Consider the following 144,179-nt stretch of genomic DNA (forward strand, 5'->3'; position numbering starts at 1 on the left):
AAAAAACTTAAATTTGTATTTGGAGCCAAAGTATTAAACTTAATAAATCTTTATTTAATATAAACGTTTTAAAAAAAATATATATAGAAAATACCTAGTAAGGATAAATGCTACTTCATTTATTTGTGTTTTAAATTATAAAATATAGACCATAAAATAATTCGATTTTTCATGATCAGGCAACTAATAATTAAATTACTGACACAAAAAATGCAACGCCTAAACTAAAATCATGATCAACTGCTTGGAAGGAAACCATGCTGACCATTACATAACAAACGGTAATAAATATGGAATAAATTTATTTATTTATTTATTGCATCTCACTATACATAAAACACTTTTTTTTCACATAAAAATCAACCTCACTAGGACTAAGCCTGTATCGAGGTTAACAATTTACATATGAGTGAAGCAAACATAAGAGTATCACAAACATAAAGTAATTTTACATAAAAACACAAAATATTTCAAAATTAAAGAAAAAATGAGTATTAGATGTGTTACCAGATGGGTAATTTGACAGTATATTGTAACAATATTTGAACCATAACTAATCATTATTCAAAAGAAAAAGCAAAGTAGATAATAAAGACAGATAGGGTGACATTCAGTTTTTAGCAAATGAGACTTATATAAAATCTTATTATTTAAGAAAGGACAAGGATGAAAAAATATTAAGACAATCGTCTGTCAATACATAAACCTTAATTAACTTTTTAAATTTAACTAAGGAATTGGTAGACTTAATATGATTTGGAAGAATATTAAACATAAGTGGTGCCTGATATAAATAATTTCTTTGACCAAAAGAAGTTTTAGTATGTACCGCCACAAAGTTCAATGTAGAGCTAATTCTAGTTGTACGCATTTGTTGTGTTCTTTCAGCAAATTTAATATTGATAAAAAATCGACAAAGTATTTGAGTGATATATAGCTGTTTTATGCACATAACATTACATTCCTTATAAAGTAGGTTGGATGGATAACAGAATTTTTTTTTGTACATCACTTTAAGGATCAATTTTTGAGTAATATTTAGTGGTTCAACATTGGACTTTAGACATGATCCCCAGCATACTATGTTATAAGAAAGTCGAGATTGGACTTAGGCAAAATAGACAGTTTTTAATTTCTCTTTGTCCAATATGTGTCGAAGTTCTTTAAAAATAAATGTAAGTCTCCTGATATTCTTTGTTAACATATCGATATGATCATTCCATCTTAAAAATTTATCAATCTTTACACCTAGATACATGATACAATCTACACTTTCCAAGGGGTGGCAATTACAATTTAGCAGACAATTATGTATAATTAGATTATGAGTGTCAGAAGGCTGACTTTTTGATGATATACTAAATGTCACATATTTAGTTTTTATTGTATTCAAAGTTAGGATGTTATTATTCAGCCAACTCTTTACTGCTCTTAATCCTAAGTCACATTTGTTAAAAGCATCTCTCTAGGTTTTACCCTCAAATATTAAAGCAGTATCGTCTGCGAAACTAACAATGTTACCTGGAATATATAAATTACACAAATCATTAATGTAGATTAAAAACAACATTGGTCCAAGCACACTACCTTGCGGAACCCCAAAAGAGATTGGTTTGCTATTGCTTAAATGATTATTTATCTCTACTTGTTGCGTTCTATCACTTAGATAGGATGTGAACCAGCCTAGTGCTGTACTATGAATGCCAAGAGAAGATAATTTTTTGAGGAGTAATCCATGGGATACCGTATCAAATGCTTTTGATAGATCTAAGAACACATCCAAAGCTTTGTTTCCATAGTCTAACGCACTAGTGACTTTGGACAATACCCTCAACACTGCATCACTTGTTCCGATATTCTCTCTGAAACCAAACTGATTGCTAGAGAGTATATTATATGTTTCTAAGAATGATACCAATCTCGACTTAGCCAATCTCTCTATTACTTTTGAAAGAGTATTGAGTAAGGATATAGGTCTGTAATTATTGACATCTAGACGATCTCCACCTTTAAAAAGTGGAATTACTTTAGCTTTCTTACAATGAGAAGGGAACATCCCGCTCTCGAAGCTAATATTTACAAGGTGAGATATGGGACCAGCTAATTCGGATACATGCATTTTATACACCATAACACTTAAAGAATCAATACCGCACGAGAAAGACATTTTTAAATCATTTATCACATTTGTGACTTCAGAAATGCTAGTTGGTTTAAAATAAAAATTGTCCCCTGTAACGTGAAGTTCAGATTTAAAATCATTCACAAGACACATCTCACTAGTTTTATTAGCACTGCACAAATTATTAGCGAAGCTTGGACCAATGTCACTGAAGAAATTATTTACATGATTAGTAACTATATTTGGACTCTCTTCCATTGAAGTAATAATATTATTAATTTTCAATTTTTTTATGGTAGTTTGTTCCTTTTGTAGGTTGATAGCCTCCTTTATAATCTTCCACTGTTGTTTAATGTTACCATTGACTTCATCCAATTTTCTTCTATAGTATGCTTGTTTTGTTGTTCGTATTATCTTTGTACACCAATTCCGATATCTTTTATAGTATTCCAACAGTTCTTTGTTATAGATTTCTCTTCTACATTTATTGTGCAATTTATCACGTGTTCTGAGGCATTTGATTATTCCAACATTTATCCATGGTTTTAGATATTTTCTGTAATGTTTCTCAATTTGTACTGATGTACAACTTTGCACATGAGTTTTCAAACATTTAATGAAATTATCTGTTGCCAGATTGACGTCATTCATTGATAGTACTGTATCCCAGGATTCCTCCTTTAATTTGGTCTTCAAAAGGTTGTTGTCAACAACAAGTTTTGGTTTTCCATTATTATTTGAAATATTTTTAAGAGTTAAGCTCATAAACTTCATTAAAATTGCAAAATGGTCTGTTATGCCAGTAGTAAAAGCCGCTCCCTGTGGTTTTAATTTTGATTTCGCCATAATATGATCAATGCAGCTTAATTTGTTAGGAGTTACTCTTGTTGGTGAGTTTATGATGGGCTTAATACCATGAAATGCTAGAAGTGATAGATATTTTTGTGTTTTTATGTTCTTCAAATCTAGAGTATCAATATTTAAGTCCCCACATAATATAATCTCCTTATATTGCAAGGATACAGAGTCAAGCAATTCATCCAATGAATCGAGAAAGTTATCTATATTAATCTGAGATGGAGATCGATATATAGCTATTAAACATATTGTATTGGAAAATTCTATTTTTAAGCAGTTGGCATTGGGGAGAGAAATTTCCTCAACAGTTACCTGAATGTTTTGCTTTATATAGATAGCTACTCCATCATTTTGCAAATAGTTCATCTTTGTTTTGTAGACTGCATACTCAGGAATGATAGGCATATTAATCAAACTGCCCAGCCAAGCTTCTGTGAAGACTAGTACTTCTAGACGATGATTAATGCAATCAAGCATAGAAACAGTTTCATCAAAATTTTTGCTTAAACTTCTAATATTCATGCACAATAAAGAAAATTTTGAATCCCTCAAAAAATTTTTGCAAGAATGTGAATCTTCTAATGTTATGTTAGATTCATTATTGTCAGCCAAATCAATTATGTTGTAGATATCATCCATTTAATTTTTTTTTAAATAATAGTGACAGTCTCTGAGTGATGATTAAGACAATTGATTCAAGTCATCCGCATGTTTAATGATTAGAACTCTTGAGGATTGTTCCGGGTTCTTTTTCACAAAAATTTTATTATTGCGAAACCATACAAATTGAAACTTAGCTTCTTTAGCTTTTTGTTTGGTTTTCCAAAGAAGGTTTTTTGAATAAGAGGATAAAACTTCACCAATGAATACTTTACAGTCCTTCAATTGCTTTATTTTTTTGCGTGCGTTAAGAAATTCAGATTGGGACTTGTCATCTTTGAAATGAATGATCATCCTCTGAGCTCCAGGTTTATTGATAGATTTATCGGGATATTGAATAATTTTATTGATTCTAGCTGGTTCAATCGGAATGTCAAGTTGTTTTATAAATCTTATAACGGTTTCCACAGAATTTTCTCCCATCAAAGTTTCTACCCCAGACAATTCAGCACAATTATAGCTTATGTTTTGTTGTTCCATTTCAGCTACACGAATTTCTAAATTTTTAATTTTTAAATCTTTGATAGAATTTGCGTTTTCTAAGTAATCAACATTTTTTTTAATTGCATCATGTTTCCAATATTCATAGTGATTTCATCATATTGTTTACTGATAAATTCAATACTTTCTCTCATATCGGATATCTCCGATTCAAGATTTTTTTTTAATGTACTCGATTCGAGTTCAATTTTGGCAAAAACTTGTTGCTTAAAATCGTCCATTTTTTTATCCATGTATTTAACAATTTTTCCAAATTGATCCTCATTAGATGGAGAATCCAATGCTTTTGATCTAGTTTGCACTAGATTCTGATTGCTAGGCATTATATATAATTATAATAATGTGGCTCACAACTGGCAAATTAAAGATGGTCACCCCACAGACTTTATGCTCACTGGTAAACAAAGTGTAAATATAGTAGGTATAAATTTATTGTTGTGAATACTAAAAGTAGTAAATAGTGGAATATCACAGAGCAGACGTCTTCACTCAACAACAGTATTATCGCAACTGACTTTATACACATCCAAATTTATTTGTTTAATGAGTTCGCATGTGTCTAATTAAGGATGTACTATTTGAACACGAATAAATACAGTAAGAGCAGGAAAATGGTTTTTCTTTAGTATGAGTACGAATGTGTATAGTTAAGCGTCCTTTTGCTGAACATGAATAGCTACAGTAAGAGCATGAAAATGGTTTTTCTTTAGTATGTGTACGAATGTGCATAATTAAGACAGATTTTCTGGAACATGAATGGCTACAGTAAGAGCAGGAGAAAGGTTTGTCTTTAGAATGAGTGCGAATGTGCGTAATTAAGTTTGATTTCAATAAACATGCATAATTACAGTAAGAGCAGTAGAATTGTTTTTCTTTGGTATGGGTACGCATGTGTAAAGTTAAACGTGCTTTTAGTGAACATGAATACATACAGTAAGAGCAGGAGAATGGTTTTTCTTTAGTATGAGTACGAATGTGTATCGTTAAGCGCGATTTTGTAGTACACGAATAGCTACAGTAAGAGCATGAGAACGGTTTTTCTTTAGTATGAGTGCGAATGTGTGAAATAAGGTTTGACTTCTGTGGACATGAAAAACTACAGTAAGAGCAGGAGAATAGTTTTTCTTTAGTATGAATACGCTCGTGTATAGTTAAGTGTGGCTTCTGTGAACATGAATAGTTACAGTAAGAGCATGAAAATGGTTTTTCTTTAGTATGAGTACGCTCGTGTATTTTTAAATCTGACTTTCGTGAACACAAATGGCTACAGTAAGAGCAGGAGAATGGTTTTTCTTTAGTATGAGTACGAATGTGCTTAGTTAAGCGTGATTTTTCTGAACATGAATAGCTACAGTAAGAGCATGAGAATGGTTTTTCTTTAGTATGAGTACGCTCGTGAACAGTTAAGCGATCCTTGCGTGAGCATGAATAGTTACAGTAAGAGCATGAAAAAGTTTTTTCTTGAGTATGAGTGCGCAAATGAGCAGATAGTTCAAGCTTCGAAGCAAGTTTTCGGTCACATTTGGAACAAGGAAAAGATGTTAAATTGATAATTTCTTTTTCGTCAACTTTTTGTTGAACATGCACGACGTTCTTTACTCTGAACACTGCATCTGGAAGAAAAAAAAAAACAATAAAACTATCATTGTTATGTATATGCATGGCCTCTGAATGTGCGAAAATCACTAGAAATAAGTAAATGATTTTTTACAAACAAGTCAATCAATTACCTACATGTGTATGTTAACATTCAATCAATTATTCACGTTGAACATATATATGGGAAAGGGAGTGAAGTAGCTGCAAGCAAGTGAACCTCCGACTATATAACTTCCCTTTATTTTAAGGATTCTAGAATCTAGATTACTACAGGAAAGAAAACAAAATTACTATACGTACAAAGAAATAACCTTTTTTAATAAACTCCCTGAGAAAATTAGAATCATAAACAATCATGAAAAAAGCCAAGCTTTTAGCACTTTGAAAAAATATATCAAAGATAAATTATCAAAAAAAAATAAATAATATTCTATTTAAGAAGCAACTTCTTCTCCAAATATAGTATACATATTAATACAAATAATAATAATAACTTGTAATGCAGACAGAAACATTACACCTTTAAATTTATACGACAAGAATGCCAACATTTTTATAAATCCCAACCAGGAATTATTAGATTCCTGGTCAAATAAAATTATTCACGCAAAAAATTTCAATTATCTCAACCAAACGTACATATGTTGACAAATTTTCGTCAAAATGGTTGAGAATTGAAGAGTTGAGCGCAGAAATAGAAGGATTTATGCTTTCCATTCAGGATAGAATCATTAATACTAAAAATTATAGGAAGCATATAATCAAAGATACAAATCAAATTGATGATTTATGTAGAAAATGTTTGGCTTAAACATATTATATCGGGATGTTCTGTATTAGCACCATCCGAGTATACATTTAGGCACAATCAAGTTTTAAAAATAATTCAAAGTTTGATAATTAAACATAACTTGATTGATTGCCGTAATATAATACCATATTATGAATACGAACCAAATTCATTTTTAGAAAACGAATTTTATAAAATATATTATGATAAAACTATACTAACAGACCGAACGATTAGTCATAATACACCCGATATAGTTTTACATGACAAAATAATTTATATCATTGATGTCGCGTTGAATTCCGGTAACATTCAAAAATCTGTTAATGAAAAAATAAGAAAATACACAGATTTAGTAAATGAGATTAAAAGAATTTGGCATTCTCAGACTATAAAAATATTACCATTTGTTATTTCGGCTACTGGCATTATACCTAGCTCTCTCATTCAAATTTTAGGCGTATTAAATCTATCAAAAAAATTATATATTAAAATGCAAAATTCAGTCATTTTAAATAAATGTAGGATAACGAAAGATTTTTTAAATATTTATGTTGAGGGATCAGTAGGATGTATACGCCCTGTTAAGAGTTCTACCGAGTCGAACCCTCTGATATGAAAATATCTGGAGAATTTTACTACGAACATTACATATATTTTTAATCAATTAATTTAAAAGTTAATAAATGTTTTTTATTATTATTATTATTATCTAATATTATTATTGGGAAGCAACATATACAATTGCCTCCCAGACGAAATTAAAAATGAAAAAAGTATAGGTACATTTAAAAAAAAATTGCTCAGTTTTATGCTCAATCAACAAAACAATGAAAGTGAATAATATCAGTGTGTAATATATTTATGTGTAATATATATGTTATTTCTAGTTAAATAAGTGAAAAATGTAATTTTCTTTTATCTAGAATAAAAAAATAAAAAATAAAAAATAATCTGTATACTTATATAGATATGTAATAGAAAGCAAAATTAACCTGTTTAAAAGATACAAGTAATATACAAACAATGTGCCAGTTTTGTGGCTATCACACAAAATAATAAATAAAAACATTAAAAAGTCAAAAACAAAATTAAAAAAAATTAAAAATGCCAAACGGCTGTAAAGCCGATGATATAAAAATGTAATGTATATAAAAATTTACAGCAGGTTACATACAAAATTAATTTCGGTACTATCTAATTAGTATTTGGATTATGTGTTAGCGGTGTTGACCCAAGTACCTGAAGAGGAAGATTCAATCCTAAGTCAAACCAAAAAAATTCTTTGAACTTGGCCGGCAAAAGAGACGGAGGCAACTAGATCGAAAATTGAAAAAAGATATATTGTAATTTTAAAATTGATTGATTTTTTATTATAATGATTGCAAGTTAATAGGGAGGAATTTTGCCTGAGACAGTTGAAGCAATTTGGATAAGAAATAATCACTTTTCTCTCGTTTTTGCACTTGAGACTCTAATATGAATGAATTGATGACAAAATGTTCATTGTAATTATTAGACTGTACCATTTTATTTTAAGAGGACCGGATAGTATAAAAAAAAGTTTGATTGGATAACCAACTCCTCTGTCACAGGTCCTTTCCTTCGCAGAACTTCTTCTTCAGAACCTCTCTTTTCTTTCCTTAACAATGGTGTTCATTAATAAAAATGGTTTTACCCGCCGTTTGGTGAATTATTGAAGTGTGCTCCAAACATTCCCTTTTAACATCTGGGAGGATATCAATTTCTATAAACGAAATGTCATTTTTTTCTTCTTTAGCCCCTGGCTCTTCTTTGATGGCGACTTCCTCTAGCTGAGAATGCTCCAGTGTACTTATTTCACCTGATAAAAGAAAAACTTCATTAACAATTGGTTTTGTAAAGGGATGCTTGTTACGTTGTTTGACTTTTACATGAAGTAGCAAAATACAATAGACAGCTATTATGTATTGGGTATATTATATGACAAGTTTTTGCGTGGCAATCGTGAGCATGAAAAGCCCTGGACAGAACATCAGTGCGATTTTGTGAGGGAAAACTGCCCCCTGAAGAAGGTAAATTCCCTTAGGGCCTATGTCATCTCTGTGGATGCTGTGTGAAGGTTCTTTATAAGGAAAAGAAGGAGAAGTTCTGGGAAAGAAAAAGGTATGAGGGGTGGGTAGGACTCGTGATCTGTGTTTCCAGGAGTGACGGATGATGTATCCTTCCCGCTGGTCAAGAGAGAGCATTTGGGGAGGTCAAAGGGTCTGCCTAAACCGACCTCTCCCGATCCGCCACACCACGCAGTTGGTGGGCAAGCGCCTCCTGAACACACCTCACCTCGATATTATCATATCTACATGACGCCCTACTCTGTACAAGGTTAGTTGTAGTAATTTTTCATGCACTATTTTTTGTTTTTAAATTGCCGGCAACCCGGGCGTTTATTGCAGTAACATGATCAATATTACAAATATGAAAGTAACCCGCCTCACTAGAAGATTTCTGTTCAGAGGCGGGTACATATATTTGCTTACACATACACATACATTTATACAAATATATATATTTAATCCTGAATTTATTTTATTTTAAAGAAATTTGTATTTTTTTATATTTGATTTATTGAATTAGTCTGAATTTTGATGTTTTATTTAAATTATTAATTAAAAATTAAATTAAATTTATTATTAATTGAAAAACTTAATTATTATTATTATTAATTAAAATGTTTTATTTAAATTAAACGATTTATAACACATTATATTAAAGGCACTGCTGAAAACCAGCTACATTCCCGAAGAAATCCGGAATGTACAGCTGAGCAGTTGCCCTTTTGGCAATATAATCATCTAAATGTATGTATACAAACTATATGCAAACATGTAAAAATTATTGTCAAATAAACGTTATTATTATTATTATATCAATATATACATGGAGCATTCCATATATTATAGTTACATAAAAACAGGAATTTCGTAGGAACTTTAAATTTACAAAATGGTAAGGTCTAAATCTCATAATAATAACATATCAAAAAATAGTTTAAACAACAGTATTAGGTATTGATAAACTAGGCATGCATAAAACATAAGCAGTTTTAATAATAAAGAGTTAATCACTATAAATGTAAATAACACATGTTTGTAAATAAGGAATGAGAATTAGACTAGAAGGGATTGCTAGAAATTTGCTGACCCTTTTTTATGTAGTAACCATATTCCTATCATTCTTGTAATGTCATAGCCAGTGGCGGCTTCTGACTTTTGGGTGTTCTAGAGTGTTAATATTACAAAAAATGGCATTGATGTTGTTGTAGCTGAAAAAGAATTTTTAATTTTTATTCGAAACTTCGATTTTTTTGTATGAAGATTTTCACGAAATTTCAGTTGCGCCGCACGGATTTCCTGGAAATCTCCATTTTCAAAAAAAAAATCAAGGTTCCAGCTACAACAACATCAATAATGCCAATTTTTGTAATATTAAGGCTAGCGCCACACTTGACGGAAATTCCGTCGCGGATCTTTCGCGACGGAACGCCAATACATGTAATTAGCCTAAGGCCAGCGCCACACTTGACGGAAATTCCGTCGCGTAACTTCCGCGGGAGTCAATCCGTTACCATACGTTGCAGCCACACTGAATATTCAGTGGCGGATTATCAGTCGACTCTATTTTGCACTTCGATAATAAATCGTTCAGTGTCGAACATCCTGTGCGTGCGTCGTCGCCGCGTGTTATCCGCCGAATGTGGCGCGATGCATACAAATACTTGGAATGCGACGTTGCCGATCTTCCGCCGACGGAAGATCGGTGCGCGGAGGACGGAGCAGACGCGAGAGTCGGCGGTCCGCCACGGAGCGACCGATCGTCCGCGACGGAACGACCGATCTTCCGCGTAGTGTGCCCAATATTTGTAATTTATATGCAAGTACATGTATTGGCGTTCCGTCGCGAAAGATCCGCGATGGAATTTCTGTCAAGTGTGGCGCTGGCCTATGACTCTAGAACACTCGAAAGTCACGAGTCGCCCAAACAAGGAATGAATAAATAAATAAATATTTATATCTTACCAGCCGTCTGATGAATTCTCATGGGATGTTCCAAACATTCATTTTTCACGTCCGACAGGAATACAGCTGCATATGTATTCGTCATATCACCTCCGCCTTCTTCCCCAATCCCTGGTTCCATCTTGATGGTGACAATCTCCGAGTTAGGAAGATCCATAGAACGGAATTGTCTAGAAAGTTACATCTAACTAAGCGCCAGCTTCAGTCATTTAACCAGGCTGTTAAGTTTTGATTGGAAGAAACTTGTAAATGATAACACAACAGAAACTTTAAAAGGACTCTTGACTTTTATTTGCTCTGTTCCCAATTACATTGTGAATATCAGGAGATCCAAACTACCCAAGACAGACCAAGGAGGCTTGTCTTTACTTATTAAAAGCGTTAGCGAAAAGAGAGCGGTACAATGAAAATCAAATCTTTTATAATCTACTTGGGAGTTTGCACCTACCGACATCTATGCATAATTTTTACAACTAATTATCTTGGTTACATACAATTCAATTTTATCTACTTGGAGAGATGTGAGTCCTTGCTAAAAACTGCATTATTCAATTTTAAACACAGGCTTTATTTATAACATATTCACGCTGCTAATAAAAATGTGAGAAAGTGTTCTATCGTATCATATATATACATTTTTTTTAAATTTTAAATACATACATATGACAGATTAACAAAAGAAAAACATATGATTCTAAAAACTAGTTACAATAAAAATGTTTTCTTTTTAACGTAACTACCCAATTCAATAGAGAAAACTTTTCTCGTGATTGAGTTGGGGAGTAGTGCCATTACAGTATACATAAGGTAAAGAAAAGAAAGAAATTTTAATTTATAAAGTAAGAAATATCAATGGTTTCGTTGCTTGTGTGTGGTACGTAGCGCCGTCTTGTTGAAAGTAAACGTTGTCCAGATCAATACCATCAATTCCGGCCATAAAAATTCATTATCGAGAGATCGATAGCGCAATCCATTCACCGTAACTGTTGCTCCAGCCTCATTTTCGAAAAAGTAAGGTCCAATGACTCCGCCGGACCATAAACCGTACCAAAAAGTCACACGTTGAGGATAGAGAGGCTTTTCAACAATAACTCTTGGGTTTTCCGAGCCCCAGATGCGACAATTTTGCTTGTTGACGAAGCCACCGAGGTGGAAATGGGCCTCATCACTCAAGATGATTTTGATAACAAAAGTATAGATAATGAAATAGTCTAATTTAGCAGTTACTAAATTAGATACACAGTAAATGTAAATAAATTTAAGAAGATTAATGTGATAAAATAAAAATAATATTATTATATTTCGATTAATAAGTAGGTGGTATGTGGTAATTACATGGAGTTATTATATTCAGTTGGAATAAATCAGAGCTAATAAATTTGCAAGCGAAGGTACATAATAAATTGCGACAATAAGCTATTGGTACTTCGAATGCTGAAAAAAATTTATCATTCATATTTTCACCACATGTCACCACTGTTTTATCCTTTGTCACAGTTTGAAAACCCATCTGGCAATATTTTATTCGAGTTTCGTTGAATAATATACGTACGTACCTACATTGGCGCGCTTTTACAATCACAACGAAATGGCATGGCACCGTTCGTCTCATTTTTAACTATTATTATTTAGTGTGTATGAAATAGCGAAGACGCTTTTTGACACACTTGCTAATAACAGCTGTTGAACACGAGAAACAATGCCAATGACAGTGACAGAGTGTGGATTTTTTTATAATTTGTTGTTAATTGAAAAAAAATGTTACCGGACAGCAAAGTGCCCATAACATTTTTTACTCCAAATATGCTAAGGAAAAGCTGGTTAAAGTTTGTCGGGTACGTGCCGATACACCCAGTATAACTACCCACTAGCGCGATATCAACGAACTGTCAATACTTTTACATCAAGGGAAAAATAATTCATTTTAAATATAACTTATGCGTAACTATACTGTGTTTGTAAAAGAGTAGGTATTTATTTTACTTATATGTATTATATTTACGTACTGATATGCTATTGCTGAATAATGTTTAATGTTAAATACTTTCTACCTAACCCTACATAACGATGCTATGTTTACAATGCGCACACGAAACAAACGAGGAAAACTTACAGAAAATACAAAATATAAGAATGCGACCGAGATGTGGATTACAATTAATGTTATTCATAGATCCGGTTATGACTTCTCCATTTGAAAGTATATTTTCAATACAAAGCACAAAAAAGTTATTAAGTACTCGATAGTTTTGACAGTCATATAAGTAAGATAAATAATGCTAAAAACTGAAACACCAAAGGTTATTTGGAAGAAAACGTGCCCATACAGTGATCAGAATTTCGGTAAGTCAGAAAACAAGGTAAGTAATAAGTTAAATACATATAAATATACTCACAAACACGACGAAACGCTGTTTCAATGACGATTAACATAACCTTATTCAGGAAATAGTTGCGGAGATGTCCCGGTTAAATTTAATTCGAGATCTTTAGTAATTTTTTTAGGATTATAGCACGAATTTAAAACATTCAAATAGCAAGTAAGACACCTAATTAGTAAGCGGCCGTCGCATAGAATTTTACTACAGACAATGGACAAATTCAGATAGGTAGACATGGTCGATATTCAGTTCCCGGTTCCTCGTAACCGGTTACTTAAATGTCACTGGAACAGTCGATATATTATTTACGAGGAATCGACAGTTTTTTGGATTTAAAAAAATATATAAATAAAATAAAAGTTTCTTAGGATTTTTTTACTGAATTAAGGTACTTATCAACAAACCCCAAGCGGACACCCTTTTTCCCAACGGAGATCCTTTATATCAGCCGGATTCAACATCCCTCATTATCTGCTGGATCCATGGGCGCCCGCAAGGGGGGGCAAGGGTGGGCACTTGCTCCCCCCTGGACAGATTGAAAATAGTCAAATAATGTTACTTTTGTTAATTATTAATTAAAACATTTTTGCTACAGTATGCCCTTCATTACTACAGTGTTCTGTCACCATACAAATACGCTACAGTAAATTAAAACTACATTAAAACATTAATAAAATTATTTTGCCCCCCTAGAAAATTTTCTGCGGACGTCCATGGCTGGATCCGCCATGTCCCTCTACTGCAAATTATTACTAAGAAATAGATCTTAGGCAAATTAAAAAAGACTGTATCAATAATGAAAATGTAACATCATTTTCGAAGGCAAAAGACCAAATATTTTTGTATCAATAACCATCACAACCCAACAATTTTCTAAATATATTGGAATTAAATGGTTTACCCAATTGCCAGTAATACCAGATTTAAAACACATTATGAAGAAATTAAAAGTTTGATAAAGAACTTTTCAACAATATGGAATCCTCTATATAATATTTACATAAATCGCATTGAAGCCATCCAAAGAAAATTTGTCCATCATTTAAATTTCAAATTAAATTCAAACCTTGACGTAAACAGCTCGATGGACTTTTATGGACTTAAGCCATTAAAAACTAGAAGAGACTCTGCAGATATAATATATCTCCATAAAATTATCAATGGCTTTGTTGATTGTTCTCCCCTTCTGTCTGAAATTAATTTTAGAGTCCCGAGCGTTAGAACTAGAGAAAAATCACTTTTTCATCTCTATAAATGTTCTACTAATATCAGACAAAATGCGTTTATATTCAGAGCCTGTAGTATATTTAATAAGAATTTTAATGATATGGACATATTCAAAAGTAATTTAGAAACCTTTAAAAGATATGTAATAACTAACATTAAATAATTTTAAATATTCTGCTGGAAGTTATCATGTTATTGCTTTGAATCCTTTCCAGTTACTTACCTTCCAATTTATACTCATGTGTTCAATTTAGTTGTAGGTATACATTTATTATATTGTTATTATTGCTATTGTGTAGTTCTTTTATTGATTGCTGCTGTGTTGAAATTTTACAATACATTATGTTTTGAATTTTAGCTGGTTATTAGTATATCAGTTAACTTTAAATTTTTGAAATTTAGCTGGTTATTAGTATATCAGTTAACTTTAAATTTTTGAAATTTAGCTGGTTATTAGTATCTCAGTTAACTTTAAATTTTTATTTATTTGTGTTCCTAGATCTTTTATTATTTATTATTTACAATATTGTATTTTTTGTAAATCTCTCAGGCCACGGGTACAGAACCCTTAGTTTTTTTTAATATTCTTTATTATTATTATAATTTTAAGTGAAAATCTGTTATTGGATTTTTTCTTTATTATTTAGTTTATTCTTATATATGTAAATAATCTGTTGATTTTCCCAAATAATTAAATAAATAAACAATATTTTTCAATGTTATTCATGGTATAATTTAATATTTATTTAAAAAATAATATTATATAAACGAAGTGCCTTCTTTTTTTTCTCATTCATAATAATTTCTACATAATTTGTTATTTCTTTTTTTGCTCTCTTGCTCTGTTGTAAGTTAATTAATTTCTGAAAACTTTATATGAGGCTTTTTGGTGCGGCCCGCGAACACTTTCAGTTCTACCTACTGACAGCAAAAAACAAGTAAAAAAAACTTTTAGAAAGCGAGAACGATTTTCTTTCGCGGTATTTCAGATCCTTTTTTAAAGAGATTATTTTAAAAAAACACAGAGAAATATATAACTGTGCTGACACGTACTTACGTATGCATCTACGTTACTAGAAAGCAATTGAAATACAAATAACTACGAAATCAAAAATCCTTTTTTTATGATTTATTATTTTACTAATGCGAAATTAAATGTGTAATAATAAAGTATGCTAATTAAACTGGGGATTAGTTTTAATTAAATTTGGGAACTCGCACCCTATAACCCAGAATGTAACCATAAAATTCCAGTTGTCGATTGATCTGCAAGCGCAATTCGAAGGAAACCATTCTCGTGTTTGAAGTGAAGTTATAAAACCCACGCTATCTAAAATCGGCCCTCGGTTGATACCACAAATATTAAGGCCCCCGACAGCAAAAACGTTCCCCACCTCTGCCCTAATGTAACGGGAGGCATGCGCTCAGGGGGGTGTATGTTATTGGCTTTTACTCGTAAGAAGGCCCTACCAAATTTATAGAAAGGCATACTCATTGCGCCGGCTTTTTTTGGTGACCCTGCATTTACCTGAACTATCTCTCACTCTCGTCTTTGGACACCATAGCTTCACATACAATAACGATTCCCGCACAACGACTGGCAAATGAATTAAAAAAGCCAATGACCCTGATGTGCTGATGTGTCTCTTTGCAGTGTCATAAAAAAAGGTTGGATGTTGGATGTAGTAGGTATATTGAAATCTCATTACTCCCGTTCATGGTGTCCCCGACGTCATTCTGATGAATTAGCTGAGTCATCGTAAGCAATTCATGTGTGGGAAGAAAGAAAAGAATTGTCATTATCGAAAATAGAAAAGCGTGAACACTATTGAAGTTGAACATCCAACTTTTTATTCCACCACATTAGTCAACCGTTTTTATTATTATTATCATTTTTATCGAGTGGTTTATTTATTAGTTGACCTACAGCTATCGACCACTGTTAACCTAAGACACATTACTAGAAATGCATGTAGTTTGGTTTTTTAACTGACTGCATCCGTGGTTCCTACCGATGCGACGTTTCATTTATCCAGTTCCTACTTATCCCTAACCATCACCTTGCTGGAAATGGGTTTGAAATTTGGAACAATAGCAAGAAAATTTCTTATTCGAGTGCGTTTGTTTGGTAAAAAAACAGAAGAAAGATTGAAGTGCTGGAAACAAGTTGTTTGTGTTTTTCGTATCCATAATCTTTTAGAAGAAGGACTACATTAGTGCTTAGTATCGTTGTGGTGCTAGTTACCTCGAGGTATTGCGATCGAACTCTTATAAATTGTATTGTAACTGTCTCTTGCTTGAACCCACTATATTGTGTTGTGTGCTACTTCTTGTTAAGTCTTAGTTAATTGGTCATACTGTTTTCTTTATTTCCATACCCTATTTCATTCCTTACAAATTCTATCACCCAATTCCAATAACAACATTTCATTTCGTGTCCTATGAATTAATTTATACTCCACAATTGATGTTCATGTGTAGCTGTAATTCGGAAGCAGTTTCGGGTGCACCTGTGTAATAGACGGTATATCTAAACAAGACTTTAAATTTTGAACTGCAGGTTCACGAACGTTTCTTCTATTTCTGGGGACAGATGAAGATAGTTGGCTATGGGCTAACCTCCCTCTATAAAAGAGTTTTAGAGTAAGAATTTTTCCTCATAAAACTCATGAATGTAACGTAAAATCAGTCAAGTAAATACAACCATCAGATGGTGATAGTAATAAGGCCAAACGAGCCGCAGTACTAGTCAGCTAGAAACATGAAAGGGTATTTCTTTAAGCTAGTTAAGAGGATTACGAAAGAATCCATAAAATTAAATATGATAAAACAGAAGCGTAAGTAGTATATGGCCGCGGTTGGCTGTTGGTGAGCTGGTGAGCTCATGAAGAGGTTTATGATGATTACTGGTGATGATCTGGCTTGTAAGTCACACAGACCATCAGGGAATAATTAATTCCCTATGAAAAAATGGGTTTATTACAAAATTCACTCTGCAGGAAAAGTAACAAATCATAATCCAGCCACCAAATACATAAAAACAGAAGACTCACCGAATCTATCATTCGCATTGAGTTTTGCAGCGATTCCTTTATCTCCAAATTCGGCAGCTGACGGCAATCGGCACAATAACACTTGCATTCGCACCATGAAATTTTAATCTGTCACGACCAGCTCTCAAGAGAGTAGAATTTAGAATAATATTGAATTACCACATTGTAATTCCAAAAGTACTGCCACATTATTGTGACAAAAATATTTGAATCCTTTAGTCTTAAATCGACCAAACAGGAATCGTGGTGCCCTTTTTTGTCAAACAATATGATTCGGATGAATCCAGCTGATTAATGCAAAGATGACTGTAATTCATTATCACTTTACCTGCAGAGCAAAATCTATGTGAGAATTCCCAGAGAGAGTCTATCTTATCCACTATTTTTAATTTTAAGTTTAAAATTTTAAGTTAACCAAATTTTAGTTTTCTGCTTCTCCGGGTACAAAATGCAATTATAGTAAAGTTTTTAGGTGACAAAAATTAGTGCGCAATTACACCGTTTTATTTGTATAAAGAACAATAACTTTAAATTCAATAAGTGTAAATAATTCACCACTTCATGGCAAATAAGAATCTAGAAAAAAAGTCCAAGTGGATCGCAGTATTAGTTAGTTAGACAATTGAAAGGATATTGTCAGAAGTCCTAGCTAGTAAGAACATTTTGAAAGAATCCATAAACTCAACAACAACAAAAATCCTTCTGGAATTAGACTGTGGCGTGGAGTTCAAATCTTTCATACAAAATCTGTCAGTCTGTCAGTTACAGCCTAATAATCACCGAGTGGTTTTACAGCGCGTGACAAGTCAATAGTTTTAATAAAATATATAGAAAAATATCTGATGTTGAAGAAGCACACCTTAATTCATAAATTTATTTTATTTATTTATTAATTTGCTGGGTTTTTACAGACGATCTCACTTACGCAAGAACAATCCAGTTATAAAAACTCAGTTAACATACAAATACACATACAAAGACACATTAATTTTCAAATACCTAAATAATGATTCAAATATAAAACAAATAAAAATACAAATTCAAAATTAAAAATATATATGAAATACAAATATTACAGAAAAGTAAGAGACGCAAGTAATACATAATATAATCAGTGCAACATATTATTTAACAAGAGCAAATTTTTTTTCTTTTTTTTCCTTTTTTTTCTTTTTTTTCTGATTCCATTTAAATTATCGACAAAATATTTTTAATACATTTGACAGTAGTATTATTTGCTTTAGGAGATAAAATAATATAAATTATTTACGAATTCCTCAGAGCTATCAAAAATGAATTAGTAATAATAAAACACCACTTTGTTATGCGTCCGTAATATAAGTAGAAATTTGGTAATACAAGATTGTTTTATTAAAGCGAGTATTTATTATGGTTACGAAGGTGTTTCATTAGGTTTGATTTCTGTATACACAAGAAGCTACAGTAAGTGCAAGAGAATGGTTTTTCCTGAGTATGAATAAGTTTGTGTCTCGATAGAGATGACTTATCTGAACTTGAATAGTTACAGTCAGAACATGAGAATGGTTTTTCTTTAGTATGAATTCGCATGTGTCTAATTAAGGAAGACTTACTTGAACATGAAAAAATACAGTAAGTACAGGAGAATGGTTTTTCTTTAGTATGAGTTCGGATGTGTTTAATTAAGTATGACTTATATGAACATGAATACCTACAGTAAGAGCATGAAAATGGTTTTGTTTTGGTGTGAGTGAGCATGTGAGCAGTTAAGCCGCGCTTAGAAAGAAGTTTTCGGCCACATTTAGAACAAGGGAAAAAAGTTATTTTCTTAAATTTCTTTCCTTTGCATTTTCGTTCAACAGGTGTGATGTTCTTTGCTCTGATTGTTGCACCTGGAACAGAAAATATTATTAAAAATCTTGTTGTTACGTATAAGCGTATATGCATAGCCTCTGAATGTATTAATGTACAAGAATAAAGAAAAGTAACACATAATTTTACAAAAATGATGCATTATTATCTTTTTGACAATCAAGTTAATCAATTACCAATATAAATCATTATGTGTATTTTAATATTATTATCAATTATCGTAATCTCGCGTGGAGATGAGGAGGTGAGTAAAGCGGCTACCAGAGAGTGGACATTATTACCAAGTATATAAGTGATTATATACCGTCATATATACAGTAACAACACGACAAAATACAATATTCTACAGCAGCACACATAAGCGTAACTACATTGCCCACTCTCCGATACAACGACTTCACACCATGGGAAATCATTACTTGGGTGATGTTGACATATTCAATACCAACTTGGCAAGTTTTGTGGATCATTTAAAACATTTATTTCAACAATACTCCTAAACACATCATGTAAACCTACAAATAGCTGTAATTTTCTGTTTTTGTTTCTTGTGTTTGTATGACTTATTGCATAGCTTTTATCAAATGTAATTTTATTCTTATTTTGTATGTTTCAAAGTATCTGTCAAATTAAAATTATACTACCAACCATGTTAAAGCCCTCTGGGCGTTAAATAAATAAATAAAATAAAAATATATAAGTGTTGGGGAACCTTTTCACCGTCGGGGGCCATTTGTACGTTTGCATTATCACCCGTGGACCACACTAAGATTTTCAGGCAGGGGAGAGGGGGTTTGGTTTTCGCAATATATTAATATGACCTCATTTTAACCAATACACATTTTTAACACCACATCACATTCCAATAAAAATATGAATGGTGACCAGGCGTCATCTTCATAAACTCTGCAACTAGAAATTAAGACCAGTTTTAACTTAATAGTGATTCTGCATAAGAGTCCACAAATAATAATTTCACATGGAGCAAGCCAATATTTTTCCTCCAAATTTGGCAGCACATGGTGTGCAACTCAAATTGTATTATTTCCACAGCTGGATATTTATCGTTACACTCTTAACACAAAACAAATTACTATTTAATTTAAGGGAGGAATTGAACGAAATGTGGACTCGCTTTAATTAAAACTACGCTCAGAACATGAAAATGGTTTTCCTACGATTTTGGCAGCAGACAGTCTAGAATACAACTAGAATTTTTAAACTGCACTTCAAACACGACAGCTGGTTCCTTCGATATTAGTCGGTAGACAAATTCACAACTCGATGGTTACATTCTGATTAACTTAGGAGTGGATCTGAGGGCGAGTTCACGGCTTTAATAAGTATTAGACCAGTAATATATACTAAGGGTTTTCGCGTCCCAAAACTTCGTTACATTCACGGTTCGATTAGCCTTTTTGACTATGCTTTATTTTAGCCTGTACCATTTGTTACGTGTGTTCATTAACAAAAAAAAGATGATGTGAATTTCAAATTTAAATCTTCCTGTTTTACGTTTTTTTTTTGTTAATGAACACACGTAATATTGTACTCTTCAGTACCCAAGTAATCTTCTTTGATCTCTTGTTCTGTTTCGATAAATATTTTCTTAGACCGGGAAAGATAGTTCTACCGGTTCGGTGGATTGATTCTTAACGCCGAGAAGGACAGTTCTACCTTTTGCGCAGGCCTCATTTGAATGGCAGAAAAGAAGGAATTATTAAAATTAATCCTGAAAGTACCCATAATAACTCCATCAAAAGAAATTAAAAAAAAAATAACATGTTCAGCATTATAAAACTGTACTAAAAAAATGCACTACTCAATTTTAAAGAAAAATATGAGTACCTTGCTGAACAACACACCTACACTACAAGGACGAAATCCTCAAATCTACTAAACATTGCAAAATTAAATACATCTTTCGGCCAGAAAACCACTATTTCCATGCTATAAAATTGTATAATGCCCTTCCTATTGAATTTAAAAACACCATGGATATAGAAAAGTTTAAAAAAGACATTAAATTATGGCTAACTAAACATGAAGATGAGGAAATCATTAACTTTATGAAGTAACCCCAAAGCAACCTACAGACAACAAACATAAATACTTTTTGCTTAATTTATTTTATATTTTGTGGGAACCAACAAATTAGAAGATGAGGAAATCATGATCAACACACATACAACAACCTACAGTCCGCCTCGGAACAGGAATACCTAGTGAGGAGGACTGAGAACAAACTATATCACTTTATATTACTTAATATTGTATCTTTTTTACTTTACTTTATATTGCCGTTAAATAAAAAAAAATTCAATGTTTTTATGTGAATATTATATACCTACCAATCTCTTTGTAAAGGTCCCAACTATATGTACATAATTATCGAATCGTAATGCAAGTCTTCTTTTTATATTTATCTTCGTGCCGTTCGTTTACGTCGGTATTTCAACCAAAGCATAGTATATTAATAATAATAATTCAATTCCTGGAATGAGGGTTTTTATGATCGTGAAACCCGATTCGAAACGACATATCTCCGTTCCGCCCCACTCAACTTCATGTGCAAGCGAACAAGAGATGTCGGGCGTATTTAAAAAAAAGCAGGACCGCAATAAACATATTACAAGGTTAATTGAGTTGCATTTCAAATAATATTCGTTTTTCGTTTGGTTCTTTTGTAGCTTGTGTATGCTTAGTTGAGTTGTGCCGAGCGCCAGCGCAAAAAGTACGCGGCATAAATGTGTTAAAAGCCTGTACCGTTTTATTTGAAGAATATGGGACGTGCGTGTACATTAATGATAATTGATAATAATATTTCTACACTTAAAATCATGGTTTTACCCTCCGTTTGGTGAATACTTTCAGAGTGCTTCGAGCATTCCGATTTAACGTCTGGGACTATGAAGTCAATTTCTGTATACGAAATTGCACTTTCTTCTTTAGTCCCTGGTTCTGATTTGATGGTGACTCCCTCTATGTTAGAATGCTCCGTTGAACTCATTTCACCTGTTAACAGAAAAACTTCATTAAAATACATTATACACAAAATGGGATGGATGCTTGTAGCTGTTTGACACTTGTGTGACGCTGGTGGGTAAGGTGTAGACCGCTAAGCAATTCAAGTTATCTTAGCAATAGAGTGCTTAGCGTAAAGATTAATTCTGTACAATCTTATATGTTTGGGCCACAAGTGGGGTTCCTCAAGGATCCCACATCGGCCCAATATTTTTTTTATATTATTCATCAATGACATTGTTGACTAATTAAATGATGTAGGAGTTCTGCTATTTGCTGACGATTTATATAGAAGAGAATACGAAATGTATACGATCGCCAAATTTTACAGACTAACTTAGAACGACTTCATCAATAGTGTGAACATTCAGAAATGGCAAGAAATACGATTTCCCAAAACTCATTATAATATCTTCCATAAACATACATTAAATAATACTAAATTATATTCAGTTTTAAAATGCCAGTAAAATCCCGGCTGGGCGTAAAACCAAATAAAATTTATGACGCATTGGAAATTCGATCGGTTCAACATAACAAATCTAAAATATTTTCAACCTTGTGGACACGATCTATAACAAATCAATACATTATGATTTTCGCCAAGTCCTCTGATGATAAAGAAAAATTCTCAAAAGAAATGCGCTACTGGAAAAAGGTGTTCTTAATGAAATTATTATAAAATTAACAGTTTCAGGAAAAGCACTAATCGCTCAGCAATTTTTCCTACCAGCCGTCTGATGAATTCTCATGGAATGCTCCAAACATTCCTTCTTCATGTCCGGCAGGTCTACAGCTTCATCTGCTTCCGGCATTTTACCTCCGTCTTCTTCCCCAATCCCTGGTTCCATCTTAATGGTGACACTCTTCGGGTTAGTAAGGTCCATGGCACCGCTGAGAGCGGTCAACTAACAACGGAATACTCTGGAAAGATACTTTAGATGAGTGACAGAATTTTGTCATAGATTCGGGGGTTATTTGCTACTAATAAAGTAGGAGAGTATTCTTTAAGAATTGTATTATATATGTATATAGCATCTGCTCGGAAGAAAGACAAAGCAAGGTTATTTAAAACGTAAGCTCAACAAGAATATTTAATAAGAATTTTAATGAAATGGACATATTCACATGTAATTTTAGAACCTTTAAAAAATATGTAATAACTAACATTAAATATTCTACTGGAAGTTATCATGTTATTGCTTTGAATCCTTTCCAGTTACTCACCTTCCAATTTATACTCATGTGTTCAATTTAGTTGTAGGTATACATTTATTATATTGTTATTATTGCTATTGTGTAGTGCTTTTATTGATTGCTGCTGTGTTGAAATTTTACAATACATTATGTTTTGAATTTTAGCTGGTTATTAGTATATCAGTTAACTTTAAATTTTTGAAATTTAGCTGGTTATTAGTATATCAGTTAACATTATTTTTTTTTATTTGTGTTCTTACATCTTCTATTATTTTGTATTTATTATTTACAATATTGTATTTTTTGTAAATCTCTCAGGACACGGGTACAGGGCCCTTAGTTTTTTTTTAATATTCTTTATTATTATCATAATTTTAAGTGAAAATCTGTTATTGGATTTTATCTTTATTATCTTATAATATATATGTAAATAATCTGTTGATTTTCCCCAATAAATAAAATAAAGAAGGAGAAAGTTCAATTCGACCATGCACCCTATAAGCATATCAAGAAAGAAGGTGATTATTTTTATTAAATACGCAATATTTCACACAAACTATATACTTATAAATTACTTTCAATGGCTTTTTTTTAATTTAGCTCCATACACGAGGCCCTGGGGAAAATTATTTCCCTCAGGGCCTGTGACGTCTTTAGGGATGCTGTGTGGAGGGTTTTATTAAGGAAAGGAAGGAGAGGAAGATCTGGAAAGGTAAAAGATATCAGGGGTGGATAGGAATCTGAGGTTCAGTGTGTCCAGGAGTGATGGACGTTTGAATGCATCCCTCCCACTGCAGTGCAAGACGACGGGTCGAGAAAGAGTTCGGCTAGAGAGATCAAAATGTCTTCCTCAACCAGTCTCTCTCGATCTGACCCGCAACGCAGTAGGTAGGCAAAAGCATCCGCAGCGAAGACGTAGACAAACCTCACCCTATGAAACTTAGAGGACCACTTGAGGTAACCTAAGGCAGGGGTGTTAGTTATCCAATTAATGATACCCGGGGCAGCAGCACACGTGCCGCCTCCCAAATTGAGCATAACTCTACATATCGTGCTACATGTTAATAATATTCAAACCAAACAAATAAGGAAAACTTACGAAAAGATAAAATATAAGAATGTGACCAGGACGTATATTGGAATTAATGTTATTAATGGATCCCGTTATGACTTCCCCATTTGATAGTAAATTTTCGATACTACAGGGTTTTCCAATAAGAGCTATCGAGAGATGATTAATGATTTTTTTATGGCCGGAATTGGATGGTATTGATTTGGACAAAGTTTACTTTCAATAAGACGGCGCTACGTGCCACACAAGCAACGAAACCATTGATCTTTTACGGGAAAAGTTTCCGGACCGTGTTATCTGTCGAAGAGGTGATCACAATTGGCCACCGATTCTACGCCAACAGCCCAGCGTCGATTCAAGACCTCAAAGATGGAATTCGTGAGGCTATCGAGGACATAAGGCAGACACTTTGCGATTTGGTTATTGAAAATTTCATGAAAAGGATATGGTCCTGTAGGCGTGGTCGTGGTGGTCATTTGACTGATGTTATTTTTCACTATTAACGGCATACCTTCTTCTTTATAATAAAATAAACATTCGATCATTTATATTAAAAAAATGGCATTTTTCTTTGAATATCAAAATAACACATCTTATTGGAAAACCCTGTACTTACAGAAGGTATTAAGAAGTACCTACTTGATTATTTTGACATTTCTAGAAATATAAGACGAACATAACCCAAAAACTCAAACGAGGTAATAAGTAAAATAACAAATCTATTCACTTACAAGGCGAGGGCAAAGTTTCAATGTCAATATCAACGTCTGACAAGCAACAGACCTAATATCGGAAGTAATTGAGTTGTTCTAAGAAAAGGTCAATTCAACGTCTTTAAATATAATTGTGATGATTTTTTCACTAATTCAAAACAGGCAAATAACAAGTAGGCACCCAATTAATCCGATATTAATATAGAAAACGGAGCAGCTAGCTGCATCCCCCTTAAGACCTGTCAAGCGGACGTTACCATAGATAAAAGACCACTGAAGATTGGTAGACGTGATTGTTATTCCGGTCCTGGTTACACGGAACTAGTGATGGGCACAAACAATGAATCATCGATGATTTACTCGATCTTTTTGACCATCTAAATCAGAGGTTCCCAAACTTTTTTGCCCCGTAGACCACTTGCCATTTTTTTTTCTGTAGACGTATTAGGACTGAAACTAAATTGTAGTCACTCATTAATCATAGTCAGCCATGAGTAAGGAATGCCCAATTTATAAAAGAAAACTAGAAACAAAAATGAGCAGAATTTATTTTTTATTAACAAAAGTTACGAGAAACATGAAATTATATACTTGAACATACAAAGCATCATAGCACATTACGAAGAGGTCAGAATACTTTTAGAAGAGAAGAAACCTTTTATGCTTATGATGAGTGAAATTATATTTGATAATTATAATACCATCCGTTGTGACTCGCATAGCAGACATACAGGAGGAGTGATGATTCTCTTAAGTAATAAAGTTCCATAGTGATATCAAATCACCAACATGAAAAACATTATTGTATTTTAGCCATCAGCATTAAATCAGGAATCAAGAAAGGTGTATATACTGTTATTTATAGATCACCAAACACGAGTAAATGCGACTTTTTAACATAATTATTTTCAAAGATGGTGCATGGAAAATTTTCAAGATGAAAATATTAACATTAAAGTTGGAGATTCAAATATAAATGTTAAAGCAAATGCAGACATATACACAAAAAACTGCAATATATTATTCAAACTGCAGGTATGAAACAATTAGTTAAAGATTTCACACGAATTACTAATACCTCTAAAACATTGATTGATCTTGTAATCTCAAATTAATTTTACCTACGTGTTAATGTATTAGATAAATCTAAAATTACCTACCATAATATGATTAAAATTCTAATAAATGACAGAGAAAACTACAATTCCAGTAAAGAAACACAAGTAATAACATTAAAAATTACAAAAGATACAATAAAGAACTCTTCATTCAGACCTTAGAGACTATTGATTGGAATGAAATAAATCAAATGGTATATAACAAAAAAGCTGACCACATGATATTAGTTATACATTAAAAATCCATTGATGAAGTAGTTCCAGAACAGAAGATACGTAAAGGAAACAATAATAAATGGTTCACAAAAGAACTACGCACAATGCAGCACGATAGAGATACATTTTACAAGAGAGCACGCCTTACTAATAGTACTATGGATTGGAATAACTACAAAAACTTGAGAAATAAATACTCTAAAGACATAAAAAGAACGCATAATGAGTACATAAAAAATAAAATAAACTCGGAAGAAGGGGATCCCAAAAAAATTTGGAAAAGCATAAAAGAATTAGTACATAGCGATAACAAAGACGACATAAAAATAGTAAACTTCCCAAAAGATATAAACGAAGAAAACGTGGCTAATAGCTTTAATAAATATTTTATAGAAAGCATCACTCAAATTAACAAATTAATACCTAACATTGTTGTCAACACCACAAATGATAATAACAACTCAAACAAAGAATTATTGATCTTCAGAAAAATAAGTGCAGATGGATTAACTATTAGTTTAATAAGAGATGCTTTTCCAGTAATTGGATCTACTCTATTAAATATTATTAGTCAGACAATTGAAGAAGGAAAATCTCCACAGTCATGGAACCTATCTATCATTATACCGGTCCCAAAGGTTAAAAATACCAGAAAATTTTCTCACCGAAATATGAACAGATACTTGAAATGATAATAAAAGAACAAATATTACAATACTTAGATGAACACAATATTTTATACCAGAACAATCGGGATTCAGATTTAATAATTCTTGTGAAACAGCGTTAAATATAATCGTTGAAGAATGGAAAGAAGGAATGAATAGTAATAAATTTATCTTAGCAATACTCTTAGATTTTTAAAGGGCAATCGAAACTATAGATCGAGAAATATTGATAAGAAAGCTTAAAGAAATTGGTTTCTCAACTGTAGCCAATAAATTAATAAAAGAGTATTTGAAAGACCGAATACAGGTAACAAAAATAAATAATCAATTTTCAAAACCAATGGAAAATAAATTAGGAGTACCACAGGGATCAGTCCTTGGACCTCTATTGTTCAAATGACATGGTGAAAAGATTTTCAAAATGCAAAGTACGACTATTTGCCAATGATACACTAATGTATATAATTGGAGAAAACTATGAAGAACTAATAAATATTTTGAATAATGAACTAGATAATGTATCAAGATGGCTAAAAATAAATAAGCTTAAATTAAATACAAAAAAAAATACAAAATGTATGGTAATTGGTTATAAGAAGACATTGGTTATAACAAAATCAAAATTGATGGTGAAATTATTGAAAACGTTACCGATATAAAATACTTAGGAGTTATAATAAATTCCAAAATCATCTTTAACAAACCTGCTGAATATACCCAAAAGAAAATTGGAAAAAATATATCTTTTTTGGGAAGAATTCGCCAAAAACTGTCGTACTTATTCCCGTTGTGAAGTAAAACAGCTTTTATACCTACTTCTTTTCTAGGAATCAATAAACAGTCTCCAATTTTAAGCTGTATGTTGAACTTTGAACGTGGACATTAAACCATTAATATTGGAACAACTCTAGCTCACCATCTTGAGAAAAATACGGCTCAAAATGTTTCTCTCTATTTCCATACCAAGCAAAAGAAGTTCCAGGTGTCAATAAATTCTTCTCGATCAGTCTGGATCCTAGTAACTCAGCAGATTCTTTTGGGAGTCCCAAATCTCGGATCAGGTCATTTAATTCAGCTTGAGAAAGTTGTTGAGGTCCACTGGGGTCGCCTACTTGAAACTCGTCACTAGAACTTTCTTCTGATTCACTTTCTGATTAGGGGTGCTTGTGGTGTTGGAATGCCAGGTCCGTGAGGGACTGGGCGAAGTGCCGAATCCATTTTTGGGTAACAAATTTGTTTTTTTTTTTTTTTTTTGGTACTATACCCTTGCACATTGCACGAACCAAATTAGCAGTTATCGCTGTGGTTTCGAGGCTCTCTCCAGATAATGGGAACACCAAAACGAAAAGATTTAACCTTACCTTTTGACCACATTCTAAGTCCTTCAACACACCCTGAACAAACTCCATGCGGGGCCCAAGATTTGTCCTGGTCCCCTATCTTCACACCAAAATACACTTTTTTAACAAAATCTTTAATATTTCTTTGTTGTTTTTTCACTTCAAATTCACCACAAATATGGCAAAAACTCTCAGAAGAATTTACAAAACCTCAACAATTATTGACTATTTTTTTGAAAACACTAAACATTGTGCGGCACATTTTTCTACACGATCTTTGGTGTTTGATTTTTCAGGTTATGTGCGTCTTATATTTGTAGAATCGTCAAAACTATCGAGTACTTAATACATTTTTGTGTATTTTTTCGAAAATTTACTTCCAAATGGAGAAGTCATAACGGGATCTATAATGATCACGTTGTTTGTTTTCTTTCGAACAGATGCGATATACCTACATACATTGAATACTTCTTACAATTCTTTCCCACAGTATTAGTAGTAGACTGATTGTATTATAAATAAACTCTGAACCAATGATAAAATGTTTTCACTTATTTAAAAGGAACTTTCCAGATTATTCCGTTATTAGTTGGACGCCCTCACAGCGGTGCCATGGACCTTCCTAACCCGAAGTTCCTTCCTTGTTCCTTCCTAACCTTCCTAATCCTTCCTAACCTTCCTAACCGTCAATATGGAGCCAGGGATTGGGGAAGAAGTTGGAGGTGAAATGCCGGAAACAGATGTAGCTGTAGATCTGCCGGACATGAACAAGGAATGTTTTAAACATTCCTTGGGAATTCATCAGACAGTCTGTACGAAAAATTGCTACGTGGTTGTTTTTTTCCTAAAGCTGTGTTAATTAGAGACTTGAAAAAGAAAAGAAAAAAATTCACACATTCAAAAACTTACTCGTGCTCCGAGTGCGACAGGAAATGTTCTTCAAAATCTCACCTGATGGACCATAAACGAATTCACAGTGGAGAAAAACCATTCTCGTGTTCCTACTGCACTTATACGAGTACCAAAAAGTCGGACATTAAAGTGCATTCACGAATTCACACAAGCGAGAGACCTTTTTAATGTACACAAATACACTGCAACTTTTCGTGTTCACGTAAAGCGGCCTTGATAGTCCACTCACGGTCGCATTCCGGAGAAAAACCTTTCTCGTGTTCACAAAAACACTGCGACTTTGCGTGTACACAAATGTCAAGCTTGCGCGGACACATGCTGATTTACAGCGGAGAAAAACCATTTTTTTTGTTCATTGGGTACATATGCGTGTTCGCGAAAGTCATCTTTAACGGTACATTTACGGACTCATTAGGGGGAAAAACCGTTCTCGTGTACAGAATGCACTTTTTCTGTACACAAAGTTCAAACTTGCGCGCGCACATGCACATACACACAGGAGCAACGTTCTTCCCGTGTGATGTTTGTAATTATTCGTCCTCGCGCAAGTCTTCTATGGAAAAATACATGCGGACTCATTTTGGGAATATCCCATTCTCAGATATCAATTGAAACATATCAACAAAATATAAAATGCAGCTGAGAAGACTTCTATTTAATCACGTCACACTGTACTTGTCTTGTATTATCTAAAGTATTACAAAGAGAGTAATTATTTATGTTAAAAAAAACAAATGTAAATAAAAAATAAAAATTTCAAAAAAATGTATCGGTTTTTACTTTGTGGTAGCATTATTTATTTTATTAAAAATACAAAAAACTTTGTTTAGCATGACATTTGAAATCTGGAGGTAAACAAATAGTTTCCTTTTACCGTCGTCGATGCAAGCATAGACACAGCACAAGATTTACTGAAAATTCTGTGAATAACACTTGACCACATTTTCAATGAGCTCAATACAAAATTAAAATTTGAGGAAAATGAGAAGCCTTGCGCTAAAAATGATAAAGCTGTTGATAATAAATGAAGAATCCAAGTGTTTAATATCTACACCATATGACTACGTACTGGCGGCAGGGCTGAGCGAGGCACTCTTGTTATTTCTCTGTGATGCGCTTGGCCGCCATACTGTGCTCCGAGTACACGTGGTTCTCAAATTGCTTGTACATGCTGAAGGTTGCCGTGCACACGGTGCACTTGTAGGAGAGGTGGGCCGGCTTCAGAGTCATGTTGTGATCCTGAGCCATGTGGTTCAGCAACTTCCACTGGTAGAGGCGACCGCAGGTGGGGCAGCGGCCGGCGTCCTTGCCACAGTTGGCTGCCTCCTGCATGGAGCTGGTGACCAGCGCATGCGAGCCCAGCAGATGGCGCTCCAGCCCCTGGTCCGTGAAGTACCGGAACTGGCACTTCTGGCAGTTGAGCGGCGGCCGGTTGTAGATCATCTTGGGATGGATCTTTATCTTGTGTATCCACTGCATGTGGTTGCGTAGCTGCTCCAGGTTCTTGATGTAGCCATCGCAGATCTCGCAGATGACGAAGGTGGCCTCGGAGGGCGGGACCAGCGAGGGTGGCGCCAGGGAGGGCGGGGCGGTGCTGATGGATGGCTGGTGTTGCAGGGTCAAAGTGCTGCCTTGTACATTGCCCAGCGGGCTTGCCTTGATAGTGGTTTGTCCGCCCTGCAATATAAAATGCAATATGTACCATTAAATTACATTGACACTCCTTGCTCTACAATTTAACTTAACCCAAAATCAATAAATTTATCAAATTGTCTAAAATTTAAAACTACCATCACATTTGCCGTAAGAGGACTTCCACGAGCTAAAACAGTAGAATGGTCCCATGCATTATAATGATAGAGACACTAAATTTCCAATTCAACCAGATTGCATGAAATTGTCACTGATCTTCTTGAAAGTAGATAGTGGAAATTAGATCTGTAATTATTCATAATTTGAATGGAAAAGAGCAAAAGATAAAAAAAGTGAGACAAGTCAATTGAGTAATAGATTATTTGGGTCAATGGTTACCGGCAACGACTGGAAGTTGGTGGGCTGCATGTGTGCCTGATTGGGCCAATTGGGCCGATAGACCAGCCCGCCGCGGACCAGCGGGGCACCAGGGATGGGCCAAGAGTTGACCAGAGTGGCCGGCCCGCGCCCTCCGTTCAGTGCCGCCATGTTCACAGCGGGTGTTGGCGCCGTCTTGGTGAAGGCGCTCATCATGTTGAGACACACACGGGTCACCTGCTTGGGGATCTTTGCTGGTGGTTCCCAATCAACCGGCGGACCCAGGTTATAATCAGACTTGAACTTCTTAGCACAGGCCACTAAGTGACGCGCCAGCTTATTCTTGCCGCTGTCCTCGAAGGGACAGTCAGCGCACTGGTGATAGGCGGGTGCGCGCTCCAGACGGGCGCGCATGTTGTGTTCTGCCTCCACGTGGTTAAGGATTTCACGTGGCCTGCGGACCTCAAAGGCGCAAAAGTTACACTTGTAAATATTTTTCATCATGTGTGGAACCTCCATGTGGTGCGCCATTGCAAGAGCTGAATCACACTTGAAACTGCAGAACTCGCACTTCTTCTGCTGGAACTTGTAGGGGGCGTTGTTGTTCCGACTGAATTCTAGATTCTTGCTCAGGGACTTGATAGCCATCTCGGTTTTCTTGATATTCTCACTGCCCGACCGGTTCTCCTTGTACAACTTGAGTTTTTGCTGCTTAAGGAGATCTGCTTGGACGTACTCTTGTACTAAATTAACACCAATATTTATGAAAAACTTCCCTAGAGGATTATCAAAATAGTTATCCGATTTTGTATTCTTAATTTCACTTAAGGGGCCTGTAGTTGTACTTGGATCTTTAATTCCATCTAGAGAGTCGTCATTTTTTTCTTTAATGATAATAGTTTTGCGCGTGTCGTCATCACCGATCTCGTAGTCTTCTGACTCCGATGATGGGGTTTCATCGCAAGAGTCTTCTTTTAGACTTTTAGCTGAAACGTTAAAAACAACAGCTTATTGATTGTAGCTAGTAACATAAAAAAAAAAAAATTTAGAGGTTAACTTGGACGAACTTCACTACATGATAATACACAGTGTTCGGAAACTCGTAGCATAAGCGTGAAACTGGTGAGTTGCCCTTTGGGAATGTACGGTGAGCGATTTGATGAAACTGGCCAAGTCCTCGTATATTTTAGTTATTTAAAAATTGAATATTTTATAACTGTACAGATTGGGATATACCTCGTTATAATTGTAACTGTTTATACAATGTATTTGCAGTGCCAAAAACCTTGCATTGTAGGACATGAAAAACACATCGATCTTTTGATCAACTACATTTAGGTGCATGGCTCTCTCCACTGGTGAGTTAATAAACAAATTGATGCAGCTCGCCCTGCAGCCGAAGAGGTTATGGCAAGGTCCTCGAAAGTGAGACTCGTTTAGTTTAGGTTAGTAATAGTTTAAAGAACGAGTCTCGGAGTGGTAATCGGTCATACTCGGGATATAAATAGATGGATATAGCCAGGGGTAATACAGGGTGTACGGGGGTAAATGCACTAACTTCGGGAGGTGATTCTACATGATGGTACGAGTAAAGATAAGTAACTTTTTCCGAAATTCTATCACTATTTTTAAGACATAACTAACTAACCATCACGCCGTTTCCCCGCAGGGGTAGGCAGAGAGGACGGACCGCCAAACAACTCGGTCTTGGCACACACTCCTTGCCTCATTCACATTCATACATCGTCTCATACATACTCTTCTATTGTTCTGACTCTTGACATGGCCCGACTCAAGTATCTGATTCACTTGGTCGTGCCATGTCTTCCCCGGGCGTCCCCGACTTCTGCTACCATTCACATTTGCATCGTATATTCTCCTTACACTCCTTTCTTCGCTCATTCGCTCTACATGCCCAAACCACCTAAGCGTCCCTTTCTTGATCTTACTCATTACGCTTACATCAGCCTTGCACTCTTTGCGGATATCCACATTCCTCACATACATGGTTTTACCACACATACGCCTCAGGGATCTCATTTAAGACATACCTACTAAAAATCCTTAGGGTGAGGTACAAACTTACCAGATAAATTCGCTGTGAGCTCACCGAAACCGCTTGTAAACAATAAAATTAAAGCGAGATTTTCAACTAAATCACTTCACTAAGTAATGTTATTGCTTTTGACTAATTTAACAAATTTTCAAAATGTCCACCTTTTGCTTGTAGGCAAGAATGTAAACGTAAAGTAATACTATTTACAATTCGTACATTGTGACCAGAGATGTGCAAAATGGGTACCCAAAACCATTTGAAATGCAAAATGGAAATGGGTCAAAACTTTTCCATTTGAAAATGCAAAATGGTTTTTAGAAAAGCATTTCAAATGCAAAATGCAAAATACCTATTTTCAAAATGCATTGAAAATGCAAAATGGTTTCTCAGGTCAAACAATTAGAATAATTATAGAATGATTAAACAATTTTGTCATTTAATAATGGACATCAATGTAGAACAAACATATTACATGATGGTAAATCCAAAAACACCACGACTACAGATTATGAAACCACAAAAAATTTGCGCGGGACTAATGTTGCCAACGTAAGAACATAGAAACTGCTATCCAACATTTAATATTACAGCGTCATGGCCCCATGTTCAGTATTTTTTGTAATGGTATCACTCAATTGCCAGGGCTCCTACCAGGGAGCAACTTGACAAATGTAAATTATCTCTCATAGCGAGGTTGAGGACCGACTGATATTTGGGGCTTATTAAAAACAGATGAGTGGAGATAGTAGGAAGAATGTTGCAAAAAAGCATTTGAAATGGAAAATGCATTGAGAAAAGCATTTAAAATGCAAAATGCAAAATGGTTTTTAGAAAAGCATTTAAAATGCAAAATGGAAAATACCCATTTTGCATTTTGCATTTCCATTTGAAATGGATTTATTTGAAATAAAGCACATCTCTGATTGTGACGTATCTCATCTGAAGCTTCGTGAATACGCAACCGAAGTTCTTCAAATTCTTTGGCGTAAACTTCATCGCAACGCAAAAAAAAAATCTAACGGCGTCAAGTCTGGTGACCGCGCCAGTCATGGAGAATGACTCCCACGTCCAATCCAACGATGAGGGAATTGGGTATCAGCGAAAGGCATGTCCGAAACGTGGAGTCCATCCTGTTGAAACCACATTTCACGCCTTCTACGTAAATCAACTGGTTGTTCATCAAGAAATGCAGGTAAAGTTTTTAATTAGGTCTGGGTGGCATCAAATCTGATCCTATTATTTGATTGTTAATGATTCCCGTCCAAACGTTCACAGAGAACAGAACCTGGTGCACCTGCCTTATGGAGTGTGGGTTTTCTTCTGCCCATTCACAAAAGTTATGCAGGTTTATCACACCAGTTCTGTGGAACTGGGCCTCGTCTGTCCAAAGGATGCTCCCAATGAAGTTCAAGTTCTCTAGTTGCATACGGAGTAACCACTGACAATATGAAATCCTTGATACGGGGTCACGTTCCAGAAAGATCTGCACGCAACGATAATGGAACGGGTGCAGGTTGTGCTTCTTGAAGAGATCCCCGATAAAACTTTTGAAAACACTAGTCATTGCAGAAATTCTACAAAGTGACAATGCAGGGTCATCAATTGTAGCCAAGATGAAGACTTCGGCCTATGCCTTGTTCGCGAATAAGTGCAACGTCAACAAAAACACGAGTGCTAATTTCGATTTGAAAAACGACGTGCATATTCCTGGCGGGCGGGGTTCGCGTTTCCATCATATAGGGTTTTCCAATAAGAGGTGTTATTTTGAATAGCCCGCTATTTCGGTAGATGTTACTTTTGAAGCTGTCATTTTTTGAGATTTGACAGTTAGAAACTACGCCATTAATAAAAATGGAACGTTACACGCTCAACAACACATTGAAATTATTAAAATTCACATGGTGAAAATTTGGCAGAGACGGTTCATAAAACTCGAACATTTTTGGGTGGTCGTGAAGCACCTTGTCGGACCGCAATACAGAAATTGGTGAAGAATAAAACCCGTGAACGTCGCTCAAGAACAGCCGAGAATATTGCTGCAGTAGCCGAAAGTGTTGAAGAAAACCCAGGTTTGTCCATTCCTCGTCGTTCTTTGGAATTAGGCATTCCACAAACGTCATTACACCGTATTTTGCATGAAGATTTGTGTCTTAAGGCTTATAAAGTTCAGTTAACACAAGAACTCAAGGCAGCCGATGATCCACAACACCTCTAAAATAAAATAACAACTCTTATTGGAAAACCCTGTAAAGTCCGTACACATAATGAATATCTGCCCTTTCTTCGTTAGTAACTCCAGATATTGTCGCACTAATTAAATTACAAAATTTCGCTAAAAAAATCACAATTTTAACAGTTAGGTAGTCTAAAACTAAATAAACACAATCTTAAAAATAAAGTAAGTTTGGAGAAAACACGCACTGATTAAAGATGTTTTTTAAGTCATTTTTAATAAATATACACTAGATACTACATTAACAAGTTTTGATTGAAACAATCAAGTTTTTAAAGCAGGTACATTAAATTATCAGATTACTTTGCAAATGAAATACAAGTTATTGACACAAATCAAGGTATTCATTGAATTCAAGACTGTTTGAGGGAACTGGCAGTAGGCCAATATGCTAATATGGATAGGCAGAGACCATAGTTTACTGATTTAAGTGTTGTAGGAGTAAGGATATTTCTAAGAGTTGGAAATACATAAGATAACTTGCGAATGCGGGGAGTTTGTTATGTGCTGATCCCAACCTAGATGCTTATCAATCAAGACCCCAGATATTTTATATTGATGAAATGATGGTTATTTAGCTTCTTTTATACTTAAGCGAGGATCAAGGAGATACCACGAAACCATCTGTAATAACACGTCCACCTGCGGCCAATGATAACCTGGTCATAAATGGTACTCCTGAAATGGTTTTGGGTGCGATTAAGCAAACCGCCGTAGGAAAAAGTCCAGGGTACGACGCCATTAGTATTGAGCACATAAATTATGCAGGAGATCAGCTCTACACATAGCCACCCTATACTCCGCTAATCCTGAAATCCAATCATCTGGATGCATCGATATTAGGAAATTACCGACTGATCTCTTTGGCGACAATGATTTCCAGACTATTAGAAAAAATCATTCACTTTGGTAAAAGACAATGTATTTACCCTGGATAATCAATTGGGCTTCAAGAACGCCTTATTAACCGATATTGCCATTTATAGAGTAAAACAAACAATAGCCTAGTAAAAAAATAAAAAATACTACTGTTTATGGGTGTTTTCTTGACCTAAGCAATGCCTTTGATCGTGTTTCCCACCACTTATGGGGGAAAAAAAACCCGGCAGCAGATGTCAAAATCCTGACTATTTGGTATGGACAAGAGAAAAACTACATTCAATGGGCAGGAGCTTCTTCCATACCCTTATTCCTTAAAAGCGAAGTCAGGCAAGGAGGTAAAATGTCCGCCACTCAATGTCATATCTGCAGACAGTAATAATATTAACTACGCAGATGACGGTGCTGACTCCAATACTAAGTATATTATTAGATTATATTGTTATGTAATAGCCTCAGCGTTTGTGCATTGTGAAATAAATACGAAATTGTAATTACGAAGTCAAGAGGCTTGAATGCTCTGCTAACTAAATCGCTGATGGTGAAGACGAACGCAGTAAACCCTAGATAACTAATCGCTCGTCGAGGCGACGACGCGCTACTCGGCGAAATTCTAAATCACCTACTACCCCCCGCTCCCTGACCTTGACTCTTTCATTACCTTCCTAATTTGAGTAAACAGTGCAGCACGTGACGCGATTGCTTCCACACGCATACTAGGACGTGCCCTATGACCATCTCTTCGTCCGCTGGACGAAACTTTAGTTATAACAACAGTTTTTATTGTAAAGGTATGTACATTCATATATTTATTGTTAATGTTGGCGAATCTTCTACAACAGAAGCTGCGGTTCCATCTACGTCAAACGTGCCTAAAATTTACTACCTTTGTCCATCCAAGGCCCAGAGGATGACCAAACACCGTTGCACCAGATGTAGAAAGGCTATTTGTGGTCCACATAATGTTGACATGTGTGGTCACTGTGTAGACTGATATTTTGATATTAATTTGTTCATTATAAACCTTACTTTTGTGCCATGTAACAAGTTCCTATCTTAATTAAATGATTTATTTCTAGTGTTTTATTGCGTAGTCCACACGACGAAAGTGTAGTTACAATGAAACAATGAAAATAGTTTAGTTATCTAGGGTTAAGAAGTTTTTTGATTGAACAATATTCTATTTGTTATTGTTTTTTAAAGAAAGACAAACATTCCCGGGTTACGAATAACCTGACAATATTTGAAAATCTCCTAGTACTAACACAGTAAGCTGAAAATATTGCTCGTGTTGTAATGGAGGACTTAGCCAGCTGAGGAATTGAACACACCACGACTGGGGTGGGAATACGATGCCAGGTCAATTATATACATGTCATCCGCAAAAGAGATTATAGCGCTCATGTGAGACTAGCATTAATGTCAAATCTCAATACAGACGGGCCACACAACGCAAATGGGATGCTCCCAACTAGGAAGTAAGTTAATAAATATTTGAACATTGATAGCAAGGCCCGATTACACTATTGTGGTCATAATTGATTTCATATGCTTTGTTTTGCCCTTTTGACTGCTTAATTATTAATTTGATAGTTGGGAGCGGCTCGACTATACATGGCTGTTGAAAAATAATACTTGTTTATGAAAGATATTAAACTTTCGAACTGTTGAAAGTCAAATGCAAAAAGTACTTTGCTTTATGACAGTTAAAAGATTTTACCTTTTTTAACAGATCTCTTCTTTTTTGGCGATCCTCCGACGACTGCTTCTGTTGCTAAAGGTTTGGACGCCTCGTCTGTCTCTCCAGTTTTTGGTGCAGGCACTTCTTCGAGTCTATCTTTTTTTACTTTAGATTTAAGCTTTTCCTTCTCTAATTTTTCTTTCTCCTCCTTCAGTCTCTTCCCCATAGTATCAACGAACTCCCTGAACGACTTCACAGAAGGCTTCTCGTAGACGTATGGTACAATGAAGGAGGGCGCTTCCACTACAAACATGTCGTCGGTGAGTGAAGGTAAGATGGAGGTGGCGCTAGTGCTGACGATCATGGTGCTGATCTCGGTGCCGCAGGCTGCAATGCTTTGATACGACGAGGCCATGCTCATTGGCAGAACTGGGTACGTGGGTTTTATGGTCAGCTGAGCTGCACTCTTGCCTGCCACTGATGAGTTTGTGTCAATAATGACTCCTGTGGGTTCCTTATTCTCCCCAGCCTCCTTGACAGAGGCCTTACTCTTGGCCAGACCCACCAGATCCTTAGTGCCAGTAACAATAACAGCATTTTCTGAATCGTCTTTCATTCCCGCCATCCCCTGTCTCCCCATTTGCTTGGCATCGGTGATGAGCTTCCTATTGACATCCATTAATTTGTACCTTTTTCCGGAATACATGTCAATTACAGCCCTGGCCTTTGCTGCGATACCATCCGCTGTATCATCATTGTCACTCACCTCGTAGACAACCTCTTCTGACTTCATCTTGTTTCTTTTGTTTCTCTTGTCGTCTCCATAGTTGGACGTATGATCCACCAAAAAAATTTCCCCGGCTTCCCTGGAATTGCTATCTTTAGAGGAATCGTTGTCCATATCTTCTGGATCGGTGTCGGAATTGATACTGACATGTTCAAAATTTGGTATTTTTCCATTAGATACATCAGTGCATTCATCTTCAGAAGAAGAATCCTCACCAGAATCCAGATCATCAGATTCCTGAAACATGTAGGAAGTACTCTATAGATATGTACTGCAACAGTATGAAAATAAAATAATACACTCACAAAGTGTAACAAAAGAGACACAGATGGCTTTAATGTAGATAGATCATAGAGTTTATAGAGTTATCCGACAGATGTCAGTAGTACATATGGTCACTTTTCAGGCATTTCACTTCTAATTTAGGTGGAGCAAATGAATGAATGAGGTTACCTACTGCAATGCATTCTATCTACCAAGTTATATTTGTGAAATAATTGATTAAATAATACTGCTACGTCAGCGTTCCCAAAATTATCTCAAGAGTAAAGGAAACGCAATTAATCTGTTTGAATTCACCCGCACGAGTTCCAATGTGTGAATGTTATAGTGCTAACATTGTATATTAGTATTTCTAAGCGAAATACGTTCCAGACGCGTTGGATTACGCACAATCCAAATGATCTCGCTGTCAAGGCGCTTCGATAACGTGATTTAACATTAAGAGTGTAATCTGTCTCGCTCATGTCACTTTATCGGCTAGGTCAGGCTGTCTCGATGCAGCCGATGCTGTTTTAGTAGTATGGTAAAACATGGTTCTGTGCATATCGGAGTATGCACGGCCCGCTTGCTCTTGTGCGGGAGTCTTGTACTATACTAGGACTGGGACACAGATGTCATTTTAAGTTGTTATGTGAAGACTAAAGACAAACAGTGCAATCCACAAATGCACGTATCAAGGTACTACCGATGGTCACCCCTTCATGGTGGATATAATTGAACTGGGAGCTGTTTGAGCATTTTTGCATTGAGCTGAGGTTTTGAGAATCAGATAGAGAGGCTTTTGTCCTCCAAACCGTACGACACATAATAGTTGTTAGTCTAAATAAAGACAGTGTTTTGTTGTGAAGAAGGCGTTATTGCTAGAATCTATAAACACTAGTTTCTATAGAAAAAGCTGCATCGTGTTCACTAGTTCAATATAAACAGAAGACTTTAACTGTTTAAAAGGGTCCAGTTGGTAAAAACGTTTCGAGCGGTCGGGGCAAAAAGTTTGAAACTGATAGCAGATATCGACTTTTTCCCGTTTCAGTTAAGCTTAGAGAAAAATTTCATCAATTTCTTGAAAAACACTTATAATCATTGATAAAAATGAAACCAATGTTTGTGCAAATTATGTAAATAATTATTAAATTGTCCAGTCCATTATAAAAAATATATTTGTGAGAAAGACCTCGTTTATTTTGAAAAATTACTTACAACATGTTGCTGGAAGTATAATTTCAACTTAAAATTATCTTATTTTAGGTTAGTTTGTTAGATTAAATGGAATGAACTCACTTAAAAAATCCAGTGAGTTATACATGCATCAGTTGATACACAATAAATTGTATTACAAATTAACTTTAATATACCATCAAGAAATTCAACAAGGAGGATTGGTTTAGCACCATTATATGTATTTATTTTTTCGTTATGTTACTCTATTCAGTTTAAATCACACAATATTTTTTATATATATACATACCTCAAAGAGCACCAAAATTTTAAGTGCTTGCAAACACACACATTAGATGGCGTTGCAGTGTCTCTTTGGATAAAAAAATTCAAAATCAATGTTGCATGTACAGGGATTTCCAATAAGAGGTGTTATTTTGAATAGCCCGCTATTTCGGTAGATGTTACTATTAAAGCTGTCATTTTTTGACATTTGACAAGTAGAAACTACGCCATTAATAAACATGGAACGATACACGCTACGATAACGCATTGAAATTATTAAAATTCACTTGTAAATCATCTTCAGTGATGGGGCCCATTTCCACCTCGGTGGCTTCGTCAACAAGCAAAATTGTCGCATCTGGTGCTCGGAAAACCCAAGAGTTATTGTTGAAAAGCCTCTCTATCCTCAACGTGTGACTTTTTGGTGCGGTTTATGGTCCGGCGGAGTCATTGGACCTTACTTTTTCGAAAATGAGGCTGGAGCAACAGTTACGGTGAATGGATTGCGCTATCGAGAGATGATTAATGATTTTTTATGGCCGGAATTGGATGGTATTGATCTGGACAACGTTTACTTTCAACAAGACGACGCTACGTGCCACACAAGCAACGAAACCATCTTTTACGATTGAATATCAAAATAACACCTCTTATTGGAAAATCCTGTACATGCACAAAATACAATTATATATTTTCAGACGCCAATATTTTCCATTTGTCATTAGTTCAGTTTACTAAATACATATTGGACAAAATTAATTTGAATTTAATTATGTAACCTCTCCCCCTACTGTGTGTAAGATATCTAAGATATTTCAGTTATTTTCATTAAGGTGTGTGCAAGATATCTAATATATCTCAGTTATTATCATTATTAAGGTGTGTAAGATATCTAAGATATCTCAGTTATTTTCTTTAAGGTGTGTGCAAGATATCTAAGATATCTCAGTTATTATCATTAAGGTGTGTAAGATATCTAAGATATCTCAGTTATTTTCATTAAGGTGTGTAAGATATCTCAGTTATTTTCATTAGGATGAGTAAGATATCTAATATATCTCAGTTATTTTCATTAAGGTGTGTAAGACATCTAAGATATCTCAGTTATTTTCATCAAGATGTGTAAGATATCTCAGTTATTTTCATTAGGGTGAGTAAGATATCTAATATATCTCAGTTATTTTCATTAAGGTGTGTAAGACATCTAAGATATCTCAGTTATTTTCATTAATGTGTGTAAGACATCTAAGATATCTCAGTTATGTTCATTAAGATGTATAAGATATTTCAGTTATTTTCATTAAGGTTTGTAAGATATCTAAGATATCTCAGTTATTTTCATTATGGTGTGAAAGACATCTAAGATATCTCAGATATTTTCATTAAGGTGTTTTTCTTCTGAATTTAACATGAGTTTTAAATGGAAACTTCACTGGTTAATGTAACATGCAAAATGTAATTATTTATATAAAATTGTAAAACTGTTAAATATATATTTTTGAATTTCAAAAACCTGCTATATATTGTGAATTTGATTTCAGCCGGGTCTAGTGAGGGATCCGGATTAAATTTCAAAAACTTAACAATTGCGAAAGGTGCGCATTGTTCTGATGGATTTATCATTTAACCATTTTTTTATGTACTCAACAATATTATTATTCAATTTATAAAAAAAATAAGTCTTAACCCTCGACCACGGATGCCGTCATACTTTACCACTGTGTACAATAAATATTTAATTCTGAACTGAGGATTTTTCTTCATAGACCTCGCTATGATATTCATTAAAAAGTATGTATTGCACTCCGAACATAGAAATGATTTCTTTGCAGAACTCGCCAGAGAGTGATTCGTCACTAAATAGTATAAAATAAAGTCGCTAGCCGTGTCTGTCCATTTGTGCGTATAGTTCTTCTAAACAACGCAACGGATTTTGATGGGGTTTTCACTATCCTTTAGAGAATTTCTTCCGGAAGGTTTATATTTATAATACTTCCATCTAAATTATATTTATAGAAAGTAGAGAAAGGTCTATGTTTTGTAATGAAGTCGTAGAAAAATATTTTCGAGCGCTTACATTGCTAACGCTGGCTAAACCTTATAAGATATATCTAAATAATGTACTACGGAATTCCGAAGCGGCTGGCTTTTTTAACAAATGAAAATCCATGTGAGATTTATAACTTCAGACTTATCACATATTTATTTCATGAAAAGTTTAAGAGGTGACGTAGCACCTGGGATTTTCACGCCCGGTTCGGCTTTTACATGCTAAAAAAGTAATATTTTTTATATCAATCCACACAGGAGGCCCTGAGAAAAATAATTCCCCTCAGGGCCAATGTCTCTATATCTTTGGGGAATTGTATATCTTGAACAGGCATACAGAAAAGTCTGCCATATTATATGTCTATCTCCTAAGGATAACCCCCAGCAACACCGGGTATACGTCAGCATGTTAAAGATAATTTAAGGTGATGATATTCCAGAGTAGCAAGAATGTGATGTTTTAAAGATAATAAATCAAGAATTGCATTCGGAACATGGAAATGGGTTCTCTTGCAAAGGCCTCGAGCAATTTTATCATTAAATTTGTTTTTGGAGATGATAAAATTCAGAACATGAGCACATTTGCTTTCCTGGGCACGATTGTAAGCTACGCTATCTTCATGCCTAAACATTAGAAACATATTTTTTACTGGGATTGTTCTGTTTGAAGGTATGTAGGAAAGGTAAAGCAAAAATAACCAAAAAGAACCTGTATTTGTAGAAAATTTTGTGAAAACACCGTTCCTGTGAGTCCGAATGTCTCTTTACAAATACGGTTGTTTTAAACATGACTATTGTAGTCATCAAAACACGAGAATACATCTGCTCCGTTGTGAATATGGAAGCACGTTTTTAAATGCGATTTTCATGACAGTTGCAATCAGAACACAAAGATGGTTTATCTTGACTGAATACCAAATACGTTTTTTTAAATCCGATTTTGGAGTAGGTACATGTAGCTGTACTCAGAAGACGGGAAAGTTTTGTGGAAAAAGATTGCATGGCTAAATAAACTGCAACAGATTTATTCAAAAATACAACTACATACCAACATAATTCTTTAACGAGAGATCAAATCAAATCGACGATATTTAATGGCAGCAAAATAATCGTAAGAAAATTAATAATAAAAATGTGCAAAACTAATAACCCGTTAGGCCTCTGGCATATCAAAAGTTACATTTCTTAAACATGCTGTCAGAAAATTGGAAAATTTGTGTGTATTTCCGCTTATCTAAATGAGATATTTCTGAAAGTAACCGAAAACTAATAACTGTTTTTGAAAGGTGATAAAATACGCTTTCAAATTTTATTATTAGAAATAAACATATAATTATTTTTAATCAAACATAAAATGATTTGAAAATGGCTCACTTTACGTTTTTTCGTCGAAACGGTGAACTAAAATTATCGATAACGAAGAAAAATACATATTTAATTAGACAAATGTATTATAAATATTACTTTCACCTCACTTTTTTGTATTTTCATTGAAAAATAATTAACAAAAATTCATATATTTTTCTCAAATTGCAGTCGGAACCTTTGGCTTCATAGCTGTGTGCATTCTATTTATTTTGTGGTTAATTTCTATATTTTAATGTAAAGCTTGAGATTTTTTTCTTCCTAACACCGTTTAGTTCATATTTCTAGCTTTAATGGTAAGGGAGACAATGATGTTTATGAGACCATATGAGCTGTTCTGCAAAGCGAACAAATTGAGGCTACGTATAATAACAGTTGGTTAAAAAACCGAACAAATTACCCTGAGAAGAACACTAACAAGTTAATTACCTTAGTCAAACTACAATAATATTGTATTTTAAACGACACAAAAAAGGAACAACCATCAACTGCACATAATTGGCAGTACATTTAAAATAGTCGTACCTACACACATAACAAATCCGATCGTAAATGATCGCTGCTACTTCGGAACTGTATGTCGTTTGAGGCGCGCCTCCAGCTAAAGAACACGTGACTATATCGGCTACCGTTCACTTCGTTTGCATGTGGCTTTCTCACTCGCCTCCGCCTACGTGAAATCAGGGGTTTTCTGAGGCGGGCAGTATGCCTGCCTCCTGACGTGCACTGTACCCACTGGTAGATGATATTATGTTAATACTAGCTGATGTGTACAAGGCGTTGATCGACTTTTCTCTACTTTAAATAAATATAATATGCATGTGTTATATACATAAACCTTCCGAAAGAAATTCTCTAAATGATAGCGAAAACCCTATCAAAATCCGTTGCGTAGTTTAGAATAACTAAGCCCACAAACAGACAGACGCGGAAAGCGAATTTGTTTTATACTATTTAAAGACAACCAAGCCTAGCGAAATATGAAAAAATAATAATATTTAAATTGAAGTAACTTACTTTGGCTTCTTTTTACTATATTTTTTAAGTACTTTTTCTTTTCTCCTGTATTTTTTCTATTGCCTCATTGTACGAACCTACACTGGTACTTAAGTTTTAACATTTTGCCCGTTTAACTGGTTTGTCATTTACCTAAGGCCCCGTAGTAAGCGTTTAAAGATGGTTTGAAAGGGAGATTTGTTAATATGAATGCTAGAAGGAGAGCGCTGATATTAAAAAATACGATAATAGCTAAGCGAAAAATGAGAAAATGTTTAATAAAACACGACTCGTTTGAAATAGAGTAAAAATCTCTCGAAAAATGCATTAGTTGCATTTAAAGATTCGCTGTGAATTTTTTCATGCCTATAACATATTAAATAACGGAACAAAACGTGTTTTTAATAATTTTCGGCATAACAAATGAATAGATATTATTTTCAAAAATTACAAATATTTTTTTAGAACTTAAAATCTTAAAGAGTTAACGAGAAACTTGCTATAAATAGGTAGAAATTGGGAATGCGGGGGCTAAATTATAATGATTAACTACTGACGGCCTCTCGGGGGGTAAGGCTCTCGACTAGCAAGCCGGACGTCGTGGGTTCAAATTCTGGCCTCCGCAAATAAATTTATGTTCTTTCACAATATACTAATTTTAAATAATATATTATGGAAGATACTTCCAGTATCGCCATGATGCAAGACCACCATTCAGAATTGAAACGTTGCTTGAAATGGCTTGACCAGATCTGAATAGCCAGGTCATTCCCCACCTTCCTCCTACCTATCTCTTTCCCATCCCCACTACCTTCAGCCTCATTGGGGATGCCATAGTCGCACTGGCTCCATACAGTTGGGACGATATATATAGGTATGTTTCTAAAAAACTCTCTGCACAATCGTAATATGTAATGGGAATTATGTCAATGTATGAATTAATAAATATTTTTTTTATTTTATTGTAAAGGTGCAAGTAGCATACCGCTTCTCTCAGCTTGGAAACCTTCGGAATGTGATCGTCCTCGGAATCAGATTGGATCTCATAGACATGCTGCACCAGTTCATGTTCCAACTCCTCACTGCTGGAGACTCCAGATCCGTCTCCATCTCCAGATTCAGCCGAGTCACTGTTGGTGCAGTTGGTCTGCGAGGTCACCCCTTGAACGCCTTCCGCGGCGGGTCCGTCTGTCTCCATTTTACCGCCCAGAACATCGAGAATCACCGTATTGCTCTGTGGTTCCGCCAGAATCATGTTTCTCTTCATCGGGAGGCCGCTGCTCTCCGGGTTATTGTGTCCCCTCTTGGCAATATGTACATTATTGTCATTAGAATTGTACGCACTACCACTTGCCTTAACATTAGCACTACCAGACGAAAGTTTACCACTAGATTCTGAGGCCGCATTTATCGCAGAATCCTCAGCAACGCTTGACAGGTTATTGCCACCACTCTTGCTGTTATCATCACGAGGTCTGACGGCAGTTACATTAATATCTATGTTTACACTATCTACGTTCACAGTACCAACGGGAACACCTCGTGAATTACGTTTAACACTTTGTTTGCCCTCTGAATTGCTTTTGTTCTGCTTCTGAATGTTGGGTGCAGGCGGCACCCCGCTATCGTCCCCTGTCCTGTTTGACCCCAAGCTGCTATCGTCGTCCTGGTTACTGCTGTCTGAGTGCTTGTCGACTGCCATGCCTTCGCTAGTTGCGGCTCCGGCTAACTTGTAGGCAAATCCCTGGAATGATGCGTCTATATTCTCTTCCATATCTCCGTTCATGGCCGGTGATCAAAACACCTGCAAGAAACAAGTTCTATTAAAAATAATACACACTAAGAAAAGCGGGACACAATGTTAGGAAGAAAGTGTTAACATTTGAAACATTTAGATGTTGCAGCTTAGGTACAAATCTGAACATCATCGAAAAACCACATAATGTGCGAGGATAGTTGGATAAGATCCAACGTGTCCGGACGATTCCAAAACAGTAATATTATTTGACAATGATGAAGAACACCGCAAGAAATGGCAATAACTTAATTTCTTAATATCTGGCAACTGTCGCGACCTGCTGTTTTTATAATGCTTGAAAAAATAAAAATAAAATTGTATTAACGCGTTTTTTTACTAGATGCTCTATCATTTAAATAAAAATGGCACGGTGGGTAAGTGCAATCCCTTCACCTGAACAAAAATTAAACACTGTTTGACACTTTATTTAGGCAAAACACAAGACGCGGTACTAAACACAAGGCCTGCTTCCCGCTGCCTGCTAATTCGACTTCTAGCGGAGTAACAGCCAGTGACAGTGATGTAATGTCTACGGTAATTTCCCTAGATCTAGGAGAGAAAAAACTTTTTAGGGGGGAGAAGGGAAAAAGCACAATGTCAAAATTTCAAATAATCTAGGGAAATTTCGAAATATTCTGGGGAAATCTTTATCCGAATTTCTTAAGCCACGTCGATAAATCTACACCTACAGCAAAAAGGTGACCAGATATTCGGCAAAATACACACATTTCAAAAGTGATATAAAGTCATGAAAAGTAATGAGATAAAAACTAGGTTAAGTTTATATGTTTGTTGCTTCATCGCTTTTAATGACTTGTACATGTGTGTTGAGTTACCTCGCAAAAAAGTACATTTGGTTTGCAATTTTGTTAAAAAATAACTTCTAAAACAGTCTAAAAAGTCAGTTGACGGCAATAAATGAAAAAATACATGTTATTTTCATTAAAGATTATTAATATTTTGAATGAATTAAAACGTAGGGTATATTATTAAGGACGGATTGTTTCGCAGAATTACAATTCATCAAATTTCAAAGTTGATTTTCACGATCTGTGAAGGTTCTATTCAAGTTATGTTCTTCAAAACTGAAATAATAACCAAACTTGAATAAAACCTTCACAGAACTTTGAAATCAGCTTTGAATTTGATGAATTATTCAAATTCTGCTTTCTTAGTAACGTAATTTTCTGTGTCTTGTTCTGTTTCATGTTTTATTTAGAATTGTTAGTATTAACTGTTTCTATCTATCTTTATAAATAATAAATGCAATAAGGACGTGTTGTTTCACAGAATTTGAAAAATTCGTCAAATTTCAAAGTTGATTTTCAAGTTATGTGAAGGTTCTGCTCAAGTTCTGTTATTATATCATTATAGGCTAGTTGCTCGACAGAACGGAAATAATAACATAACTTGAAAAATTATTTCACAGAACTTGAAAATTAACTTTGAAATTTGAAGAATTTTTAAAATTCTCCGAACAACGTCTTTGCGTTTGTTTGTTCAAAATCTTAAATCTCCAAAGTTCTTTACGGATTGGTCTGAAATTTTGACACAACGTTGAATTCGAATACGCGTGTATAATTATATACCTAAATTATATAGATGTCAGCTGTGACAGCTAAAACAACGTCATCTGTAGGACGTAAAAACAACACGCGCTATTGTTTCTCTATCTGCACAGACAACGCGTGGCAGGTTTTAGCTAGTATTAAAATAAACATATTATAGCAATATACAATATGTAGGTAATTCACTAAATCGGGAAAATAACTTAGATTACGTTTTTTTAATTATATTGAAATCGTGTCGATGTTGACGTAGTAATCGACCTAATTACGGCGAGAAAACTAACCAGAGCTGTAGATGTTTGTTAGTTATTAATTTGACATCCTCGGCGCTCACAAGCTCACACCCCTTGCGGCGGAATGGAATTGCCCGTACTACAGTTTGCCGACGTAGTCTCGCACACAACGGCTGGATTTTACCCAACGTTCGCCCGGCGGCGCCGTCCTCTGCAACATGAGCACCTCGTGGTTTCATTTGGTGGGTTCCCATCAACTCCCAGGGCTACGGCCTGTCCCGGGGGCCCTCACCCCCTGGACCCAGCCGCCAGTTTGCTCACACCAGGAACCATTTATTGCATAACCGACACCCCTGCCATAGGACACCGCGATTGGTTCGCTACGTTTGGTGACTTAGCAGGGGTGCCCGGGTTCATGTGGTGAGCTTTAACTATGTCTTGGCGGCGGATGCATTTGACCACCTACAGCGGATCGGGAGAGACTGCTTGAGGGTAGGGTTGCCAGATGATAATTTGATAAAGGAGGGCAGATGGGTCTAGAAAGGAGGATTTTCTGTAAAAAAAGAGGACATTCAGAAATTAAACGAATTTCTTATATTATTTTACTTTATTTTAATCATATTTAGCTGAGCTGCCAATTTTGGAAAGAAGTTCTTGGTTTTTTAACAAATAATTATAAAAATCTTCACATTTCATGTTTTTGAAGTTGTATGGAGTAATAATCAAAGATTTAACTGACTGCACACTTAGTATATTCCTCTCTTTGCTCCGCTGAGTATTAATCAGTGAAACTCTTTCCACATTTGCGTTATGTGCGCTTATACAAAAATATAATTCGCAGATCTTGAGCAGTTCTAAGAAAAATTCAATGATTTTAACACTTTTGAAGTAGATTGACCACTGCTCTTGCAACTTCAAATCATAATATGCTTCATCTTCATCTGATTTTGATTGAAGAAATGAAATCAAGTTACGTAGTTCGTAGCTACGTGTCTTTCTAAAGCAATAGTGCCCTTGTTGCCTAGATTCACATGGCAAAACAGAACATTTTTGGCGTCAAAGTCGTCTCGCCCGCTGGTAAAACAGGTATTTTGCTGTTTTATTAATATTTCGTATGTTTAGCAAAAAGGAGGACTTACAGTAGGTAAGTGAAGACGGGAGGACAAAACATGGAAAAGGAGGACATGTCCTCCTTTTGGATACCATCTGGCAACCCTACTTGAGGGAGACTTTTTGACCTCATCAGCCGGACTCTCTCGACCCTTTTGATCATTTTACACCGCAGTGGAAGGGATGAATCCATACACATTGACTCTTGGATACATTGTCCTTTATATTCCTAAGAGAAAAGTGAAAGACTATAGTCCTGAAGGTAGTAATAATGATTTTAAATTTATCTAGCGTCGTTTTAGTGAAACACTCTGCGAAAGAAATAATATTATTTGAAATTATTATTACTGATTGATTTATTTTTCAGTAGATACTGATATTGATAAGTAGTTCGTCGTGATGGATACGATCAAGTAAAGGACTCATTTGGATTCAGAAACGACAACTCATTGCTTTTAAAACGGTTGAGATAATCGTCTTCAATTGATGGATTAATATAATCCCCTGTATTCTACTATATCTCTATACAAACAGGTTTCACCGTATATTGGATCCACTTTTAGCGAAATATATTTGAATCAATGACGTTACAATATATAGAATTAGGTCCAAGACGTGTTTTTTGGGTTTTCCAATAAGAGGTGTTATTATGATATTCAAAGAAACTTTTCCCGTAAAAGATCAATGGTTTCGTTGCTTGTGTGGCACGTAGCGCCGTCTTGCTGAAAGTAAACGTTGTTCAGATCAATACCATCCATTTCCGGCCAGAAAAAATCATTGATTATCTCTCGATAGCGCAATCCATTCACCGTAACTGTTGCTCCAGCCTCATTTTCAAAAAAGTAAGATCCAGTGACTCCGACGGACCATAAACCGCACCAATAGAGATAGAGAGGCTTTTCAACAATAACCGCATCGGATAGAGAGGCTTTTCAACAATAACTCTTGGGTTTTTCGAGCCCTAGATGCGACAATTTTGCTTGTTGACGAAGCCACCGAGGTGGAAATGGGCCTCATCACTCAAGATGATTTGCATTTGATTCACTCAAGTGAATTTTAATAATTTCAATGCTTTTTTGAAGCGTGTATCGTTCCATTTTTATTAATGGCGAAGTTTCTACTTGTCAAATGTCAAAATATGACAGCTTTAAAAGTAACATCTACCGAAATAGCTGGCTATTCAAAATAACGCGTCTTATTGGAAATATATACATTCGCTACCATTTGCAAACTGTCGTTGCTTTAGTATAGCACGGCATTGCGTTGATGCTCTAGTCGGCCTTGAGGTAGTATTCGACACAACTTTGTTCATACGAAAACACCATCCGGTTCTATCGTTTATTTCTTTGATACACATATTTTTTAATATCTTTGTCAAATGATCAATGCATTCGTTAAACTTCTAGAAATAGTTAGACTAATGTTCGTAGAAAACATGTAATAGTTTCTACAAACCTACAGAAGGTCAGGGGTGGGGAACCTTTTTTCGGTCTTACTTCCTTGTGAGAAAACAAGTGACTCTTCAAATCTCACTTTTGGGAACTTAAATAGTTGCAGTCGGAACATGAAAACGTCTTACTCCACTGTGAGTTAGCAAGTGACTCTTATAGCTTCCTTGGGATACCATGAATAACTGCAGTTCGAACACGAAAGAGGTATAAGATACATTGTGTATCGTCAAATAATCCTTTTAAGCACATGAATAACGGAAAATTTAAAAAGTTTTTCTTCTGTAAGGGTGCGCAAGCCGTTCTTATAAGAATCTATATATTCTTATGAGAATCTTGAGAGAGTCGGAGTAGGTACAAGAAAACAGTTTTCCACGGGATGCGAGTTAGAACTGTCAATAAATTTGAAAAAACGTACAAATTAAACTTTACAAGGGTTAGTACAATTCATTCAAAAGTCGTTTTAATAAGAGACACAGACAAAACCGGTTTTACCTCTATTGTTTGGGTAAAGCTTTCTAAGCATTCCTTTTTCATTTAGCAAGCTTATGTCAATTTTCATACGAGAAATTCCCACTGCACTTCCACCGGGCCTGGTTCGGCCTTAATGGCAACAGTTTCCACAAAACAAGGAGCCGTTAAAAAGAATAAAACAACAATATATACGAACGATGTGCCAAGAGATATATTTCTTGATATGTTAAAAGATTTTTTTTTAATGCGTATCCAATTTGTTTGACCATGAGTATGAATAAGACATTTTCGTTTTACGGGCCCTTTTTTGCGGAGAAACAGCATATTGTTTGCGCTTACAACATACAAAAAATGTACATTCTAACAACAAATAAGTGATTGGTAAAAATAAAAATAAATTATTTTGATTAATTGCATAATTTATTTTTAAGATCAATTTCATTACCGTCAATGATACATTTTTAATGGCGTGAAAAAATATCGAAATAATATTATAGAATTGGGAAAATCAATATAAAAAACAACCATAGACAAATGGCTAATTTTGCATGAACCTACTCCATAGAAAATATTCTTCCTCTGCTTGATTCATCTATGGATTTTGTTTTGCGTCAATCTGTGCTTTGTTCCGTCAACGTCACCTCATATTATAATAAGTTTTTGCAAAAAAAAACTGTTTTTCTCCCATCAAAAGTTAGTTAAATACTAATGTATGTATGCAATAATCACTTTCATACATTTATTTAGTAAGTTGTATGTTAAATTGTCACGTTTAATACAGTTTTGTGTTGAGGTTATGTACAGCTGTCAAATTCTCGTATTAGGGATAAACCAAACAAAACTAACTTCTGATTGTGTATTTGAGCATATTTATACGCTTCCGACAGTGATGTTCTTACTAAGTGTCACTCAAGGTGGCCTCTTGTCTTATTTACGCCTGCTTGTAGTTTTAGCGAGAGAGGGGACAACAAGTGTATAAAATATATGTTTGGATTCATATTGAAACAATATGATATCCTTCTGGGTTTTCTTGTGTGATATTTTCAAAATTGAAAGTGATGTGTGTGATGTAAGATTAAAAATTATCAAATTATGAGAATAAATTTTTTTTAACTCGGGTAAGCAATATAGTACCCACCCATAATATATTTTCTGCGTGTATTTTTAGAAAGTGCAGATCTACTATCCGATAATATATACACTGTCTTTCACACTTTTACCTCAAAACTTTGGGGGTAAAATAATTTGAGAAAATTTATGAAAAATTGTTGAAATATATTTTCGTTTTGTGTAAATGAAAATGGTTTTTTACGCACTTTTAATAGAACAAAACACTTTGTATCAGTTAGATAACAATGAGAAGTAAGTATTTCAGTTTCCCAACATGAAAAAAAACTATTAATTTGACGTCATGTTTTGATATAATAGTATTTTTTTTTAGTTTTTAATAAAACCCAAACAGAGAACTTAACAATATATTACAGGATCATAGGTTTATATTTTGGTTTAAATTAGAGAATTAAAAAAAAAAACTAACCCTAAAACTTTTCCATCGATAACAATGGCCACCAAGTGAACAATCAATTTTAATTTAAAGGAAATTACTATTAAAATTTATTTATTATCTAACCACTACAAAGTGTATTTTTATTTTCTTAAAAAAAAATTATTATTTACTATATCGTAAAAAAAACGGATAATTTGACTTTTCTTAACTTAACTTTTTCATTACGTATGCGTTAGATTATCGTGAATAATCACCCCTCAGAGTTTCGCGGTATGAGCGCGCAATATGATGTTCAGTTTAGCTTTAACTTAAAAAAATGTTGTATTTCCACCAAAACTATGAAAATATTGTCAACTTATTGATATATATATTTTTTTTACGTAGCCTTTTTACGTTCAGTAATGTCAATCCATATACTGCCAGTATTGCCACCATAATACGATTTCTTATTTATTTCGTGTCGATATCGGTTCGGCTATCAACAGCGCAACCGTGCTCGGGATATCGAAATAAAATCGTTGGAAGTAAATCCTGTGGATCCGATATTGTTAAGTTATCAATTTGGTCATGCTAGACCCCCAGAAATGTTCCTGTGACGTTATGCTCGGCCGGATATGTCCGTTCGTTCACAGATAACTGCACGGAATGTAGTTACAAGAAGGATATAATATACAGGGGTGGAACTGAGCGGTCCGCTCATGGCGCCAAGAAGCCAGCGCCGATAATAGCCTAACCTAACACCTGATAAAGCACTGTTGAGGTATTTAATCTCTAAACAGTATAAAATAAAGTCGCTATCCGCATCTGCATGTTTGTGCGCTTAGTTCTTCTAAACTACGGAACGGATTTTGATCATTTAAAGAATTTCTTCCGGAAGGTTTACATATATTTATATAAAGTGGAGACAAGTCGATGTTTTATAATCAAGTCGTAAAAATATATTTTCGGGTACTACATTGTTAACACTGGCTAAACCTTATGAGATACATCAAAATAATGTACTACGGAATTGTATATCTTAAAAAGGCCTACAGAAACGTCCACGATGGTATATGTTTATATCCTACGGATAACCCCCAGCGACGCTGGGTACACATCTGCTAGTTATTGATAAATTGGTAAAAAGCCTGAAATATCCTTGAAAAAATCTTCGAAGAAAAAATAAATGCCCCCGACTGATACCCTGTCAGCTGCGCAAAATTATGCGAATAAACGTGTTTCATTCTAATAATTATTGATTATTAGAATTTCTTATCCTTTTTGCTACGAAATTTTAGTATTCATTTACCTCGTCTTGTTAGCATTATCGTCAGTTTATCATTAAAAGAATAATAATAAATTGGTATATCTTTTTTTTATTTTTTTAGATGATGCGACATTAAACATAAAATGGAGAACGTTAATTTAGAAATGTGTGAAACGAAAAACTTGCTGCGATTTCCGTCAGAGGGAATGGAATTTAAAATGGAACATACCAAAAGTGTTCTGACTGCAGCAGAGGATGGTCTGCTTCGTGGTGAGTCGGAAGAACATTAATAACTAGTTAGTGGCTGAGTTGGCCAACGCTTTGGGTTCCCAATATGGCGTCGCCGGCTTAATCCCTGCTGGCGAAGTCCTAAATCACGACCAATATTCTCCAACTGTGGCCAACAATATTATTATTTGTATTATTTATTTAATTTTGAAACATTTACTTCGTAGTACAATTCCATTTTAATACGATTTTTTAACTTATTAAAACATTAATGACGGAATTCTACTGCAATATGACATTTAATGTTTTAAGACATTCATGGTGGAATTCCACTGCAATATGACTTTTAATGTTTTAAGACATTCATGGTGGAATTCCATTTTAATACGACTTTTAATGTTTTAAGGTATTCAATTTTACTATTTACATTGGAAAATGTGCAAAACACATGTTCCAATGTAAATAGTAAAATTGTTTATGGTGGAATTCCATTTTAATACGAATTTTAATGTTGTAAGACATTCATGGTGAAATTCCATTTTAATACGACTTTGGTGGAATTCCATTTTAGTACGAATTTTAATGTTGTAAAACATTCATGGTGGAATTCCATTTTAATACGACTTTTAATGTTTTAAACATTCATGGTGGAATTCCATTTTAATACGAATTTTAATGTTTTAAGACATTCATGGTGGAATTCCATTTTAATACGACTTTTAATGTTTTAAGACATTCATGGTGAAATTACATTTTAATACGACTTTTAATGTTTTAAGACATTCATGGTGGAATTCCATTTTAATACGACTTTTAATGTTTTAAGACATTCATGATGGAATTCCATTTTAATACGACTTTTAATATTTTAAGACATTCATGGTGGAATTCCATTTTAATACGACTTTTAATGTTTTAAGACATTCATGGTGGAATTCCACTGCAATATGACTTTTAATGTTTTAAGACATTCATGGTGGAATTCCATTTTAATACGACTTTTAATGTTTTAAGACATTCATGGTGGAATTCCATTTTAATACGACTTTTAATGTTTTAAGAAATTCATGGTGGAATTCCACTGCAAAATGACTTTTAATGTTTTAAGACATTCATGGTGGAATTCCATTTTAATACGACTTTTTTTATATACGAGTATTTATACATTCATAATGAATTCCATTTTATAATTACTTTTTTATGTATTTAAACATTCATGGTGGAATTCCATTTAAATAGGGTTTTTTATGCATTGAAACATTCATGATGGAATTCCATTTTAATGCGACAAGACATTCATTGTGGAATTCAAATTTAATGTAACTTTTATATGTATTAAATTACTCATGATAGAATTCCATTTTAATACTACTTTTTTAAGTATTAAAAAAATCATGATGGAATTCCATTTTAATACTACTTTTTATGTATTAAAACATTCATGATGGAATTCCATTTTAATACGACTTTTTATGTATTAAAAGATTCATGATGGAATTCCATTTTAATAATTTTTAAAAATCTTCTCCATCCAGTTTATTATTCAAGAAAGCCTCAGAGAAGGTCTTACACAACTCCTTGCAATTGGAGACGATTTATAGGGTAAAATTCTATACACACCGTCTTCTATACACACCCGCTCTTGCTGCAGTGTGAAAAAACTGCCAACACTTTCCAAGCATCTGAAAATAGGCGATTTCTTTCCAACGTGATATTGTGGAGTCGCCGGTCTCGATTTTTGATTTAGGACCGATTTGTCTGCTCAAGCGGTGATTGGAATCGATCTAGGGTATTCCCCACCACTGCCCCGATAGCAGGGAGGTATATAAGGCCTCTTACTTTGTCTAGATGGCTAACTTAAACCGGTACTTGCCAGAAGAAGGTTTTATAAAAAGTCACTAAGAGAGTGAGTGACATTTCGTTATTTTTCGATATTGTAAAATTCTTTATTTGATTTATAAATATATAAAATATATTAGGTGGGTTTTTAAGTACCTACTTACAAATCTTATGATTTCAGAAGAAATTTTGATTTAGATTTATAAGATAATATTAGAAACATACTTTTTGGACGCGAGGTATACTGATCACAGAACTTGTAAAATAAGTCAGAAAATTATTTTCTTTCACTAGTGTTAATTTTATAACATATTTGTAATAAGCATTTACTTTGTGGCTCGTCATAATTTACAATAAAAGATATAAATTTGTTTTAGACCACTTTAATTTTAATTGTACTCTACCGGTTTCGGAAGCACCCTTCCTACGTCAGGAGAATATTAAAGAAAAATTTTAATTTTCTCCTGACAAAGGAAGGGTCCTTCCGAAACCGGTAGAATACAATTAAAATTAAAGTGGTCTAAAACAAATTTAAATCTTTTATTGTTTCCGTTCTTTTTTTATTTAGCTAGTCTTCAGAAATGCATTGTTTTTTTCATTTAATAAAGTTATTATTCATTTTAGTTACCATGTAAAGTTTAACAATCAATTTAAAAAAATATTTTCTTTGCTGTCTAATATCGGGTACTTTATCTTACAATATTGTTTCAGATAAACCAATCAAAATTAAGATCAAATCAAAAAAACACGGTAAATCAAGTGGTGGCAGAAGATCCAAGGCCTTAAAAGAGCCTTCATCTTCCATAGAAATCAACGAACTGACCTGTCCAGATTGCTTTAAAACTCTCAGCTGCAAGACCAGTTTGGTAGCTCATATGAAACTGCACAACAGGGACAAGAAATACGACTGTAAAATATGCAATACAACTTATAGTCTGAAGACGAGTCTAGATCTCCATATGAAAAGTCATTCGGAGGATGGAAGCGTAGCCTGTGAACTCTGCTTCAAAACTTTCGATAAAAATCACAAGTTATTAAAACACAGGAGGCTCTATCACGAGGAGAAGAAATTCGCCTGTGAGATATGTAACAGGTTTTACAGTGAGAAGGGGATTCTAGCCAAGCATATGAGAGCATCTCATACTGACGTGAAGAAGGAAAAGGTATTTGTTATTTATTACATTACATTCAAACTGATAGACCAGCCAATCAAGGAAAGGGGAATTAACCAAGCTGCAAGGAGCTGGGAGGCGTCTTGACCGTTTCCCTTTTCGTGATATATTGATAAATGAAATCTGACCGTATATAAGCAACTGTAATAATCGTTATGTAGTTCTCGAACTACCAGTCCTTTTTACAATGGCGCGCAAATTGCTGGCTATACCGTTAAGATGAAGCGTTCATACTATGCGTGCTCTCTCTCTCTCTATCACTTCTGTATTATTTGGCCACATATTTTATTGCGATGTTAAAAACTAAATTAATGTTTTGTTCATAGGTTTTCCAGTGCAAGGAGTGTTCAAAAGCATTCTCTCAACGAGGCCATCTAACCCGCCACGTAAAACTGACGCACAGAGGCGAGAGGTCCCACCTCTGCGAATATTGTTCCAAAACATTCGCTCAACAATGCAATCTGACCATTCACATGCTGAGGATTCACAGCGACAAGACTTCTGGAGAAAAATACGTCAAGAAGCAAGTGGAGCGACGCTTTGTTTGCAAGTACTGCTCAAAAAAATTTCCCACCATGGATAGTTTGGTAATCCATACCCGAACACATACAGGAGAGAAACCATTCTTCTGTGAAGTCTGTGGTAAAAGATTCACGCAAAAAGCTCATCTGCTTCTCCATACACGAACTCACAGCGGAGAGAAACCATTCAGCTGCCAGATTTGCTTCAAAAGGTTTAGTACAAAACACGAACTAATAACTCATACTAGAAGCCACACAGGAGAGAAACCCTTTCTGTGTGAATACTGCTCTAAATCATTTGGGTTACAAACCAACTTGCTCAAACACAAAAAGATCTATCACACTGAAAAATACCTCGCAGCGAAAGAGGAGATTAAAAAAAGAAACGCTCATGTTTGCCAAGAAATCATCGTTAAGCCTGTTTTTTCTTGTTCAGATTGCACCAAGACGTTTAGTCAGGAATGTGATTTGGTTAGTCACGCAAAAGCTCATGAAGTAATTAAAGCTTTTATCGAGGCGGAGAATCTTAAGAAATTGCTGAAGAAAAAGAAAGCAAGTCCAGGCAACAAGAAAGCTGTTTTAGATGGTTCTGATTTGAAAACTGAAGTGACTGATGCTGTTGTTGAGGCTGGACCCACTGTCTCGAATAAAGATTGGGTTTCTAAAGTTAAGAAGGAGGTTCCTGATAGTTCTGAAGTGTTAGACGACCCGTTTGACTATCCTTGTGGTAAGTGCTTCCTGTATTAATATACAATTATCTAATCTTCTTTCTTCCCTTTATCATATTCGGGTCGTGAACCTAACGGCTCGACACCTACAGGGGTCCGTGTTATCAGTGACTCTTATACTCACAGATGTTAGTGGTGCGCTAAAATCATTTTCCAGGTACAGAATACTGGTAATTTTGTAGCCTATACCGACCTACTGGAATTATCCGTATGTGAACTGTGAACTGAAGTGGCGCCACCTCGGCGCCTATAAATAAACTGTTTATTTGGGCATTTCCGCCTCGCCGAAGAGTTCCGAGGCATTGATGAGTGCCGTTTATGTTTCAGAGAAATTTCAATAGAATGGTCAACATCCACGCCCTGCGCGTCTTTTTGTTGTGGAACCCCTCTCACACCATGTGGCTTATGATACGTGATTTAATATATTGATTTTATTTGGTGGTATTATTATAGTTTACAAATTATTACTTTTATAGTGATAGGGAGTACGTTGTTCCACGCTCCTTTGCGCTAGCCGCCACTGTTTGCTATCTCTACTTCAGCGGCCTCCGTCTATAGCAAATCCCATCTTAGTCTAACCAACCACGGCAACCCACTGAACGTCTTTTATTTTTAAATTTGAACACCACACGAGTCAAATACTCTGTTTGTTGTGAAGCTTATATATTTCAACGTAAAAGATCCAGGTTTTATACTTTTCTTTACAGGTTTGACTCGCACTACTTATTCTATACGATTGTATTGTACGATTTTTTTTTACTTTTGTATTATTTCTCCGTACTAGACGATCTTCCCAGTGGGCCCAACAGTCCTTTCGATGGTGTGGAGCTGAAAAAAGGTGAAAACGAGTCCGATGAAGACATTCAGCCTCTGGCAAAAGTTTGTAAATCCTCTGGCATACTGAACTCTGTTATGAAAGAAGAAACTAAAATTCCCGCAAATTGCTTAACGATCAGCGTGCCTGGAATCAAAGAGGAAGAAGCTAAATCAACTGCCGCCGACAGTTTATCGAGTGACGTCTGTGAGTAATTCTTTAAGCTTAACGTTACTTCATCTACACACTTCATCCTGGTTCCACAACATTGCGTTTAACCTTCTCGATCTGTGAGCCATATTCCTACCAAAGCGAGTCATTGACACCACAGTGCTACAGCCTCTTTCCACTTCTTACAGTTATTGCTGCTTTTAACTCCAGAAAGCTGCACGTATCAGGTGCGTATTTCACGCGCTTACGTACAAAACAAATGTAGCTTCTAATTCCCCAATCAGCCGTGCTCTTCAAACATTCAATAATATTTGTCTTAACTATAACATAGATTTTTTTTCGGATTCACTGCCCGAATTTAAAAGCGGCATCATCAATAATATTATAAATTGTTCGATGAACAAACACTCACACATACACAATACTACATATGTCATCCGGTAATTACTGAATATACATACCACAAACGAGACATTACAATGAAACATATCACACGTACCCCCCTTGATCCTTTGATACTGTTTCTGTTTCTGTAATATAAAATAAATAGATTTTTTTTCTAAGTAACATCAGGTAATTATAATTAATTAACTGTTTTAATTTTCAGGTCGTGACAACAAGGTCAAAATTGAAACCCTGCCGAGTAGTTCCACCGAACTTGATAGCAATAAGCTTAAGGCTGAGGAAGATGCGCCCACATCGTGGAATCTCGACTTGACCGATCTAACTTGTAGAGAATGTTTCAAAACGTTCACAATGCGCAAATCCTTCATAGCGCACTTGAAACTGCACTCAAAGGGCAAAACATACATTTGCAAAGTTTGCAAAACAACCTACAGCCTTAAAAGTGCTCTGGACTTCCACATGAAGAGTCACGTGGATGAAGGCTGTTTTGCCTGCGAGCACTGCCCTAAAACCTTCGACAAGAAAATCAATTTGGCAAGGCATGAAAAAACGCACGGAGACAAGAAATTCTCCTGCGATAAGTGCGGAAAGTCGTTCAGCGAAAACAATCTCTTAAAAAAACACTTGAGGACTCATCTCAACTTGAAAAAAGAGAAAACCTTCCATTGTGAAGAGTGCTCCAAATCATTTACTCAAAACTGTCACCTTGTTCGCCATGTGAAGATCGTGCACAAAGGCGAGAAGTCATTCCTTTGTGAATACTGCTCTAAAGCGTTCTTTGAGATCACACTTCTGTCTCTACACATGATGAGCGCGCATAAAGACAAGAATCTCTTAGCTAATGAGGAATTTAAGAAGTTTACTGAGAGGATTAACATGAACAAAAGTCGCTACTCTTGTAAAGATTGCTTCAGAAAGTTTGCGACTCTAAATAAGCTTGCGATCCACACTCGTACCCACACCGGTGAAAAGCCATTTTCGTGTGATGTTTGCGACAAGAAGTTTGCGCAGATTTCTCACCTACGCATTCACTCTCGTATCCATACGGGGATTAAGCCCTATTCCTGTGAAGTCTGCTTCAAGAGCTTCAGCCAGAAACCCTCATTAGTGAGCCACGCGAGAACTCACACAGGAGAAAAACCTTTTGTGTGTGAATACTGCTCCCGAGCGTTCCCCAAACCTTCCAACTTAATGCGGCACAAGAAGAAACGAGTTTGTAGAAAGGCGTAGGACTATATTTAATTATTTATTTATACTAAATTATTTTTTAAGTGCATGATTTATTCGCTTTGAGTGGAAGATAATAAGGATTGGTAGGACTGAAGACTGAAGGCGACGCACAGCCAGTGGAGAGCATTTGTGGAGGAGGCAAAACTCTCCCATAATGATATTTATTTTATTCCTGCAGGACTGGGTGGATGGTGCAATACCCAATCTGTCATTTTACACTAGTTAAATTAATAATAAATTACAATTAGAGAAACATACAAATGATACTAGAGACAGCAAACTCTACTAGCCTAAATTTGTTATTATTTGAATACCGCACAAGAATACCAAGTGCCTGGGCCAGTGGTACTATAGCAATCCCAGAGGTAGTCGGGGTAGAAAGGAGTTATGGAATTGAAAGCTTGGGAACTACCTGGTTATTAAGTTCTGTCCGCTAAACACGGCTAAAACCATTTCAAGTAACGTTTACTTTTTTTCTTACAACTCATTATTTGTGATTTTATATTTATTCTGGAATTAATTGATAAATTTCGAGATTATTTTTAATATTTATAGTGCAATGTTAATGTATATAATCGTGTTAGTTATAGAAGTGCAATGAAAACTCTTTTAGAGATTGCTATATTTAATATTTCGCTAATTTATACAGCGCCGTTTTCGTGAGAAATCACCTCAAGGGCGAGGGTGAGGGTTTGCTTATAAAGAATATATAGCCCTTAATTAAGTTGTATAATAACATTAATCATAGTCAATTTATTTTTATTGTAAGACAATAATTTTAAGGTTTGGTGTGACCGGACGCGAGTTCCGAACATTCCACTAACGGAGCTAATTTGGGAGGCGGTTTTGGGTACCGCCGCACCGGCAACCATTTATTGGATAACCAACACTTCTCTCAAAGGTCACCCCAAGTTGTTCGCCACGCTTGGTGATTTAGCAGGGGTGCCCGGGTTCATCAGGTGAGGTGTGTTCAGGATGCGCCTGCCCACCAGCTGCGTGGCGTACCAGATCGGGAGAGGCTGGTTTGGGGAGACCATTTGACATCACCTACTGGAAAAAATGCAGTTAATTTTCTGGACATGGACAGCCAAGCATTCTGGAAGATATGTTCAGCAATTTTAACCACTTCATATTAGAAAATTTCTATCATGCTAATTATTCAGAGTACAGAGTCAAAAAAGGTATTTCCTTTAAGTGGTATTAGAAAAAAAAAATCAAAAAATGTTTTAATTCGAAGCAATTTTTTTTAATAATAAAACTGAAATTACATTATTTCAAAGGGTACAGTACAAGTACAAGTCAAATTATACCTTTAGTATTTTTTTGTCTTACCCACTCGAGTGATTCTTGGCATATTATACCAAGTTTGCAAAAAAGTTTTAAGAGATTCTTGGCGTATTATGCCAAGGTTGCAAAAACATTTTAAGAGATTCTTGGGATATTATGCCGAGTTTGCAAAAACGTTTTAAGAGATTCTTGGCGTATTATGCCAAGTTTTCAAAAACGTTTTAAGAGATTCGCGGCGTATTATGCTATGTTTGCAAAAACGTTTTAAGATATTCTTGTCATATTATGACAAGTTTGCAAAAACGTTTAAAGAGATTCTTGGCATATTATACCAAGTTTGCAAAAAAGTTTTAAGAGATTCTTGCAATATTATGCCAAGTTTGCAAAAACGTTTTAAGAGATTCTGGACATATTATGCCAAGTTTGCAAAAACGTTTTGAGTGATCGCTTGCAATAATGTGCCACGTTTATAGAATCTAAAGATTTGGGATAAACGGTGGATTAATTTGCTTTAAACAGCAATAAGCAGTTTAATTTGTTTCCATATTAATTAAATAATATGGTAAGTTTATATATATGACTCCAATCGCTCGAAATAGCTATTCAATAAAGTAATTTGTTCAAAAAAATAATTTTATATTTCATTTAATCATCTTCTAAAATAAATAACAGGTTATATATAAGTTTGAAATTGCTCTCCTGAAAAGTTGTTTTTTTTACTTGTTCTCTTTATACTTAGCATGATAAATATTATGGTTTCATGTCAGTTATAAAAATCTCTGTCAGATTATAGTTTTATTTAGAAAATTCCACTTGACATTCAATTTCACATAGGTTGCTGTTTTTTTATGTATCCCAAAATAAAATAATATTTTTGAAAGCAGATGAAAACATCTTTTATATTTTAATATTGCAAACGGATAGTTCAATAAAAAACATAAAAATTTTGGATGAAATAAAAACCATCGTCGAACATTTTAAATAAAATTACTTTATAATGCAATCATTTACATTTCAATAAAATTAGAAAAATTTCTGTGTTTGATTGTGAAATAATGGTTATTATTAAGTATTATTGTTTAATTAAAGGTTAAAATTTTACGAGATTGTACATAAATTTTTTTTTGAAATGATTTATACAAAATCGCACGTCCAATGTTAACTTTGGACAATCCTTGGCTACTAGTGGTATCGTTATGATAATAAAATTATTTGACTCTACATCAACAATATGACTTTGAAAACGTTTTTTTTTACTAAAGGATGCATCAACTCTCAGAAGTCAGCGCCAACGATTCCTGGGCTTATTTGAAGTAAAAGTGTAGAATGATGTCTGACTGAGCCTGGCGCTAGTAAGAACTTCAAGGGCGTTGTATGACTCCTAGTCAAGTCGGCGCCCGGAGCGGACTGCACCAATCGCGCCTGCACATTGCATGGCGGGCCGGTTGAGGAAGACCCTTTGACTTCTCCAGCCGGACTCTCGATACCAACGCATTGAACAGCAGTGGGAGGGATGGATTCATACTGGTCACACTGCCCCCCAGATTTCAACCCACCCTCATACATTTTCTTACTTAAAAATACCCTCCACACAACATCCCCAAGGATGACTTAGGCCTCCGAAAGAAATTATTAAAAGAAGAAACAAAATGTATTTCTTTATTTCACTTTTTGCCACTGGAAACTAATGCGGGGACGATTGTACCACAAGGTATGCACCAAGCCTTACTGTCCAATGCTATTTATTACTGTACAAAACAGACAGGGGGTTAACGTAAAAAAATACTAAGAATAAATCCCAACTGTCCAATAACGGTGATCAACGATATATTATGTTAACGTAAAACAAAAATATGTAAACAAAAAAACAAGAGATAAATATAGTTAAGTTAATCAATATAGAGTATGGACAATGAGTCTGGTGAATTCAAGTTGTAGCAAGAGATTCAAGAAATGAAGAAGTTTGGGCTATCGCTGTAACGTGTTCTATTCACGTAAATGAACAGTAAATCAAATCCACAATAAATACGACAATGACGAGCTCATTCAATTGGTTTTGAATAAATCACGGGAAAAATTGGAATGAAGGAACAGCCTACCTTGAATTCTCCAGAATCCGGCAATAGGGCTATCGACGAACTTGCACTGTTCACGGGGTGAAATTTCCTCCGAAACGAGATCATCTTTAATATGATTTTGATATTTAGCACAAAGCATGTGAATAGTACAACGAGGACACTATTGATTGCATCTTCTTGCTACACGACACAAATTCGAATGCTGTACTTGCGAAAATTTACAATGCAACAAAAATCTTCTTATTTTCAAATGTGGGTAAGGCTGTTTTTAGAAAGGAAATGGATAGTAGGTATATGATGGGAAAAATGGTAAATATTATCCAAAACTGTTTCAATACTAAACAATCACTAAATTTAATATGTCACTACAGTGGTTGTTTTACACGGTGTCAAGTTCTTCTTCTTTCGTATGGTGGGGGGATCAGAAGGGGACATCTAGGTCTGCGAGCCATTCTAGGGCCTCAGGCGTCGCCATGTGAACCTCATCAATCCCGCCGGGAAATGAATAGAGCGGGCATTCGTTGACCACATGTTCGGTGGTCTGTACCGCACCACATTCACACATCGCCGACTCTTTAAGGCCCCATCTGTGCATCATGTGGGCTCAGCGGCTATGGGAGCACCTTAACCTATTGGTGGCGAACCAGGAATGGTGAATTAAAGAAGCGCCTTGGAAAAAAATAATGAAAACTGTATAATTTGATTTTTTATAATATCCCTGGACAAAGACGTTGAATTAAAAAAAAAACTGAATTTGTTTAAGGCGATGCAGTACGTCGTGTAATATTTTAAATCGAGCCGCTATCAATAACACCCCTTACGTAGATGGCGATAAGGTTTAAATTCCCGATTAACACAATCCTTCTGTTTTGATTTATGTAAGAAAAAACATGGCCAAAAAGTGCCTTTTTTATTTTTTTTTTTATTATTTATTTAAACGCCATAAAATGGCTTTTACAATGGAGTGATACAATAGAGTGACTACAGAACAAGTAATGTGTACACAAAAATATTGTTGAAAGTGATAAAGTTGTTAATAGAAGTGCAGTTAATTTTATTTATTTATTTATTTTGTAAGAAACAAACAGCTTTTATATAATATGCAGTGATAAATATAAATATACAAGTTAATTGAAGTCAAGCCACAGAAGTTTCTTATGTTAAAGTGCATTAGAAATGAAGTTTTAGTTTCTTAAAATTAATTTGGTGTTAAAGGAAGGGGAGAGGAAGAGGAAAATAGGAAGAGGATAGGAGATGCTGCCGATACATTCCACACTCTCATATTAATAATCGATCGTACGCATTACTTCATATCGATATTTCTTTAGGTTATTACCAAAAATGTCAATGCTGTAATTTTTTTTATTATATTGTGCACATATACGAGGAATTGGGGAATTTTTTCGAATGTTTGTTCTACACGAGGGTAGATAAAATAAATCAGATTGTCGGGTTGATCTAGACGGAATATGAAGATTTATTAAATTGGTAAGTTCTGGTGAGTCCAGACCATTATTTAGGATTTTAAACAATAAGATTTGATCAAAAATTAGACGTCGTGTTTGGAGGGAGTTAAAATTATGAAATTTAATGGATTCGGTATAATTTGAGAAGTGTAAGTTTAGTTTATAATTTATGTGTTTAAAAAAAATTTTTTGAATTCTTTCTATTCTTTCGAAATGGGCTTGGTTTAAACAAAACATAATTAAAAGAAATATCTACTAGTATATAAATAGTTGAATGAATACTAGGTTTGTATAAAACCTGACATAAATCGAGGTATGAGTTATTTATGATAATGAATAGTAATTGATATAAAGTAAATATGTATGTTCAGTTATAATTTGTGGATGTTCATGCATAAATATTTAATTTTTTCCGATCATTTTATAAATAACTTAATTTGCCACATTATACAGTAAAATCATAACCGAAAATGGGTTCATAAGTAGGAGATTTTGAACTTTAAGCAGGCATTAAACTTTTTTTTTCTGTGCTTATAAAGAGACTTATATAAAAAAACACTCGATTATTTCAAAGGCCAAGATGTATTCTACTCGCAGTATTTAATAAAAGCATCTGAAACATTTCTAGGTGACCAAATTTTCAAACCAAAAACACATGTTTTTGTATTACTACGTAGTGCATCGCCAAACGTTATGTTTTTTAAACATTTTAATACGTTGAGCGGATCAAAATTACAATTCCACACGCCTTTAGCAAGTGATATAAAGTCATGAAACGAAAACTAAGTTTAACACTAACCAAATTTAACACTAATTAATAAAGTACGGAAAATAATTTACTCACCACTTCTCAGTATTTTCACAAAACCCAAGCAGTATAATGGACCCAAATAATTCATAGCAATAAAGTCATTAGTAAATAATTAAAAACTCATAACCATTTACTGAAGGGAAAACATAGATTGGTTTAACCACCATTAGATCATGGCATCGGTTTAACCAGTAATAAATCAATGTATGCACCTTCAAAATTTACATTTGAAATAGTATAAATACGTCGTCTCAATGTGGACTAACCACAGTTTGAAAATGGCCTTGTAAGCCGAAACAGCTGTCACAATAATAAAAAACTAAAACACTTGCAGAACTTAATAATAATATTATCAAATTTAATCTAAATTAAATTTATAAAAAAAATTAAATGGAGTTCTACGAATTAAACACAAAAACAATAAATAAATAAATAGATTAGGTTTATATATTAGTTTTTATCATCGCTTTTAATGATTTTATATCACTTTTTAAAGGCGCGTTGAATTGTCATTGTGTTAAGTTATCATGGAACGTTTATAAAATTAAATATTTCTCGTTAAAGTCGTTTTAAACTCTATTAGTGCTGCTGGTGGGAAGGGAGTTGGCATAGTCCAATATGGGGTTCTTCCTCCCCCGTGAGAAGAGGCGGAGAATGGGTTTGAGGAGACAAGTAATAATCTCCACAAAAGAGATGACGCTTACACCAAGACACAGAGCGCTGACTCCTCCAAAGGAACCTGGAAAATAAGACATGTTTTAGCGACTGTGAGGTATAACCTAACCTAACAACTGTACAGAGCAACAAAAACCCAACCATTAATCAGTTGAAACTGACTTAATTTATTTACTAGATGTACCCCGCCACGCTTTGCATTGGCTCGGTCTGCTGTGCAGATACAGAATCAATAGCGCGTATTGCATTTACGTCCAACAGATGGCGCTGTTTTTTAAAACAAAAAAGCATGTTTGTCCAACAGATGGTGCTGTTTTTCAATATATCTATATAATATAAGTGTATAAAAGCACTAGTAACTGTTGCTTCAGCCTCATTTTCGAAAAAGTAAAGTCCAATGACTCCGCCGGACCATAAACCGCACCAAACAGTCACACGTTGAGGATAGAGAGGCTTTTCAACAATAACTCTTGGGTTTTCCGAGCCCCAGATGCGACAATTTTGCTTGTTGACGAAGCCACCGAGGTGGAAATGGGCCTCATCACTCAAGATGATTTGCATTTAATTCACTCAAGTAAATTTTAATAATTTCAATGCGTTGTTAAAGCGTGTATTGTTCCATTTTTATTAATGACGTAGTTTTTACTTGTCAAATGTCAAAAAATGACAGCTTCAAAAGTAACATCTACCGAAATAGCGGGCTATTCAAAATAACACCTCTTATTGGAAAACCCTGTAGATGAATAATTTCAGAATAGCATTCAAGCCGTGTCAATGCCAATCCCCAGTCAAACCAAAAAAAAGTTACGTTTGAATGTGAATTTATCTTAACGGTTAAGTTTTAATGTATTTTCTACAATTATTTGTCAGATACTTACCAATGAGATCTTCGAATGTGAAAATGAGGTCTTTGTGCATGATTACTTTCGGCATCTGTAGCGACAATCGCACAGAGGCGCGCCTATCGAAGATTGATCTGTACGAAGAATTCCTGTAAAGTTACATTGACAGAATTAAAGTCAGAATCTTAACGACGTAAGTGAAGAAGTCTTGTAAAATAATATTCAGCGCGCGGTCTGGCGTAATGGACGGACTTACGGTCGACTATGCCCTGGCAGGCCTAGAAAATTGATCTTTCAGTGGGGTTTATTTTAATTATTTCTGATGAACGAATTACAAATATCTCAAATATTTCTAGAGTGATCCCTCAGACAACTTACCGCTCAGAAAATTTAAATCTGATGCCTCTCGTTAATTTTAAAGTTGAAAAACGTTTTATAAAATTTTAAAACCGTTTTTCATAAAATATTTTCATGGTAAGGTAGTGTTTTTATTAATCTTAAATATAAACAACTTTAATACGTAGATATCGGTCTAAAAAAAGTTTATGTTATCGTTACGAATTCTATGGAATTAATTAAAATGTGAGCCTCGAGCAAACCCCCTTTATTAGGGTCTTATGTCGCCTCAAGTTCTGTAATGTATAACATTGACAGAATTTTTTTTTTGTGCATTACAGATTGACGTAATCCTGTTACAAAGAATTCAATATACAAAGTTTTAAATGAAACATTGTACAATAACCGATATTTTACAGTTCTTGCCTAAAATGACTTTTGAAATCTTCAAGGCCAATGTTGAAAATGTCAAGAGACCTAGAGGTATCATTTAGCAGCACCATACCTCTTGTCATGCTATGCTGGGCCCTAAAGTCCGTTCTTCCGTGTGGAATACAGAGCAAGTCATGGCGTCGACACTGACGGTAGTTGTTCGGTACAAACAGGTGGGTCCTATGAGTACTTTTTGTTAATGGGTACGATGAGTACAGGTACCGAGAAATACCTGGTAAAAATACCGGTGACAAAATACTCAAAAGTATTTAATACCGACCTGAGGATTGATTCAGAATACATAATTCTAATGCACTCTCATAAATTCTGCACACAAATTTTCTACGTGAGCTTGATTCCCCCATTTATTATTCGAGATCCATGGGGGGGGGTTGTTAGAGAATTTCTGTAAAACATAATTCCCCACAAAATATTTGAAATCCATGGAGGAGGGGGGTTGTTATCGGAAAATATCATCATGATACCTTCACAAATACCCAACAAAAATACCCGTCGAAAATACCTATCAAAAATACACACTAAAAATACCCATCAAAAATACCTACCAAAAATACCTGGTAAAAGTAATAAAAGTAAATATTTAGTCCCGGTATAAAATACTTATGAGTTATGAGTATTTTGGAGATCTGTCACAAGTACAAAGTATCGCAAGGAAATACCCGGTACTTTTACTGGGTACGATAAATACGCCTCACCTCTAATTCCAAGAGGTATGGGCTGTCAATGTAATAATTCATGATTTTAAAAGCTGCTACTTGAAAGGTCCCACTTCTCCTAGATTGGAGACTTTCGTAGTGCGTTTTGGAGAGCAAATCTATGTGATTCATAAATCGTGGGTATTCACCATGCGTTCTCATATAAAGATATCTTAGAATTTTTTTTAATTGTTCCTAATAATTCTATGTATTTTTGCTGGTACCCAGACAGCAGAAGCGTATTCTAATTTAGATCGTATAAGGCAGTTGAATATCGATGTCATTGCTTCGGGCTTGAAGAATTGTTTGCTTATTCTTATCACAAATCCAAGAAGTTTTTTATTTATTTTTTTTTTTTATTTAGGAAACAAACAGTCATTTATACATTTAACATAAGCAGCAATTATTTACAATATTAGACCAATAATGTTCCATTAATTCTAGTCGTTGATTCAATATTTGCACCTATACAATATGTTTATAAATGACAAAGAATTATAAAGAATAAAAATTATAAGGAATTACAAAATGTTATAAAAACAATTCGAGATTATTAAATATATCTTTTTTTTATTGGTGCCCTTTTTTACTCAATTAAAGTACGCTCTAGCGTGTTTAAATCGCACTTTATGGAACGCGCGTTTTTTAAAGTTACCATGGCAACATCAACAAATCAACAAAATGTGAAGTCAATGTCAACTTTTAACTATAAATCTGACAGGATTTATAGTTAAAATAATAAAATAACAAGATAATATCACAATATCTTGTTGTCACATCACGAATTCATTAATAGTTCTTATTTCCAAATTTTTAATAATAATATCAATATTTATGTTTTCAAAGTGTACCAATAAAAAAAATAGCGTAAAGTATTCGTGGATAACTGGTCTTTAAAACACTTGCTTTATTTCGAGCACTCGGCTACGCCGTCGTGCTCGAAAAATCGCGCGTAAAGACCTGTTTATCCACTTATACTTTAATATACTATTCTCCACAACGTATAAATGTTATTTATTACATTGAACAACTTATTCGTGTTATTGATTTATGATTTTTTTGTTTTATTTTATTGATTGGTGAAATTAAAAATTTTCTAACATATGTAACCATGAGTTTTTTTTTCCATTTTTCTATTCAAAATAAGCAGAAAAATGTCGGAATTCATCTGTGGTAAATATTTGCAAATTATCTTCAGTGTTCTCTGGTTATTCATTTATTCAAATTACTTGTTCCGTTTATAAAGTAATTCAAATTTCAAGTCATTTTGGGTATTTCCGTCTCAGAATTACAATTGAGAAAATTAGCTGTAAAAGTTCATTTTATTGGCAAGATGAACTTTGCCCTCAGGAAACATTTTTTTGCTTCAAGGAATTTTTATTTTGAAATTAGTTTTTAGTGAGTGGTTTATTTATGCAATGATACAAACGCTTGAAAACAGCAAATCTACCACTTCCTCCTGATTAAGAGTTTTTATGGTTTCCCTAAATACAACAGGCGAATACGGAGGAATCCGTAAGAAAAGGCCATACATACAACACAAACATACATCTATGTAATATATGGCCGCGGTTGGCTACTGTTGCTGATGCTTGGGCTGATGATGATGCAAACACATGCAATTTCAATTTGGTTTTTAGGAAAACAATTTTTTCCCTACCGAGAAAATACAGGGTTTTCCAATAAGAGGTGTTATTTTGATATTCAATCGTAAAAGATCAATGTTTTCGTTGCTTGTGTGGCACGTAGCGTCGTCTTGTTGAAATCGAACGTTGTCCAGATCAATACCATCCAATTCCGGCCATAAAAATCATTAATCATCTCTCGATAGCGATCCATTCACCGTAACTGTTGCTCCAGCCTCATTTTCGAAAAAGTAAGGTCCAATGACTCCGTCACACGTTGAGGTTAGAGAGGCTTTTCAACAATAACTCTTGGGTTTTCCGAGCCCCAGATGCGACAATTTTGCTTGTTTTTCGAAGCCACCGAGGTGGAAATTGGCCTCATCACTCAAGATGATTTTTCGATGGAATTCTAATAATTAATAATAGTGAGTTTTAATAAATTCAATGCGTTTTTGAAGCGTGTATCGTTCAATTTTTATTAATGGCGTAGTTTTTACTTGTCAAATGTCTAAAAATGACAGCTTCAAAAGTAACATCTACCGAAATAGCGGGCTATTCAAAATAACACTTCTTATTGGAAAACCCTTACAAACCTGTACAAGGCCTCAACGTCTATAATTGCCTTAACATTAACTTTAATTTCAATCAATTTAAATGATTCACCACTTCGTGGAAAATACGAATCTAGAAAATGAGACGAATCGAGCTGATTGAAGACTCCAATTGATTCGGATTGATCGATCGAAATTTTGGGAACAATGGCCGATAGTATTATCTTCGTGTATGATGATAAATTATTATTAATTTAATTTCCTGCATTTATCCTAATAAAGCAGCGATAAGCTGTATCAAATTAGATTTCTGGGTACTGCATTACACAATGTCTTACTTAAGATCAGCAAGTCGTCCTGATAATTTAAAATTTAAATTATGATAAAAATTTATTTTAATTTTTTTAATTTTTAAAATCAAATGGGCTACTTGCACAAATAATAAATTGACGATCAGTTAACGTATATTTCAAACTAGCTGAAGTCTTTGCTATGCCATGCATAAAACCTTGTCTTATAAACATTAGTTTATCAATAAAAAATAATAATATTTGACAAGTCGAAATATTTCACCAACAAATGTGGATATAATATGTCTCGACGCCATCTAGTGGGAAATTTAGCACTAACAAAGCCTTTCCTACAAAAATAAAGTTGGTTTTTTACAGGTGAAAAAAAAAATAATAAGCAGTAATTGCTTATTTGGCGGGTTGGAAATAAGCCGAAATAGCTCAGTGGTTCAGAGCACCTGACCGAACATCAGAATGTACGGGTTCAATTCCCGTCGGCGGCATTTATTTTTACTCCGGAGATATTTTCAATTTGTATTGATATTTCAGGCGACTAATTATTGCATATAATAATTTGTAAGTTTTCTCTTATTTTGTGTGCAAAATTACATCAGGAAGTATCAAATTTTTGTTTAAAGAGTGGGAAAAGGGTATGAGGAAGCTTTTTTTTTTAAATTTCATATACACAAGGGTAAGTGTGCAAAAATTTCATCAATCTCGAAATAAAACTGTAGATTTGTGTGAAATTCAAATTCAAGCCGCCCGCCCGGTTATCCCCCGACACTCCTTTACAAAATATGGATAACTGAAGTCCTTGGCGCACGTTGTCTTCATCCCATCGAACCAATGGGACATCGTGAAGTTTTACGATATGTTAAATTAACACATTTGTGATTGAAAATACTTGAGGATTATCTTGATGTAATTTGAACGTAATTTTTACATGTCGTGGGTCAAACTTGAATCTATTTGAAATGTTGATAGTTTTTTAGACGATTTCGATAGAATCATTAATATTGTTTATTTTAAATGTAAAACATATTTGGTTTTTTATTTCACAATTTTTTAATGCCAAATAATAATAAACTAACACAAAAAAATACCAAATAGTTTTCTCATAAACAGGCCATGTCCGTAAAAACACCTTTTCGCGTCCTTTTCGAAATCAGATAATGAGCTTCCTTTGTTTTGAAGGGCAAGAGTGTAAAATTACATCAATCTCGGAATAAAACTGTAGATTTGTATAAAAATTAAACCCAAGCCGTACGCCCGCAGGTTGCCACAGATATTATGAATAGAGGATTATATATATTATAGATATTATGAATAGAGGATTATTTTATCCATATATTTTTTTTTTTTTTTAATTATATTTTCCAAGCCACAGCCATAAAAATAATTGAAAGTCGATGCGACTCCAAGTTTTAAAAGTGGGAAATTTATTAGTTCAAGAAATTTATTATATAATTAATAATTGAATTTATAAAATGAAAAGATTTTTTTAAATTTTATATTAATGTCGTCGAATATTCAAACACTTGAAATGGATTTACCCTCCCCAATATCTTCAACATTAATTATCTGTAACCTCACAACGCATATACCCCAATTGGGTGTGCTATAGTCCTACTGGCTCCTGACAGACTGAAGCAGTTGGCAATTATGTGCGGTTTTTGCGTGAAAAAATATATTTTAAAAAATTCTTTAGCCAATTAAAAATAATGCAAGTAGCTCAAACGTTTATCTATGCAAATATCTGAATTTATTGTTAGATTATTGTTTACTTGACCATACATGTTTTGTTCGTAAATAAATTGGTCCATATTTTAAATATTGTGCTAAAATACGTACTAATTTTTATGCCGATACAAGTAGTTCCCTATTAGACAGGTAATTTTATTTTCTAAAATTCATTTATTAGCTAAAGCAACAATTTATTAACAATTATTTTTTAAATTAACATGTTTAAGTTTAAGGTAAATTTAAAATTTAAATTTAAATAAAATTACAATTAATATTAGATGACGATAAGTGTATTTGATTTTGTGTATGTGTTTTGTGCTGGTGTATGTCGGAATTAAAGACTGGTTTAGTGTTAGTGTGTGAGGAGTGTTGAATTATTTGTAGAATGTCAGTTTTGTTGTAATACTTTGGCAGAATCGTAAAAGGAAGTATTTTTGTCTGTGAGTATATATTTTTGACATGTGTATCCCATGGTATATGATATAATATTCCTTATATTATTTTTCTTGTATTTCAGATGTTTGTTTTGTGGTAATGGTGCCCCAGATAGTAACTAGATAAATACATCACTTCTTCTCTAAAGTCGGAGGAAATCTAGCTAAAACCATTGACTATAACCATCCTAAAAATACTACAATTACATCTGCACAAACTTACCCAAATGTTTTTGAAAAATTTGAAAAAAACACACAAGTAGAAATAGAAAAAAATAATAATGAACTTACGATCCGCAAGGACTGGTTTCGATCATATCACAGTTAATATATTAAAATAATTATTATCGAAATCAATTACACACATCATTAATTAAAGCATCCAACGAGGAATTTTCCCAAAAAATACAATAATAACCCCGATATTTAAATCAGGGATTACAACCGACATCTCAAACTACCGTCCTATATCTATTATATCAAACATATAAAAATATTTAAAATATTTCAAAAAGTCATTAAATCACAACTAACTAATCAAATCACATCAAATAAAATAATCAACGATAACCAATTCGGTTTCAGAGAAAAATTAGGCACCCAACATGCAATTGCGAAAATGACCTCAACAATTTATAATTTTATTGACTCGTGAAATAAATTTTTAAGGATATTCATCGACTTACGAAAAGCTTTTGACAGTGCCACAGAAAACTAAATAAAAAATTAGAACATATTGTTGCAATTTAATTTTAATTTGCAAAATTAGAACATATTATTGCAATTGTCAGAATATTGTTTACAAGAGTAATGAATAATAATTTTCAAATTTATTGTTGAAAGGTTTTTGTCCGTTAGTGTAAATATTATGTAGTAAGTTTTGTCCGAGTTTAAGGATAGGTAATTGTCATCCAACCATTGATTTTACCTGTTTATTTCTACATTTGCGCTTCGATGTAGTTTTTTCCAGTTTTTTTGTGTGATCAAGACTGTATCGTTGGCGAAAAATATTATTTCCCAGTTTTCGGGATCGATAGCATTTCATTTATATAAATGATAAATAATATTAGACCTAGGACTGTTCCTTGAGGGATTCCAAATTCTGAAAGTGTGGGTTCACTTAATACATTACTAATTTTTACATGTAGGTGTCGTTTAGATAGATAACTTATTGAACCCGTAATACCTAAATGCTAGATTTCCCACATAATAAAGTTGGTTGTTTACAGGTGAAAAAATATAGTAAGCGGTAATTGTTGATTGAAGTACTAGTACATATTGAATAATTTGGCGTGTTGGAAATAAGCCGACATAGCTCAGTGGTTCAGAGCACCTGACCGGACATCAGAGGGTTCGGGTTAAATTCCCGTTGACGGCATTTATTTTTACTCGGGAGATATTTTCAATTTGTATTGATATTTCAGGAGACTAATTATTGCTTATAATTATTTGTTATCCTTTGTGCAATGCGTAAAACCTTGTCTTTTTTGAATAGTTTTCTGTGGCACTTTCAAAAGCTTTTCGTAAGTCGATGAATATACTTAAAAATTTATTTCACGAGTCAATATCATTATAAATTGTTGAGGTCATTTTCGAAATTGCATGTTGGGTGCCGAATTTTTCTCTGAAACCGAATTGGTTATCATTTATTTATTTATTTATTTATTGCATCTCACTATACATAACACTTTTTTTTTCACATAAAAATCAACCTCACTAGGACTAAGCCTGTATCGAGGTTAACAATTTACATTAGAGTGAAGCAAACATAAGAGTATCACAAACATGAAGTAATTTTACAAATACACAAAATATTTCAAAATTAAAGAAAAAATGAGTATTAGATGTGTTACCAGATGGGTAATTTGACAGTATATTGTAACAATATTTGAACCATAACTAATCATTATTCAAAATAAGAAGCAAAGTAGATAATAAAGACAGATAGGGTGACATTCGGTTTTTAGTAAATGGGACTTATATAAAATCTTATAATTTAAGAAAGGACAAGGATGAAAAAATATTAAGACAATCGTCTGTCAATACATAAACCTTAAGTAACTTTTTAAATTTAACTAAGGAATTGGTAGACTTAATATGATTTGGAAGAATATTAAACATAAGTGGTGCCTGATATAAATAATTTCTTTGACCAAAAGAAGTTTTAGTATGTACCGCCACAAAGTTCAATGTAGAGCTAATTCTAGTTGTACGCATTTGTTGTGTTCTTTCAGCAAATTTAATATTGATAAAAAATCGACAAAGTATTTGTGTGATATATAGCTGTTTTATGCACATAACATTACATTCCTTATAAAGTAGGTTGGATGGATAACAGAATTTTTTTTTGTACATCACTTTAAGGATCAATTTTTGAGTAATATTTAGTGGTTCAACATTGGACTTTAGACATGATCCCCAGCATACTATGTTATAAGAAAGTCGAGATTGGACTAAGGCAAAATAGACAGTTTTTAATTTCTCTTTGTCCAATATGTGTCGAAGTTCTTTAAAAATAAATGTAAGTCTCCTGATATTCTTTGTTAACATATCGATATGATCATTCCATCTTAAAAATTTATCAATCTTTACACCTAGATACATGATACAATCTACACTTTCCAAGGGGTGGCAATTACAATTACAATTTAGCAGACAATTATGTATAATTAGATTATGAGTGTCAGAAGGCTGACTTTTTGATGATATACTAAATGTCACATATTTAGTTTTTATTGTATTCAAAGTTAAGATGTTATTGTTCAGCCAACTCTTTACTGCTCTTAATCCTAAGTCACATTTGTTAAAAGCATCTCTCCAGGTTTTACCCTCAAATATTAAAGCAGTATCGTCTGCGAAACTAACAATGTTACCTGGAATAAATAAATTACACAAATCATTAATGTAGATTAAAAACAATATTGGTCCAAGCACACTACCTTGCGGAACCCCAAAAGAGATTGGTTTGCTATTGCTTAAATGATTATTTATCTCTACTTGTTGCGTTCTATCACTTAGATAGGATGTGAACCAGCCTAGTGCTGTACTATGAATGCCAAGAGAAGATAATTTTTTGAGGAGTAATCCATGGGACACCGTATCAAATGCCTTTGATAGATCTAAGAACACAGCCAAAGCTTTGTTTCCATAGTCTAACGCACTAGTGACTTTGGACAATACCCTCAACACTGCATCACTTGTTCCTATATTCTCTCTGAAACCAAACTGATTGCTAGAGAGTATATCATATGTTTCTAAGAATGATACCAATCTCGACTTAGCCAATCTCTCTATTACTTTTGAAAGAGTATTGAGTAAGGATATAGGTCTGTAATTATTGACATCTAGACGATCTTCACCTTTAAAAAGGGGAATTACTTTAGCTTTCTTACAATGAGAAGGGAACATCCCGCTCTCGAAGCTAATATTTACAAGGTGAGATATGGGACCAGCTAATTCGGATACATGCATTTTATACACCAAAACACTTAAAGAATCAATACCGCACGAGAAAGACATTTTTAAATCATTTATCACTTTTGTGACTTCAGAAATGCTAGTTGGTTTAAAATAAAAATTGTCCCCTGTAACGTGAAGTTCAGATTTAAAATCATTCACAAGACACATCTCACTAGTTTTATTAGCACTACACAAATTATTAGCGAAGCTTGGACCAATGTCACTGAAGAAATTATTTACATGATTAGTAACTTTATTTGGACTCTCTTCCATTGAAGTAATAATATTATTAATTTTCAATTTTTTTATGGTAGTTTGTTGCTTTTGTAGGTTGATAGCCTCCTTTATAATCTTCCACTGTTGTTTAATGTTACCATTGACTTCATCCAATTTTCTTCTGTAGTATGCTTGTTTTGTTGTTCGTATTATCTTTGTACACCAATTCCGATATCTTTTATAGTATTCCAACAGTTCTTTGTTATAGATTTCTCTTCTACATTTATTGTGCAATTTATCACGTGTTCTGAGGCATTTGATTATTCCAACATTTATCCATGGTTTTAGATATTTTCTGTAATGTTTCTCAATTTGTACTGACGTACAACTTTGCACATGAGTTTTCAAACATTTAATGAAATTATCTGTTGCCAGATTGACGTCGTTCGTTGATAGTACTGTATCCCAGGATTCCTCCTTTAATTTGGTCTTCAAAAGGTTGTTGTCAACAATAAGTTTTGGTTTTCCATGACTATTTGAAATATTTTTAAGAGTTAAGCTCATAAACTTCATCAAAATTGGAAAATGGTCCGTTATGCCAGTAGTAAAAGCTGCTCCCTGTGGTTTTAATTTTGATTTCGCCATAATATGATCAATGCAACTTGATTTGTTAGGAGTTACTCTTGTTGGTGAATTTATTATGGGCTTGATACCATGAAATGCTAGAAGTGATAGATATTTTTGTGTTTTTATGTTCTTCAAATCTAGAGTATCAATATTTAAGTCCCCACATAATATAATCTCCTTATATTGCAAGGATACAGAATCAAGCAATTCATCCAATGAATCGAGAAAGTTATCTATATTAATCTGAGATGGAGATCGATATATAGCTATTAAACATATTGTATTGGAAAATTGTATTTTTAAGCAGTTGGCATTGGGGAGAGAAATTTCCTCAACAGTTACCTGAATGTTTTGCTTTATATAGATAGCTACTCCATCATTTTGCAAATAGTTCATCTTTGTTTTGTAGACTACATACTCGGGAATGATAGGCATATTAATCAAACTGCCCAGCCAAGCTTCTGTGAAGACTAGTACTTCTAGACGATGATTAATGCAATCAAGCATAGAAACAGTTTCATCAAAATTTTTGCTTAAACTTCTAATATTCATGCACAATAAAGAAAATTTTGAATCCCTCAAAAATTTTTTGCAAGAATGTGAATCTTCTAATGTTATGTTAGATTCATTATTGTCAGCCAAATCAATTATGTTGTAAATATCATCCATTTCTTTTTTTTTAAATAATAGTGACAGTCTCTGGAGTGATGATTAAGACAATTGATTCAAGTCATCCGCGTGTTTAATGATTAGAACTCTTGAGGATTGTTCCGGGTTCTTTTTCACACAAATTTTATTATTACGAAACCATACAAATTGAAACTTAGCTTCTTTAGCTTTTTGTTTGGTTTTCCAAAGAAGGTTTTTTGAATAAGAGGATAAAACTTCACCAATGAATACGTTACAGTCCTTCAATTGCTTTATTTTTTTGCGTGCATTAAGAAATTCAGATTGGGACTTTTCATCTTTGAAAATAACGATCATCCTCTGAGCTCCAGGTTTATTGGTAGATTTATCAGGATATTGAGCAACTTTATTGATTCTGCCTGGTTCAATCATCATTGATTATTTTATTTGATGTGACTCAATTAGTAAGTTGTGTTTTACGAATTTTTCAAATATTTTAGCTGTGTTTGATATAACAGATATGGGACGGTAGTTTGAGATGTCGGTTGTAATTCCTGATTTGAATATCGGGGTTATTATTGTATTTTTATATATTTTTTTGGAAAAATTCCTCGTTGGATGCTTTTATTAATGATGTATGTAATTGGTTTCGATAATAATTGTCTCATTTGTTTTAATATATTAACTGTGATGTGATCGAAACCAGTCCTTGCGGATACTCGTGTGCTTTTTTCAAATTTTTCAAAAACATTTGGGCAAGTTTGTGCGAATGTAATTGTAGTATTTTTAGGATGGTTATAGTCAATGGTTTTAGCTAGATTTCCTCCGACTTTAGCGAAGTAGTGATATATTTATCTAGTTAGTATCTGGGGCACCATTACCACAAAACAAACATCTGAAATACAAGAAAAATAATAGTAATAATATAAGGAATATATATACCATCTGATACACATGTCAAAGATATATACTCACAGACACAGATACTTCCTTTTACGATTCTGCCAAAGTATTACATAACAACTGCCATTCTACAAATAATTCAACATTCCTCACATACTAACACTAAACCAGTCTTTAATTCCGACACACACCAGCACAAAACACATACACATAATCAAATACACTTATCGTCATCTACTTACGTGACTAAATTGTAACTGGAATTAACTCCTTATAATACATCGCATTTAAGCAATACAACGCATTACCTAGTAACCTAGAACTTCCAGGAACGAACAAAAAAACATATTATGCAAAAGCTCTTTCCTCAGCAGTTTTATTAATGAGTGACATTCATTATTTAGAACTCTAAAAGAACTTCTGTGTTTATTCCTTTTGATGTATATGTGAAACATTTTCCACCTTACTGTATCAAGTCTCACTGGGAATAATATATTATAAATGAGTCTAGTTTTTGCACTGTTAATTCGTGGTGGAATTCCATTGTAATAGAATTAAAATTAAAAAACTTTTTCACTTTGTTCCACTTATTTATTATTACCAGGACCGGTTTCATCCTACTACGGACATTTTCAGACTGGTCTGAAAATGTCCGTAGTAGGATGAAACCGGTCCTGGTAATAATAAATAAGTGGAACAAAGTGAAAAAGTTTTTTAATTTTAATATTATAAATATTACTGTATCACTAAAATAAATAAATAAAATTGAAATTGAATTTTTTTTAAATAATTTTTTGGGTGATTGAAACTTAAATTGTATTGTTTCAGCTAGCGCTAATGGCTAGTTTCTTCTCTTCACGAGCGCACACTGCGAATGAGAAAATTCCACTGCTACTTCGATATAAACATAAACTGTCCAAGTGTCCGGGCATCTCACCGTCCAGCCACCGAGTGTCCAGCCACGGCGCACCATGCTACACCTGGACGAGAAGTTGTGGAACGATGCGGAGACAAAAGGTAAATGGACGCTTCTTGCTAACACACGTCCTTTTTCCAGGGAAAACAGAAAAGAGATGGAACCATTTCCCAGTCTTCTGGATTTTGTGAATTTTGCGAATTTAACCTACTACGGAGATAAGGACTTAAAACTTCCAGAAGGTTGGAAGCTGTTGGCATCAGCTGACGGAAAGGGAGGATATCATGGACTAGCTTTCTGCAACGAATTCCAGCAGCAAGTTGTCATCGCTCATCGCGGAACACACTCCTTCCATTCCTGGTCGACAGATATCTTCGGCGTTTTTCTCAACTTGATGACCCCTCACATATGTTCAGCGGTCACGTTTACCGAACTGATCAGATATCAAATTTTAAACGCCAACGAAGAGGAGGGCATTTGCTACAATTTATCCATTACCGGCCACTCGCTGGGGGGATGGCTAGGACAGATCACTGCGATGACTGTCAAATATCTTACACGCATTGAATATGAAAGAAATTCATTGAACGAGATGAAATTCAAGATGCTAGACAAGGGAGACCTCAAGAAAGGCCTGCATGCGCACACTGTACTCTTCGACAGCCCTGGAGCCGATGACGTCCTGATTAAAATCAATAGAAATTACCTTCCTCAGCCAGACGGCTTTGTGCACTTAGATCAACTAGACATCAAGAACTACATTATTGCTCCAAATCCCGTGAACTTGGTTAATTACCACCACGGTGAAATCTTTCAACTCACGACGACCGATGAAGAGTTAAATAGAGTTTTGTCGAACCTTGGTAATAAAATTATCGCAAGCCACGCACTGAACAACTTTATAGACGTGTTTAAAAATAACAAAGGCATGGAACGACAAGCAAGCTTGGTGATTAACTTGCCCAAAACCTCTATGGTAGTTAAAAAAATCTTCAAACCAAATAAATCTCCAGCCATCAGCACACTCACAGACCCAGCCGAGAGCAATTTACCTATTCGTAGTGAAAACAACGATGAGAATTCTGCCCGGCTGAGCGTTTTCTCCAGAGCCGAACTAAAATTTATACAGATTTGCAATTTCAACAAAGATAGGCAGCTGACAGAAATAAAAACTTTTCTAAAAGTCAATGAGATGGAGGATATTTACTGTTATTTGACTGATTTCGAAATTAGTGAAAACATTATAACGTGCAAAACGAAAGATATCTTGAACAACTTGATCAAGTACGTAAAATTGATGTTCAGGTGGTACTCCGTCGAGTTAAATGCGGCAATCGCAAAAGAGGCTCAGAAAGACTATACCCTTTTGCTCCGCATCTTCAGCGAGACCTTTCTCGGTTCCTTGCTCAGCATCATGGATTGCGCTGACACCCTCAACCTGCAGGACTTCCTGGACTCAAGTCAAGATCGTGTTTTGCTAATTGACACTGAAAACACTAAATTTGAGTCTTCTAGGATAAATAATCTCCTAAGTCACTTGAACATATCTTCGAGTGATTACTCAGATAAAACATTCTTAAATTGGAATGATGTGAAAGAAATAGAAGAGAACTTCAAAATTACCGAATTGAAATTTCCAAATCTGCTGGTCTTTGATTTGGCAGAAGAAACTGTAAACCACGGCAGTATGAACCACGAACTTGTGAAAAAAATCTTGACGAATTTGGAAAAAAACGAATGCAACAAACTTGTGGTCTTATCCCAAAACATAAGCGGATTAAAAGACTCATTTCAAAGCAATCCACATATTTCCGTGATAGCAGTTGCTCGCAAACATTTCGGATTAAAGGACCTCACTCAAACCTCAAGAGAAGAACTCTTGAATAGAGAAGTCATAGCGTTTAGAGACGATAAAAGGGTTAGCTTGAATAAGATGCTTGGAACGGTGGACCTGGGTGAAGATTTAAGATTTAATCAGACCTATTGTCAAGTTCCTCGCTACCGAGCGCAATTATTCATTTGATATTAAAAACACTCTCCCGGCACTCACCGACATAGACGCGTTGAACTCAAAGGTTAATACTGAAATAAGCCTGGAATCTTTGGTCGCTAATATTTCACGGATATTATTTGAGGTCAAGCAGCACCCAGAACTCCCTCCAGCGCTCTTTGTGCTGAGTGGCCTGAAGAATTTAGGACCTCGCCGAAGGGCTGCGTTCAACGACAGTTTAAAAGAATTTAAAAATTACATCATTAGAGTGAAAGAAGTTGATGGTTCGCGATTCTTCAAGCAAGTGTGTTTGCATAATTCTACTTGCATCGTTTACTGGATCGAAGCAACAACCAAAAGACTCTGTCTAAGACAACTGTACAATAAAAATTTCTACGTCGAAAACCGACTTTACAATCGAGTGGTCGTCGATCATATAAAACTCATCAAGTCGAAAACTCCGGATACTTCAATAGTTTTCCAGAACAGTAAGGAAGATCTCATAAATGTTTTGAAATTATACACAGATTTGCAAAAAAAACTTTTCAAACATGATAATTTCTACTTTAAGAGACCAGTGGTGGAAATACACAAATACGAAAACAAGCATTTTCTCAAGCTGGATGGAGAGCAGCTCGTTTGGGAACACTCGAAGGGATCACTCGATAGCATTCGTCCGTTCTTATCTTTGGACTTCCAAAACCCAAAGCGCGAGAAAGACTTGGGGATCCCAGCCAAGGTTCGCATCATAGCTGACCAACCCGGTGCAGGTAAGTCTTCTTGTCTTACCAAGACTACCCATGACCTCACGGGAGAGGCATGGGTCCTCAGAGTTGACCTCAAGCAGTTTGAAAACTCCCACTTACTTCGAGAAGAGGACGATATCAACCATGACGTGGTCACCGACTTCTTATTACTAGCCGATTCATATAAAAGAACTAATTTCCGTTTTAAGTTGACGCGTAATCTATTAAAATACTGCCTCAACACCGAGAAAGCCATGTTGGTTTACGTTTTAGTGGACGGATTCGACGAAATGAAGGAAGACAGTTATAAAACCGAAGTCAAGCGGTTCTTGAAGTACTTGAGCAACTCGACCACAGCCAGAATAACGGTCACCACGCGATTTTATGATAAAGTAATGCTGGAGAATGAGCTGTCAGTACACGCTATAGAATTTGAGAAATTCAGTGTTCAGGAACAGGTACATTTTTTGGTTGTGTTTTGGGATACGCACTTGAAACTGCAGCTGGACACATACGGAGAAGCGGAGAAGAATAGGCTGGAGCGTTACGCCAAGCGGCTGCAGTCATCAGTAACACAGATCTTCAGTGTGGATAAGTCTGCCAAAAAAGAATTTACCGACAAGTTTACAGGCACGCCACTCCAGATGATAATGATGGCAAGTGGTTTCTTAGAAGATGCCAAAACTTTCGTTCAACCCAAAGAACCCGACGAAAAACATTCGGATCTGGAAAATATCTATAAATTTTATAAAAAAATTGTAAGCGTAAAATACGACATTTACTTGGAGAACAAGACTATTCTGATCTCCGACATAACTACGTTCATGAAAAGCATCATCAAAAGGGGTGTGACTGAAAAACATTACTTAATTAAGATCAAGTACAACAGTCAATTACAACAGTCATAATATTTTTGCTCTGCGTTAAAATAATTACTAAGTGACAAAACACAAAAACCGGAAAGTTAACGATAGTGATTGCAGTTTGTGACACCAAGGACTAAAATCTATAAACTTCATATTAGTGATTTACCGTACCTACGGAGTGTAATCAACAAAAACAAAAAATATAATTTAATATCACTAAGGTGTAACGCAGGTAGTAATTAAATTTACTTATAAAATGCATTGCAATATTTGCCCGGATCCAGTTATAACAGAAGAGTCAATTTTTGTGTGCTCTGCGTGCAAAGGATCATTTCATTTCGCCTGTGGAGGAATAACAGAGTACAGTTACCGTAGGCTCACTCAGGAACGACGTGCGCTACTGAAATGCAAACAGTGCAAACATTCGAAGACAGCAGTTGCGGCCACTTCTAGCACAGCGGAGACAATTAGCGGTAACGAACCTTTGGAGCCAGGTAGAAAAATGAACAATAAAGGACCGACGATCACCGCTCAGGCCCAAACAAACTTAGAAGATCTGCAAGGGTTAGTCATGGATATGACATCCAATCTCGAAAGGAAACAAAATGACATCATGGAACAAAACATTAAAATTTTAGAAAGCATTCAATTCATGAGCTCGCAATACGAGGACTTCCTAGCCAGGATCCGTGAAATTGAATCAAGGAACGAGGTACTTACAAAAAAGAACATCGATTTGGAAGCCAGGGTTAATGTACTGGAGGACCGTCTTGAATTCCAAGAGAGAGCTCTAATGGCCAACAACTTAGAAATCAGAGGAATCCCGGAAAATAAAGGAGAAATATTACAAGACGTCATCTTTAACATATGCCAAAAAACTAAGTCCAACATCCAAATCAAAGACATAGACGCTATTCATCGAGGAGCAAAAAAAATAAATAACAAATATCCGAGAGAAATAATAATCAAACTCAAATCGAATATGGCCAAGGAACAACTGTTAGCGGATGTGAAAACATTTAACAAAAACAACCCGAATTTGGAAGACAAATTAAATACCTCTAACATTGGTATTGCTGGACCGACTTCTAGAATCTACGTTTCCGAGCAGCTGACATTTCGGGGCAAGCAACTATTTTGGAAGGCTAGACAAGAAGCGAAAGGGAAGGGGTACCGGTTCACGTGGACACGTGCGGGCCAGATTTATGTTAGACGCGATACAGGTTCTAATGCAATATGCATATCTGATGAAAGCAAGCTTGCAGCGATGTAATACAACGGAAAGAATCAAAATTTCGAGGTATGTACCGTCTCGCTCGTTGGCAGGTATATGCAACAAAGCGTTAACTCGGCGATACAACGAAGCTATCAGTCCCCAATGTACTATCTACCAAGATGTAAAACGATTAGCGTTAATTAATTACTTCACTAATAAATTGTACGAACACACCCCATCCCGCCCATTTAAACTTATTATTTTGTTACCATCAACATATAATAAATTGCTATCACGACGTTTCAGCGACTTTAAACATTCTGCATTATTTTATCAAATGACTGTCAACTTATTTCCATACTCATCTATCTATGCAACTACATTGGGAATAGTCTTTAATTTTAATAACATATTATTTGAACGCTGCTTGATATTCTTCAGTCAACTAACTTTTAATTATGTTTGATTTACCTTGTGATACTAGTAACCATTCAGATATATTCTGTACCTCGAATATTATTGATAGCTTGAATAAGTTAAAAAACTATGATTGGGGCTCCTACAGTCTAAAGATTATACATCAGAATATTAGGAGCATATCTAAACTTGACGATTTCCTAATTTTCCTAGATCAATTCAATAACGCATTCGATGTAATAATCTTATCGGAATGCTGGATAAATAAAGAATACACCTCAAAATTAATTAATAATTACTCAGAATATCACACTAGCATAAATTTAAATAAATCAAGTGGAATTGTAATTTACATCAAAGATGGTCTACAAACTCAAGTCGATGAAATATCACTACCACAAGCAAACTGTATGAAAATCGTATTGAACAATAACTTATGTATTTTCGCAATCTACAGATCACCCTCTTTCCAAAATATTGACACTTTTTTGAATTCCCTACAATCAATCATCAACAACTCAAAACAATTAGAACGGCAAATAATTTTAGGCGATTTAAATATTAACACGATTCCTGAGTACCATCGTCAATCCGATGATTATCTGTGTCTGTTAACGGAAAATGGGTTCATGCAAACAATTAACAGCCCTACTCGAGAACAGGGTTCAAGTAAATCTTGTCTTGACCACATTAACGTTAAAAAAATTAAACATTGCGACTCATTTGTTATTCACACCACAATTTCTGACCACTACACTACAGCTCTCTGCCTTAAAAATAAGCCTCCCACCGCAGCCAAAATTAAATCACCGCAGCCAAAATTAAATACAAACCTCGAATAAACTACCTTAACCTACTTGAGGACTTAAATTCAGAAAAATGGGAAAACGTTCTAAACCAAAGAGATACTGACTCAGCAATGACGGAATTCATCACCAAGTTACATGATTATATATCCAAACACACTAGTAAGAAACTCATATCCAATAAACAATTAAAACTTACACCATGGATCACCCCAGGCCTTGTCAAATCAATTCATAGAAGGAACCAACTACACAAAAAGGCGAAAAGTAGCCCAGAGAATAATATATTACAAACTCGCTATAAAAAGTATAGGAACTTGTGTAAAAAATTAATCATTTCAACTAAAGAAAACTATTTTAAAAACATTATTTACGAAAATAACTTTACACCAAAAAGGCTATGGGAAGCATTTCGCAATATTACTAAAACCAAAATCAATAAATCATCTGAAATTAAATCACTGCACATTGATAACACTATCACGTCAGACCTAAAAAAGATAGTAAATTTTGCAAATAACTATTTTACGTCAGTGGGAACCACTCTGGCACAAAAAATTCTCGATAAAATCAACACAACTGAAACTGATCTCGCTAAGGAAACAGGCCGTAATCCCGAGCATAAAATAGATAACATTCGAACTACGACACACGAAGTGATGAAAACTATTGACGAACTTAAGTCATCCAATGCGTGTGGCCCAGATAAGATCTCTACAAACCTGTTAAAAATTATAAAACCAGCCATAGTATCACCCATAACGTTCATTTGTAATCTAAGTTTTAACTCTGGAAAATTCCCCAACCATTTAAAACAATCAATCATTATTCTACACCACAAAAATGGGGATAAATTACAGATCAACAACTACCGACCTATTTCTTTGATCAACTCTGTGTCTAAAATTATAGAGAAAATTGTTAAGAATCGGCTCACCCTATACCTAGAAAACAAAAACATTCTTTCCAATAATCAATACGGTTTCCGTCCTGGTTTAGGCACTGAAAATGCTATTGCTAAATTGACAAACATTATCTCTAATAACATAGATAGAGGTACAAAATGCATTGCGCTCTTCCTGGATTTAGCTAAAGCATTCGACACTATCTCTCATAAAATTCTGTTAAAAAAACTACAGCGCATTGGTATACAAGGACAGCTCTTCAATCTGTTGTGTAGCTATTTAGATAACAGGAGCCAAAGAGTGCTTATCAACGACACTATAAGCGATTCAGCTAATATTAAATTCGGTGTACCCCAAGGAAGTACTTTAGGACCACTTTTATTTAATATATATATTAATGATCTATGTAACAGTTCCTTTGCTGACCACATCATCACCTTTGCTGACGACACAGTTTTATTATTTGAAGGCAAAAGCTGGAATGCTGTTCACAGTAAAGCAGAAGTAGGTTTAAATAAGGTTAAACAATGGTTAGACAACAATCTCCTCACTCTTAACTTAGATAAAACCAAATTCCTCCGTTTCAGTGCAACACAAGCAGGAAAACCAAAAGAAATACACAACATCCTTGTACACCATTGTAATGACCAAACCACTTGTAATTGCTTAAACTTAGAATGTGTCGATAGCATAAAATATCTTGGAATCATGATAGATAAATCTCTGAGATGGGACGAACATATAGTCTCAACTTCCATAAAGATCAGAAAACTTACTCATCTATTCATGTCTGTTAGAAATATTCTTCGCGTAAAAGATCTGAAACAAATGTACCATGCATTGTGTAACTCTTTGCTAGAATATGCATCCTTGGGATGGGGCGGCTGTTCCAAAACAATAATGGACCCTCTCGCAAAAGCACAAAAATCACTTCTAAGGGTCATCCTTAAGAAACCCTTCAGGTATCCCAGTGATTTATTATTTGGAGAGATGCGAGTTCTTGATGTACGGCAACTATACATAAGAAAAATAATTTTACACACACAAAAACACCGACACCAATATCCATCCATTGATCATCTCCACAACACCCGCCATGCAGGGAGGAATCCAGTGGTTCCACCTACTATAAACACATCACATGCCCAAAGACAATACTCCTACTTAGGGCCTAAATTGTTCAACATCATACCCGATACATGGAAACTGAAAAGTGCAAGCACTTTACGGAAATGGGTTAGCAATTGGCTTCTAGACATGGGGAGAGTCAAGAGCGAACATATGCTAACGCAATCTCACATACCTAATATGTACTAAAAAGTCTAAGTTATGCAAAAAAAAAAAAATATATATATATATGTATGTAAGTATATATATGTATGTATATGTGTGTGTGTGTGTGTATATGTATGTGTGTGTGTGTTACATGTGCACACACATATATGTGTGTGTGTATGTACACACACACATGTGTGTGTGTGTATATGTATATATATGTATATGTATATATATATATATATATATATATATATATATATATATATATATATTTTGCTCTGTTTTTTATTATCCTTGTGATATAACGAGTGTTCTTTGATTCTTGTAAACTAACGACTAGCCATTTCAAATATAAATTTTGAAATTCCCTTGAAATGCTCTATACAAATACATTGGATATTCATATGTCATAATTTTATACTGGTTTATAAATGTGTTTTTCTCTATAACTTACTTATGGTACTTACTAAAAATTAAATAGTCATAAATACAATGTGAACTAATATGTCATATATTGATTTAAAAATGTGGAAACTCTATTATGCAATTGTTAATAATAATTGTGTAATTTCTAAAATGCAATTGTTATGTTCTACAAAAAGACCTGAAAAGAATTTCAAAATTGTGATCGTCTTCTGAATGCAATTATCGATGTAATTAAATGTAGTAATTCTTTGAAAAAAAAAAAAGGACTTAACTCCTTATCTAAAATATTAAAATCCACAGTTCCGAACCCCTGCAACTACAGGAAGGTAGCGAGAGGTACCTAATGTACATAGGTACTCGACTCGTACCACAGCGCTTCGGCAGTTTGGCACTGTATGAGTGGTTTGGTATATTTATGGGCACTGTGATTAAACGTACTCGTGTTGTTGAGGTTATTATTGCAATTTTGGAAACATATGATCACCTTACTTATTTTTTATTTTCTCTTTGTTGTATATATTTTTAAATTATGTATGTATTCTTTCTCATCTTAAATATTTGATAGAACATATTATCTCACTGTACCTTTTTACTATTTCCTTGTTAAAAATATTATGAACTGAATATACAATTTGGCTGTCCTGAAACGGGTATCATTCCCAGTTGGACAGACAAAGGATCATTTTGAAATGTATTGTAATATATATGTACATCTATGAATAAATAAAAATAAAATAAATGAATAAATAAATTAGCTTCCAAACCCTCGAGCCCAAATTTGCAGAAAAGCACTTGAACCCCACCACTCCCAAGGTTGACTTGGAGGGAATGGACAGGTATGGGCTGGTGGTATTAAGTGATGGAAAGAACGTAGATTTCATTCATGCCTCCTTCTCCTATTACTTTTGCGCTGATTTTCTCTGGCGTTGGCTGAGTGGCAATTACTGGAAATATAAAAATTTACACAATATTTTGAAACCATTTGCATCAATTTTTTTGTTAAAATCAGACCACCAACAAGTAAGGATTTTCCTTGACGCCCAACTCCAACAAAGTCCCTTGAAGAACGACTCACTCAAGAAGACTTCTGATAGAATTGTTTGGCTTTGGCATCGTAATTGTGCACTTCTTCTCAATGATAAGAACCAAACTCCTTTACACGTTGCAGCAGAAGAAGGAAATTCCCAAATTGTCAAACTACTACTTGGCCAAATCGACACAGAAAATCAGACCAATACGACCAACAAAAAGAAGACCAAAGAAAAGACCAGCAAAATTAAACCAAGTGAACGAAGATTCATTTCCTTAATCGCATCGCGAGATGCAGCAGGCGAAACAGCTTTAAATATTGCACTGAGGAAAGGCTTCAAACATATTTTCACGCAGATCATGCGCAGTGTAGAAGATTGTTCCTACGATTTGAAAGTGAAACTGCTAGTAAACGTGATATTTCAGGGGAAAAGTTTTGATTTAAAATGTTACAAAGACATCAGCGATGCCTGTCTCAATGAATCGGTGACTTCCATGCAAACAGCAGAAGTGCTACTCAGAGTGAAAGCACTAGCAGAAAAAGTGGAAAAATTCGTGAAAGCTGTCAGGAATAACAATGAAAAGGTGGTTACGAAGATCTTTAAAGACATGCCAAATGATGATGAACGTTATTTTTTACCACTTGCGGTAGACAGTCGTGGAGATACCGCAATAAACCTCGCCGCGAGGCGTGGAGATTTTGACATGCTAAAATCGTTTATTAACAAAGATATCTTGAGACAAAAATCTAAAAGCAAAATGACTCCGATGCATCAAGAGTTCATAGACTCAAAAGATATAAAGAATAGAACTCCCCTGCACCGATCCGCTGAAGGTGGACATATGGAGCTTGTAAAGATGTTAATTGGAAGACGAGTGAGGTCAAGGATCAACTCTGAGGACGATAAACGAATGACTCCTCTGTCCTATGCATTGCAAGGGAAGTCTGATGATGTGGTCAGCCTTCTGCTAAGGCGGACGGCCAACATGAAGTCCCCATACAAACAGAATTGGCCGAGCGGGAAGAAACTCTTCAGGGCCGTCATCTTTGTAATTTGTATCATTTTTTTATTATTTTCTTTAGTTTTCTTGGAGAGATAGAAAGTTCTATTATAATAATTTAAACTAACAAAACTAATTTACAATACATCAAACAAATTACACGAAATCAACAATTTGGTTAATAGCCCACCGTAGATATAGATATATATTTTTTGTTTTGACGTAAATGTTTGCAAATTTTAACAATATATCAAATCAAAAATTTGGTTTTTAAAACTTTTATAATGTGCTGTTTGGGATAAAACAATTCTGTTTATTTTTTTAGCGACAAAACGAAAACTTAATTTATAAAAATATTTGACTTAATTTTTCTAACCAATTGCCAGTAAATACTTTATTAAATATTATAAAAATGTAAAAGTTCTACATATTTAAAAACTTTTCAATAATAATCCTAGATATATAAAGATGCAAAAATGTGTCATTTTGAATACATGTAGGATAACGAAAGATTTTTTAAATATTTATGTTGAGGGATCAGTAGGATTTATAGGCCCTGTTAGAAGTTTTACCGAGCCGAACCCTCTGATATGAAAATATCTGGAGTCGGTGAATTATTTTCCCATTTGATCTCTGGTGAGTTGACGTGTTGTTCTTGTATTGTTTTGTATTTATTATGCTTATATAATGCACTTGCATAATGTTGATTGACTAGATGATCATTTGTGGAAAAGTGTGTGGAAGGGTTTAGTTTTTCCCATGGGGAAGATTTAACCCGGACATAAAATCGGAAAATGTAGTGTGTTTGTTTTTCTATTCTTACTCAGTTTATTTTTTCAATAAATTAATGCAAACATATTAAAAAATATTTATATTTTATTTTAAATACATAAACGACTATACTGCCTTTTATAAATAAACATATAATAGAGTGCAAAGTAAGAAAAATAATATTATTACGTTACAGTAGTTTTAAACTTAAAAATAACATACAATTATTTTGTGTATCACAACCAAAAATAACAAAAAAAAGAACAATGAGAAATATCATAATTTCATTTCAACATGTCCATATTGCGTATATAAAGTTACATTATGGAAAAATAATTTTTGAGTGCATGTTTATATTGCGCTAATTTTTAGAAATAAATGTCACCGATGTTGGCATGTTCATTTCCCAAAATGTGTAATCGACTGATTGGTGAGTAATAACGTGATAATGTATGTGTGTTATTATAGTAGAACGGTAGAGTCAGTCTATTGTTAGCGCGACCAGGGCAATGAAATCGTATTAGTTCTATTAAATCAGGGGTATCCAGGACCGAGTGAATTATTTTATATAATATTAATATCACAGATTTTTCTGCGATCTGATAAATTTACGAGATTAGTCCAGTTTAATAACATATTATAGTCCACGGATTCTCTTGGAATAGCTAATTTAAAATTAATATGCCTAAGGAATCTATGCTGGACTTTTTCAATCGCTTGAATATGGATATTGTAATGTGGAGCCCAAATCGCAGAGTTATATTCCAAAATGCTTCTCATTAGCGTTATGTAAGAATATATAAAATATATAAATATATGTAGAAAAAATTGTCTTATAATTTCCAAAATTCATAGTGTAACGCTGTGATAAAGGACGGCGCGGCGAAGGTATTTTTAGCACGGTACTATAAAGGTTAATTAAACGTGCAATAGGTTTTTTTCCTTACTATAGTGTCTTTTACGTACTTACTGAAGTGATCGTATGTTTGCGGATATGAAAGAGACCGCGTGCCTGAGGGAGACAGATAAATGGAGTATAAATACAGACACACATGCACACGTACACACACAAACACTCACACACACCTCTCTCCTTCCCCAGCACACTAATTAACTTAACTTAAAAATGTAACTTAACCGTGAAATGTATAATATACCTCAAATGTGCATTTTTTTTATTTTTTTTTATAGTGAATACCTCACAAGAGTCCCAACTGCTCCCGTCTGGAGCCAGTGAGACTATGGCATCCCCAATTGGGGGATGTTGTGAGGCTGAAGGTAAGTGGGGAAGGGAAAGAGGAAGGTGGGGAAGGACCTGGCTATTCAGATCTAGTCACTAAACACGGCTAAAGCCATTTGGAGCAACGTTTCAATTCTGAATGGTGGTCTTACACCAGGGCGATACTGGTAGTATCTTCCACTCTGGAACGTGCCGCAAATACACTATATATTATTTTAATTAATTAATTGTGAAATAACACAAATCAATCAAATAAAATTTATTTGCGCACGCCGGGTTCGAACCCGCGACCTTCGGAATGGCAGTCCAATGTGTTACCACTGGACTATGCCGGCCGTCTTATTTGCGCACGCCGCCGGGTTCGAACCCGCGACCTTCGGAATGGCAGTCCAATGCGTTACCACTGGACTATGCCGGCCGTCGAAGCGTCAGCGACATGTCATTGGTACCAATTACTGTACTAACTTTTATAACTTTGTAACTATTGTCATCTATGTAATTATGTACTGTTTGTTTCTGCAATAAACAAAATAAAATAAAAATAAATAAATAGTACGTTATCCACTGTCTCCCCCTTGTCTCAGATTAACAACAGGCATACCTACACCTGATAGAATTAAAGAACGGAAAAATACTTGTCTTATTTATCACAAATAACAGAAATATAATTACTATTATTACACGACACATAATTACTACAGTTACTGGTCTTATTTATTATTCGTATTTATTAATACGTATTACAACAAATATAAATGGTACTTGTTTTTATAGAACATTAAAACTTACTTATAAAAAATAACCCTTTTAGACCGAAAAATCTAACTTATTGAGCAAAAAAAATATTATAAACCCCAAAAATTTTAAAATAATGGTATAAGTTGTTATCAAGCACATAACATCGATTTGGCCTTCAAACTAGTGATGGGCAGAATTGAAACATTTGAATGATCGAAATATTTTGATTGAGACATCAAAAGAATGGATTGATTAATCGATTTAATCGCTCAACGGAAGCAGTACCATCGAGCTGTCATATTAATCATTATCCTGTTTTATCTTGTTGTTTTGGTGAAATTAAAAATATTTAAACATCTAATCATGAATTTTATTATTTTCTATTCAAGATAAGCAGAAAATGTCAGAATTCAACTGTCGTAGATAAGCATTATCATCTTCGCATTTTTTCTCGATTTTTCTTTTGTTCTTTAAAGAAATTCAAATTTCAAGTCATTTCGGGTTTTTTCGTCTCAGATTAACAAGTTTCACTGACAAAATTTCCTCTTTCGAAATTGAGTTGTAAAAGTTTATTGTCTTAGGACAATGCTTTGTCAGTAGAACCTTGCCCTCAGGAAACATTTCTTAGGACAATGCTTTGTCATTAGAGCCTTGCCCTCAGGAAATATTTCTTAGGACAATGCTTTGTCAGTAGAACCTTGCCCTCAGGAAACATTTTTTAAGACAATGCTTTGTCAGTAGAGCCTTGCCCTCAGGAAACATTTCGATATTATTCTGCTTCATGGACGTTTTAATTTTTTTAATAGTTTTTTAGGCAAAATAATGAATGACTGAGTGCAATTGTATTGTCTATGGTCCTTGTTTCACACAAAAAGTCTAGTTGTGTATTTATGACTTCGGGTCCCTAGAGTATAAGACGTTGTCCTTGCTACGATATTATTCTAAAAATTATTGTAATGAACTAACTTGTGATCACTTATTGAAGAATCACACGATCCATATCCCAACAAATATAAATGGTACTTGTAATTAAAGAACATTGCAAATTGGCGCAGCCGGACGGATTTAAAATTGGCAATTACAAGTGGGCTTAGCAGAGATAAAACTTATTGGTGCCACTGAAAGAATTATAATTTAACGCAACTGAAAGGACTAAAAATACAATTGGGGTAGATTACAAATTGTTACAGCTTCGGTTATAAGAGTATCAATAACAACTTTCGATAGTCACACCGAGGAATGACTTGCAAATTTTCTCAAGTACAGTAGTGGAAGTCGCAAGAGGAAGTCTAGGGGCTCAGGATGAGGCGGAAGAATTCAGCGGATGCCGTGACATCAACCGTGACAATTCGGAACCTTAGACCCACCGAGACGGGGTGGTCAAACAGAAATTGTTGCCTAGGCATAATTTCAGCGCCAACAAAAATTCCAGTAGCACCCAGACTGAGCCAGTTGTCTCCAGTTTACCAGCGGTCTCGCCTGCTTACTACCGCCACCGGCCGAGCTATATAAGCCCGACGCAGCGAGTATTCAGTATTCAGTCAACTACCTCGCGCGCTCGTAACCTTGACCTAGATATCGCCTGCATTCCACGCTAAATAATATAGTGCCTACTCGTATTTATCCCGTAAAATAAACGCATTGTTGTGTGCAGTAATTGCTATTTGTGCATTCTAAAATAAACGCTCCAACTGAATAAATCAAGACTTTTATTTTAGTACACCAAGATAACCACAGTTTGAATCGAGATTGGGAGGCAACTTATTAGATGCATTTGCGATCGGATTGTTACCAGGCCGAGCAAACAGAAAATTGATATGGAAGGTTCAAAATTGACTTTCAATGAGGCTCAAGAAGTGGCAGTGAGAATTGCCTGGTTGGACAACGAACCAAGGTCACTGAAGACAGAAATTAATGTGATAAAAATACTTCTTATAGGCTTTAAAACGGGTAGATACAGATGCGATCATTGTGACAATTAATCCAATTACTGCAGAAATTAAAATCAATAAAATGGTTATTGATGCGATGATTCATTCGGGCTTATATTTATGCGTAATGCCAAATGACGTTTTTATTCATTGTTTTAATTCTTGCATTCTATTGCAAGATAACAGAATTATTTCGAGATACCATGGTAATCCGTTATTGATAAAAGGTTAAATAATTTTTAACGTAGAAATTGATAACCGAAATAATAATTTAACGTTTATTATTGTCGCTAAAGGTACAGAACTGATCGTAGGTAGAGGCTTTATGGAAGTTTTCAACCTTGGAATTTCGTCAACTCAGAAATCGATCAACGCTGTAAATTTAGTAAAACGGTGGAAAGAATCTTGGGCAGCTTTAAGCAACATGAAAAGAAAGCATAAAGTTTTTTTAAGGTGACGTGAACCAAATTATGTTTCAATGCTAGACCGGCTCCTTTCGCAATCAAAGAGAAAATTGAACGAGAACTTATGTGAGAAGATAGTATATCCCCCGTTACCAGTAACGAGTTGGCGTCACCAATTGTTCCGGTTACTAAACGAAATGGGGATATAAGAATTCACGTGGATTGCAAACGGAGTTTAAACATAATAACATATTTAAAAAAACACCCATTGCCAAAGATTGAGGAAGTGATTCACAAAGTTAGTTCAGGCAAAATCTTCGATAAGCTAGTTTTAAAGCAAGCATTCTCAATTAGAATTAGCGGATGATTGCAAAAAATACACAACTATTATTACTCATTTGTAACAATTATTTTACAAGCAATAATTATTCGCCTGAAACACTCATCCACATTGAAAAATCTCCTGATAAAAGATACATGACGCCAACGGGACTCGAACCCGTGTTCCTTCGATTTCCGGTCGACAGCTCTGACCACTGAGCTATGGCGGCTTATCTCTTATCCGCGAAATAATTCTATATATACTGTTTCATTCAACAATTACTGCTTGGTACATTTTTTTTTGTTTTAAACATTAGTTTACCAAAAAATAATAGTTACTCATTTGGGTTTGTTCCTGTATAATAGACTAGCTGACGTTTTCCCGGTGGTTATTGTTAGGATATATACATACAAAGGGTATATATATACAAAGGGTTACATCGCATTTCTTCCAGCTAACCCAATAAATACACATTATGTTACATAACCCAACAATTACATGTTAACAAATGTATGTAAATAAAAAATAAACAAAACAGAGGTATTTAATTTATGTGAGGTATTCATGGTGTAATAACAAAAGCACATTTGAGTAAATGTTACAAGTCATTTTTATTACAAGTTATTTTTATACTTAAATTTACAAATAACTAAAATAAAATTACAAAATAATAAGAGTTGGAAACAGTTGGAATTTTGGTGTGGTACCCAGAAAAATTTAAACTTCAGACTAAAAAAAAATTATTTACTTTTACTGTCTGTTTATGGTTATGCCAATTTTGCTTCTCCTTTGCTTCTCTTTTCTTTTTGATTCCTTGCCACGAATTAATTATTGGGGTGACCTATGGCAAGGGTGTAGGTTATAAAATAATTGGTTCTCGTGCCGGCGAAACAAGAATTGAAAAAAAATGACCGACAACAATATAATTTGTTTTATGGTTCTTAATATCGTCGTAGTTGATAGTGCCTTTGTCTCATGTTTATCAATTATCTCTTGAAAATTCCATTAAATAGTGCAAATAGCATCCACGATTTCATTATTGTCGCGTGGTGAATCTAAACAGATTCGTGTGTTGAAAACACACTGTTAAATGGGGTGACCATAGACATATAAATATTAGTAGACCTGCCCTAAGTGATTAAAAGCGTATTATTCCCCACTCCCCATACCGGTTCCATTGGAGCCGGCTGTGCTCGTGTCTGGCCTCCCGTGAATTTAGAAAACGTGACGTCATCATTCTTTTGCGAACTATGGTAAGGGCATCATCGGTTCATTTTACGAAATAACACGGCAAAATGGTGGCTTGTGCTATGAAAACTTGTAAAAATAGATGTGAAAAAGAGAATAAACCCAATTGTCGTATTACATTCCATTCAAAAGCAGATTTTACTTTTAAGAACTAAATGGTGATATTAAAATGCGAGATGCCTATTTACTGTCAGATTGATTTATTGACGAATCACAGTCAGCTTTCCTCTCTGCGTCCCGCAACTATTGGTTTAACCCCTCGCCTTTTACTTCTCGTCTATTAGTATTCATATGTCTGTGGGGGTGACAGATTACGCTATAGCGTTTTATATAACTCCACATTGCTCGTCATCCAGACTTGTCACACCTTAAAAGATGATGTGTTATACGTGTGAACGTGGCGAAGATATACGCTGTGATCTGCTAGCCAGGCTATATTTGAAAAATATGCAACCCCCTCTCCTACCTTTCGTCAGTTTGATTCAGAACAATTTACGGAGCGCCGTAATCACGCGGCTTTCATCTGTCAAAGTGACAGATCCCATACAAAAAAATGATATTCCGCAGCAGTTCCCCAATTGATCAACTATAAGTGGCACACAGAATGTTCAAGAAACCAACAAGACTCCAAAAGAAAACATCATCAACGTCAGGTAAATACTTCCTTTTCTCGATCTTCGTATTTACTTTTGATAGAAACACGTTAGATTGATCTTTTTTTCATTTAAATACAGTCCTTTTTAAATAGTAATTGGTTAGCAAGCAGCCGCCAATATTTTACTGGAGTTGAGCGTATTATTAATATTCTATTCTGCTTTAATAATTAGGTTTGGTTGGTTGACTGACCAGAGATTGGTGCGCTGATTGTGCGGCACATAGTTGATCTCCGTGCATTGCGGCACGCACGCGCACTTGGCCAAGTTGGTGGGCAAGCTCATTATTATGTCCATCCTGCTTCCTAAACACGCCATGCCCTTGGCATCGCATGGCTTGCCATCTGAAATCAATTCATCAATGTCATGCAATCAATCGGTTAGCGTTCAATTAGTACACCTAGGCGAGCGCAGTAATTCTCTCAGTCTCAGGTATCTATCCGAAGGGGTCAACCTAGAGCCCCCCTCTCTCCAATTCTTCCCCCGGAGAAACTCCCATAAGAAGTCACTCAATAATTCCTCAGGCTAATTTATACAGTTTTGCGAACAGCTCATATATGGTATCTTAACCGTCATAGTGATCTAAACGGTGTTAGAAAGAGAAAACCCTACACTTTATATTCAAATCTATAAGTTAACTACAGAAGAATCTCAATCTGCACTTTAATTAAGCCGAAGGTTCCGATTTGAGACAGCAATTTGAGAAAAAAAGTTTGTGAATTTTTCATAAATTATTTTTATATGAAACGATAAAAAAAGAAGGTAACAGTAATATTTATAATACATTTTCCTACTAAAATAATTGTTTTATAATCATTATCCGTGATTTTTGTTCAGTGTTTAGACGACAAAATGTAAGGTGAGCCATTTTTTTAATATTTTTATTTATGACACTAAAATTTAAAAGCTTATTTCTACAAATTTCAAAGACAGTTTTTAGTTTTTGGATACTTTTTTTTACATTTATTTGAATTTGATTGCAAAGCGGAAATATACTCGAATTCTGCGACATTCTGACAGCGTCTTCAAAAATTTTGTTCAATATTCAATGTGCCAGAGTTTTTCGGAAATCAAACTTAAACTAACATAAGGTAAATTCAGTCGGTTCAAATACTTTTCTGCATTTTATGTTTGTTTAAAAATAGGAATAAAATCACTGTCTACATCTGATTTTGAAAAACCGGGGCAACTCCGGGGACTAGTGCGTTATATACATTATAAAGTCACCGGTTAGTGACTAAGTTGGCATCGCGTTTGGGTCCCACCCAGCCGTAGTGCGTTCAATTCCTCGGCTGGCTAAGTCCTCCATTAAGACACAAGCAACATTTTCCGCTTACTGTGAGAGTGGTAGGATATTTTCAAAAAGTGCCAGGTTATTGCCCGGGAATGTTTGTCTTTCTTCAAAAAAATAATTAAAAGAGACTTACTGCCGACAATGTAGAAGAAGGGTCTGCAACCGCAGAAGACTATGGACATCCTACTTCTGCAGTCTATCTGGCAGAGGGCATTGCTGTAGGCCTATTAAAGGACAGAGATATCAATGTTTATCATTTCTGTAGGCCTATTAAAGGACAGAGATATCAGTGTTTATCATTGCTGTAGACCTGTTAAAGGACAGAGATCTCAATGTTTATTTCAACACTGGGACAATTTATCTTCTCTCTCGCTCGAGGACATGTTCGAGTAGGTTCTACCCGATTACTTTAACTAACCCTTTTTAGGTGCTTTTACAAATTATTTGTAATAAAAAATATGGTTTTATCAATTTGGCTGTACATAAATCTTATACTTAAGGTGAAGCTATAAGAGAAAATCACTATTTAGATTAATCTTTACTACGAATTGGTATAAGTTATTAATACCAAAAATATACATTGAAGCTTGTTCTATCGCTTGGCTTGATCAGAATTAAAATAAAATTGTTAATTACGTCATGAAAAATATAGGCGTAAACTACTAAATAGATTTCCTTTTCAAGAGTTTTCTGTGAACTCGTATACGAAACAACTTTAAAAATATATTGGCAATGTTTATTTGCTACCACTTGACTTGATTAACTTTTTTCCGATTTTATTAAATTTTTCACAAAAAATTAAAATCCACTTGGCGGTTACGTAATAATTTTTTGAGTGAAAAATTGTATTGAATTCTAATATTTCTTCAGAAGACCGCGGAGAGCGGCAACGAACAGACGTCAAATCTCTGCCAGTTTTTTAACGGTTTTTTCTTTGTTTAAATAACTTTCGCTAGCAGTATTTTTAGTTCTCAAACCATGAGGGTGTAAGCTTGTGTTTTTCTGATATTATTATTTTTCATGACTAAAATATTATACCGTCTCAATACATCTTCTTGAAATACACTTTCGTTTTCTTGAAAGAATGTATCAATGAAGTGGATTCTTGGAAGTGGAAATTAACCCACTACCTGACATCCGATCGACTGAAACTCAGCAGATAGACTCGTTGTCGAAGATTATGCATTTTGGTGGCACATAAGTGGGCATATACACATTTATCTGAAATTGTATGACATTACAACAGTCAATATACGCAATAAATGTCGGTCCTACCAAACTGGGATTTGGATCAGTTGTTAGCGTGGTTGACTCCAGTCCCCGAGGAGAAAGGTTTAATCCTCTGTGAAACAGTTATTTTGTAATTAGGAATCGTGGAAGTGGAAATTAACCCAATACCCGACACCCAATCGATCTGAAACTACGCATTTATTTGACATTGTATGACATTACAACAGTTAATATAAGCAATAAATGTCGGTCCTTCCAAATTGGGATCTGGCTCAGTTGTCAGCGCGGTTGACTCCAGTCCTCGGGAAGGAAGGTTTAATCCTGATTAAAATTATTTTTTAAACTTTTTTATTAATAAAAACAGATGTATTAATAGAGAAAAAAAACTCTGCAGCACATCTTTTTATAAAAAAATACAATAAAAATATAATATAATAGTTATAGTAAAATAATAGTTAATAGTTATAGTAAAAGTGTCGCCCAAACCTCCAGCGGTGTTGGACGCGAGTGAGCGCCGTAAGCGGTAAATAAATAAAATAACACCTTCAATCCAAGACAAATTATATAAATACATAAATTTACGGAAAATATATTTTTAACCTGGAAAAATGGAGGAAGCGGTTGATCCGCATGCCTTCATAACAAAGGCGAAACAAAACATAAGTGACCTACATACAATCATAGAAGAAAATAAACTTACCAAAGAAACCAAATCAAAAATGATGAAAGAAATAAATAACATCATGGAAATGATATCGCACATGGCAATAGAATTAGCTAAATTACAAGAAAAGTGTGATATTCAAGAAAAAAACCAAGCACAAAAATACCCATTTTCATACTCTTCTGCAGTAAAAAACTTAATATCACAAACGCAAGAAAAACGATTTCCTATAATAATTAAAAGCTTAAAAGAAGAAGACACTGAAAAAATAAAAGAGAAAATACAAAAGATTAAAATTTCACAGTTGGGAATTCGAGTATGCGAAATTAAAAAAACAAAAAAAAACCTTATAATAACATGCCCAGAAAAAGAAGACGCAAAAAAATTAAAAGATAAGATAAATGAAGTCGACAAAACCATAATAGCGGAGGTACTTCTGAAAACGGATCCATGCGTAATATTCAAAGGTCTTGACAAAGACTATACCGAAAAAGAATTCTTAGAAGACATCATTGAACAAAACAACGACATCAAAATGATATGTGAAAAATACCAAGACAAAGAAATATTACAAGTTAAGGCAATCATTACAAACAAAAAAACTAACAGCAAAAACTTAATACTACAAACAAATCCCGAAATGAGACTACATCTTATTAATAAAAAAAAAATTCATCTAGGATTCATGAGAATCTATGTAGAAGACTGCAGTCCTCTTACCCAATGTTTCCACTGTCAAAGATTTGGACACACAGCACAAAAATGCTACAATAGAATGAATAAACCAACATGCAAGCACTGTTCAGAAGATCATCCCATCTCCGAGTGTAAATCCCTGGAACTGCCACCCAAATGCGCTAACTGCAACTCAGCTAACAAGAAGAAAGAAATAAACTCCTTGAACAGTAAAATGAATGAAGTAGACCACCGAACAAACAGCGAAACATGTAAGTTCCGATCTTACATGCTTAAATTAGCCAAAGAAAGAATTAACTACGACATTGAATAAAAATCTCATAAATAATTTTGTAAAATACAACCGAAAATGCATTAAATGGATGATTTCTCAAATAACGAATTAGAGTTAAATATTAAAATTCAAGAATATGAATGTATATGTACCGATTCGTGTAACAAAATTATTTCTAAAAACATCAATGATATAATTATTATGCACATAAACATCCGTAGCGCTCAAAAAAATTTAGATGAATTAATTCTAAAAATAAATAATTTAATTAAAAAACCGGACTTTATAGTGTTATCCGAAACATTTACAAACGATGAGTCACCGTCTTATCACTTACCTGAGTACAACTATATTTCTACCAAATTAGACATCAATAAAAATTCGGGAATAATAATATTTGCAAGCAATAAATTTAGTATTGTTAACATAATAGAACATCCAATACACTTAGTAAACTGCATCGAAGTACATTTCAAACTCGGCAAATCAATATACCATCTAATAGCTATCTATAGAACGCATGGCTCGAATATTATTACATTTATTAATGACCTCAAATACATATTATTAAAATTAAAAAATAAACTTTGCTTCGTCGTAGGAGATTTTAACGTTAATATTAATGAAAAAATAGAAAATAATAACAAAAATGAATACATCAATTGTATGACTGAACAAAATTTTATATCTTGCATAAATAAAAATACTAGGGAAATAAAAGAACATACTCCATCTTGTTTAGACCACATTTGGACAAATGTAAACATTAAAGATCTTCACAAAATAAAATCAATTGTTTGGAAAACTAACATAACTGATCATCACTCATGCTTACTTCTGTATAATAATAATATTAAACATAAAAAACATAATTTAATAACCAAAAAATCAACAATAGATATGACTATTCTCTCTGAAAAATTAAAAAAGGAGAGTTGGAATAATGTTTTAAACAGTGATGATACTGAAATTTGTTCGACTAACTTCGAAAATATTATATCACAACACATTAAAAATTCGACAACTGAGATAACAACACACATAAAATCAAAATTAAGATGTTTAAAGCCTTGGATTACCAAAGGGCTTATTATATCTATCAGAAATAAAGAAAAACTTTACAAAATAACTTTAAAAAATCCCCAAGATGAAAAAGCATATATTTTCTATAAAAAATATAAAAATAAATTAACATCTTATATTAAAAAAAGTAAGGAAGAGTATTTTAAAAATAAAATATTATCTTCAGAAAATAACCATAAACAAATGTGGAAAACTGTTAATTTCGCCATAGAAAATACAAAAAAAACACAAAACATTAAGTACATTGAACATGATAAAAAAATTATAGATGCCAATATACAGCCTAAACAATGTGCAAACATACTTAATTCCTTCTTTGCAAATGTTGGGAAAAATCTTGCGAAAAATATCCATAAGCCTTCAAACCAAGAAAACCATAAAAATAAAAATATACAGAAACATAATATACTTTCAATGTTTGAAACAACAACAGAATATGAAATCTCGAAAATAATAGAAAATATGAAAGGAGGTTCGTCTCCCGGTTTTGATTCTATTACGACACACATGTTAAAAACTATGAAACCTCACATAATAAAACCTATCACTCATTTAATAAACTTAAGTTTAACAAATGGAATTTTTCCAATGAACTACAAAACCACAATAATCTCACCTATTTACAAATCTGGAGATCCACATCAAGCAACGAACTATCGCCCAATATGTCTAATTTCTAATATAGGAAAGATCTTTGAAAAAATAGTAAAAAAACAATTGGTAAATTTTCTAGATAATAATAAAATATTACACAAAAACCAGTTTGGCTTTATAAAATCACTCGGCACACAAGATGCTATTGCTAACGTAACTTCATACATTCACGAATCATTAGATAAAGGTAAAAAATGTGCGGGTATATTTATTGACCTTAGAAAGGCATTCGATAGCATATCCCATGAGATGCTATTAAAAAAATTGAATAATATCGGCATAAAAGGCAACGTGATTAAATGGATCACCGACTACTTAAAAAACCGTCCTCAAGTGGTAAAAATCAATCGTGTTAAAAGTGATCAAGAGATTACAAGCTTTGGAATCCCCCAAGGTACAGTGCTTGGACCAATTCTATTTACTATATATGTAAACGATATTTTTTTTCAACCTTTACATGGTCAAATCACGTCATACGCCGATGATACAGTATTAATAATAAGTGATAAGACTTGGGAAAAAGTAGAATTAAAGGCCACAGAAGACATCAACACGCTCAAGAATTTTTTCGACACCAATTTACTGTCACTTAATAATGAAAAGACATTTGTAATTCCATTTGCAATCCATACAAATGATACTCCTAAAAATTTTAACATTGTCATACATAATAATACTAAAATTCACAGCCAAAACTATTGCAAATCAAACTGTACAGTACTAAAAACAACAAATGAAATTAAATATCTAGGAGTAATTATTGATAAAAATCTGAAATGGAAGGAACAAATATGTCAAGTAGTAAAAAAAATTAGAAAATTAATATATATATTTTTAAGAATTAGAAACTTTCTGTCGATAAAAAATCTATATTTAATTTACTATGCCTTAGTTCAATCCACTTTACAATACGCTATTATTAGTTGGGGATCCGCGTATAAATGTAACCTTCTTCCAATTGAAATTATACAAAGAACAATTATTAAAATTATATTAAAAAAATCCTTTGACTACCCAACAGAACGCCTGTTTGAAGAATTTCAAGTACCTACATTTAAAGACCTATATATTAAAAACTCATTAATCCAAATTATAAAAGAAAAAGATAAATATCAATTTTTAAATGAAAACAGAACGCGACTTAGACATGTTTTTCTATGCCCAAAACTAAATACGTCTTTTGCACAACATCATTATACTTACCAGGGAAGAACTTTTTTCAATCGTCTACCAGAAGAAATCAGAAGCATTAATGATAAAACTCAAATACTGCTCTCTGTCAAGAGACACTTTAAAAATATTCTGAAAAAAAAAACTACTGTCACTTAATTAATCTCACAAATATCCTTAGTTTTCCATAACTTTCTTTCTTTATTAAAATTTATTATATTAATATATTATCCTTCACTACTATCAAAAAAAAATACTACAGCAAACATACATTTATGTACAATGAATTATCTAAGTACTAACTAACAACAACATTTATGTACACTCCCCTTCCATACACAAGCAAATGCTTTCAATGGAAGAGTAGTAAAAAAACCCAAGATGTAAAATGAATTATGTACCATGTAAACTTATTATTAAAAATAAAAAATAATTCCAAAAAAAAAAAAAAAAAAAAAATATTTAACAAAGGTATGACTGGTCAATGGCTTAGTTGGCTTTGCGGCTGGGTCCCACCCCGGCGTCGTGAGTTCAATTTATTGCCTGGGTAAGTCCTTCATCGTGACACAAGCAACATTTTCCGCTTACTATGATGGTAGTAGGAGATTTTCAAATATTTTCAGGTTATTTGTAATTCGGTAAAATTTGTCTTTTTTTTAAAGTTTTATAATTAACACTTCCGGCGGGAAGGGTAGTTTAAACTCCTACTCCGGTCCTATTTGAATGGCGAGGTATGCATTGCTGTCCGATAATTTTATAACAATCTCTTTGTAAGGGTTCCAACTTCCAACTTTATGTATATGTATTTAATGAATTTGAACCAACTCTTCAACTTCTTGTCTTCTGTGTGTAAGAATATTTTTTCAAAAGGAAACTGTATATAAACCCGTAGAGCGGGTTAGACGTCCTCTCACTTGTTGCACCGGAGAATTTTGTTTGTTTTGTAATGATTTGTGCATGAAAAAAAAAAAAATACCTACAATTTTTACAAATAAAACATCACTAAATGACTAAACATTGACCTACACATATTACGTGTTTAAGGCTTCTGTTATTTCTAATGATTATAAATGCATAAATAAAAAAACCGTGTAATTATATTAATCAGTAATCTCTAAAGTTGGAGAATTATTGGTTGTTTAAAAAAGTTGTTGAGTTGTCAAAAAACTCTGGTTTTTATGCGTCCACCAGTTGAAAAGGGTTTTAGCAAGCGTTCGGAAGCGTCAACGGAACAAGATCTTTCCAGGCGCTTCCTACCTATTGCAGGTTCGCCGCTCACGGCAAATGTATTATTTAACAATTCCTTGCATCGCGCAGACATGACATACAATCTGAGTTTCGTGATTATTATTATGGAAGTGGTAAGAACAAAAATACTTTTGGCTTTCATAACCCTCTGAATCATTCCACCGTGGTCTGTGCATTCCTAATGTGGAGTCTAGTGTAGGTTAGGTATGCCTAGGACATTGCTTGCTTGTACAATGGACGGAGTAGGTACATGAATCTCTGTAGACACAAGATCGTATTGAACTTTTTCCTCACCGGTATAGTAGACGATATTTTCTCCGAGGGATAGCGGCAGCCGCGCTGCGACCTCGCCAGGCCTCTGACAGCGCTGCCTGAGCGGATTTGTAGAACTCGGAACACCCCTTCCACCTCCTGACCCCCCTCCACCGGGCCCAGGGACGCGCTGGTGGTCTCAGCTACCTCCCACGGAGAATGAACGTAATACTGGAAACAAAAAATATTCATTTCATATTTGGTATTCAAATGGTTTGTGCTGCTGAAACTAATAAGAATCCTGTAAGACAGCACAAATAGCCTCAATTAAATATATCTTCAAGACCTTTATTAACTAATCCCCAAATATGATTATTTAAGCTGAGGCGTTTAAATGACTCAAACACTACACTTAGTAAATAATAAAAGTAATTTATAATTAAGGTTGTGATAAGAAATTGCCCAAATGTTAATAGAAATAGTCACTATCCTGAAAGTGATACCTTGGCATGATGACGGATGACTCCAACAGACCCGAAGAAAACCAAATTCACAATGAAATGGCAGTTTTTTTAAATTAGTGCAACAACAATGATTTTGAATTTCTTTGTCCAAAGGAACTCTGCACCGCCATATATTATGCGTTCTTGTAAGCACTAAGCAATTTAGTTCTCCTTTAAACAGTGGCATGAAACAATCCTTGAGGTACGTAAAAAATATTGTACATTTTATAATTAATTTGTTATCGTGCATTGTAAATGATAGGGCCAAGAACTAAATGTTTTTTCTCAGTCACCTGTGTGGATTTAATTTTTAAAAATGAGGGCAAACTCTCTTCGAGAAGAACACCAGAATATTCATCACGCTTCTCCTGCTGCAATTTTCAGAAGGGATTCCGGTTTTGCTTAAGGATAAGGAATTGTCGTTAACCTTCAAATTATTAATGACTTTTTCGTTGACTGCGATTCCAGTTCCTCGTAAAGAATAGGCATTTAAATATATATAACAGAGTGGTGAGTGCAATACTCCGTCTGCAATATAAAATCATACATCTATATAAATTATATGACATTATTTTTAAAATAAAATAAAATGGTAGACATATTTTAGCATCTGTACTACGGTAGCTTGAAGGAAATTCTCCATCTACGGTCAGGGGTGAGCCTTGCAATTGGGCGACGGCCTGGACAAGAGTATTTTCCAATCTCCATTAGCGCTGACTCCCGACTTCTCTATGGTGTATCAAGCCAGCGAATCCACGAACCCGTCTGCTAAACATCGCCAAGGGAGACCGAACAACGCCCTGTATGCGTGGTCGTACTGCACCTGAGTGTTCTCATGACGCCTGGTGTATACCTTGTCCATTGTTTGCTAGAGTAAAAGCCCATGCAGTATGTCTGTAATAGTTGCTTTTTAAGGTTCAGGACATGTCAAGGTTCAGTAATGTTAAGGTTAAGGACTAATCCTTACAATTAGAACTGGAATCACCCCTTAGGACTCTACCTAAAGTCAAGTAAGCATAAAAATTATGGATAAACCCTTTGGTAGGTAAATTGTTGGCTCTACCACTAATCCACCAGTTCACCTACGCGCTCGCTTACCGTCCCGGTGGAGTTAATGATACTCAGTTTGGCGGAACAATGGCGGCCCATGTAATGGCAGGAAAGCAGACTCTCTTCTGGAAAAACGCTGGAGAAGGCGTCAGGCGTGTTTTGCTGTAGTTGCCAAGTCTCCACGCTCTGGTATCTGGAAAATACTCATTATTGATAGCTATTAGGGTTGGAAAACGACACGGAACTATGGCATCCCCACGTGCGGTATGTTGTGAGGCTGATGGGGTGTGGGGGAAGAGGATGATTGTGAAGTTATTGACTTTTATTATATTGGACTTTTTCGCTGTTATCCAAGGGAACTGGGGGCGGATTCCCGTTCTTCATACTTAGCTAGGAAATGTTTCTATCCCTCTCTTTTTAGTTTTGACATTAGTATAAAGAACGGGAAATCATCTCATGGAATCGCAGTTAACGAAACAGTAGTTAATTTTAAGGCTAAGGAAAAATATGGTGTTATCCGAGAAAAGGAATCGCAGTTAATGGTAAAGATTTTAACAATTTTAAATTAAACGAAAAGGAATTGTCTTTAACCTCAATGAAAGACTTTCACCAGTGAAAATAAAATTAATTATAAAAGAACTGGGTTATAAATAAGGAACTGTCCTCAAAATTAACTACCGTTTACAGCATAATAAAGTAGGTTAAAGACAATAATTCTTTATTCTTAAGGCTCATTTTAGTGTCACGCCGACCGCACGCGGCGCTGATGGTCGAGATATATGAACTTCTAGGAAGCCTTTTTGAATGACGCGTAGCTATCGGCGCGCAAGGTGGTCAGCGCTGATGGCTACGCGGCCGTACGCGTCGCGCGTCGGCGCCGCGTAGCTGTCGGCGCTGACGATCGCACGAGCGCCTCTGCTTTCAGCGAGCGTTCTAGTGTCGAGCGGAGCAGACGTCATCGCGTGTACAGTCATGGCGAATCGCGAAGTGGATACAGGTCGAGTTATCGATGAGGTTCGCCATATAACAAGACAAAGTCTCCAGCAACGGCTCTCTGCTCAATCAATGGATGAACATGGAGTCTTCGTCGTCGCCGGTTTTTATTTTTTGGGATAGGTAGTGCAAAGCAGTAATAACTAATACACTCCGCATTTTGGTCTTCGACTGTACAGTAAGGCGGTCAGTACGATACTGAAACGAGCCACGCTGAGCCTCAGCGCTGACGAACTACGCGCTGATCTATAAGCGCTGACGGTGAGCGTGACACTAAAATCAGCCTAAGTAAAGCCGGAATCGCGGAAAGTAACGTTTCGATTATTATTATTATTATTTATTGTTTATTTTACCTTGAGAAGACCGAGTTGAACGTCGTGCAGATGCCCATCTCCGTCATGACTGGCACCCAGACCTCAACGTGTCCGGGCTCGTTCAGACTGACGCTGAGTCCTGTGGAGGGTGACACTGCCACGGCCACGGACATGAGCTCCACGTCCTCCAGAGTGGCATCGTTCTCGTACTTAGAGAAGAGACGCAGGTTGGTGCGAAAGGAGACGGAAGTGACCAGGCGGATGAAGCCAATGTAATACTCGTAGCGGTCCTCATCAGAACGGCTCACGTTCCAAGTCCTGGATAAAATATATTTGATTAGATTCACAAGTTTCTCGATACTTTTTTTTTTTGGAGGCGTAAGTGCAGTACGCCTTGGATAGGTATGTGTGTGGGAGGAAATGCAAAGCAATAAGACGAACACGTCTGTTACGAAGCTATTGCGTTTATAAACTGAAGTGACAAACAGGCAGGCAGACGTAGCCGCTACATGCCTCCCCCTTAGTGAAATTGTCATATAATTTCACGAACAAAAAAAAAAATACACATAACATAATGCTGAATATCATCACAAAAATTTTGGGTCGTACACTTTTTTTCACAATATTTTTACAATCGCTTTCTTAAACTTTCATAGCATAGGATGTTGACGGGGAAAGTTAACAGGAATGTCCCCTGCTTCACCTCGACCTGTTTTCCTCTCCATGATGCTGGTTGCTATCCTGTTGCGGCAAAACTTCCACCCCATATAGGCTAGAGCGAAAGCTATAATGGTGCATGCTCATACCAATGAGGCCATTGATATATGGTGTGTTGTCTGGCTGGAGGAATTTCCCCCGGCCTGGGCAATGACAATTTCTTTTTTCGATGCTTGTCCACCCATGATGCTTTCGTCTAAAGATTGAAATTAGTAATAAACATTCAGGAGAAACGTACTAGTTTTTTTAAAGTTCGTCAGGCCCGTGTAATGTGTTTTGCTAACGAGGGCACGGGTACAAGGTCACTGTTCGCTTGGGTTGACAGTCTAGTCGGTCTGTCTACAGCTGACTCAGTAGTTGGTCTGAAAAATGTATGATCAGCTGGTTTATTTTCGTTAAAAACATTTACTGGTTGATAGAATGCCGGTTTAAGTCTATCAATTGACACGTTGACTTTTTTTGAATTGATAATAATGCTAAAACATTTCTCTTTTCGTTTGAAAACCTCGTACGGACCTTTATATGGTGGAGTAAGGGCTTTCTTTGCTTCGTTCCTAAGTAAAACATGGGAGCAAGTTGTTAACTCAGGGTGAATAAAAATGTGTCTTCGGTCTGTGATGACTCTTCCCTCTGGCCAAGATACATGTTGGAAATGTTCCATCAGTCTTTTGGTAAAATCTGTGTCGTTTATTTTCGGCTTAGAAGGCACGAAAATATCTCCAGGTAATGCTAAAGATGTACCATACACCATTTGTGCTGGGTTGTAGCCTTTATCATCCTTGACGGCTCATCGAAGGCCTAATAATATGATTGGCAATTCATGTACCCACTGTGCGTTATCTTCGCATTTTGCCATGATAGCAGCTTTGAGAGTGCGATGATAACGTTCTACTTTGCCGTTGGCTTTCGGGTTCAGGGCCGCCGAGAGGGCACGTTAGCCAAGTCCGAAACTTGGGGCCCGGGCCTAAAGGGGGCCCGGGACGGGGCCCGGATATTTTACTAAAAAATGCCAATGACACTAGGAACGGACGTGGGCCGGGCGCCCAGGCCCGCACGCTCCGTAGGCCCAACTGTCAGAGCGTGTTCACACACAGCACACAGCTATAATATGCGAGGGATAGCGTATTTCGGCATAACGTTCGCCGTACATTCCAAATTGGAATATATGGCGAGCGATATGCTGAATTACGTCATCCCACGCATGTGTGTGAACACGCTCTCAGAGCGTATCACTCACAGCTCAAGCTACAAGCACGCCATGCCGGCCGGCCCGCTGTGGGAGGGGCGATGCAGCCGCCCGCCGCGCCCCCGCTCATACTCACCCCCGGGCCCTATTGACCCGATCGGCAGACCGTCGCGTCGGCAATCCGTCGGCGACAGTCATAGCGGAATCGATGCGCGCTGAGTTTGGTATGGTTTTATGGTTTAGTCAGGTTAAGTAGTGTTTCGTTTGAACTGTTTGAAGTAAAGTGATCGTTGTGGCGTTGTGTCATTGTGAAGTTTTAAGTGAAGAACGAAGCGACTCATTCATATAACACTAATAATGAGCTATCGCTATCAGCACAAGTCAGGGGCCTTGAAAAGAAAGGAGATGGAGAAACGTTGTCAAGAAAAGGTCAGAAAACATGTGATAGTTTTTTTATTAAAAGTTCTTCCTGTTCTAGTTCTAGCACAAGCCAATCGTTTACAAATTCTAACGCCCAGCTGGAGCCTGATAACATACTCAGTTGTGTTTCAGACGAAACTCTCCTATTTTTTTTTTTTTATTCGAATGCAACGTTTTTTTTATTTTTTATTTATCAACTTTCAAAAATACATTTTTTACAATTAAGTCCCGTTAAACTGATTGATATCAGTTTGTCAACGGGTTCTTTTAACAATTACTTCTTAAATACATATACAATTTTAACAAGTACATAAAATATACACATAATTACATTAATACAAAAAAATTCTTTCACATAACCATTTTTTTAACATAAATTTCCTTCTGTGAGTCAATTCACAGCTTTTTATTGAGTTTGGTAACATGTTGTAAATTATTGGAACGAGGTATTCTAGAGTTCTTTGACCATATTTATTCAGGTATCTGGGAACTACAAGTCCATCGTTTGCAATTAGTCTTGTATTATGAACATGTGTCACTATTTTATTATGTTCAGATTGAGATGTATGCTGACTCGCAATTTTAAGCCACAATAAAGCACGAACAGATAATACATTTACAGAGTTGTATAGTAATGACTTTGGTACGTCATTTCTTTGTTCGTATTTAGTTCTGTTTAATAATAATTTTACCAAAGAAAATTGTACATTTTGGACTGAAAGAAGATTTGTTTTTGTTGAATGTCCCCATGAAGTTATTCCGTATCTTATTAGGGATTCCGCCAATGATAGGTATACTATTTTAAGGGTATTTGGTGGAACAAAAAACTTTAATCTATAAAGTTTGCTCACTATAGCTCTAAGCCGTGTGCACAGTTTTTGTATATGTATATCCCATTTAAAATAACAATCAATTGTTAAGCCTAGATATACGTATTTTGAAACAAGTTCAATATTTTTGCATGAGCATGGTTGTATTACAAAGTTATGAATGCAATTAAAGTCATGAGAAATAATTTTAGGAGTTATGGTGATGTTATTATGAGGAGATCTGATGTGCATAAGCTTCGTTTTTTTAGCATTGATTATTAAACCTACATCATGTGACCATTTTTGAAGAGTGACAAAGTCAATTTGAAGTAAATTACTCGCTATTAATAAATCCTCATGTGAAATAACTAATGCAGTGTCGTCAGCATAAACGTAATGTTTTACATGAGAAAAAATAAATTTCATTGCAGTAACATATATTATATACAAGGTAGGGCCTAGTATGGACCCTTGTGGTACGCCTGCGAAAACAATATTTTTTTTGCTAAAATGATCAAAAAATTTTACACAAATCTTTCTATTTTGAAAGTAGTTAACAAATAATTTATGTAGGTTTCCTGTAATTCCAATGTTTTCTAGAGTTTTAAGTAATTTACTATGATCAATCGTATCAAAAGCCTTTGAATTATCAATAAATAATACGAGTACATGTTTTCTTTTGTTAAGATCATTATTAATTTTATTTGAAAATTCTTGAAGTACTAGATCTGTGCTTTTATTTTTTTGGAAACCATATTGATGGGTATCAATAATAGAAAATTTTTCAAGGTACTTTATTAGTTTTACAGATATATATTTTTCTAGGATCTTTTCAATTGCAGGTAAAATACTGATCGGTCTATAGTTTTCAATTTCACTGTGTTTACCACCTTTGTAGATAGGTCGGATTATGCTACATTTAAGATCTTCAGGTATAATTGCCTCCGATAAAATCATATTAATTAATAGAGTTAAAATAGGTCCTAAGATATTAAAGTGTTTTTTAATGTCAGACATTCTAATTTTATCTATCCCCGGCGATTGACTATTTTTTAAACTTCTGACTACTTTTTCAATATCACAAAGTTTTGCTTGTGTTAAGAGCATGCTGTGTGGAAGTCTATGTGTTTGAATATGAAAAGCTTTTTTGTCACATCTATGTAATAGTTGCTTAACATTGTCAGAAAAAAAGTTTGCAAAATTGTTAGATGTTTGTTCAGTCGTTTGTTCTTTTTTTAAAAAATAGTTTGATATTACTTGGTCGCAATTACTTTTGCTCTTCCTACCTAACAATCTGTTTATTTCGTCCCACGTTTTTTTAGAGTCGGCAAAGTAATTTTTAAATTTTGAGTTGAAGAATTTTAATTTGCATGTACTGATTAATTTTGTAACTTTGTTTCGATTACATTTGTACTCTCTTTCATAAAATTTATTTGTAGGATTATTTTTCCATCTTTTGTAAAGTGTATCTTTTAATTTGATTTTTGATAATAAATCTTCATTTATCCATTCATTTATGGCATTAGGTCTGATTTGAGGTTTATAAGACTTTACTACAGTACTTTTTTCATAGATTTCATTAAATTTATTTTTAATTTTATTATACAGAGTAACGCAATCCACTTCTTTCAAAAGAATATTCCAACTATATTTTTTTATTTCTTTATCAACACGTTTTTGAGACATAATTGTGATTTTTTCATTTTGTTCAATATTTTTGACGTCATGGTATTGTAAATTTAGTCCCGTCATAAAATGATCAGCAATTCTCGAATCAATTACACACGCGGACAAGTTACATTTATTAGATCTAACATATATGTGGTCAATACAGGATTTGGTTATTTGACCAGCAACGATTGCTTCTCTAGTCGTATCATTAATACATTTTGTTAAGTAATTACTGGTAAGTATATTTTCATAAGCTATTATATTTGAATCACTTTGATTTAGTATGTTAAGATTAATATCCCCAAAAAATATTATATTATCATTAAAGTTTACATTATTGCAAAAAAAACAAGAAATTTCATTTAAGAATCCCTTTTTATTGAGGTTAGGTGGTCTATAAATTGCTAAAATATAAAAATTACATTTATTAGGTAATGTCAATATTCCAAACACATTTTCAACGTCAACAAACTTTCAACTACTTTTTGTAACGTCAATATTCCAAACATATTATTGATAAATCTGATGTAGATGAATTTGAACTGAATATCTCACAAAACCCTGACAACGACAAGCCTTCGCCTCTATTGTATGATATTGGCGTAAACGAAAATTTGAATTTTCAAATACAAGATGTGAATGAAGCTATTCTCAATGGCACATTTTTTAAAACTCCAAATCTGTTTTCCTACTGACTTTGATGGGAACTATTTCCCTCCCTCAGCTTTATATTGCACATTAAAGAATGGGGAACAAGTAAAAAGAGATTGGTTGGCTTGGAGTGAAATTAAAAATGCTTTGTATTGCTTTCCATGCCGTTTATTTAGTAAGTTGCCATTGGCAATGAGATCTGTATTGGCATGCCCTGAGGGATATAGTGGAGATAAATACTCTTGGAAGAGGGTTCATGACAAACTGAACCAACACGAAAAAAGTGCAAATCACAAATCATGCTACATTCAGTGGCGAAACTAAGAAAATAGCTTACTTAAGAACAAACCAGATGTAAAAACTCACCTCACAGAAGCAATTGAAAAAGAAGCTGCCCGCTGGCGGGCTATTTTAAAAAGGATTCTGCATGTAATTTTATTTCTGGGCGAAAGAGGGCTGCCTTTAAGAGGAGACTCAAATTTGGTTGGTGACCCTAGAAATGGAAACTTTCTAGGAATATTAGAGCTTATCGCCCACTACGATTCTATTTTGAACGATCATTTGACAAAAGTACAACAATCGCAGGCAGAAAAAAAACGACTCCAAGTTCATTACCTTTCAATGGAAATTCAAAATGAGTTTATTTTGAGCTGTGCAAACAAAGTTTTCCAGACAATTGTAAAGGAAATCAATGAGGCAAAATACTTCTCTGTCATAGTTGACTCAACTTCTGACTCGGCACATATTGAACAAACCGTGTTTATTTTCCGATATGTTACTCGTTACCTTGAAGGAGAAGAAAACGTTCACAAGTTTGTCGACTGCAGTAAGAAGACAGGAGAAGCAATCGCAGATTTAATACAGTCTACACTTAACGAGCACGATATTCTACTTAAGAAGTGCAGGGGACAAGGATACGACAATGCGTCTAATATGAGTGGGATATACAAAGGTGTGCAGAGCAGAATCTTAGCTGATAACCCACTAGCATTATATTCGCCATGTGCTGCGCATAGTCTCAACTTATGCGGAGAAGAGGCGGCTCAATCTTGTGTAGAGGCTATCACGTTCTTCGGAATCGTCCAAAAGTGCTACAATGTATTCAGTTCAAGTCCACAAAGGTGGGAAATTCTCCAATTCTCCAAAACATTGGGTGTTCGCTTCATTCTCATTCTAAAACAAGATGGTCTGCAAGAGTTGATAGCGTGCGGCCTTTTGCTGCTCATATTCCTGGACTGAAAGTTGCTCTTAGTAAGATTAAAGAGCTTTATCTCACTCCTCAAACTTTGGCCGAAATTAAGGGCATTGAACAGTATATGAATACATTTGAATGTCCACTTATGTCTACGACATGGTTTAAAGTGTTGTCTGAAATAAACTCCTGGAGTGTAGTTTTGCTAGCGAGACAAGTAACTCTGGACGTGGAAGTTGTCAATTTGCAACACTTAGTTGAAAACCTATCTACCCTTCGTTCTAAGTGGACTAGAATATTAGAAGAGTGTAAACTTGTAGCTGAAAATATTGGAATTTCACAAGAACTCCCAAAAAAAAGAAAAAAGACAAAAGTTTTGGCTAATAAAAGTCATGAAAAACAGATTGATTCCCCAGAAGAGAACTTTAAAATTAATGTTTTTTATGTGTTGTTTGACAGTGTCATTGGAAACTTGACCCGAAGATACAAAGCTGTCAACAATATTAATGAATTGTTTAAGTTTCTTTGGCAATACCCAAGTATGACTCAAGAAGAACTAAAAGAAAGGGTGAAAAACTGGTGTGATCTCTATAAAACTGATGTATCTGAAGAAGAAACGCTTTTAAACAGTAAATCTAGTGAACGAATTCAAAAATTCGCCTGACATCAAAGTGATGCCATATAAAAAAATTAAATCAGTGTGGAATTTTACAAAATTAATAGGAACATTTTCAGTAGACGGGACATTTTCATGTAGTGACGACAAGAGCCCAAATAATGGATTTATTTATTTAAAAATAAAAATAAATGTACATTTCTACAAAATTTTACTAACATTTTCGTAATCTTAGTAAAAAGATCTATCCACACGATTTTTTCCAAGTCGTTATGAAATCCATGCAAGTGGCCTATTGAATTGTAAATGGTGATGGCGATTTTTCTGGAAATTTTAGGTCGGATTCTTCCCAAAAAAGATATCTTTTTGCCAATTTTCTTTTGGGTATATTCGGCATGTCTATTGAAGTTTAGTTTGGAATCTAATATAACTCCTAAGTATTTGATTTCAGTAACATTTTCAATAATTTCACCATCAATTTTAATTTTGCTTTCACTGAATGTCTTCTTATTTCCAATCACCATACATTTTGTTTTTAATTTAAGCTTATTTATTTTTAGCCATCTTGATACATCATCTAGTTCATTATTTAAAATATTTATTAGTTCTTTATATTTATCTCCTGCTCGGGCCAGTTATTGTTGCAAAGTATTTGGTGCTGTTGTTTCCCGCCCGCGTTCCGCGCGTTTACCTACATCAAGTCAGTTGTTAAAGTATCGCGCCGCCCGCAAGGTTCAACCGACCTTATCGCTTCCGCATAAACTATCTTGAATTATTAAAACCACCGCGCCGCGTTGTAAACAAATCCAATATCACTATTCCCTTTCCTTGACCTCCTCCAATACTAACAATTACCCCTACCGGTGATTAAAGCAGAGCAAAGTGGAAGGTGCCGACAGCAGATATTGGTAAGTCAATCAAACAATATCACAAAAAACCGCAAATTACAGTCCATTCACGCCGCAACATTTGGTCACTTCGAGCCGCATTATTTAAATAGACAATTACATTTGGTCATTTGAGCCGCATTATTTAAATGTAGTTTTGTTCCTATTCAATCGCATTCATTTGTGCAAGGATTCAGTTAGCAACACTCGTCCGCTATTTGAAATTACATGCCTAGGTATAGGTACTCTTTGATATTTTGGGTAATTAAATTATTTATCGATGTTGTTGTAGCAAATTTATTCAGTGCAAATCGCAAAGATATTACAGCGTAATATATATTCGTCTATGTGTATTAATGCCAACCTAAGTACGTACGTAAACATCGCTTTGAGGTATCGGCCAATATATTTAATTATTTGATAAATTACTTCTCCACTATAATTCGTCGCTACAAATTGTCGCCCAGTACACTTGTGGTTCTTGTGCATTATTTTATAAATAATTAAACTTTTAGTTTGCAAATAATTCTAAAAATGGAAGACAAACAAAAAAGACAATTAGTTTTACTAAAAGGTAAAAGAGATATTATTCTAAAAAGGGTCCAAAATTTAGTTTCGCTTGCAAATAATTTGCCAATCAATTTCGAAGCGTCACGCTCAGGTGAAGCGTTTATGTCCGAATCTGAAAGTATTTTATAAATTAAAAATAAATTTGAATTAATTTTTGATCAAATTAACGTTTAAATAAATTACGTCAGACCCGAATTCTGAACCAGATTATTCAAGCTGGGAACAGTTTGAAGAATTATACACACGTATTATTCGCGCACGAAATAATTTAAAACCAAATTTAGCTACAAAACCGCAAACATCTACATCTGCGTGTGCTGCTACGAGTAATAATAATAATTTTATTAAGTTACCCGCTATAGAATTATCTACGTTTGATGGACGGATGGAAAATTGGCACCTATTTTATGAAACATTCAAAACAAATGTTCATTTAAATTCACAACTATCTGATTCGCAACGCGTACAATATTTAATTGGAAAATTAACTGGAACCGCGAAAAATGTTACGTCAGGTTTAGTGCCAACTGGAGACACATATAAAATAATCTGGGATACGCTAGTCAATAAATATCAAGATAAGCGATCTCTTGCCACTTATTACCTGAATAACATATTTCATTCAAAAACCGTAGCTCACAACGCAAACAGTTTGACAGTTGTTATAGAAAAATATTCAGCATCTATCGCCGCACTAAAACAATTGGGAATAGAAGACCTTTCGGATTTTATATTACTACAATGCGCTTTGCAGAAATTAGAGTCGCAAACTGCACAAGCTTTTGAGCTCTCAGTTCGAGAAATTGAGATTCCCACCTGCAAGCAATTGGTGTCGTTTGTGCAAGATCAGGTCAAAATTCTGCAACGAACTTCAACAACTCGTGGACCTAACACCGCCAACACACATTCAACCAGTTCCGGTGGAACTGGACGCACAGCTCAAACCCGCACACATCATACTTACACGAGTACGCAATCAAAATGCCTTTATTGTCAAAATGAGAACCACACGCAACTGTACACTTGTACACAATTTTTAAAATTATCACCAAAGGAAAGGTTTTCCTTCGCAAAGGAAAAATCTTTGTGTTTTAATTGCTTGAGCCCGCAACATACATCTACAAAATGTAAATAAAAAGGCACTTGTCATAAGTGTCATGGCAAGCACCATACTTTTCTTCATTTTGATAAACCCAGTCAAGCAAACGCCTCCACATCCAATGGAGAAACTCAACCTAACGATGCAGAACCGCCGATATGTACTATGTCAGCAACCACGCGACAAGGGGCAACCACTGAAGTTCTTGCTACCGCCAAAGTTAACACTGTTGATCGAAACGGCGAAGAGAATACCGTCCGCTGTCTTCTAGACCCAGGCTCACAAAAGCATTATATAACTTCACAATGTTGTGAAAAATTAGGCCTGACAGTCAGTTCAGGAACGCGCTTCGCAGTCCAGGGTTTAGGTGGCAAAACGCAATCAATAAGAGGAAGTGTCACATTGACAATTCAATCTAGGATTGATCCCTACTTCAAATACTCCATAACCGCTCTAGTTTTAGAAAAAAATACCGCTCATTTACCTACTTGCAAGGTGGACTTGACGTCATATAAATTTATAAATGTTCCGCTGGCAGACGACACCTGGGCAATGCCAGGCCCAATCGATTTGCTAATTGGCGTCAGTCTGTTCTCTCAACTGTTGCTACCAAATAAGATAATCACCCCCGGTTTTCCAGTCGCGATTCAAACCACATTAGGTTATGTTTTTATGGGTGACGCCCCAGTAAATTCTCAACCAAACACCGCATTCACTTTCTGCGCTACGCACGAAATTGAGAACTTAATGCAAAAATTCTGGGAAATCGAAGATATTGGTTCGGAACCAGTTCACAGCCTCGAAGAAAAAGAAGCTGAAGACATTTTTAAAGGCACCACAACTCGCCTCGAGGACGGTTCTTATGAAGTGGCTTTGCCATTCAAAAGCAACCCTTGTGACTTAGGTGATTCATTGCAAGCTGCGCAAAATCGGTTTTACGTACTAGAAAGAAAATTTAACCATCTGCCAGAACTAAAACCGCTTTATGATGAAGTAATAAGAGAACATATTCATAAAGGTTATCTGTCCCAGGTGGAAGCCTTACCGTCAGAAAACGCATACTACATCCCGCATCACGCAGTTAGGCGTGAAGATAAATTGACAACAAAGGTGAGATTGGTTCTGGACGCAAGCGCAAAGACAAAAACTGGTTTATCTTTGAACGATATTTTACACACGGGACCAAGCCTACAGAATGATTTATTTTGCATTCTTCTGAATTTACGCCTTTTTCCTATCGCAATATCCGCAGACGTTCGTCAAATGTATTTATGTATAAATGTTCGCAAAGAAGATCGTCGTTATCAACGAATTTTATATAGATTCGATCCGCAAAAGCCGCTTCAGGCTTACCAATACAATCGCGTAACATTCGGTCTTAAATGTAGTCCGTTCTTAGCCCTTCGAGCAATCAAACAATTAATGTTAGATGAAGGCGCTCGCTTCCCTCTTGCAAGGGATATTATTAATAGAGATGTTTATGTAGACGACATCGCTAGCTCTGCTTTAAATGAGCAAGAAGCTATCCGCGCGGCTGAAGAGTTGATTGAGCTCTTCCAGTCAGGAGGTTTTCAACTCGCTAAGTGGGCATCCAATTCCAGCACAGTTTTAGAAAACGTTCCATTGGAACTTCGCCTGTCGCAAAGTGTAACTTTCGATAATGATGCATCGCTAAAAATCCTTGGGCTACGATGGCATCCTTCGGATGACATTTTCGCATTTGAAGTTACTCCAGACAATCGAACTTGTACGAAACGCAATATTTTATCATCTGTCGCTAGACTCTTTGACGTGATGGGTCTGGTAGCACCTATAATTGTACAAGCCAAGCTTCTAATAAAGGAGCTGTGGAATTTGAAAATCGATTGGGACGAAATCCCACCCGCAAGGATATCACATCAGTGGCAGCAGTTCAACGCGGAATTGCCGTCAATATCGTCGATTCGTATTCCACGTCATATAGGAGTCACGGAAGGATGCACGTTAATACTTGTTGGATTTGCGGATGCAAGCGAAAAGGCATATGGAGGAGTGGTATACGCTCATGTGACCACTCCTGATAACCGAATTAAGGTTCAATTAGTTTGCGCAAAATCAAAGGTAGCACCGCTAAAAATTGTCTCCTTAGCACGCCTAGAATTATGCGCTGCATTATTGTTATCGCACCTGTTAAAAAAGGTAATTGATAATTACTCCGCTAGGTTTACTATTCATTCAACATTTGCCTTTTCTGATTCGACTGTAACTTTAAGTTGGATTCATTCATCACCTCACCGCTGGCAAACCTTTGTTGCCAATCGCGTAGCAAAAATACACGAAAATTTAAACAGTAGTCATTTTTATCATGTCGCAGGTGCTGATAACCCTAGCGACTGCCTGTCAAGAGGTATGCTACCATCGCAATTGATAGCAAATGACATTTGGTGGAATGGTCCAAAATGGCTTTGCCAGCCGCATTTCGAGTGGCCTATTTCACCATTTAAGCACGCAAATTCAGAACAGTTACCGGAATTGAAACCCAATCAGTATGAACAGCCAACCACTTTTGGCTTGTGCTCTCGTGTAGCTGATCCACCCGAAATGAAACCTAAAACCGATAATCGCCTCAAGACAATCGTGTCACCTTTATTATGCACATTGGCTTCTCGCATTCATTCGTGGTCGAAATTGATTCGAATTGTCATTTACGTGTTTCGCTTCATTAGGAAATTGCCGCGTAAATTTGAGTTAAGCCATATTGACATTGCAGAAACCGCTATTATAAAGGCAGTTCAGCAAGTACATTTTTCCGATGATATGAAGTCAGTGAACGATGGCAAGAAAGTACGGCAAGTTCTTGCTAAATTAAATCCATTTATTCAGGACGGTCTCCTAAGAGTAGGAGGCAGATTTAGAAACGCCGAACTCGAATTTGATAGTCGTCATCCTATTTTATTACCCGCTCATGATCATATAGTTGATTTAATAGTAGATTATTACCACACTAAGAACTTGCATACGGGACCCACCTTACTTATGTCTCTGTTGAGGCAAAGGTTTTGGATACTTTCTTCGCGCAATTTGATTCGGAAACGCGTGCATCAGTGCAATACATGCTTTAGAGTCAATCCCAAACCGCAATTCCCAATAATGGGAGATTTACCCGCTTGCCGCGTCCGCGAAGCTAAGGCCTTTCTGCACACGGGGGTCGACTACGCTGGGCCGCTTCAAATAATCCCGCATAGACGTCGGGGTGTTAGAAGCCAAAAGGCATACATTTGCTTATTTATCTGTCTGGTGACCCGCGCGGTTCATATTGAACTCGCTTCAGACCTCTCGACCGAAGTCTTTCTCAACGCGTTCAAACGTTTTCTATCCCGTCGAGGGCCTGTAAATGTAATGTATTCTGATAATGGGACAAATTTCGTAGGAGCTAAATCGCATTTGAAGGCTTTATTCGAACTTTTAGAGTCACCGGACTACAAGAAAGAATTCTCAGAAAATTTGTTGGAAAACCGTATCGAGTGGAAGATGAATCCTCCACAAGCACCCCACTTCGGTGGGATCTGGGAGAGTAACATTAAGTGCATTAAATGTTACTTAAATAAAGTTGTGGGTACATCTCTTCTCACATACGAAGAGATGCAAACGGTTCTTCATCAGATTGAAGCTATTCTAAATTCACGCCCATTATCAGTGCTCAGCGTTACCGATGTTTCGGCTCCATTGCCTTTAACACCCGCGCATTTTTTAACGCTCACTCCATTACAATCTTTACCCGCTGCTGATTTGTCAGATGCGCCAGTAAATTTGCTGCAACGAAAACATCTTGTCGATCGTCTCGTCCAGACTTTCTGGAATCGATGGCGAATGGAGTATCTGAACACGCTGCAATCGCGTCAGAAATGGAATACAAATTCGAATCCAATAACGAAAGGCACCGTGGTAATAATTAAGAGTGACAATATCGCACCTCTACAATGGCCTATTGGCGTAGTGGTAAACGTCCACCCCGGCGTAGATGGGGTGATCCGCGTTGCGGACGTTAAGACTAACTCCGGAACATATCGCAGGGCAGTCGTTAAACTCTGTCCCCTGCCTACACAATAAATTTAACGTTATCTTAGATTTAGTTAGTTAATTTAGATCTACCACAAGTTTAATATTGTTATCTTAGATTTAGTTAATTTAGAATTTAGTTCTACCGCGGGTTCAGTATTGTTTATTGAATCCTTTCATAACGTGTTTCTTTTGTTGTATTAGTGACTTTGACCATTGGTCAAGGCGGGGGGCATGCTCGGGCCAGTTATTGTTGCAAAGTATTTGGTGCTGTTGTTTCCCGCCCGCGTTCCGCGCGTTTACCTACATCAAGTCAGTTGTTAAAGTATCGCGCCGCCCGCAAGGTTCAACCGACCTTATCGCTTCCGCATAAACTATCTTGAATTATTAAAACCACCGCGCCGCGCTGTAAACAAATCCAATATCACTATTCCCTTTCCTTGACCTCCTCCAATACTAACAATTACCCCTACCGGTGATTAAAGCAGAGCAAAGTGGAAGGTGCCGACAGCAGATATTGGTAAGTCAATCAAACAATATCACAAAAAACCGCAAATTACAGTCCATTCACGCCGCAATATCTCCAATTAAGTATATAAGTGTATCATCGGCAAATAGTCGTACTTTGCATTTTGAAAATATTTTCACCATGTCATTAATATAGACTTATAGAGTATGAACAATAGGGGTCCAAGGATCGATCACTGCGGTACTCCTAATTTATTTTCCATTGGTTTTGAAAATTGATTATTTATTTTTGTTACCTGTTTTCTGTCTTTCAAATATAATAATTTAATTTAGCCTCAAGATATCTTGATTAACGAAGAATATGTAAATACACACAAACAAGAAACACAAGTATTTTATTTTGAGTATTCACCATAACTTTTTAAACATTTCCATTGAATAATTATGCTAAATTCGAATGATTGGTATAATGGTATAAGAAAAGGTAATGAAGTAGTATTCCTAGCAGTAGCAGGTAAGCATGAACTTATTAATTGTTATCTCATCCCCCCCCCCGGTAAGTTGTGGGGAGGGGGCCCGGTATAGTCTACTAGACTTGGGGCCCAGATTAGCTGTCGGCGGCCCTGTTCGGGTTATAAGCGGTCTTTTCGATGCCGAGTTTCTTTAACAGCTGGTTAAATAAGTCGGACTCGAACTGTCTACCCTGATCTGTAGTAATAAAAGCCGGACATCCAAATCTTGAAATCCAACGAATGATCAGAACATCAGATATCGTTCGGCGCCAATGTTTTTAACCGGAATTGTTTCTGGCCATGATGTCTCTTTGTCTACCATTGTCACACAATATCTGTTTTCTTGTGAAATTGGAAGTGGTCTGATGATATCGATGTGTAAATGCAAATCGTGACACGTCATGGAACTCTCCAAGCGGTGATATTGTGTGCCTACCAACTTATGCTTTTTGACAAAGCAAGCAAATTTTTACCCACACTGCTACGTCTTTGTTCATTGCAGTTCAAAAATATCGCTGCGTTATCAAACGTCGAGTTGCTTTGATGCCAGCGTGACTCATATTATGAACGGAGGCCAATGCCTTTTCACGGAATTTCAGTGGTAGATACGGCCTTACACGTGCTGTTGATACTACACAAGTTATTTGGCAATTTGAATTTGGCATAGTAATCAGTTTAAATTGAACATTACTCTGCTTTTTTAGCTTTTGTAATTCTTCATCTTTATTTTGTTCATCTGCTAGTTCCTCGCTATCGAACAAGCCAGGTAAGGTAATTTCTTGAATTCGTGAAAGCGCGTCTGCGACTGAGGTCTCATCTCCACGCACATATTTAATTTGGGAACAAAACTGTGAAATGAAATCAAGTTGTCTGATTCTTCGAGGTGTGTCGGATGTTGAAATTTTCTTTGTAAGAGCAAAAGTAAGAGGCTTATGATCTGTAAATATTATCAGCTCTATTCCTTCCGTCATGTTGCGGAAGTGTTTGATCGACATGTAAATAGCCAAAAGTTCGCGATCATATATGCTTTGTTTTTGTTGGGTTTCACTTAATTTCTTCGAGAAAAAACCCAGTGGTTGCCAACTGTGTCCGACTCGTTGTTGCAATACAGCTCCGACACACGTTTTATGTCATGAGAGCATCCTGCGTCAAGTGCCGGATGAAATAGTGTAACCGTGCTTTTTAGGCTCTCCTTGCACTGTTGAAATGCCTCATTTGCGGCTGCTGACCATTCAATTGTTGTTTTGTCTTTCTTTTGGAGTTATGTAATATGCAAGGTATCGGGTATCGTTTAGGGATCGTATTTGCATTCAATAAGCGATAATCACCGCAGGGTCAAATTGCACCACCCGCCTTATCTACGATGTGTAAAGGGTTTGCCCACGGACTGTTGGATGGTTGACAGATTCCAAGCTCGAGCATGTGTTCGAATTCCTGCTTGGTGGCTTTATACTTGGTTGGATTTAATGAACGTACCTTCTCATGTATGGGTGGGCCTGTAGTCACAATATTATGACAGATATCATGTTTCGGTGCATTTTTCAAAGATTCCGGTCTTGTCAACTCGGGGTACTTCAATAATAACTTGTGATATGGGTTGTTTATGTCTACTGCGTAAATGTTTACGTTTGGATCCTTTGTAATAGATGTACTGGTGGTTAGGGTTATCACCTTGTGTACCAGTTTTCTTCCATGTAGATCTACAAGTCGCTGTTTCGCCCGAGAGTCAAGAATCAGAGATTTTTCACCATACGCATTAATTTTTGTTTCATTTGCTGCATACAGTTTGTATTCGGTAGGTGTTGATTTGGAAAATTTTCGAGCTGATAAAACGGAAATGTCAGCGCCGGTATCAACTAAGTATCGAATACCACTTTTACGGTCGGTAAAACATAATCGAGATGTATTATCAACGCCAATTATCTCGATCGCGGGCGTCAATTTTCGTTTTTTGCCTTGTAAGAACACTGATCTTGGCACTTCCGCGCCCTGGAACCGAATTTGAAATGGCACCAGCACAGATAGTTGGGATCTCCAGGCTGTGGTGCACGGGGGCGACTTAAGGAAGTTGACTGGCGGGCTATAGAGGTTGAACGTTGTCGCTCGCGGCCCCATGGTTCCCTTTGTAAGCTGGCTATTTCCAGCTGCAGTTTTTCAACCGTCCAAGTCACCATCTCAAAGGCCGTTGATGATGGGGTTTTAACCTCGACTACCTCGGAGGTTCTGTTGGTCTCAAGTGTTTTGTTGGCGATCTGTGCCAGCTTCTCCATGTCTTGTACCTCGCAGACAGTCAAGACGGCACGAACGGTTTGCGGAAGACGTCCTAGCCAAAGAATCGTCTGAGCGTCTCGTCCGAGTTCTCCGAGAAGTTGTCGGAGTTGCTGGGTTGCTGACTCTTCATATACCTGAAGGAGTCTGGTCTTCAGCGCCAGGTATTTGTTTTCCGCCGGGGGGTTGTTAAGTATATCACTGATTTGTCGCAGTTCATTTTTTCCTAGCTTTGCGACAAGGATTAAATTACGATTCTCTTCACAAATTTTTTGTGGCGCTAAAATTGCCTCCAGCTGGTGAAACTAAAGCCGTGGTTTCAAAACTCCAGAATTTTAGTATTAAGAGAAACCGTGTACACCTCGGTCTCGGAGGCAGCCCTGGATCCGCTACTTGCACTGTAAGCCATTTCTGATACACTCGCGCTGACTCACTCTATTGTTCAAAATTCACGAAAAATATCGCACTGATGCAGTGTTGTTCCTTATCACTCTATTGTTCTCACACACACACTTATAGATCACGTCGGGGTCACCACTTTGGAGGCGTAAGTGCAGTACGCCTTGGATAGGTATGTGTGTGGGAGGAAATGCAGACCAATAAGACGAACACGTCTGTTACGAAGCTAGTGCGTTTATTAACTGAAGTGACAAACAGGTAGTACAGGGTATAATACATATGTTGAGGCGAGGGGAGCGGAGCGTGACGCAGCCGCTACATGGAGGCGAGGGGAGTGGAGTATGACGTAGCCGCTACACTTATATAAACCTTTACTTCTTCTAGATCGTATCGAAATGTCTTGAAAACAATGTGGATTTCACCTCTTTCCTTTCTAGAACTCCCTCTTCTTCCTTTCTTTCAAAAGAGCTTTCACAAAGATGACACAGGCCATTATTTTTCTCAGAGCCTCCTGTGTGGGGTTAGTGAAAATTAAATGGATTCCGTTTAAAAATGTACATTAATCGTTAAAAAAATGTTTTATTTTAATAATGAACAGAAAACACAAATAACATAGAGTAATTTATTTATTTATTTATTACACGCCCTAGTGGGCTTTTCTTTAATTTATTAATTTATACATTTTAGTAAAAGTTGACAGCAAATCTTTAATTATACAATGGTACAATAATAATATAATTAATTATGCCAATTATGAACTTTCCACTGATGAATAGTTAATGGTAAGGTGTACAATGTCATAGAGATGTTCTCTTAAATTAGTTTCTTGTTTAGTTGGAAAATATTAAAATAAAGGAGGGCGGGGGGGGGAGGAGGAGGAAATATAGGATAAGGATTAAGAGGCAAAGGACGGGAATATATAGGAATTGAACTTCTGGTTGGAATTTTGTTGATTATTGAGTTTTTGTTTTATGTCGCGTAAAGTCGAGTTAAAAATGTCAATATGGTTATAATTTAAGTTAAATGAATGTGTGGATTTGTAGATAAATGAGTTTTGTTTGGAATTGGTCTTACAATGAGGGAGATTAAAAGTAAGCGACTGTCTGCTGTTGCGATTGGGAACATGGAATAATAGGCGTTGAAGAAGGGACTATCGATTAAATTGTGTGTTTTAAATAACATTACCGAATCTGCTATATTTCTTCGGAAAGTTAACGTCTGTATATTGAAGAACTTTGCAAAGTCTTCATTACTAATATGAGATCGAAAAGAGCGGAAATTGAGGTACCTTAAAAATCTATTTTGAACACTTTCGATTCTATTTTTATGTATTGCATAGCCTGGGTTCCACACTTGTGATCCGTATTCAAGGATACTACGAACGTATGAGAAATACAGTGTTTTGAAAGTAGTAATATCTTTGAATTGTTTACAAGAACGGATTATGAAACCCAGAATAGAAGATGCGTTAGTGACTATGTGGTCAATATGTTTATTGAAATTCAGTTTACTATCAAGTATAACCCCAAGGTCCTTAATTTCTGATTTGGTAGATAAAGGTTGATTATTAATTGAGTATTTGTGTATAAATATATTTTTGTTTGTAGTAAAGCGTAGGATGAAGCATTTGGATATATTTAATTCCAGACAATGGGCATTAACATACGCGTTTAAACGTTGTAAATCCTTTTGCAGCTTATGACAGTCTTCGATTCGAGTTTATAGGTGAGAAGATTTTCATGTCATCTGCATATAAGATGGTCTGCGAGTATAAAAAGCAGTGACCAATATCATTGATATAGATATTAAATAGTAATGGTCCTAACAGGCTGCCTTGAGGAACTCCCGATGTAACAGCAACAGAGTCGGATTTAAATCCAGCAACCACTACTATTTGACTACGGTTGGAGATATAAGAAGAGAGCCAACGATAAAGATTACCGTGAATACCAATCTTTAAAAGCTTGTTCAACAAGGTTGAGTGATCGACCTTGTCAAACGCCTTACTATAATCGGTATAGACAGTGTCCACTTGTATTCTGCTATCCAAATTATCCTGCAGGTATTCTGTGAAGGTTAAAAGATTTATGGTTGTAGAATTACCACTAATGAAACCGTGTTGGGTCGTATTTAGGCTGGGCTTAAGAGCAGAATATAGTTGGTCATAGACTATTTTTTTTTAAATTTTGTTAAATATACAAAGGTTGGAGATTGGCCTGTAGTTTTTAACGTCTGTTTTTTTACCATTTTTGAAGATAGGAGACACATAAGCAGATTTCCATATAACAGGGACAGTGCAATCGGTTAGGGAACGATTGAAAATTAAAGAATGGGGTAAGGCTAGATTGTGTGCACATTGTTTGATAAAGATTGAAGGTATTTCGTCAGGACCGGCACCTTTGCGAGTATCAATTTCCTCAAGGTATTTTAAGACAATTTCTCGTTTCACCTCAATATTGCTTATATTGGATGTATGGTTCCCGACGTCAGTTGGATCAAGGGTAAGTGGATCGGAGGTTTGACTGAAAACTGAACTGAAATATTTTGAAAATAAATTTGCAATTTCCGTTCCATTATTGGCTTTCAGCTATCCAAAATACATACATTTTGGGATACCTTGGGATGCGTTAGAAGATTTGACGTGGCTCCAGAAGTTTTTAGGGTTTGAGGATATATTGTATTCGATATTACTTAAAAACGGGATTTGCTTTTCCGACATAAGTCTTTGTGCCGTTTACGAAGAAGAGAAAATGCGTCATAGTCAGCCCGGTTCTTGTGGTTTTTATATTTACTAAAATATTTTGATTTTTCCTTATTTACCTTAAAAAGGGCAGCACTGTACCAAGGAGGATATTTCGAGTTTGCACGAAAGTTTATGAGGAATATGAAGATTTATGAGGTATTTCAAAAACGTATAGAAACCGTCAAGCGCTTGTTCTATTTGAGAGGTAGAAAAAATGTAAGCCCAGTCAGCTTGTTCAAGGGCGAAATTAATTGAATCGTAGTCTCCACAAAACGAAAAACTTGTCTTTTTGCATTCGTCAATGAAAGGGTTTCCTGAAATGGCACACTAATGGACAGAGCTTTATGATGTTCATCTTCGGGAACTAACGGGTCATCATTAGATTCGACGGAGATTAGTAGATTTGACAGAATCAGATCTAGGATATGGCCGCTTGAGTTTAGTTCACCGTTATATTGAGAGAGGTTCAGAAAATGCATACAGTCTACGAAGTGATTACTAACGTGAGTAGAGTAATTACTAGCAGATAGCGTAGTTTGGATCCATGAAATTTCAGGAAGATTAAAGTCACCCAAGATAATAAAAGAATCATTGGGGTTATTTGATACTACATCTGATAACATGTTCAGGAAATTTTCGATTAAATATTGATGTTGAGTCCCTCCGGGGATGTACACGCAACAAATATGGACCAAACAGTGAGGTGTAGTATTAGTGCGAATGGTGACCCAAATGTCTTCAGCACAAGAAGTCCATTCTGGTCTGGCGACGCTGATCAGCTCCTGTTTAATAGCTATCACTACACCACCGCCAAGACGCTGACCGGTGGAAGCGTAATCGCGGTCTCTACGATATACATAGTATCGAGGATCGAAAAGTTCTTCGTCTCTGATACCTTTGGTGAGCCATAATTCTGTGAGGGCAATTAACCCATTACCTCCATGACGATGTCTATAGGCATCAAAAAAATAGATGAAAAGTATGATTTTTTTTCACTGTGAATAAAGCTAAATCCCACAAAGTTGTTATGCAGCATTTACAGATTGGTATGTTAGCTTTCAATAATTAACATCATTTTATATATTTTATTAATTATTCTATTTTTAATATTTTTTTTACTAAAGCCCTGAAAATAGACCCATTTTGAAGAAAAAAAAATTTTAAAACGGAAAAAAATAAAACATGTGTGAATCACATATTGTTATCAAAAGATGAAATAGTCGACAACACTGTTTCAACATAGTATTATATGCATAAGATGACCGCTGGATGTCACTGAAATCAGGTGATGCCTGCGCGCAACGTTTGGAGGTTAGCTGTGACAGTGTTTTCATATGTTTTTGGTTAGCTTGCCTTCAAATAATACGGTTTTGTTGTGTTTTTATGGGTGATTTTTATTAAAAATAATAGTTAGTCTGCAGTTTTCGGATATTTTTAAACAGTTGTTCATCAAATGTTGATGAACAGACGGACGAAGAGCTGATTGACGATGATTTGATGGCATATCACGACTTGACTGGAATCAGCCTTCGACATCCTCTGGTGCGAGTCGTAATACCTTGCGAATATCTATTTCAAATGCACCACCAGCCAAAAAATTAAAACTACAGTAAACTGTTGCGTTCCTGAACCGCTGAATGTGGTGCATAAAGATATGTACGAAAAGCTGAAGTCTTATAATGCTTTTCAAGTGTTTTCATTATTCTTTGATGACGAAGTGATTCAGTTTATTCTTCAGAGGATGATCAAATACGCTCGATTTAAAACCAATACCGAATTATAGTAAGATATATACGAATTGAAGCGTTTTCTTGGTTTCTGTGTTGACCGGCTACAATACATTGGCATCTACCACAGATTATTATTCGTCTGACCCGACCTTGGGTGTAAGCGTCATCAAAAAAGGAACCAACGTCCACATTTCGAGCTTATAAAGCGCTATATACATTTTTGCGATAGCAACAATCTAGATATAACCGACAGAATGGCTAAGGTATGATAATGACTAACGTTCCATCTTTATTTGTATTTGATGTTTTTGCACACAAACTTTCCATCGACGAGCAAATGGTGCCATATTTCGGTCGACATTATTGCAAGATGTACATTAAGAATAAGCCAAAGAAGTTGGCTACGAGATTTGGTGTCTTGCTTCTTCCGAAGGCTACCTGTTTCCAAGCAATGCTATTTTCCTGAGCATCTGATACATATAACCCCGTATTAGGTCAAAGATTATCCTTCGTACTGTCGATGATGGAATATATAGAGTTCCCCGCACGCCATGAGCTATTTATGGACAATTTCTTCACATCTCACCATTTGATATGTATCCTGAAGGATAAGAGAATGTGCGCTACTGGCATATGTAAGCCAGTTCGCTTCCCTAACCTTGAAGCTTCAGGCAAGTTGAAGACAGGAAAGTAATTGCCTAAAGGTAACATTTTCTTCTATATTTCCCTTGCGCATAGCGAACATTTACCTAGCAGGTGAATTTGATGCGGTGGTAGACGTAGAAAGCCAAATCCTCGTATGCCGTTGGTTAGGACAACCGTGAAGTAACAGTGGCCACGAACTATGATCGAATACAGCCAGTTAGTCAAGTGCAGAGTTGACAGAAATTGAAGAAAGACAAAAAAGGCAAAGTTTTGAAGGAAGCATGCAAAAAAAAAATCGGTTGCCTAGCGCGCCAACACGAAATTATAATTTGGGAATGGGTGGGGTATACCTCCATGATAATGGTATACAAAATTATCGGGTCAACATTCGGTCAAAGAAGTGGTACTGGCCTTTATTTGCATCTTGCTTGAGCAGCACTCTTTTAAATGGATGGAAGTTGCTGTGCTTCTTTAGGAAGTACGAGCATGATATAGGAAACCAGATGACTAGGCGACAGAGAAAACCTTCCCAGAAGGCATTCCGTGTGGAGGTTACCCGTACTCTTTTATTGTCTTTTCCAAATCAGGTCAATGCCAAATTCGGAGATTCTCGTGTGAAGGAAGAAGGCCATGACGCAGAAGATGGGAATCGTGTACGTCGAATGCAAGAATTTCATTTGACGTATCGTGGCGAATCTCGAATTTGTTGTGCTCAAGGTAAATAAAATCCAGCAGTCTACGATGCCGGGCCTGCAACCGCGCCCTTCATTTTGACTGCTTCGAACGGTATCACTTAGAGAATAATTTGGTTAGATTTGGTTAGTTTTCCTCATTCTAGAAGGTTTTTTCTAATATTGATTTTTTTGTCATTTTGGGTAATTTTCCATTAATAAATTATATTTTCATTGAATTATAAACAATGGCAATTATTTATTTCAAATTATCAATATAAATCATACAGTTTACTGCATTTTACCCATAGTTGACGAAAATTTTGCTTAGGGGGGTTACCTCCAAGCGTTGCGTTTAGGCATCAATTTTCTAGACGCTCCGGTGAGAGGGTGGGCGGGCGGAAAATTCTAAAACTGATTTTGGGCTCTCCTTTAAGTCTATACTATCGGGTTATAATGATGATTCAAGTTTATAAAAATAAAAATAAAATCATGGAGGTAATGGGTTATATCGTAATCGTTTGAAAAGGTATTTTGAAGGATCGTCGTTGTTTTCGTGCGAAGACTTCTACAGTTCTGGTGAAATATTGCGAAAGACATGGGGGAGTATTCGAATAAATATTAGTGAGTAAGCGGTAAATTATACATGTAAATGATAACTTCAATAAATGAGTTCGGTTATAGTGGTCATGCAGTTTTAAAAAGTAAGTACATCTAACACAATAATTTCTTGGTATGGGTGCATAAAGTAGTTTAAAATAATAATGATATAAAAGTCTTATAATACGCAAATCTGGCCCAGCTAATGATAATATTATTCTGATGTTGATATAATTAGATAGAGGTAGATATCCATATTTGAGGTAAGAACGGTTAATAATACTATTCAGTTTATATTTGAGTAAAATGTTTGTTGACAAATGAGTAAACGTATAGTGTGAAGTGAGTATGAGTATACGAGTATAAAAAAATACAAGCATTTTGTATCAGAGCAAACACTTAAAAATTAATACAATAAAGAAGAATGTAAACATAATGACAAAAATGAATCCTCACGCATATAATTGAATTTAAAAGATTCAACAAAACACAATAGTAGAAGCGGAGAAGTTATATGGGTACATAGGTCTATTTGTGTCTAGAAGAATAAAAGTGATAGAATATACAACATTTATACTGATTATTTTTCAAATGAAATATATCACCCAGATCAGAATATTTGTTTCCGAGATTGTGAAGTCTCGGAATCGGAGAATTTTGGTATGCTAGTGTCCTGGTGTTATTGAAGTAAAAAGGTAAGAAATGTCGGCATGATTTTTTGGGAACATGGATATTGATACGTTGAAGTAATTCAGGACAGTCAATTTTAAAATTAACATGAATAAATAACAATTAACAAGGAATGATTGAAAACATAACATATTACTAAAATATTGTTTTATATATGTATGTAAAAGCCTTAATAGGCGTAAAATTTAATAAATACCACATAGAACAGAGAATAAAGAGCAAATAGCAAAGAACGAAAAAAGTACGAATATAAAGAAACAATAAACAAATAGCAAGAACAATAAACAATAGAAAAGAGAAGAAAGAATAAAGAACAAAGAGCAAAAAAACAATGAAAGAACAGCATACAATAAATAAGAAAGAACAATAAACAAAGAATTTAGAACAAAAAACAAAGTGCAAGTAATTATTTCTGACACGGAGTAATAATTACAGTTTGATGTAGTCCTCGGCCAGGGTCTCGTCCACGCGGTCAGTCAGGCAGACGGTGACCGCCGGGAATGTGGTGGACCACTCGCGAAAGTCCTTCTTGATGGACACCACGGTGGGGTTGAGGGTGTACCGGTTCAGCTGCGCCTTGCACAACAAGCCCGCGCTGTAGGTGGCAACTACCATGGACACCACCCAGAACAGCCTGCCAATTCAAACACACCTTTACTGTAGTTACTGGCATTATATTTATTTCAATTAAGTGCTCGGCAATCGCTGATTTGTCCGGACTGCCGAGTTTACGCGCTCCAAAGTGACAGATGGATCTAAGAACACCTCGAGCGTACAACAATGACTTATTACTTATTTTAATTAAGTGCTTGGCAATATATTACCGATTTATCCGGATCAATCGGCAATAATTTGCCGATTTCCTGTTTCTGAAGTCCTGGTAAGACCCAAAACGCATCTAGCACGCCTAATTATGGAGGCAATTGAAACCCGCAAGAAATTCGTAAATATTTATTGGGATGACGGGGATAAGCTTAATAGTTCTTGGTATCCGGGTAATTGACAGTTACACCAAAACTAAACGCCACAAACCACGTTAATCTTACTAATTATTATATTTAAATACCGGTCCTAAGAGCATTAACGCTTCTATATACATAAACATACACTTCACCACAATCTATATACACATCTGCCCTGATGATGGACAATTGACACCGTAACGCTGTCCGAAACGTAGGCTAAAGAAGGAGGAAAATCAAATTGGAAATCACGGGGTATTATATAGGGTTCGTGAAACTGACAACATTTATGATAAACATATTTGCCTCTGGATACTATTAAAAGAAGAAATTTACCTTTCAGGGTCAAGGTCAAACGCGACGTTGGTTATAATCTACGTGTTCACAGATGGCGTTAACTTAATTATTTGATTAAAATACGATTTTTGCATTTTAACAAAATAGAAGGATTAGCCGCACTGTATCCACTTAAGGACAGTACTTGCTCACGAGATTTTTTAGGAGCTGTAACATCGACATTGAATCGCTTTTCGTTACAACTCAACAACTTATCGGACTTAACAACAGATGGTGCTCCAGCAATGGATGGGATAGTGAAATTGATTGAAAATGAGACCTGCAAAGTTGGTGTTAAATTTTCATTGCATAATAATAATGAATATATCAGGAGAATATATGTTTAAAGTAAGTTTATAAGTTATTGCAGCACAAATGACGGCGGATAAATACGCTTGGTTGATATCCTTCATGTCGGATGAAGGATATCAACCAAGTTTGTAAACCGATTTCAATGTTTTAAACAGCATCCTGTTTGCTTTTTGCTGCATTTGCAACACCATTCTCAGTAGACGTGAATTTATTGCCAGGAGTTTTACAAATGTGTAGCGAGAGCAACAAGATTTATCTAGAACGCTCGCACATACAAAATGCATTATAGCGGGAACACTCCAGACGCAATGCGAAGCGATTAGCGTTCCTACGTTCCTACCTACTGTCTACGAGTACTTGCCGCTGAACGAACTACCCACGTCAATAGAGTTTGCCGGGTACATTACGCGTATCCACCAGAAGGTTCTAGGCAATTTAGATCTAGATCCAACTAGATCTTCAGTTTACCAGCGGTCTTGCGTAGCTACTACCGTCGTCGGCTTGACTATATAAACAGGCCCGACGCAGCGAGCAGCCAGTCAGTCTTTAGTCGTTCAAAAATCCACAATCTCGCGAGTCACTTTGTGCACAGGACCATACACCCGGCTCTGCACTGTTCAACCATGGACTCCAACGGGATCATCACAGCGCCCTGGCCTCAGCATCCCTGGCCAGCGCTACATCCACGTGCCTAGACCCCACGGTATCCTAGCCGGTCCGCGCATCAGCCCGCGGTATCCTCGCCTGCCTACATCTCGCGATCAACCGCCGACATGTCCATCGTATCTTCGGCTATCTTGTTTAGCACTGGAGCACCCGGAAGACCCATGGTCTTCACCAGTTCCTGACACATCCACGAGTCTGGTCTTCGTCAAGCGGCGTAGACTTACTGACCCGCATATCGACCACCACTTCACCGCCTGCATCCGGTGTCATCGCCATTCGGTCCCGAAGTCATCTCCCAAGCTGCATCCTGACTTAACAATAAAAACACTGTGACCTTTACAACCTCTTTCATTGCGTGTCTGCTATCTGATCCCCATAAATGGAACAATGTGAAATGTGTTATGATGCACAGTTAAAGGAGAAATTCAATTAGGTTGAATTGGAAGAGTTTTACTAAACATATTTGGACAAGGAGAAATATCCTACATTCTACAAACATGCCCTTTCAATGGTTTCGCTATTTGGAAACACACGTATGAACAGCTTTTCGAATGAAGCATAATAAATCTGATTATTATAATCTTATATCAGAAGGTTCGGGTTCAATTCCCGTCGGCGGCATTTATTTTTATTCGGGAGATATTTTCAATTTGTATGGATACTTAAGGCGAGTAAATAATGCGTATAATAATTTGTTAAACAACTACACGTTTCAAACAAATAATTATTAATTTAAAATAAAATAATGCTGGTGTTTACTTTATCGCTTGTCTGATATGATAAGTACCTACCTAGTTTCATTTTTTTTAAATTAAAAGATGATTGAACATGAATAATGTTACACATTACCCATGCACCAACAACCGAAATCGGTACTCAATTAAGGCCTTAGACACATTACGCTATATTGTGCGTATAAAATGTACGTATTATGTGTTGAGGTGACACACTACGCTATAAACTTCCTCAGGATAGGGGGTCAGATCGATTGGGGGACTGCCGCGAAATATCATTTATTTGTATGGGATCTGTCACTGTGACATATTAATTAATTAATATAGATTATTTAACCGCGTAATTACGGCACTCCGTACCCTTCTTTACCGTAAGAGAGGTAGTCGCATAATTTTCAAATATAGCGTGGCTAGTAGATCACAGCGAATATTATCGCCACGCTCACACTTATAAAATATCATCCTTTTAGATGTGATAGGTCGGTATGGGATTGTATTGCGAGCAATATGAAGTTATATAAAACGCTATGAACTTATAGTATATTCTGTTATCCCATTAATACCTTTCCACCGGATGCAGTCGCGGTGCCACCACGTGATTCAATCCATGTATTGTCGAGTTCTGGCAGAAGTTGACCACGACATCTTTCCACCCAACCAGCAGCGTCCTCAAACGTACTTTGAGCCAACCCCTGAGGGCCCTAGGAGTCTTTGAACCTTCAGCACGCTGACCGAAGAGACGCGAAAACTTAGTGGCCTTGGTAACGAGGTTCGTTTCAGGGTTCGTAGAGGAAGATGCACCTGAAATATATATGTTTTAATATTAACAATGGTATAATGTATTTTTTATCCAAAAAGTTCCTATTAGACAAACCAGACAAAACCACACATTAAACATCCCGCAATGGAACACGAACTCAAAACAAAACAAATTGATTCATATCGCTTCATGTATGTTTAACATTTCATACAGTGAATTCGACTGATACATAGTACATATTAGCAACACAGACTAGATCCATCCTATTTTCTTTGTTAGTATAATAATTGTAGATATTTCACTACACATTGTACAATACTATAAATGTTGGTTTTGCAAAATAAAAATCAAATTGGTCGAAAGGGAAAACAGACTCGTCGTCCAGATTGATCAGCAAATATCCGACACTCGTGTTTTTGTACAAATAATCTTCACGCAGGAGGCCCTGAGAAAAATCATTTCCCTCGTAGCCTATGCCATCTTTGGGATGCTGTGTGGAAGGTTTTGTTGTAAGGAAAGTATGGAGAAGAAGTTCTGGGAAGGAAAAGTGTATGAGGGGTGGGTAGGAATCTGGAGAATCTGTGTGTGCAGAAGTGAATGAAGGTATGAATCTACGACGCTCCTAGAATAATACCAGCTACCTACTGCCTACGAGCACCTACTTGCCGCTGAACGAACTATCTGCGTCAATACAATTGCGAATTTGACTAGGTATATTATGCACATCCGCCAGAAGATTCTAGGCAACTGACTAGGCGTAATTTCAGCGTCATAGAAACATCGAGATTCAGCGAGTAACCGACAGTTTACCAGCGGTCTCGCGAACCCGCCGTTGGCTTGGTTGTATGAACCGGCCCGACGCAGCAAGTCAGTCAGTCAGTCATTAGTCAGTCAACAATTCGCAGTCTCGCGAGTGACCAACTTGCGCGCCTCCGCGCACAGGACCACCTACATACACCCGGCTTTGCACGGTTCATCCATGGACTCCTATGGGATCATCACAGTGCCCTGGCTTCAGCATTCCTGGCCAGCGCTACATCCACGCGCCTAGACCCCACGACATTCTCGCCGGCCGCTCAATATCCTGCTCAACCGCCGACAAGATCCTTCGTATCTTCGGCTACCTTGTTCAGCACTGGAGCACCCGGAAGACCCATGGTCTTCACCAGTTCCTGACTCATCCACGAGTCCGGTCTCAACGCGCCGTCGCAATCTACCACCTAGACCACTTCACCTCCTGCATCCGGTGTCATGGCCATTGGTCCCGAAGTCATCTCCCATGCTGCATACTGACTCAATAAAAACACTGTGACCTTCAACAACCTCTTTTATTGTGTCTCCTCACCTGATCCCCAAAAATCCATCCCTTCCACTAAGATGCAAAGCGTCAGGGTCGAGAGGCTGGAGAGGTCAAAGGGTCCCTCATTCGGCCACTCTCGATCCGGTCCGCCACGCAGCTGGTTTACTTAAAACTCCTACTTTACTAAATTTATTTGTATGATTGTGTTTAAAAATGATTTATGAAAGCCTTGACCTATCTCACATTTTGCCATCCTCAAAGATAGATCTCAAGGACTATCCCATCAAGACCGTGGTTTCACCAATTCCCTCACTTCTTCATAATTGAAATTTCCTCACTTATTCGACTAAGGATTGGACATTGTTCCGTTCCTTCTCACCTTTATAAAATGCACGTGCTTGACTCCCAAGATTGTACATTATGTGGTCTAGAAGTGGTAACTTTTTACTACTTTTTTTTGGCTGTCCCTCTCTAAACAAATATCCTCTCTTTTAACAAACTTTTTTTTAAATTGAGGGGAGAAGTGATGACATTTTGAATCTCCATTCAACATATCATCTCTTCTAAGTCTGAATTCGACTTCAACATTCTACATACATAATTTAGAAATTGGCCAATTTAAACAAAATTATTTGTTTGTAAGCAGTGTTAATAATAAATATAAATTTACAATTCTTTTTTTTATTTTTTTAGGTGGTCAATGGGTACCGCCGCCCCGGGAACCATACTCTGGGTTACCAACACCTCTGCCACAGGTCACCTGAAGTGGTTCGCTACGTTTGGTGACTTAGCAGGGGTGCCCGGGCTCATGGAGGGTTGTGCGTTCTGGATCACACTGATGAATGGGTCGGCCTACTCACTGCGGGGCGGGCCGGGCTGGGAGAGGCCGGTTGAGGGAGATCCAGTAAACCGGTTATCGCTGTCCGGGCCGCTGGATAGTACAGGGGCCCGACCCTTGGGCTCACGACCAAGGGTGGGCTGCTCCACAGCCGGACTCTCCTGCCCATTGCCTGGAACCGCAGTCAGAAGAACATACCTTACATTTGGTGTATCCAGTTGCTCCACTCTCCAACTCCCCACCCAACCTTTTTAACCTAATCCTTCCCAACCCATCCTAAATCCCACAAACAAATAAAACAAACTTAAAAACTATGAACTCACAACAAATTAATATAAACTCAGCGACAGCGAACAGTAGGAGTCCTCAGTGTGGACCGAGGATGAAGGTGAATTTCGCTAACATTCGCGGTCTGCACACCAACCTAACTCCCATCCACCACCACCTTCTCTCACAAAATCCCCATCTCCTCTTCCTTACGGAAACACAGATTGCCGAGCCCCCAGATAACTCCTATCTGAACTGCCCAGGATATCATCTGGAAAGCCTTTTCAGGCCCAAAGGAGGTGTCTGCCTTTACAGCCGTGCTGACATCAGCTGCGCTCGTCTCGCAAATATCGAGAGCGCAAAACACGAAGTGTTATGGGTACGTGTGGATCTCACCGGTATGATGAGAATCTATGCGTGCCTATATCGCTCACCAAACCTTGCCGAATCAGACACTGTTGAGTTGTTTAAATACTTGAGTGACACTGTAGATATTCTCTTGCCCCGTTACCCATCGGCCGAGTTTGTAATCCTGGGGGACTTCAATGTTCATAATGGACAATGGCTGAAGTTCTCGGGCCCAACAAACTCTGCCGGTAGATCTGCGGAATCCTTTGCCCTTATCCATGGACTAAGCCAACTCGTAGAATCTCCGACCAGAATACCAGACATCCCATCACATCGAGCCAACCTACTCGATTTGTTTCTCACTAGTGAGCCACTCGGGTACAGAGTGGAGGTGACAGCGCCCTTAGGATCCTCTGACCACTGCCTGATTACCACCTCTGTCCCATCCTCCATGAACCGTCAACCCGACAAACATGTAAAGAGGAAGGTATGGCACTACAGGGCAGCAAAATGGGACGGCATGCGGTCTTTCTTCGGCGCCTTTCCTTGGAGTACTGTATGCTTTAGCTCCGAGGACCCATCAATTTGTGCACGCGAGGTAGAAGAAGTAATCACATCAGCAATGGATTGCTACATTCCCTTCTCCGTCAAATCCTCTGGAGCGGGCACAAAACCGTGGTTTGACCATCGCTGTGCTGAAGCTGTCAGACTCAAAAATACGGCTTTTAATGCACTCCGGAAGATTAGCTCCATGAATAACCTTTCGGAATACCGAAAACGGGCAAGGGATTGTAAGAGAGTTCTAAATAGAGCTAAGAGCGATCACGACCAGAGAATTGCGAAAAAGCTGGCTGACTGCCCCACTGGTAGCCGTGCTTTCTGGTCACTTGCTAGCTCGATCGGAAGAAATTTCTGCAGAACCACTTTCCCACCTCTGACCAAGCCTGATGGTCGGCTGGCTAACTCGGCCCGCGAGAAAGCTGAATTATTAGGCAAAATTTTCGCGGAAAACTCAACTCTTCAAGATAACGGAGAGACTCCCCCTTCCATTCCGCACTGCGGTTTTCAAATGGAGGAACCGAAGATCCGGAACAGAGAGGTTCTCCGAGTCTTGAACGAGCTGAAAGTCGACAAAGCCAGTGGGCCGGACGGAATACCTGCCTTGGTCCTCAAGAGGTGTTCTGCAGAAATGACTCCAGTGCTCGCGAAATTATTTAGGCTCTCTCTCAAAGGTGGAAAGGTGCCAGATCTTTGGAAAAAGGCAATCGTCCACCCAATCCCAAAAAAGGGGGACCGTTCCGACCCTTCTAACTACCGCCCCATAGCCATCACTTCCATACTCTCGAAGGTATTAGAAAGGGTGGTTAACAACAAATTGCTCACATATCTCGAGAATAACAATATCCTAAGCGATCGGCAATATGGATTTCGTCGAAACCGATCGTGTGGCGATCTACTCGGATATGTAACGCATATTTGGGGGCGGTACATGGAACGTTTTGGTGAAACCCAAACCGTTGGGTTGGATATCTCCAAAGCCTTTGACAGAGTCTGGCACCGGGCGCTTATCGGGAAATTACCATCGTATGGGATCCACCCAACCCTGCATAGTTGGATTGCGGACTTTCTGAGGGGAAGAACAATTCAAACCGTGGTTGACGGCTCTTCTTCCTCACCGCACCAAATCAATGCGGGGGTGCCACAAGGATCTGTGCTGTCTCCGACGCTGTTTTTATTGCACATCAACGATCTCGTTGAATGTGCACCAATTCACTGCTACGCTGATGACAGCACCGTTTACGAGGGTTATCTTTTTGACATGCCCCCTTCCACCTATGATGTCCGAACAGCTTGGGAAGTTTTGAAGCGAAAAATTGACCACCACCTAGAGATGGTTCGTCCCTGGGGTAAGGCCAACTTGGTCAGTTTCAACGTCTCAAAAACCCAAGCGTGTCTGATTTCGGCAAAGAGGGAGATCAATGACTGTCTGGTGCAATTTG

General features: G+C 35.7%; 4 protein-coding genes and 1 long non-coding RNA gene across 6 annotated transcripts; 1 reads left to right on the plus strand and 4 right to left on the minus strand.

Annotated features, from left to right (window-relative positions):
* Nucleotides 1-1,465: 1,465 nt before the first annotated feature.
* On the minus strand, nt 1,466-10,748 carry LOC149414146 (uncharacterized). Its single transcript, XM_089644110.1, has 3 exons — nt 10,586-10,748; nt 8,209-8,373; nt 1,466-1,521 (listed from the first exon to the last, which is right to left on the minus strand). The coding sequence occupies exons 1-3, from the start codon at nt 10,740-10,742 to the stop codon at nt 1,466-1,468; spliced, it is 378 nt and encodes a 125-aa protein (XP_089500236.1). The 5' UTR covers nt 10,743-10,748.
* A 7,680-nt stretch (nt 10,749-18,428) lies between these two features.
* On the minus strand, nt 18,429-25,349 carry LOC149414147 (uncharacterized). Its single transcript, XR_016304050.1, has 4 exons — nt 25,122-25,349; nt 22,852-23,045; nt 21,948-22,112; nt 18,429-19,117 (listed from the first exon to the last, which is right to left on the minus strand). It is a non-coding gene; the product is annotated as an uncharacterized LOC149414147 (long non-coding RNA).
* Nucleotides 25,350-30,417: 5,068 nt separating this feature from the next.
* Nucleotides 30,418-47,460, minus strand: LOC149414148 (uncharacterized). Of its 2 annotated transcripts, XM_089643664.1 has the most exons (5): nt 47,327-47,460; nt 46,121-46,939; nt 38,256-39,240; nt 31,389-32,353; nt 30,418-31,034 (listed from the first exon to the last, which is right to left on the minus strand). In XM_089643664.1, the coding sequence occupies exons 2-5, from the start codon at nt 46,919-46,921 to the stop codon at nt 30,456-30,458; spliced, it is 3,330 nt and encodes a 1,109-aa protein (XP_089499790.1). In that variant the 5' UTR covers nt 46,922-46,939; nt 47,327-47,460; the 3' UTR covers nt 30,418-30,455. The 2 variants fall into 2 exon arrangements, with proteins under 2 accessions (XP_089499790.1, XP_089499791.1); XM_089643665.1 differs by lacking the exon at nt 47,327-47,460 and having other exon boundaries at nt 46,121-47,044.
* A 7,234-nt stretch (nt 47,461-54,694) lies between these two features.
* LOC149414149 (uncharacterized) lies at nt 54,695-61,947 on the plus strand. The gene is made up of 5 exons (XM_089643696.1): nt 54,695-54,789; nt 57,298-57,749; nt 58,085-59,006; nt 59,792-60,028; nt 60,600-61,947. Exons 1-5 carry the CDS (start codon nt 54,726-54,728, stop codon nt 61,625-61,627), a joined length of 2,703 nt encoding a protein of 900 aa, XP_089499822.1. The 5' UTR covers nt 54,695-54,725; the 3' UTR covers nt 61,628-61,947.
* Nucleotides 61,948-66,836: 4,889 nt separating this feature from the next.
* LOC149414150 (pickpocket protein 11-like) lies at nt 66,837-112,685 on the minus strand. Its single transcript, XM_089644111.1, has 8 exons — nt 112,308-112,685; nt 111,114-111,392; nt 109,816-109,960; nt 108,257-108,445; nt 101,077-101,167; nt 99,843-99,993; nt 68,823-68,935; nt 66,837-68,008 (listed from the first exon to the last, which is right to left on the minus strand). Exons 2-8 carry the CDS (start codon nt 111,245-111,247, stop codon nt 67,839-67,841), a joined length of 993 nt encoding a protein of 330 aa, XP_089500237.1. The 5' UTR covers nt 111,248-111,392; nt 112,308-112,685; the 3' UTR covers nt 66,837-67,838.
* Between the last annotated feature and the right edge of the window lie 31,494 nt (nt 112,686-144,179).

Source organism: Hesperophylax consimilis, chromosome 20, assembly GCF_061612785.1.
Source record: "Hesperophylax consimilis isolate HC1 chromosome 20, BYU_Hcon_1.0, whole genome shotgun sequence".
Taxonomy (NCBI): Eukaryota; Metazoa; Arthropoda; class Insecta; order Trichoptera; family Limnephilidae; genus Hesperophylax; species Hesperophylax consimilis.

Excerpts from the sequence above, each read along its gene's own strand:
- LOC149414150 (XM_089644111.1), bottom strand. The coding sequence starts at position 111,247 with ATGTCCGTGGCCGTGGCAGTGTCACCCTCCACAGGACTCAGCGTCAGT. Across the intron at positions 109,961-111,113 it reads TTCAACTCGGTCTTCTCAAG|ATACCAGAGCGTGGAGACTT; the intron begins GTAAAATAAACA and ends AGTATTTTCCAG. Across the intron at positions 68,009-68,822 it reads CACATTCGAAGATCTCATTG|GTTCCTTTGGAGGAGTCAGC; the intron begins GTAAGTATCTGA and ends CTTATTTTCCAG.
- LOC149414148 (XM_089643664.1), bottom strand. The coding sequence starts at position 46,921 with ATGAACGGAGATATGGAAGAGAATATAGACGCATCATTCCAGGGATTT. Across the intron at positions 39,241-46,120 it reads TTTCCAAGCTGAGAGAAGCG|GAATCTGATGATCTGGATTC; the intron begins GTATGCTACTTG and ends TACATGTTTCAG. Across the intron at positions 31,035-31,388 it reads CCAACTTCCAGTCGTTGCCG|GGCGGACAAACCACTATCAA; the intron begins GTAACCATTGAC and ends TTTATATTGCAG.
- LOC149414149 (XM_089643696.1), top strand. The coding sequence starts at position 54,726 with ATGGAATTTAAAATGGAACATACCAAAAGTGTTCTGACTGCAGCAGAG. Across the intron at positions 57,750-58,084 it reads CTGACGTGAAGAAGGAAAAG|GTTTTCCAGTGCAAGGAGTG; the intron begins GTATTTGTTATT and ends TTTTGTTCATAG. Across the intron at positions 60,029-60,599 it reads CAGTTTATCGAGTGACGTCT|GTCGTGACAACAAGGTCAAA; the intron begins GTGAGTAATTCT and ends TTTAATTTTCAG.
- LOC149414146 (XM_089644110.1), bottom strand. The coding sequence starts at position 10,742 with ATGGATCTTCCTAACTCGGAGATTGTCACCATCAAGATGGAACCAGGG. Across the intron at positions 8,374-10,585 it reads GAGAATTCATCAGACGGCTG|GTGAAATAAGTACACTGGAG; the intron begins GTAAGATATAAA and ends TTCTTTTATCAG. Across the intron at positions 1,522-8,208 it reads AATAATTCACCAAACGGCGG|GTAACATTGTTAGTTTCGCA; the intron begins GTAAAACCATTT and ends TATATATTCCAG.